This window comes from Sturnus vulgaris, chromosome 2 (assembly GCF_052056855.1).
Source record: "Sturnus vulgaris isolate bStuVul1 chromosome 2, bStuVul1.hap1, whole genome shotgun sequence".
NCBI lineage: Eukaryota > Metazoa > Chordata > Aves > Passeriformes > Sturnidae > Sturnus > Sturnus vulgaris.
Window position 1 is genome coordinate 83,538,601 of NC_142244.1, and position 121,896 is coordinate 83,660,496.

The following is a 121,896-nucleotide window of genomic DNA, read 5'->3' on the forward strand; positions in this document are numbered from 1 at the left end:
TGAACTTCTATATAAGAGAAACCAGCTCATTCTCGTGTCCCATCCAAAATGATGTGTCAGAGAGCTCTTCTGCAGATGAAGAACTTTTTTCCCTCTGTTTTTTCGTTTAGTCTTTACTCAGGGAATTCCCCATTGTTCTTTAAGTGAAATTGCCTAGATGAGATATTAAATACAAAATTAAATAGGGATTTCTATCTACTTTCTTTTTAATCCAGTAAATAATATAATCTGATAGGAGCTATATAAATGATTTTCTCAAATGAATGTATAAAACTCAACTAATTTTATTATTTTGAATATCTGAATTATTCCCTAGTGAAATATTCCAGCAAAAATAAATGCTTAAAGGTTCAGTGAATAATAAACACGTGAGATGCACCTCACATGTCTGGAATAACCTTTTCCTGCTGAAGCAAGAACACATTTCAAGCTGACTAAGTGTGAGAGTTCATGTTTTTCTTTCAGTGCTCAGCTTAATTTCATATAGAGAATAAGGGCTGCTGATAGGACTGACACTAAAGTAACTTCTTATGTATATACATAAAATTTTAGTATGACGCTGCACATGGTTATTTTCCAAAACTTACTTTGCATCAGGACTGTGGCATTTACATGATTCAGATTCTCATCTACTACAAAATACAATACAATACAAAAAATGTCTCTGTATACTTACTTATTAGTGTGCCCAGTAAATTGTCAATTTAGTAGAAGAGAGTCAACCGAACAGCTTCAGACTTTTGTACAAATCTATCAAATGCCTTACCTCACCAATGGAAGTAAAATGGAGGACTAGAATAATACCTGTCTTGTGTTTTTTGTATCATTTGAACAGCAAAGTACAACCATCTACTTAAAGAAGCAAATTTCATTGTAGATGTCTGAAATGGATCTGAACATGATTACCACATGCTGTGTCATTAAAAAACTGAAGTTCACAGCAAATTCCAAGTGTCTGCCAAGTCATAAGTAAAGAAAATTAGAAAAAAAAATTCAGAAAAATCCCGCAGGTCACATTGAGCTGAGGCATCTGTACAGGGACAGAACTCAGCACCACGCTTAAAGTGAGGAAGGAATGGGAGTCATGAACTCCATTGTGCCACACAACCTCCACTTCCTACAGCTATCTGACTGTGATTAGAGCTTGTCCAATATATAAGAAGGTTTTTTTTTTTTAATTTTACAATCCAAGGTTTCATCACTATAAACCCAAGAGAGAAACACATTAATGACAGCTAAAAAGATTTATAAATGTGTCATTAGAAAGCTGTGGAAAACTGAAAACAAACAAAACTTTGTCAGATAATAATCAGATGTCATGAGTTCTTAGCCAGTGACTCTAAGGAGTTAACAATACTGACAAGAAAAAAAAAATACTCCAATTCACAGCATGATCAGTATTTTAAGCTCCAGACAGCCTTGAAATATGCTCATACAAGTTTAAGCCATCAAGTTCCATTTCTGTTAGACAGGAATTTTTAAGAGCTATTACCACTTGATTCAATTGATTTACATGATAAACAGTGCTTGAGCTTGGACCAGCCACTGTTTCATTCTCCAACCTACACTAGGGAACCCAAGGCCCTCAATACTACGTATTTTTATTCCTCTGTGTTTCTTTTTTAAAAAAATTCACATTTCTCTGTTAATTTCTGAATTACTACGGTTAGTTAATACAAACCAGAGCCATTAATGGCCAGCAGGCCACATAAAGCAAGTTCTTGCACGCCGCATAGCAGGTTAAATTGCCCTCTAACTCTGCAGGACAAGCCTGAATGGAGACTCCACAGGAGCACAATTGGAGTTAAGAGCTCTGAATGCTCTTCTATGGCAAATGGCAGTAGTCTGACCCTGCAGGACTCTCTCTCTTGCAGCAAAGTGTGATAAAACAAATGCCTCTCTGATTAGAGGAATTAGTGCTGCTTCATCTCCTGTATGTCTGTGTCTCAGTCCTCGGAGCCAAGTGCTCTGCATCAGGTGCAGACACACTGGCTGGGGGCCAAGACCCTAAGAGGACTAGCAGCCTTTTTCCCACCTGCCCTATATAGTTCAAAAGCTCCCAGGTTACATGACAGCAGTTGCTTCCCAGCTGCATTGCTTGCCTCCAATTTAGAAGGTGTCTGCTCTGCCTTTGAGGAGCCACAGTGGCTGTGACCAGAGAATTCTGAGAAAAAGGACTGTTTCAGCTTGGCACCCAGACAAGGCCGGCAGCTGTAATCTTCCATGCCCTCTGTTTCAAAGAGATATTTCAAACATCGAGAAAGTTTTTATCGCCAGGGAATTTCTAAGAAGCTGTGAACTCACCTGGGAGCCTTTTCTTCAGTCAGGTCACCTAGAATTCTCCCTCCTTCGCTAGCCACTATTTTCACAGACTCTTTCAAATGTAATTGTCTCAGATTTCACATTTCCACCCAATCAGATAGCAGGCCAGAGACCCTCAAGAGCTCTAGAGCTGAATAGGCTTTTATTGGATGTGTCTAAGTAAATATGGTTCAAGTGGCTGCTGGAATGTAAGACTCTTCTCTGGATCAAGTCATGGTAATTGCTTATCAGCAATCATCAGTACTGATCAGGTCTGATACCTATACTATTCACCAATTTTCACACCAAATTTAAACTCATTTTATGCTACACCTATGCATTTAAAAGCTCATATAGAGCCAAATATTGAAGCCAGGTGAGGATTCTAATTGTTATTTTTTATGTGATTAATTTATACACGTTCACAATATAAGCGTTTAAGTGCCAAGTTATTAATGTACAGGATATTGCAAACCATATTTAGTCTTTCTGTAAAACAAAGATGACTCCAGCAAAACTCCCTCTACTTAAGCCAAGAATTTCAACAGCCTCCTGTCTTTGAAAATACTATATGTATTGCTAACCTCAAGCCCCAGAATTAAATTAAAGAATGAGTTTTGTTCAGTCTTTCATTTTTCCCAAAAGCCACATAGCACAGATAAGTGAGTGCAGTTTTCCTTTTTGGGCTCTCCTCTGCCACAGTGCTCCACTCCACCCCAGTGGCTCATAATCCTGGACCCTGCATCTTCCAATAAGTATGTGCACTTACATATGGTAGCCTTGCATAGCAAGAGGAAAAATGCAGGAGCATATCACACTCAGAAGTCATCATCAATATGACACAAATGCTGAGCCTCAAAATTAAAAACTGAAAAAAATGATAAAAATTTCAAACTCTGCTAGAAAATCATACTTTATCTCATGCTTCTTCTGGTTTTGTAAAAGAAATTCAGCAAACACAAAGCACTTTTGACAAATACTGATGAGATGTATCTCCCTGTTTAGGGTGCAACCAAGAACTACTGACTTTCCCTAGACTTAATCTTCAGGAAATATACTGCAATTTACCTATCATAGTTTAATTAAAATCTTTCTCCAAAGAGCATTAAACCAAAAAGTGAATTTAAAAGCATATCTAAGGAACTGAAACTGTGAAGCCAAACAAAGCATTTTTTAAAAGCCCAGTGAACAACTGGGAGTGAATAAAGAAAACTACAAAGAATGGCTAATGTTCAATCTGGGACAGGGTGTGATATTTAAAATAAACAAAAGTGACACAAAAGAATTCCTACCTGCATGCACTTCCAATAGCTGACTCTGCTGATACTTGCTGGTTTTGTAAGTGCTGGCTTTCTGAATTTGCTGATAACACTGAGTTAGGGGTTTTGTACAGAAGGGTGAGATACAGGCATTTCCAGCTGTATCCGCCAGATGACAGATTTATGGAGAATTGCATTTTATTGCAATCTCATGTTTATGATTTGGCCGTACAGTGTGCACAGAGATTATTGTCATGTAACAGGCTGGCAGCTTTTTCTTCTTGCCCTGCTAACAGGTGTGGATCCTGCTGGGAGATGCAAAGTGATGACTCACTGCAGCAGATGGGGCTCCTGAAATCTGTCCCGTTTGTACCAGACATACAAGCCTCTCTGGAAGACAGACCTTGTGCTGAGCTCTTCTCAGGGAGGCACATCCCAGCTAGGTCTGTCTGTGCAGTCACGGCTGACCTAGAATGTCTCTTGTTTTGGTAATAATGATGGAGAATGAAACAATCCACAAAAATTAAACATGGGCAAGCTGTTTCATAGGAGGCTTGAGAGATTGTTTCTATATTGTATTCTTGATGCATTTCTTTATGCTTTTCCTCTCTCAGAGGTCATGAATGTCAGGAATAAATGTACTTAGCAAACCTGAATAAATCCTCTCTCTTTGGTTTTGCTTGATGTGTCTGTTATTCAAAAAGCATTACTTGCTGTTGTTCATTTTTGATCTTACTCTCTTTGTATTACAGCTGCAGCATAACTGGCTCTTGCAGTAGTTTAATTTGAGAATTTCCTTCTTCTCAGTAAGCCGGTGATACTAGAATAGCATGCTTCAAACACACTGCATGCAAGCCAGCTCCAATATTACATCCAACAGCGAATACTTTGTGATGATACATACAAGTGAGATCAGACCTTGTGTAACAAGGTTAGTTGCTATAAACTACCAGCAATTCAGAGACAGTGATAACTGCTAAACTACTGTGGGACTTCCTTGCTGATATTAGTATTGTAAGTAGATTTATGCTTGTCAAAAAAAAACTTTTGGCCCTTTTTTAAAGGTCACAAACTCTTCTGACAACATCTCTAAGCTAGCCATTCTAGTCTGTCCCACCTCTCTTGGTATTATTATATTTATTGCCTCTCTTCCTAAATAGGTTCGCTCTCTGTCCAAAATTATCCACTTCCATAAAATTATCATAATTTTAATAAAGTTATTCAATTATTCAATTTTTCATAAAAGTTTCATAAAATTATTCAATTAAACATATGAAAACTTGCAAAAAGCTTAAAGGAATCAAAACTGCGGTAGAGGTAACACCAATTAAAAAGCACACATTCTCATTCACAGAAACAGATGTTGCTGTCTTCATCCAGTAGCACTCTGATTTGAAAGCTATTTTTGCTTTTGCTTTCCTTTTCCTTCTGTGTTTTCTCATATACTGTTGATTACTGACCATGAAAAGCAGAGAGGAAAAAAGATCAATTCTGAATTTGTCTTTGAGAGGCACTAGTGGTATGCTAGGAACGTCACAAAAGCATCCTAAACTGCATAGAAAACACAAAAACCTGCCATGAGATCTAATTCAAGAGTCTTTGAAGTAGTTCAGCTTCTACATATATTCATCAGTAAGCTTAGTCATATGTCTTTTGTGGAGTAGACTAACTTGTAAAGAGTCTCTCATATAGCTTAGGCACTGTCTGCATTTTATACTGGACTTTCTTATACCAATAACAAAGGGAGAGTCCTTACTAAAAGACCGTAACACTGCTCAAGAAAAATGTAAGGGAACAACATAACTGATTACTTTATCCTGTGCACTGAAGATATTTCAGAAATCTCTGCTTTGATAGAACTGACTGAAAAACTGACTGCTGGTTTATACTTGCTGCTGCTATTGAGATGTAACATTTCAGTGGCATTTGTGGCCAAAGTTTAAGATTTGGAAAACTTCAGCCACCTTAGACAGAAAGCCAGTATGTGAGTGTGCCTCTTCAAGCTGCAAGATCTTGTGGTGGTTCTGCTTGTGTAAATTTATAGCACAGAGTCAAGGAAAAACATGGTATATCTGCACAAAGGTATTGAGGTGCAGGATTTTTGAAGACAGCCCTGTTTAACTCGAATTTTGAAAAACAATGTCATTGCTATGAAGCAACCATGACCCTTCTTTGTAAGGGTTCATAAAAAAGAGCAGTCTTTAAACCAGAGAGCAAAATGCTTCTCCTCTCTTTTCATTTTCCCAAGAGTGCACTGGGGACAGTCCTATTAGATCTTGGTCTTCATTGTAAGCAAGGAAAAAACATTTGTAAGTTTGATAAATCACAAGTTTCTCTGAATACCTCATAATAGGGTTGTGCACATGGACGTTTAGGAGACAGTCCAGCAGGAGGACAGGTAAGATTTCTTTAACTGTGTGCACTCTGCTTTCTGTCACTGGCCAATTGCTCTCACCACAGTGTTATCTTTTATTGCACTGATGTATTAAATTCTGAAGAAAATATTGTAGTATTCTGTCAATACAGTACATTCCTTCAAACTCAGTGCATTGTTTTGGTAAATAAAGTACATAATGCCTTACCCCTTTTCCATTTGTGCTCCAATTGATTTTTTCATTGATTACTCAGAATTTCCAATAGCACTTCACTGCAATCACTCAACCTACAATACACATTTTGAGATAAAAATCAAAATTGAAATTAAAAATCTTGAGTAATCTTCTTGTCACCTACAAGTAATTAAACCTTTTTTAGGTTTTAGTGGACAGCTTTATGAAAAAACACAGCCTGTTTAGCATGTAAGTTACTTTATCAGAAACCTCCAAATAAAACTCATTTTATTAAAAAAATCTAAGCTGATCCTCCATAGTTATTCATGCAAAATAATTCACATTTGCTGAAAGGAAAAAAAAATTAAAAGGAAGGTGATTACAAACCTTCCTATAGCCAGGAAAACAAAGTTAAATACAATTTTTAAAAACCTTGCAAGGGTCCAGACAATACATAACACTTCAAAGACACTAATAATGCTGGCCAATGTTAACCACAAAATACCTTCTTAAATCTGGGAGTGGAAGCGATATCCCAGTCACAGGCTATATTGCCACAGTTGTCCTTTGGTGTGATGGATAACTGCAGTTACCAGCTGGATAACCTATTTACAGCCTGGTGGAAGCCTTGGACAGGGCAGAAAGACTGGCTCTGCAACTGAAGGAAAGGCTTCAGAGACCGAAAAAGCAACAGGATTCTTGAGACAAGAAGTAAAACAAACAAAACAACAGAGGCAGGAATGAGATCAAAAGGTCTAAACAGAAGTACAAGATGAGACAAGAGCAGACGTCTGGACAGCAGCCACATTTCTGCAGAACAGTTCTTAGCAGGCAGTGGAGGGAGACTCTACCCACATTTTCACGGTGAAGTCGGTGTCACAGCTGCAGATTCAGACTTGGAATAAATAGAGAATGGAGAGGCAGGGTGTGGGAGGCAGGGAGACAAAGAGGTTGTGCCATGTCGTGTGATATAGTTGTAGGCAGCCAGATGTGCAATCCATTCAATTCGAGCAAGAGCTGCAGGCATCTGTCAAAGCGACACCTTCCCCATGGAGCTTCCTCCTATCTGCCTGACGGATGGCTTCGGAGCTGCCAAACATATTTGTTCATCAGCTGAAGGGCAGCACCAAAAGACATTCCTTATTAACCTCCTCAAACAATTTGATCAAAACCTATTTCCAAAAGAATGTGGGGTAGAATAACCTAGACCACTAATAATTTTTCTTCCCAGATATCCAGTGTTCTTTCTGTCTGTCTTTTGTTAAGATTTCTTAAATAAATCAGAACAACCCAGAATAAAATCGAATTCTGAGATGTCTGGGCAAAATATTTTAATTTCTCAAAATCAGCAGAAATGTCATGAGTCATGCTTTCTTTAATGTCAGAGAATGCAATGGAACAGGCTCCTTTCCTAATCTACAAGGGAAAAGTTCATCCTCTAGTCTATTACAACTTCTCTGTGCCTGTTACCAAGGAGAAGTAAGAGAAAAAGTTGTCAACATGATTCCCACACAGATATTCAGACAGTCAAAAAGGTAGCTTAGAAAAGACTCCAATACTGAGTATCTGACAAATCATAGAGATTATCTGGCATATCATACTTAAGACCTACACATGGATGTCTATATATTTGACTCTATTGTTTAAATTACATTGATAAAAGCATCAAATCCAAAACATTTGTGTCCTTCCTGGGAATCAAGTTCAAGAGAGTGTATAATCCACCAGACCGTTTGATTCTTTTCATTATTGCAAGGAGAAAAAAAAAAGATAATTCCTATGTGTTCATTCTGAAAATAAGAAGACAAAATAAAGGTTCGATTCTAAGAATATATCCCAAGAGGCATTTGGAGCAATTTTCCTTAAAAAGGACAATCATTCAAGGGATTATAGATCATCACTTCCCTAAGTCCTCCCACTGAGACAATATTCTTTCAGCAACTTCATATGTTCTTGATCATTCATATTTGAAGCTTTAGTGCCATTGACTGCTCTTGCTTTTTGGGGGATTAACATGATTTCAATGAGGTGAGCTGGTGCTCTGCAAGCTTAGAGCACAGAGCCTGAAGTGTATTCCAGGACCATTATAATTTCAGTCCATAACTACGCAACCCTGAAGTGTCATAGCATTTTGTTTCACAGTGACTTCCACTGAGGACATGTTTTTAGAATGGGCATCACTAGGCAATGGGTCAGAAGTATGTTTATCTCCCTGAATTGTTCAAGCTTTCCAAAGAAGAGAAATTGATAATTTGTGTTTCTGAATGAGGCTTAGCCTCCTTGGAAGCTGAGCTGTGAAAGCCTATCGCCATGGGGTGTGCTTTCAAAGACTCACGTGGGGGTTTAGCAGTGTGCTTTTCATGTACTATTCGAGAGCCAAGGCCTGCTTCTGCATTTTCAGTTGAGGAGCACTGGGTAAAAGCAAGAAGTAAATGTGTATATGGACATACATAGAGATATCATTTTTTGTTGGTGTTCCTTGATATATTACATCCAAATTTCTTCAGTTGTCTAGAGTCACTCCTATCCATAGGGTGCAAAGGAAGCAATTCTTTCTCAAGAAAGGGATATGATCTGGGTAGGTAATGTCTTGAGGGCTTTCCTTACCCACTCCTACACAATTTTATGAGTAATCAGTAATTAAAATGACTGTTACCTAAGGTATCTAACAACACATTTCCACACACATGTCGCATTGCCACAGTCATGCTCCAGTGGCCACGTCTCCTATTATGGTAGATAGATTTCTTTCACATAAACCTTAATACTTTTAAAATTACACTTGGTATGAATTTCCTGGGTTTTTAGCTTTGGTTTGGTAAAATAAAGATTATTGTGATAGAAGGATGATAGGAACTCCTATTACAGAAAGACATTATACATTATAGTTAGTAAACTATATCTTATTTAAATTCCTTGTTCCTCATCTTAGATTATTGAAAAATTTGGGGTTTTTTTTAATAAATGCAACTCTATATTTAGATAGATTTTTAGAGTCCGAAACTCAAAGAAGGCACTTAAATCAAGATTTGGAAGCCTTTCTAAATGAGTTTTTCTATTGAAAATCTTTCTATATTCTGTGACCTTTTTCATTAGAAGTGTAGATTGTTTATATGAGATATCAAAATAATTTCAAAAATGTGTTCCTATGTTTATCCACATGATTGGCCCTCCTGATTCCATCAGAGAATATATTTATATTTTAGAGCTAATTTTTGGGAATTTAAATTCTTTCTAAAACTCTTAACCAAAGCATTTAATATCTGTAATCACTAAGCATATTCTGTGAGATAAGAGTTTTCAGATCAAATTCTCCATTCAGAGTTTCCTCTAGTGAATTCAGGCTTCTAAACCGCATACATATATGTATATGTATATGTATATGTATATGTATATGTATATGTATATGTATATGTATATGTATATGTATATGTATATGTATATGTATATGTATATGTATATGTATATGTATATGTATATGTATATGTATATGTATATGTATATACATTGAAAGCAAACATTTAATGACAGCTACAAATAATTATAAAAAATTTGGAAGTCTTATTAAATTTTAGAGTGACTTCTCAGATCAATTTTCTTGGCAATATAAAAAAAAATTAAAAAAAAAAGAATAGAAATAAAACCAAACTGAAAGAGATTATAAAATTATTGTGTTTTGTTTTATTTTATTTTGGGGGTTTAAGTTAATTTGTAGTAAAATTAATAGCTTTACTTAGGTAGTGTTCTTCTTCACACAAGGCGAATATAGGCCACCAGTATACATTCTTGTGAAGACTAATGAGCAATGTTATTTCAAAACAAATTTGAACGAAATCAGAATATAACTCACAATATTTTAGTGCTTACCACAGTGACAGAATTTCCTACTCACAGTCAGGCAGATTTGAAGTACAGGCTTTGAGTTACATCCAAGTTGGTGTGAGGAGGAATGCAAGAGGGTTCATGTTTTTACTGCACCCTCTAGCCCACAACTTTCTCAAGAAGCAAAAAAAGATAACAAAAAACGCCCTCACATTATGGTTAAAAGAAAAAGACAAATCTTTATGGGTAAATACATTCTCTATTTGTTGTGCTCATCTGCTTCAACATTCTTTTATTAATTGGAATCATGGCAGGAAAATGCTGTGTTTCTTACCACTTTCTAGGCAACAAGACATTCTAGAAATATAAAGCCCATGGGAATTTTTATTACCAAAGTTCAAATTAATTTATTAGCAATGTTCAAATATCTTCAAATGGTTGCTTTATAGTTGTAAAATGTTAAAACCAGTAAGGGTTCAGACAGTGATGCAGTTTAGAAAAGTTTCTGAACAGTCCAGTTATCATAACAAACATGTGTCCTTTACCCACAGCAAGTATAAGGTAATTTTGAGTTAACCTAGGGTTGAAGAAAGTCAGACTAAGTTAAACTACTTCTCTCTCAGATTTGGAGTGTTCTCTTGAACGATCCATGTGCACTAAGTCAGTCATGCTTTCAAGACCTAGGATCAGACCCAAGGGCTTTGATTGAAATATTGTTTCTTGCAAAACAATCACTAGGAACAAATTAATGAAAAGGGTAAGCTCTTCTTGGTATGCAAAAGAAAATTTTAAAGATGTGTTAACAAGATATTAGGCAACAAAAATGTGATAAGGGTTATTTATATTCCAGTTGCCAAAGGGTTCCTATATGCAAGAGTGGTATGCACCCTTACAGCTAATTAAACTTAAGATCCATATAGGAATAGTGTCACATCAGTGTAGTTTACCAGCCAGTGAGTCAGAACAGCAGATCCCATATATAATAATAAGGGATAATAATCCTTATACTAATCCTTTAGATAATTTCCATTGCAAGCAGAAGACAGCAAACATGGTCTGTGCTCTCCAAAGTATATGAAAATATCTTGTACAATAAAAATTAATTAAGTCATATGAATAATATCCACTGGCTCTGAAAATGCATAAACACCCAGTTATTTTAGATGCTGCTTGCACATAGAACAAAGCCCATTCCTGACTCAAATGGCAAGCATCCTAAAGGCCTTGCATGTGCTTAACCTAAGCAGTGAGGCAGCACCAAAATGAACACATGCAAGACTAACACCTACACTGCAATTCATTATCACATAAATGTTTACATTCCTTCCTCTAAATTTTGTTTCATCTCACCCTTTCATTTGATTAACTCATTTTCATCTAGACTGGATTTTTGGCTCCACCACACTGGAAAAGAAACCACTCCTTTTACAGCTGCTGGAAAAGATTAAAATGTTTAGAGCAAGACTATGAAATTAACAGGGTTTTAGCGTCAATTAATAATGGACTTTGGCCCTGAAGAAAACTATCAACTCTGTTTCTGTTTTACATGGAATAATAAAACCCATAGTAAACCTGACCTCCTGAAGTTAGTTTATCTTGGATTATAATTTGAATCTTTAATGACTGAAGCAGTTAAAGGACGTAGCTATTACCTATTATTCACTCTATATGATAAGTACACTTTGGAAAAATTGTATACCATATGATTATATATACCAAAATACAGAAATTATAGATAGCATTTCCATATGCTTTCATAGTTATATTCAATTTATTATCAAGCTTTCAAGTAGAGTTATATACAATCCTCAAAATGAGGTTTGCCAGAGCATATAAAAATAACTTCTTATGAACTTAAGTTGAATACACAGCCTTTGCTGATGCTAGAGCATACCTTCATAAAAACCCTTCAATGTGTGTTTAATTTATTTTAATTTAGTGGATTAAAAGGAAAAAATTCCCACTTGACTGCATTCAATCATTTTACTTATTTACTGCCCCAATGCAGTTGCTCCTTCCAAGAAAACAACTTTATACTTTGGGAATGGTAGATACAGTCAGAACATCCATGACTTGTGGTTATTTAGAAACGATGAATAATATATTGGGTTTTTTTCAGATAACTAGACACTAAAGAAAAAAAAATATATATGCCAAACCACCACTGAATCATGTCAATTAGTAAATCCCTGACTCCAAGACTCCCATCTTAACTGGAAAGAAAAAAAAATATTGGGAACTATTGCAAAAAAATATGTGTCAGGCTGCACGTATTTTGAGAGCAGAAGTGACGACAGAAAGCATGTGTGGGGTTAGGAGTGAGGGAAATGAGAGGAGATGAGTCTGCATCTTGCAAATCATAGTCTGGGGCACGAAGCAGGTTTCTGAAAGACACTGCAGTTAATGCTGCAGCTTTTTTTTTTTTGTCCCCATAATCAACCAACATAATCAACAACATTTACAAGCCAAAAGCTCAAAGGAAAGATTCCTCCAAGAGACATGGACCTCGTCTGGGTTCAGTGCCCTGTTGTGCTGTACTCTCTCTGGTAGCTACTTAATTTCTCTGGTCTTCCCTTCTCTTACAAGCAAAACAACTTTTTTTTCTTTGTTCATTGTTTGTTTTACTTGTTTAAGAACAAGAAATACCTAATTCAACACACAACCCAGTGAAATTATATCCTCACTACAACTAGAACTGGGATCCACACAAGTACAAATTATATGGAGGGATACAAGTGTGAGTGCACTTGTTTAGTGATTTTAAGATGATATACAATGGATCATTTGATTAATGTGATATTTGATTAATTATTCTTGCTGAGGGTTACTGTGAAAGCCAAAGTTTTATGTGTGCTCAAAAAGGGATGCAACAACTTAATGCAAAAAAAAGCAAGCCAGCTTTAGAGATGCCTAACCAGTTAATTACTGGAATATGACCAGGTATTTATGATCACATTATATGCATCCTTCTTTTTACACTTTTTCTGACATTAGAATCTTCGAATTTTAGAAAAAAATTCAAGGGCTTTCAAGAGAGATAAAAAGACAGCAGAAGCTCTTTTCTTCATTCTTGTTCCACTCTTCCTTCCCTGTTTTTTCCTTCTGCCAGCAGCAGACAACAAATGCAAAGTATTGTAGTACTTACAAAAAAATGTTTTCTGATTTCCAATATATTAGTTTATCTCTGTCTGCTGTACTGTCACCATTTATCTTACTAAATGAACTTTGTATCCTGAGCATACCTGGATGTGCCTAAACTTTGCCCAGTATTTTGACTGAGAATGTTCTTTTTCTGCATTCCTGTTGCTTGAAGTTGTCAGAGGAGAAACTTAACTCTGCCACTAAACAAAGACCTTTTGATATTTTTTCTAAGCTGTCGCTGAGTGATTTTTGCATGTTTACCATTAAGCAAACCTACAGGAACTGTATCAGCATTGTAAAGCTTCATGGCATGACACAGTGTAATGACGGGGGAGGAAAAACTGTCAGATAAAGAATACAACTATTTTCTCACCATCTCAGTCACCTGTGTGGTGATTGTAATAACACAAAACTCAACATATTTCAGTGTGCTGATATATTTTCTTCCTTCTATTCTGTCTGGTCAAGTTCTTTCTCAGGCATTCAGCCACATTTTGTTAGAGTTTATTAGAAAAACTGATAAATATTTGGTGAATGTGTTATTTATAAGGGAAAAAAAATCATCCCTTTTTATGTCATCAAAAGAGAGAGAGAAAAGGGCACATTATGCAAATAATATTTTTTCCTCTTTTATGGCTACTAGAAAATTGAATTTGGAGAGGAAAAAGAAAAAAAATTACAGTAACTTAGTTCCATAACAGTTTAGTTAATGATATTGTATATTCTCTGCATCCAAAAATAAACAGTCCCAGGTTATAGTCCCAGCTATATTGAAGCAGATAAAGTGAACATATCTATGGTGTTTGAAAGTAGAACTGCTCTGATGACAGCAAACCTTTTCTAAGCAGTTTCCTTTTTGTTTTTCCTTTTCATAAAAGTTTTCCTTTTAAAACTTTTGGAGATTCATGTTTGTTATTTATCATGCTTTATTTCCATCACTTGAAAGTTAACAGAGAAAAGGCCTCATTTGTTAAAAATTTTTGGAATTTTTTTTTCAGTTAATCAATCTCTATAGAAAAAAAAAAAAAAAAGAAAAAGAAAATCAAATTTAAATCATGTTTATGTTAATAAAAATTTCACTTTTTTCCAGCTGGTCACGAATGACTCTTTCAGTATTCCAAATCTTTATTCCATTTTAAATCTTCTACTTCTGCAGCCCTATAATTACTATGATGATTTTATTACCTCAGAGACCATCACTGACTTACTTCACAGTTTAGGACAAGGACCCTTGCTTTTAAATCAGTGTTCATTGACTAGTTTAGGAATGAGAAGCCTGGACTGAATTACTATGATTCCCATCCTATATCTTTCTATTTCCAAATTCAAACTTTTCACTACAGAAGTGTAAATACCCTTAGCCCTTCCTGCTCTTTGCCCTGAGCCAGACCGAACCTCCTCTGTAGCTGTCAGTCGGTTTCCAGTTGATACAAAGGTGTGTCACACTTACACTGCTCCTGAAGCATTGACTCACTGACCAAATATTTTGTTTCCAGAAAGACAGCCTTTTCTACCAATACACTTTGTAGACTCTGTAGGAAAATTCAAACCCCAGTCAACAAATTAAGGATTTGACCATGATTTTTTGCACTAACTTGTAACAGAGACAGGAGCTGTGACACATAAGAAATGCGGAAGAAAAAACCCTGATTTAGTAAATACAATTTGAAGCATTGTAACAAAGAAATCCTAGTTCGTGCCTAACATTTCAGTCCCACACTGAGAGCGATTATAGCTAACAGCTTCATTTTTCATAAAAGGGAGGTAATTTCCTCCTTACTTTACAATGTACAAAAGAAAAGCATAATCTGAAGTCCCTATTTTATTTTCAGGTGATATCCAAGACAACACTTGAGCATTAAAATGTAACTGAAGTGGAAATTAGGTGTCTACATTTTTGAGCAAATAAAAAAAAAAGACATTGATATTAACACTAAACAAAACAAGCCCTGTGTCTCCTATATTCAACTTATGGATTTTGTAGGAAAAAAAAACTGGGCAGAACTCTGACATTGTGCTAATAGATAATTTCTGTCTACAGCTAAAGAGAAGACAGTGTCCTGCCAGCAACCAGGCAAGAGCTTCACCACAGCCCTGGTCACCCTTCCTGGCCTGCACATCTCCTTACAGGCCAGACAGATGCTTGCTAGGCATAAAATTCTCTTTTTTGATCATAAAGGGTACTTAGGACTTTCATTTCAGGCGCATGAAGGGTGGAGGCAACCTGAGGCAACTAAGTCAAATCACAGTAAACACTGTCTCCTGAAGGGAAGGCAATGGCCATATTTTATATATGAAAGGCACAAAAGATAAGATTCTGGGGATTTTGCTGAAACAACTTTTTAACAATTAAGTAAAATGTCTAAATAACAAAACAAAAAGATTCTACTATTGTAGAAAATTAGAAGTAATTTATGATCAGTTTTAGCAAACCCTCTTTATCTGTGTCTGTCTTGTGAAGGATTTATGCTTATTATCTTTATTACTAGAGAGGGAACTATGATTCAAAGGGCTGAAAAAAAACAAGCCTTCCTGCAAAAAATATTAATCTTCACCTTGTCTTAGTGATGAGAGATGGTTTTGTTTCATTTTTCCCCACCTTAGATATCTGTGCAAGCTAGCTTACAGCTCTGAATCCTTATTTTCTACTTCCTGGTGCTTCTTACTCACTTCCCGAGCCTCTTTCTAAATGTCACCTTTGAGCTACCTTTTCCAGATGTTTGGGGATTTAATTCTTACCACCTCTCTTAACAGAGAAATTTTGGGTTCCTAGAAGAGATCAACAAATTTCACATCAATTTCAGCAGGCATTTCACCCTGGCTACTTCAATTTTCTCATCTGTTGACTAATGTTCTGGCTTTTCTGTTTTTCTTTTTTTTTTCTTTTCTTTTAAACTCTTTAAAAACCACATTTCTCAGATTTGAGTCATTCACACAATAAAAATAAAATAATTTTTTTTTAAAAGCCCAACAATAATCCAAACCAACCCAACAAACAAACAAAAAAAATCCTACAAAAAAAATGTAGGCAATGCAGATAACAAAAGAATCAAGCCATAATACTGATGCCTTTCTTTGTCACCAGCTTCATTTGTTACCTTCAAGAAATCATTCCATTCTTTGGTTCCTCAGTCTTCTCCTTTGCAATCTGATAACTATCGCTCTCAGTAAGACGCCTGGACAGTGGATCTAATAAAGACAAACACTGTTTCACTACTATTGCTGCAATGGGCCACCAGGAATTTCATTATTCCATGGCCCTAGATTGCATCAGGACTGAGATTAACCAGGACTTAGTCTGAAACACTGGTTTGTTTGCACGGTTGAGCCCAAATCTACTCCTATGTTTGTTTTCACAAGTATGTAATCTTTAAGAAAACATGTAGATTTATATTCTTATAAAAGACAATGAAAATTTTAATTCAAATTACATAAAAATAATAGGCATAAACAACATAATTTAAAGATATGTATAAGAAATATCAAGTCCAGTAAAGTTAATTTTAAAAAATACCTTTTTTCTATCTCTTTTTATGTATTGTGGTACAAATTATAACAATGGATCTCCAGAATAAAAATTAAAATTTATGTCTACAGCCCTAATGGGTTCTGACCTGCAGAGCAATTCTGGAGAACTTGGTTATTTGTTATCAGCAGTCTTGCTTTTCCTTCAAAGCAAAGTTATCAAAACACTGAGTTCAAAAGTTGTCAGGTCCTGACTATTGGTCTTGGTCCCTTAGCTTAGTGGTTAATATACATACATTTTGGCAAAAGAAATTTGATGAGGAATTAAATAAATGATTATTCTCTCATAATATATAAATCAACACCATTCTTTATTAGAAATCTTTTACAAAGAGTATTAGATAATTAAGCTCTTATTCAGTAACTCATGCATATCAAATATCTCAGCCAAGAAGGTTAATTGAAGCTCCCTCTTCATCATTGTAAATGTCTTCAAACTGCTTTGACTGGGTCAAGTTGAAACAAAATAGGTAGGCTCTAATAAGTGCTCTGAACAAATTAGTAATAGAGAAAAAAACCTAGAGGGAATAAAATATTTATTTGCATATTCTGATTTTTGAAAGAATATAATGCAATTAGATCTTTTCTTCCCTTCATCTTGACTTCTAGTGTCAAATAGTATATCCTTATAAAAATGTAGACAAAAGAAATCAGTTTGTCTCAATAGGTGCCATTAAGTAAAAATGTCCCACTAGGCATTAAACACTGAACTTTGCACATATACTGTTTTTCCTTTGTCAGTTATGAAGATATATATAGTTTCATCAGTATTTACTATTTGTTTGAGTTTGTCTCACCTTATTAGAATAAAATATTGACTAAATACATGCATAAGTTGGGCATAGTGTAAAATATTAGCTCAGTGAAGACAGAGTTTGGTCTTCCTAGAAGTTACACTCTCGGTTTTTCCTTCAAGTTACAAACTTCAAGTAACTTTAAAAAAACTGTGGTAACAGAAATTGAAGGAAAGACAAGTAACATTAGTGGTACTCCACAGTAATAGTTCATAAGCATTGGCTTTTACAACATTCACTGGATATATGCCATCCAATTTACTTATGTTTCCTTTTGGCTGATATTGTGGTGGGTAGACAGCAAGAGAAGATTTTACAGTTTTGCCTTGGAGGAGGTGTGGTTGTGGTGTTGCTTTTTCAGTTTTAATTAAATTTAGATTATTCTTTTAGAATACACTAATTTAAGATATCCATATCCTACAGAACACATTCCCATTAACTTCAGGTCTCCTCTAATTGAGCTGGTTTATTTCACAGATTCCCAGCCCTCTTCCTAGAAAAACTACTCTTGATTTGTTTTTGCATAATAGTGCAAAAGAATCCCTAACTAGTGAACCATGACACAGTCTTTCACTACAAGCAGTTTGTGAGAGAGAAAGCTCTAAATAATTATCAAAGTATAATGAACATTGCTACTAAATGCTAAGTAAATGCCTCATTGGAAAATTTGAAAGGCCTTAATTCAGACAACAGTTTCTCTTTATCTCCTATATTTCCTGGTTCTAATTCCCCCTTTTTTATTTATTAGTGAAGCAATTTGCATGAAAGAGGCATCTTTGTTTCTTCAATATTCATTTCCTTTTTCTCATTGAGGGTATCATTCTGCTTCATTGAAAACAATGCCAATTTTACTGGTTGTCTTCAGGGAAGGCAGCTGTGATAGCAGGACATGCTGGCTGTCTCCAGGTCCCGTTGAAGCCAAGCACCAGGTAACAGCTTCCGGAAGCCTTTCAGATAAGGATCCCTGAAGTGCCACTTCCTTTGTGCAACTTTAATGATTTGCTGTTGCAGAAATGCTGATTACTTCATCAGGGATTATGACTTTATGCAAAGAGTAAACAACAAGAGTAGGTGGATTTCTAAGTCCACCCCTTCCGCCACCCTCTCTTTTCATGCAAATAGCTGTAATTATAACAAAAGAAGGCAGAAACTTATATCACAAAAAGCAGGGTATTGAACTTTTCCATACACCACTGGCGGTTCAAAATTTGAATCAAGTAAAAAATGTCTATCCATCATTAACTGCTACAAAATAGCCAGGAAAATACAAAAATACATCTTCATGGTATCAAAATACCTTTTATATTAAAATAAGGAATATTATAATGTCATAACTGTCAATGAAAGTATTCTGACACTATGATACGAAGTGTTTTGTGTAAACACATTTCCATCATCTCATGCACTGGTTACATTAACAAAACAGTCATTTCCAAGAGGACTTTTAACCAGGTTTGCTGGTGAAGATGTGATTTGTTCATCAATAGGACTTGAAACTTTGTGCATGTGTGTGCCTGTAAATTAACCCACCAGGGCCAGAAAATGGAATTTTGATTGGAAGGTCCTGTCAAAGTCTGTCTGAGTGATGGTTGTGTTTTTCATCAGTGTAATCTGTAATCCCCATTTCCAGCAGTTAGACATAATTCATTGTCACACACACGGCATCCTCTCTTTCCTGGGCACATCCAGTAGAGAAAGATTCTTCACAAGCCATTAAATTCTGCTACACTTGATATATAGGCTGATGCTCACAAATTATCCAGTCAGAATCCTCCTTAGAAACACCTGTATTTTGTAGTATAGCTCAGAATTTACTGCTTGTCAAGGGGGCATCTGACCTACTACACTGTGTCAATCATGGTCCAAAACCTTTTACTTAGAGCCTCCAAGCTGTTTCTTCACACTGTTAGACAAAGTCTGACATCTCATAAAACTCTGAAATTAATTTTCACTTCAGGAGAAGTAGAGAAGAAACTGAAAAATGCCACTAATTAAGCAAAAGACAATATGTGTCGGGTCCAGACATGAATGGCGGTATTTATAGAATGTTTAAGAGTTACTGGTTTATTAGTGTTTCTAATGCAAATATCCTCTCTGTTTTACCTTAACTTAAAGATTCAGATCTTGTATCTGAAGTATGTATATTATTAGATACATTACTTTTTAAAACAAAAACCTTTAAAGCTAAAATGTTTTTAAAGATAAAACCATTATCTCTAAAAACAAAACTTTTTTTTCTAATTGACACTGAAAAATTACTAAAAACGGCTAAAAGAACCCCAAATTAATGCTCCTAGACTGCACATGGATGCTCTCTGTATATGAAAATGATGAGTAACTAATTAAATTGTATCCAAATTGGTTAACTCTGAGATATCAAACAGCCACCAAACTGTTGGGGAAAACCTTATTTTTTTTACAGCCTTAAAGCAAATTGCTGATACCTTTAAAAATGAGCAGAAACTTGCAGACTCTCTATAAACTTATTTTTTTTGAAAAATAAGAAAACAGAATCAAGATGTCTCTGTCTCAAGAAAGGTTTTGCAATGTTTGAGCACTACAATTTCATCCCTCATCATGTTGTCTCCATCCCACACTTCCTGAAAAAATCTGCTGGACTCCACTGCCAGAAGCAGGGTGGAATATTCAGTGAAGCGCTGACCACAACTTCCTGCCTGCCCGAAAGATCCCACCAGAGTCTGGGGAATCTTCGAATTATGAAACAGTGAGCAAAACAACTATCAGTAATGCACAGATGTTTATATCAATTATTTTAAGTTTAAGGAATGTGATCTCTAAGAGAGCAGAATACAGAACAAGTGAATCTATCTTGATGTCATTTATTGCTCTTTCTCCTCCATGTGGTATTTTTTAATTGCAATACATATACTGTATTGTTGCACCTTCAGGTTTTGGCATGTACACCCTCCAGGTGAACACTGGCCATTTGACAGAGGAGTTTTTCTTGCATAACAAGATGCATTTCTACAATTCAGTCCTCGACTCAACACAGATTGCACAATTAAAAATAAAAATACAGGGCTCACATAATTGTGATTCATTAATTCAGTCAGGTCATTCGTTACTGGTACATGGACAAACACAGATGGAAATAAAGCCACTTCCAGTCTGTCATAAATTTCAACATAAGTGTGTTCTGCAGAGATCTGTTTTAAAATATGAATACGTTATCTATAACTTGAATTCACCCAATGACATGAGAATCATCCCATGCACATACTAAGCAACACAATAAGAATAAAAAAAATAAAAATAAAAATACCAGGAGGAAATTTTAAACTATGTTTATAAAAACTACATAAAATTCCGATTTAAGGCAAACACAAGCAAAAAAAAAAAAAAAAACCCAGACAATAAATTCTAAATAATATCTATAATTCACAGCACTCCTAAGCCTACTCTAGTTTGTCACAATAGACCTGAACTTTTTGTTTCCCTGTTTTACTTGTTTTCAGCAATTATGTTAATTTTATGCTAGTAAAAGGACAAATGTATAAAGAAATTAACAGAAAAGAATTCCAAATCATGCCTCCCAACATTCCCACATTTTGATGTTTAATATTTTAGTAATTTTTCATTCATTGGAAAGTTAATTAATTAATTTATTGGCGGAAGTAACACTTGTAGTAATTACAAGTTGATATACAGAAAATTGCTGAGAAAACACTGAGGTACATTGAATACTTTTAGATTACAAGATTTTGTTTCCTGTGTGTCATCTCCAGCTGGATTGATTACAGAGAAAAAGAATCCAGGGCAATGAAATAGATGTCATGGATGAACAGAGCATTTCTTTGAAAATTCATCCAATTCAGACATGCCATTTAGTGACACGTTGAAGTTCAGGAAGGAAAAATTAAAGGTGATCTGCTCAGCAGCCTGTGTATTCAAGATCCACTGAAAGCTTTTTTGTAGGTTTATGACAGTATTATCTGCATATTTCAGGACTAATACAATCTTGTCCTCTGTAACTTACTTGATTTTTCTTCAGATATGATAATTTCGGCACTTCTCTTTTTAATTTCCAACTATGTAATAATGGAGAAAGGCTCATTTAAGAAACAGGTGATCAAAGGATTAATTTCTTATTTAACTTCTGTGGTAACAGGGAAGATCAAGTCTGCTTAGAAGGACAGAGGAAGAAAACTAAAAGGGGAGTGTTGGATTTTACTTCAGAGGAAGGACACCTGGCTTCTTTATAAATCTCAGACTTATCAGAAGTACTAGGTCAGAGATAAGGTACTCAAATATTCACAACAATTCACTTTTGTAAAGTCCGTACTTGGAAGTATAACTCCCACTGAAAGTGTAAATTAGTGGGAAGTATTGGTGGGAGCTTTTGAAAGAGCTTTTGGAAGCTAAACCATCAGATGCCAGTTATTTATCTCATTCTCAGTGAAGCTCTAAATATTTTGCCACTCTTTAGCATGATCGGCTCTGTAGCAACAGAAAACATATTTTTCTCCAAAAGCGTACACCTTCTTAGTTCAGGCACTTTCAGCCAAGAAAGGGTAATAAATTTAATTTTTCATTTTCAGTTGTAACACTTGGGTCTCCTTTTGCATATAACTGCAAGACCTCTCTGGCTCAAAAATCGATTTGTTGCATTAAAGATGTTTTCTTTTCATACACAATTTAGCCTTAATAATCATAAAAATGAACAACTTCTAAGGGAATAATCTAAATTTCACATCTGTCTGATTGTGACATGAGAAATATTTAATGCAGAAAATGGGGAAAGAGGACGTGTTTGTTCTCAAAGCACAGATCTCACTCAATACATTTCTATAATACTCTGCTGCAAGAGTCAGAAGTTGTCAATTTTTCAGTAAAAGAAGTTCAAATGTTTTAACAAGAAATCAAATTGCCTAAAAATGCTAATCTACTTTTCCCTGATCTTATGGACTTAATCCTATGCTCCTAGAGCTACATATTTTGAAGAACAATTTTTTTCTCCAGTCTTCCCAGTCCTTGTAACCAGGAAAATACTTACACCATAGAGTATTTTATCTGCACTAAATTTCCACTCTAGCTTACCTCGCTGGAATTTGGATGTCTTCCATGCACTTTGATATTTTGTTCTCCTTCACATCACTTTTTTCCTTAATTACTGAAAATCAAGTTTTCATAACATAAAAAGAAAAATTTTCATTCTATCTTATTAATATAGAATTAGTAGTATTTCTGCAAGCTCTGAAGAAGCTCTTGGTGACAACTGTGTTATCCCTTTAACCTCCCTGTCATTTGCTTATGATGAAACAATTATTTTCTTTTTTTTTATTTCAGAGATTACACCCCCTGTTTCTTAAACAAGCAAAACGTGTATAGCTAAAAACATGTGTACTTCTCATACTTACAGCGTTTATTGTAAGTAAAAATTTAATATTGTGAACAGATAACCATGCATACACAGTACCATATAAGAAGGAGAAAAAGCATTTTGAAGTCAGTTATCAAAATTGCCTTTTTAGTTCTGTATTAACTTACAGAAAGATTGGGAGTTTTTTTGGTTTATAAGATGTAGTATTCTTCTATTTGCCAAATTCATTCTTTTGGATACCCGACAGACAACATTTTATAATGCCAAGTCTATTAAGACTTGGATATTGGCTTTAAGAAGAATTATATACACCTTTTTAGACCCATGGGAGCAAACGATATAAAATTTTCATCATTTTTATAGTTGCACAAACCTATTCTGAAAAAACTTATTCCACAGCTGAGGGGAGCAAAGCATAAATATTATATAACATATAAGTTATATATTTTATTATACATACATAGATCAAATCATATATTAACTTGGGAACAAAAAGAGAAGGGAAAAATTGTTTTCTTTACCAGAAAATTCCTGAATTTCTACTGGAGGACTGTTGGACTTTATGAAAGTAGGAAGAATTTTTTAAATGCTGACTTTAGTTTTAAGAGCCTCAGCTCTTTGGAGCACCTCCCAAGGTCAGGAAAAGAGATGGGCATCCCTAGGAGAGGTTCAGGACATGACCCCATCTGAGGAGCCCACCATTTCCCTTGACAATTCACTCTCCATGGAAGGAGCCTGAGAAGATTTGCCTCATAAGTCTGAAGCAAAGGCTTAACACCACTCAGTCAGGATGTCATTCTGCCATAATAAAACATATCTATTCCAAGTAAAGCTCCCGAGCACTGAATTCAAATAGCTCTAACATATTAGAATGTCAATAGTTTGGTAATCGCTTTTCAAAAGGGTGCTTTTTCACGCAAGAAAAACTAGGTTCCAATGTCAATAATTTCTCCCATTCTGAGAGTGTAATATAAGATACCCAAACTTATTGCCATAACTAAAGTGCACAGCAGCAAAGACTTCAGGCAAAAATTATGGCCTGGTACAAGTTAAAGGTGTGGTTCGAAGACTATAGAAACTTCTGCAAGAGGCCTATCATATTTTTGATTGCTGTCTTAAATATTCCTTTCCTGAATGCATTGACTGTTTAAAAATTCAAGCAAGAAACGTTGTTTTACTTGCACATGAAAATGCATAGAAAATAAAAGACATATCTTCTTTGTAATTACAAGGAATAAAAGTTCCCTCTCTAGGAGATGACCCATTTGTGTTCTACAGAATTTTGTTAAACTATCTTTTCTAAAAAGAAATTGTCATTTGACATCGACTCCATTCATTACTCTTTGTGGTCAGATTAATGAGTTAGGACATGAAGTGAAAATGATGAAGCTTGTCTTTGTGTCATTTGTAAGTACTCAAATGACTGAAAAATACAGAGGCACTAAGTAGAGACAAGTCACAGATCACAGAATATTTTGAGATGGAAGAGACCCACAAGGATCATCAAGTCCAATTCTTAAGTGGAAGGCCCACACAGGGATTGAACACGTTACCTAGGTGTCCCTAGCATCACGCTCTAACCAAATGAGGTAATCTCACAGTCAGTGCATAGCCTTGCTAAGCACTACAGAAACACAATTTACAATTTCTGCTGAGAGGAATTTGTAGCTTAAAAGTATTCCATCAAAGAGTCCACTTGGTTTCACTTTTATTGTACACAAAATATCAACAGATTACACAGTCCAGGTTTCTTTGGGTTGGTGCTATAATACAACAAGAAGTATCTTCCAAATCTGGCTTCTTCTTGAAGCCCTTTATTATTTTGACTGCAGAGGAGTGATTGCAAATTCAAACATGTTTGCAGCAGCAGAAACAGCAAGCTTTGCTCATATTTCTCTGGAAGCATTCTGCTTCACCATCACTAAAGTGTACTTCTTTGTTAGATATTGCTGTGCTAGGTATGACATATCACTACCAGAGATGAATTAACCTGCACTGATGTCTTCTTTAGTGATGCAAATCTCACATAAGGTTGGTTTGGAGATGTAATGTATTATTTAGGAACCTGGATACTTCTTTTGGCAAATAGCAGAAATAAATATTGATCTGAGACCACGTTTTGCTGGACCATCAGTTTATGCCCACTTGCCTTGGCCTACAATTTTCTCTTCCCTAAATAAGCCTTAAAACTGAGATTTGTTTGAGATTTATAAAGACTTGTGAGATGTAGAAAGAATTATGTATTAGGTGCTGCTGGCAGGGTTTGCAGAGGGGCTGCAGGGGGGCTTCTGTGAGATGACACCAAGAATATCCAAAACTGACCCCTGTGCTGGATAAAGTCAATTCCAGCTGGCTCTGGACAGACATAATGACTACTGGCCAAAGCTCTGTCCATCAGTCTCATAACCTGGGATAACAGCTTTATAAAAGGTTAAAAAACTCTGCACTCTACTAGCCTAGGCATCATACTGTGGAGATGTAGAGCATCCTTGCTTTTCACTTTAAAACTCCAATTATCCACTCAATATACATAAAAAAAATTACAAGTAATGTTTCCTTTACCTGAGTATTTTAGGAATCACTGCTCAAACTAATTTTTAGTTATCTCCCTAAAAATTCCTTTCTTAATCTGATATTATTTTTCAATCAAGGGATTCTACAAATGTTCTGTTCTCCATACCGTGTGACTTCAATAATTTCTTTAGTATGCCTCATCCCTTGCAATATTTCTAGTAATAGTCTTCCATATTTCATGGGAGACCAAACAGATTTACTGTTATAGAAGATTGACATGTATATAATCTATCTCAGCTGTCCGCTCACACAAAAATATCTGGAGCATGCATTTACAATACAGCCTCTCCTCCTGATTAGCATTCAAGTTGAAAATCATACATATGTGCCTAAAAAACAAATAAATCCTACAACCTTACTCTGTTATTTATCTGACAATTCCAGTAATTGGGTTCTGTTCACTTACACTGAATTTCCATTAAAAAGACATGAAATCTTTCATTTCAGCAGACTAAGACCCCAGCTTCTTTCTTTATCTGAGCATATTGACAAACAATTTTAATGATAGCTCATTATGCAGAAGAATTCCTTTGCTTTTTTTCTTTTTGAAAAAGATTTTCTCTAAGAGCTGTATCAGGCCTCCTATTACACAAATCTGTAGACAATTTTTTAATTTGCTTTCCACCTATTTCAGAAATGATGCCTTTAGTTCCTTATGCTCTTTACTAATATTCTGATGTGTATCTATTAGATACTTCTGTATCAGAGCACTCTCGAATTGCTAGCAGCCAAATTGGGCACATCATTCTCCATAGTTCACTGCTCCAAAGAAACTTTGCTTGTGACTCCTGTATTTGAGAACAAGAATCTTTGAGAGCTCCCTCCTATAGTGACCTGCCTGTAGTCTTTGCTGTGCTAACTTTGCTGGGTGTATTTTTCTATTAAATGGACTTTTAAATTGCTATTTCTATAGCCTTAGCCTATGCTCTGAATATTTCAAAGGTTCTTTCTTGTTACACTTTGAACTGTTTTCCCATGGTGTACAGTATTATCAGATATAATAGCTGTTGTGACATCAAACTTTCTTACAACACATTTTAGTGACGCACCTCAGGAGCAAAGCATAAACAAATAGTCTGGAAAACAGGATCTCTTTAAGTAAAGGTTGAACAGGAAAAGATGCAAACTTAGTTTTTCTGATGATACATGCCAAAACTCTCTGATCAAGCAAGTTCAGTAAAAGGTTAAATTAAATACCTTTTCTAGCATTTTTCCAATGGAAACTAATGGAAAAATTTCCCTTTCAATACACTTATTTAGTTCTGTGGGGTCCCTCTGTATGCAAAGGCACTAGCAAGTGTGCATACTTGCTCTTACCTTCATTGAACCTTGCGAGTGACTCTCCTTAACCTCTGTCTTCAGGTGAATGGAGTGCTTTATTGGTATAACTCAAGGACAAGTGGGGCTTTTTTTCGCTCTGTTCTGTAGTTTATTGGGAATATCCCTATTCTTAGTAAATAACTTCAATTCTTCTTCATGTCTTCTCTTGAAATCTGACACCTTTTTAAAGCTATCACATATAGCTTCTGAACCAATATGCTATTTTTTTTATTCATACTGTTTCAAACAGTTTATTTGCCAGACAGATATTTCTCATAGAATTAATCCACACACCAAGTCCATTTAGCTCACAATAAAATCCTGAGATTTATCAAGTATATTCTCCTGTCTTACAGTTAAAGATTTCAGGCTTAAAAGGTGGGGCTGTTATTGCCCGAATTTTGTTTAAAACACCTACTCTTTCTGGGGAATGGGAAGCCAGCTTTGTGTCTGGGATGGCACAAGGGCTCCTGAACCACAAGTTCATCAGCCTGTGAACTCTTTCTGATGTGCCTATAGTTTGCAGATAGGAAATTAATGACTTTCATCCTCTCTAGTTGTCCTCCAGAGATTCTAAGAGATTTCAGCTTCTTAGATTATGCATACATTTCACTTTATTACAAATAATTTGTACTTTTAAGGAATTAGTCTATTTCTCTATTTCCCAGGTTGACCAATTTGCACTATGCAGTGGCAGACTCAGTACATTATCAAGTTCAAATGGCTCGTCACATATCCTGATGCTCCTACTCTCATTTCTTACAAGCTAGGCCAAAGAATATATTCGTCTTGTACTGTTTTTTAAAGACTTAATTATGCTGATAAATCAAACATAAAATCTGTACAATGTCATTTTTTTGTCCAGTGTTGGATTTTAGAAACTGAGGAATTTTTTCACCTGATCTCAAAAATGATTGACACAACCAAGCTTGATTTTTCTGCTGTCACTTTGAAAATTCTTCAGTTATCGATATAAAATATTCCTTTGATACTCTAACAAAAATACATTGCCTATCAGTTCTTGTGATACATAATACAATTAATAAAATTTTCATTTCAAAAATTTTAAATGAATGCAACACAATTTCTTATTGTGCATGGGAAATCCACAGCTCAATTCCATGCTTAGGGTAACTCTTTTTGCATACCATATATAAAATAACCTCAAAATATCACCTCTATTGTCTTAATTTTCTATTTAAATTCTAAATTTAAGTTATCCATACTGAGGCCAAATATTTTTTCTTGAATTGTTTTAATTGTGTATTACCTAAACACAACATTAAGCTAAGAATAATTTTACAAATATCAGAATCACAGAATGGATGATGCTGGAAGGAAACTTTCAAGATCATCAAGTCCAATGCCCCTGCTCAAGGAAGGCACCCTAGAACGATTTTCCCAGTGTCCACACACGTTTGCAGTATCTCCAAGAATGTAAACTCTGCAATATCTCTGGGAAATTTTTTTGCCATGTTCAGCCAACCTCATAGTAAAAGAAGTCTTTCTTTATGGTCCAGAATATTTTTGTGTGTTTCAGTGTTGTGCCTATTGCCTACTGTACCTGGGCCCACTAGGAAAAATCTGACTCTGTCTTCTTCACCCTCTCCATCAGGTACTTATATACATTGATGAGATTCCTCCAAGCCTTCTCCTCTCCAGAGTGAACACTCACAGCTATCCTTCACAGAGGAGATCACAAGATCACAGAATCATAAAATGTCAATGAGATTGGAAGGGACTTCTGGAAATTGTCTAGTCCAACTCCCCTGCTAAAGCAGCTTTAGCTAGAGCAGGTTGCACAAAATCATGTATGGATGGGTTTTGAATATCAGCAGAGTAGGATACTCAGCAGGTTCCCAGTACAGCCTGACAGTATGTTTTTCATAGTTCAATGTTGCAGTTTATGCCCATTACCTCTTGTCCTGCCACTGGACACCACTGGAAAGAATCTGACCACCTCCTTTCGACACACTCCCTTCAAATAGTGACATACATTGATGAGGCTCTCTCAGTTGTCTCTTCTTGAGGCTAAACAGGTCCGGTCCTTCACCCTTTCCTCATAACAGATCATCTGATCATCTTCATAGGCCTTTGCTGGACCCTCAATAGCGGTTCCTTGTCTCCTGTACTGGGAAGTCCAGAACTGGACACAGAGCTCCAGTTGAGGCTTCACCACTGCTGAGTACAGGGGGAGGATCATCTCCTTCGACCTGCTGGCAATGCTCAGGTGAATGCAGGTCAGAACACCATTGGCTGAAGGACATATTGCTGGCTCACGCTCAACCCGTTGTCCACCAAAACCCCCAGGTTCTTCTCTGTGGAGCTTCTTTCCAGACTGTTGCTTCCAAGTCCATACTGACACCCAGGGTTGGTAATGCCTTCCCAGAGGAACAACTCTTCATTTTCTGTGGTTGGACTCCATGAGTTTCCTTTGATCCAATTGTCCACTTTGACAGTGCTAACAACCTTCTGATGTATCATCCACCTCTCCCAGCTTTGTATCAACTGCAAGTACAAGCAAGGAATTGACTAAGATAGATCGAATAGGACCAAGAGGAGTTTGAGAAAATGAATACAAAGCATCTCAGCAACAAGGCAAGGGAGATCCTCCCTTGAATAACCATAGCTGTCTCCCACAGAATGGAACGATATGTTGCACCTCTTACAGCCTGTAGCTTGTCCAGGGCAAATGAAAAGATTGCTCTGGGACAAAACAGCCCTCCTCATAAAGCCTCATTATCCTAGCATTCTCAGCCCAGCCTCCCCACATTGTTACTTCATTTTGAAACATAAGGATGTCATTATTCTCTCACAAATGTACTCAAGATTGTCTATGAATCTGTTTTTTCTGCGACACTTTACTCAGATACTTTCTTTAAAGATCCCTTTAATGATCCTTTAAAAAAATCTGAGAGTTCTACATCATGCTCAGTTGATTTTATTCCTTCTGAGCATGCTGTCTTCCTTGAAATCTTTGTCAAAAAATAAAATTCAAACATCTTCCTGCCAGGTGGAACAGCATGTGTGCATCATAATAGATTAATGATTTCTTTATAGCTAGATGAGCAATAGGTCAGTTTTTAAGATTCTGATTTTCTCATAGAGGATAATTTGACACATAGATAGAGATCAGGATAAAATGTGTATTTTAGTGCTTTGTTTCCCAGTTCATCTGATTCTATAATGTCTGCAATAAGATTGTCAATATTTAGAACTTTTCTGTGTCCTCATTTGTTTTTTGCCACAGAATATTTTGCTTTAAGAATAACTACACAGTAAGTGTACCCAAAGCCTTAGGACCAGGAAGACAGATGCTCAGCAGCTTCTTGTAATTCTCAAGGGCAGAATGAATACCCAATAAAAGCTGAGAGGAACCACAGGAACTTGTGGGATTGGACATTTCTGTGAAAGACTTTTTTTAGTAAGTAGTACAAACTGAGAAAGTTCTTTGACTTGTGTGTTGCCAGCCAGCAGAAACATAATGAATGCTGATGATCTGGCTGATTTTGTAGCCCATGCAGAGAACAACTTCACTGAGTTTTTTTCATAGCATCTGTCATACAGTAAAACAAACTCTCTGCTAATGAAACATACCAATATTCTATTGATAGCTCTGGACAATTTCCTTAAAGAAAGAATTTGACCTATTGTGTTTTCTAACGTGACTGTTAGGCTGACATTTTCAGTCCCTATCACAGAATCTGAATGTTAGCTCTCCTTGCATCTCCAAGGTCCATGGAATAACTTTAAAAAAAATCTCACTTTAAATATCAAAAAAGTTAAATTTCCCCATATTTTAGAATGTGAGTTCCCATAGGAATCTGTTGCATTTTTTATATTGTTTTTAAAAACAAAATGATTGAAGAATAATAATCACAAGTGGGATCCAAGGTAATATGCTATGTAATAATTGCATTTCATGGTCCTATCACTATTAAATCTTTTCTTATAGGTTTTGCATATCAGTAATTTGAAAGTTTGGGTATACTAGCTATAACATTCTTTACTCACCTTAATTAAAAATGAGAAGAAGTAATTTACATTATTGACAGAACCTCCAAAAACCCTTTTTCCTTTTGTAGGAAGTACACTTCCTTCAGCAGGTATGCTGAAGTCAGTGTGATCTGATTGCTTAGAACTTGAGGGAGAGACAAGTATCAGACCTATTCTTTTATTGGTTTGTTCCTCTTTCAGAAGGACAATCTCAGTCTCTTCCATTGTCCAATACCAAGAAGAGCCTTCACAGTAATACTACCCTTGCCTGTGCTGACAAGAATGCCTCACACTATTTTAATCACATAATCTTTACCACATTTCTTACCACCACATGTTAAAGTCTGCCACAAGCACGGGCAGTAGATGAAAATCAAGCCTATGGAAAGAGCTAAACTGGAGCTTACACACCATGCAAATTCCATCTAAACTGCAGCACAGTACAAAAATTATGTATGGGTGGAGGGGATTACTCTACACACTGCTCTATTCAAGTCAGTTTCTCTTTGTTCTGTTATTTGTGGAAAACATTGCACCACAACAATTTTTCTCCCCAGATTAATTAGGAGGTAACAAATCTCTTGAGTTTTTAATCACAAATAGATTCACCAAGTTACTGATATTTTCTTCTAGCAACACTAGCCTCCTTCCACCAGCACTTCCTACTAAATTTTACCTAAGACACTTCCTTAAACCCAGTCACTCATCTTCCACAGAACAGCAAGGCCTGCTTCTTATTTTGTGTCTTTTCCTCATAAGTCATGAGAGCTCTCAATATTTCCTATAAGCAGCTGTGATTCTTTCTGGCCACAAGTTAACATTTTAGTAACAGTGCAGAAATGATGTCTTAGCAAGTTGTCACACCATCTTTATTGCCTTCATCTGCTAAAATTAAAGTAAGAGGTTTTGAAACCTGTCCCTTGGAAATGAACGTATAGATTCATTCCTGCTTCATCACACTGGCTGTTAAAGGCTGTCAGCAATTTGCAGTGATTAATTGGGAAATGATTGTAGACTCAGAACACTGAGGTTAAGGAATGTGAAGATGACATATGAAAGTGCAGCTAAGTAATTATGCCCACAAATTTGGTGTTTAATATGAAAGGCACACATGAGAGCTGCTAATGCATGCAGTTACAAGATTAAGAAAGGACCACTTGCTCTTACCTGCCCCATTTCAGTGTCCCAGACTTTCTGCTGCTGAATTGCAAGTCTCTGCTTGTTCCTTCCATGAAACAAACTTCACCCATTTGTATCCTTTATTTCAGATTGCTTTTCCCTAGTAATTTATTCCATATGTTTATAGATAAGTACACACAAAAGTCCGTATTGTGATCCCCTCTATAGAGCAAGTAACTCCAGTAAGTGTTGAAAATAGTGAATTACATAACTGAATTCCCCCGTGAAAAATTAGCATGCCAAGATGATGCATGTTAGACAATGCAGTTAACCCTCCCAAAGTGGTACAGTAAGTAATGGTTTCAAATAAAGAGTGTCATTTTCTTTTCCCTTTAGGATAAGGCTATTTTTCAGATCTCACAGACTCTTCTTAATAACTGTAATAAAAAGCATCCAATATGCTAGAGTTCAAATGTATTACATATAGATGTTTTTATAGCTGGATTTGATTGCCTGTTTATGCTTCTCTGCAGTCTGCATTCAAAGTTCAGATACTCTGCTTCACTTTGAGTGCTTCCTATAGGGAAGGACATTGCAAACAGGGGTAGCTGTAATCTTCACAGACAGTGCTAATGTCTGCTTTAGGGGAGAGCAGAGCTCCTCAGACATCCTGTCAGCACAACTGGTTTCACCCCTCCCAACTTCCCTTTCTTTCCATTGTGTGTTACTGGATGTATTTAATTCCGTATTTCCTATAAGAATGTGCTTCAACCCATAACTAATCATAAGGGCTTTTCAGAGTACAATTTATTTATGCTAAACATAAGGGAAATTGAACCAAAAACAGGAAGGAAAAAAAAAAACAAAACAAAACAAGACATGCTAGAAATAGAAGTTAAAATTCTAGATTATATTTGTAAATGTAAAACATGTATATGGTTCAACAAAAAGCATTTAAAGGAAATTACAAAGAAATAGAAAAGAGAGAATAAGGTCTGGAAAATGATGTTGTGAAAGCCAGAGGAGAAAGATGAAGAAGTGAAAAGTTGATGGCTAATAAGGAAGAGTATGGCAAGAAAAGGGTAAATTATCATCCTAGTGGCAATTCATTTCATACCTATAGGTCCTGTGGGAGGGCTTTAGGAGCAATGTCTTGGTGACTTCCTGCTCTTGTCTCAGCCAGAAGGAGTGCAGTACCAGACTTGGTGTTGCACAGACACCATGGACTGGGTGGCCGAGGAACCACCACTGCCCCATCCCTCTGTATGCTGCCCATCACCAGAAAACTGATGGATATGGATATCCACTGCTGATGTGAGAGTCCCTGAAGAGAGCCCTTGTCATGGCTTTTCTGCAGAAATCACCACCCAGCACGGGGAGAAGCTTTCAGTGTATCTCTCCACTGCTCTGGCCTGTCTATCCACTGTAAAGCAAGGAGAGCACTGCGACCCTTGTGGAAATTTATCTCTGGGGAAAGGCCAGGGTCAGCAGCACTTATGTATTAATTTAAGATATACAGGGTCTCTGGGTCTACTGCTGACCTCCATATGTTTAGATTAATTTAATTCATACCAAATATATAAGCATAGCTTTAATCACACTTAATTCTGCAGTGAGGAGACAGAATCCAAGTTTAGACCCTGTGGATCAGTGAGCAGATGGACTTACTTATTTTACTATGGCAGTCATTCTAAATATCTGTATTTTCTGAGGTCTCTCATTTCACTAAAATATTCAGATTTTATTTGGAAGCAATTGGATGAGTCCTTCCTTATTAGAAAATCTCATTTTCTTCCCCCTAGATGGAAGCAGTTGCTTCCTTAGGAAGACAATAAAAACTCAATTTTTGCTTTAACAGCATAACCACTCTATATAAACTTCAGCTTTTTCACCACTCTATTAGTGAAGCTAAAACATCTTGCAGAAGGAAAAGGAAAACTTACTAGGCATTCATTTTCCCCCCAGAGAAAAAGGTGCTTCATTCAATAGGATTTGCATCTTTTTGAATGTTAAACGTTTTAACAATGCAAACGACACTCTCACCATTTTCACTAAATAATCTTATGATGCTGGAGTTTTATCAATAACACACCAGGGAAATCACCTTTCCTCTTGTGTCAACATTAACAGAAGTATTTAAAAAAACAAAACAAAAAAATATTTTCGTTACACTTTTTATTCTGAAAATGTTCCAAAAGACAAATTCACACCAAAGAAAGTCACTATTTGTGCACTTTTTGTTAATTTAGAAAGCCAGAAAAAGATTGGGCTTCCTTAGATGGTGATTTTGACATTATGCAGGGAAGGAGTATTCTCATGCTAATTTACAAAACTAATCTACTCACAAAGAAAGCTCCCTGAATAGTGCAAAAGTTGAGTTCCTAGAGGATTGAAGCAGAGGAGGGACAAAAGCGGTTTTAAAACTAGTTTTACTATTCCAAGGTTTTATGAGCCTTTGTCTTGAATTTACCTTCTTTATAAGTAAAAATATTTATTTGAGAATAAAACATGCTAAATGTCAGATTGTGCGAGAAGGCACCTTGTGGTAAGCATAACAATCAAGTATAAATATTTGGAGAAATAATAATTACTTGAGTCATGGGACAGCTTGAAACCAACTTTCATTGTGTAAGGTCTCATTTAAAATGATAGCTGTTTCTTAAGTGCTTTTTTGAGTTATATTTTGCCTTTATGGAAAAGAAGACTTTTTTTATTGAGGGGACTAGAAATAGTCATAATGTCTTGCAACAGTAAATCAGAAAACTAAAGAAATGTTTTTGAAGTACAAATTAGTTTTAATATGAGTCCACTCCCACATGCTGTTCATTCAAATATTTTTTTTTGTTATTTGGAAGTTACATCATATGAAAGATAAAATGCCTTTATCTTGATACAGTGGAGACAATGTATTTTATTTTTTAATTAATTAAATGATAATGCTATCAAGTTGTAGAAAAACTATGGGATGATAAGGCAAATTGGATAAAGGTTCATCCTCAGTAATTCACTCTACATGCTAGAGAAACAAAAGGCCTCTGCATCATTTTCTTTGCAGTCAAGGTCTAATCTAATGGCCTTAATGGTTATTTGTCTTTTACAAACTTTGTTGCCCCTCTGTACATGGTAAATTTCAAACCTTTGTAATAACTGGGGAAATAAAGGATTCCTAATGCAGGGCTAGATCAACTTTATATTCATGATACATGAAAAAATTCCAGCAGACTTGAATAAGCCCTGGATCAGGTCTATATTAAGGAACTCAGTATGATCAGACCCCAGTCTTACTCACTGACTTCACTACAATCACTCATGATTCATGAAGCAATTTTCAAAGTGCAAATAGCTACACTTAAAAATAAGACAATATATTGCACTTTACTGTAGTACTTTCCCCTTACCTTCTCTCACATAGTCATTGAATCATTAAGGTTGGAGACCTCCAGCATCATCAAATTCAACGCCACCATGTCAAGCAAACCATGGCACTAAGTGCCACATCCTGCTGCTTCTTGAACGCCTCCACTGATGGTGACTCCACCACTTCCCTGGGCAGCCCATTCCAATGCTTGACCATGCTTCCAGTGAAGAAATTCTTCTTGATGTCCAACTGTAACCTCTCTTGGAGCAGCTTGAGGCCATTTCCTCTTGTCCTGTTGCTGGTTGCTTCGGGGGAGAGGCCAACACCCACCTGCCTACAACCTCCTATCTGGTGTTTGTAGGAAGTGATGAGGTCTCCTCTGAGCCTCCCTTTCTCCAGGCTAAACAACCTCAGTTACCTCAGCCAGTCTGCTATATTTTTTATCTGAAATAAATGTGATTGCTCATTTGAAACTGTGACTGATACACATTCAATGGCTACTAGGTCCAGCAAGGGTGACTTCACAATCAAGTCATCAAATTATAATATAGACCCAACACTTCTCCCACTGAAATAAGTTACAAGACTATATTTTACCTAAATGAAAGAAGGTTCTCAACCTGTGTCTTCCATAAAGGAAATATCTTTAAAAATAACAGACACAGGTGTACCTTAGCTTTTAAAGCACAGCTTATGGTTACTTTACATTATGTGCAATTTTTGAAGTTAGAAAGCTGACAATAGCAAGTGCTATACATATTGCATATCTGATTCCTGCTTATAACCGATTTTTAGACAAAAAGAGATGCTTTTCAAAAAATAATGCAGAGAATAAGAGATGGTACCTACATGTCATATACAGCACATAGTGCATACATACGCAGTCAAATCCAGCTCACCCACTACTTCAGTAATGACACTAATGTTAATAGCATTAATCATGTAAAGAAGAGAGCAGTTTCATGTTGTACATAAACAGGCATAAAAGCTTATAACTGGTTTGACATTTATCCTTGGCAGGGAGGATGAGGGAGGGAAGGATATATCTTATCAGAGCAGGGCAAGCTTTAATTCCTGAAGAGAAGCACCATAGCATCCACCAAAAACTTACTTTTTCTGGGCTTAATTATCACTGGAACTGCTGTAATTCACAATCAGTAACATCAGTAACTGAATTCAATAAGCTCCATGTTTGTCTGCAGTACTCTTCATTCATTTTATGGCCAAAGTCAAAAGATCCAAGACCACAAGAGGTGCTATGAATGTTAAGAGAACTCTACCTGATCCCAGTCCAAAACCTTTGGATCCAACATATTGTAAAGCAATAATAATTCTTGAACATATCTACCCAAGTTATTAAAAGTAACATTAAGAAACTCTCAAGGATTTAAAAACAAAACTACAGGACATATTTTCTCCTTGCCCTGAGAAGAAAATTACTTGACTGGAATAGTGCATGTCTAATATATATCTTGGAGTATTTTAGATGTGAAAGGGTTGAGCATGTTGGTTTTCTGAAAAGAAAATCTATGCTTACATAGACTTCAATTGTAATTTATTTTCTGCATCAACATGCAGGAATTCTGTGTTACTATTTTATGGGGAAATTACTGAAACAGGAAATTATTTTTAACATAGAATTTATAATGTTTGAATATTTAGTGGGTAGCTCAGAGAATGTTGTTTATATATATATATATATATACACACAAATATATATGTGTGTGTGTGTACACACATACCAAGGCTTTTAGATCAGGTCGAAGAAATGCAAAAATGAGAAACTTCTAAGTGAAACATCTAGTTCATGGTTTCTCAGACTGCAGTATACATGAACTTTGGGTGAACAGTTATTTGCCCTCTCCTGCTCCTGTACACAGGTGTGGAGAACTGCTGCTGCTGTCACCACTTCTACACCACAAAGTCTGCAGAGTCCTGACCCAAATTATGCACCATATTTGATTTATGCCAACTCAAGACATTTCCCTTAACCAGCCCAGTGTTTTTGGCATCCCCACATTTGTGCCAGCTCAAACATCTTCTGTAGACTTTTAAAAAATAAATTAGAAAACAAAAACATGAAGCAGGTTTGCATAGTTTTTTGAGGAGTTTTTTGGAAGGTGAAATCTTGGATGTATTCTGTCAACAACAAAATTCTGCCCATGGGTCCAAATCCAGAAGAAAGAATGCCAGCTCCAGTCTTAGAGATCTTTGGGCAACTGAATCCATAATTTTAATGCAAGTATGATTTATTACTCTAATTCTACCTGAGTTCCTTACATAAATACATGGCTTTGGGATGTGAACTGGCTCATCCCTTTCTGGTTTACAAAAAACAACTGATGAAAGTAAAGCATAGCTGAATCCCTAAACATGCCCAGAGTGCATTTTCAGGATCCTTTCTATGGCATTTTTTTCCTGGAAAACGAGCATTCTTTTGAAGAAGTGCTGAACTAGCAAAAGAAATAATAGCTGCAGGCTGGCAAGCTAGAAGGCCAACAGCAGCACAACCACCCAACCAGTTAAGCTGTTTTCCTACAAGAGTACAATATAGATTTGGTGGGATGGGGTAAATGCATGACTAGGAATAAGAAGTTTCTCAGCTATTATGGATTTCTTCAGTTAAGAAAGTATGCATTGACTGCTTGACGGGGGAAGCTTCATGGGACACTTTGTCCTCAAAGGCATCAATTGCCATTTTTGCTGTTCTAATTATGATTTAGTAGAAACTGTCAAACTGCTCAGCAAGACACAAAACCAAGATGGAATATACACTTTGTCCTAAAAACCTTGAAATCTAAATGAGACAAGCAATGCTGTCCAGATCCATAATGTACTAGATCCCCCACCTAAAGACATTAAGGTCAAACATTACAGTGCCTTTTGTTTGTTTGTTTTTAAAACAGCATTTAGGTGGTTGATTAGCACTGTAGAGCAGTTACTCTATCACTTATATGATTTGTACTTCACATACTCAGTATACAATGAAGGTATGAACTGCTTCAGAAAGAAAAGTATGTATAGTAAGCAACAAAATACCTCATTCATTTTAATTGTATGACCACAGCAAGGTTTTATTTCCTAACTTTCAGCCTTCACATCATAACTGGTTTTAAGCTATGTTTTACAAATACAGAAAGCACAAACACTAGTAGGGAAAATAAAATCTGAACAAGTGTACACAAAACAAGTAATTTTCCAGTTATTGGGATTTTCGTGGTTTTTTGGTTTTTTTTAATCTTTCCCCCACACACTATATTTGAAGTTAATTTGGTTTCGGGTTGTTTTAGATAATTATAGACCAAAATAAATATCTATACATTTTTTAATCATTTCTGTATATATTTCACAGTAAATTCAGAAAATATGTAATTTTAATCGACACACTGAACATCTAATTACCAGGAGAAATCAAGCCTGTGCAATCTTTATACATGCAATTTCAGTTAATGCAAACATTTCAAGAGCTATGGGCTGAGCATGTGTAGCTGTAACAGTAAAGCTCAAGGACGCTAAACTCACTTACGTGATAAGGCAAGCTTGAGGTTTGCTTTGATCCATAAGAGATGAGCTGTAAAAAGCACTTCTGTTCACTTCTGTTCCCCTGCTCAGGAATGAAGAATTCCTTTTGCTGCATTATGCATAACATCATTACAGACAAGGTACAAGTCAAGAGCAAGTGGTTCAGCTATCCTACCAGCATACTAAAATAGCAGTGGGACTATAAAATTATTTAGGTACTATATTACACAGCTCTTCTTTAAATACCACTTACACCATCACATTTGCCAGGAATCTTTCTTTCTAAGTGTTCTAAATGTAAAGTTTCTGGTATCTGTTCCCTGGGGGCAACTTCAACTAGAATAGGCAGGTTGGTACAGCAGATGACTATCTGCTCCTTACAAACTACATCTGATGTACTCTGTAGTGATAAAAAGCCCCTTATCAGTTTGGATTCCAACCTAAAGGCAACTGCTATCCAGATCTTACAGTGAAAGATAATGTGGTGTAATTAAAGCTCACGGCCTACAGATACATCGTGCCAAACACCACTTGCTTTAGTCAGGACTGGAAATTTTGGTTGTAAATTTACTGTGAAGATTTCTGTAATCTAAAAAGAAATCCTGTTTAGGCCTTTCCCTTTCCTTTTAACATTCTCAGTTTCTCTTTCTCTCTCTCTCTCTCCCTCCTCCCTTTTCTTTTCTCAGATACACTAGCGAGACACATTTAAAACACTTCATGAACCTAGTCTATATATAACAGCCGTGGTTTTTGCATCCACTTGCAAACTTTCCCAAATTTATTCTAGGCACTTGAAGAATGACAGTTCAAACATTCAGTAGAGATTTACTCAATTTTAGCAATAAAATTTAAAATCCAATTTCCACTTAGTATGCCAAAGCCTCACACAATTTTTATGTGCAATTGAACTGGGTGAACTGGTAAATTAAACTGTGATTGGGAATGTTCTCAAACAGTGGGACGCAGTTGCCTCTGGGTGTATGTGTGGTAGCATTTTAGTTCAGATCAGGATGCACTACTAAAGCAAATCTCCCAGTAGTTCCCACTTCCTGCACTTTGGTTCACATCATGTTTGGAATGTGCAAAATGAATTCCTTTCAGATAAAAATAAACCTGGAGGAGCAGTCTCAGTCTCAGAGGGTATCTAATGCATTTTGACTGCTAATGGGCCTTCTGTCTGCAGAAGGAAGCTAGAGCTAGGCTACAGTAAAACTCTGAAATACAGACTTTGAATGCCAGTGTGGATCCTCAACACCAGATGTTTTCTGCCACAGATCTGTTCTTATTGGGCCTTTTCCTAATATAGGCATTCCCTAAATTGTCAAACCATTTCCTGGCACACTTTTGGCACACATGCCATCCAGCATGCATATAAAAATCTCCCAAACCAGCTTGGGAGTATAAATATTCCCAGGACCATTTTCAACAGGCACTTTTTCATGCAGTCATCTAATTTCAGAGAATGATGGAATCTATTAGAAGGAACATCGTTTGTTTTCTAGTCCAGCAGCAGACCCTGGGAACATTTTCAGGCACTTCTAATTCATTGGTATAGTAATCCCCCACTACAGTGCACTTTTTAGTCTCTCATGCAGAGACCAAAGAGGGGACACTTTCCTCTCCACCTCCTTTCTGAGGTCTTTCAGGCATGGGTAAGGATGGCTGCTGCAATAAAGAAAAAGGGAGCCATGTGTAGAGCACCTCATGTCATATTCAGCTACTTTTTTCAGTGTTTATTATTCTGTGTCAAATCCACGCTCTCTGACAACCTTATAGCTGTTAAGTCACTCTGTTAGTTGCTATGACAGAGGTCAGTTCAGTCCATTCAAATATTTCGACATCACCATACAGAATTATAGAATGAAAATATTATGGGACTTGGAGCTATCTGTGCCCTCTGAGTCTTGTGTGGACTCATCATCTTGCCCACATGTCAGAAACAATACTGAGTTTTCAGTCCATAGGCTTGCAAGGCTAGCAAACTTCTACAAATTCTCAATGGTCCTACCATGATAATCAGAAGCTTTCCATTTGCATAGGCCTTCTTTGAAAAGTCTGAGCTACATCGATGCTAACACCCAGTGAAAACCTCCCAGCTGATAAAACTCATCTATATCCACACTTTAAATTGTCTCCACACTGCTAAGGTTTGCTCTCACTGTGACTCTCCTGGTGTTATCAGGTACCACATCCATCTCACAGTCCTTCACAGTGCCCTATTTAGCACTTGCTCAGCCTTTCCCCCAAAAGTGCAATGCCTGCCCCATCCCACCCCTGCCACAGAGCCCTGAATCTACGACCACAGCCTGCTGCCACCCAGCCTGCTGTCTCTACAGCAGTGTGCTCTCCAGGCCTCTGCTGAGTACCTCAGATGTGAGGATTTCGAGGTGGCACTGCAGAACTCCTTGTTCTGACAGACATTTGAGATGGACAGAAAGAGTGGTCTAGAGAGATGAAATACATATTTCAACTACATATCATGAGTCCTTGAGATCATTATTTATTTTGGTATCTTTAAAAAACTAGCAGAGTTCTTGGAAGCATGGAGTAGAATTTGGTATTCTTTTTGAACCGCATAGAGTTTGTCAGCTTGACATAGGGAGACACTTTCAGCAACACCTGAGGACTTTGGGGTACATGTCCACTGACTTAATTAACACAGCACATTAAGAAAATAATGAAGGTGTTAGTTTCCAAATATTTAAACTCAGGTTGAAACACAGCGGTTTTGACATTTGTTCATCCTGTGAAAGATAATGTCAGCATTTAGCTATCTGTTAGTTGTTTTTTATATCTCTCTTAATACATTATCTAGTTCCAATTTTTCCTTTATCTGTACTACCACAGTTACTGAGAATAGGCTGCCATAAAGTCATCTTATTTTTTGTGTAAAGCACTTGATTTAGTAGTAGTAGTAGTAGTTAGTTAATAATTCGTAATTATTTTTGCTATGTCCTGGCTGCTTCTTATCTTTATATTTTGATTCTGCTGCAGGAAACCCTTTTGTATTTAGACAGGGAGAGCCTGTATATTTATACAGTCAGAAGATTCTGACCCATAGGCAGGCCTTTTCTGTTCAGCTCCTAACCATTCATGAAGGAATTCATTAAATGTCAAAAGAGAATAGGAAAACAAACTGGCTTCTCCAGAGTAGCAAACAGTACAATTACAAAAACTCTATTTCAAGACAGACATAAAAAGCAATCACAAAGAATAGTAAAAACCATACTCCAGATGGCAGGAAACAATGGACTCCATATTGTGTATATACGCACTTCTGCATTTTATAGACTGATGACAGTACAGGACATAAGGCTAGAATTTAATCTGGAAGTTGTCATACATGACTTCAAGGTCATCTGTTTAATCGACTAAAGTAGTGAAACACAATTATGCAAAGCTGTGAAACCAGTCAAGCAACAGAGGACAGTGAGACCAGCTCTCAGGTTACTTATACACTTTGGTGGAAACACAGGTCTCCCTCGGATCTTCATATCATTATGGGACATTGCCAGATTCCTCCAGAGGGCAATTCAGACAAGAAGCCAAAAAAACCCTATGTCAAGCTGCAAAACCTGGGAGCATTTTTCAAGAGGCTCAGATACATTCCTCGTGTGGAGAGGAGTAGGTTGGAAAGAAAGAGGAAAGAGGGATGTTGTTCTCCCTCCTCTCCCTGTGAAACACAGCCCAAGTTGCTTTGTACTGCCCCTTGATGAAGGCTCAGCCTTTCTGCTGCCTCTGCATGGGAGATATTTCAAAGAGGTTCAACTCTCACAGGAGAAACATGGGTTTATATGAGAGATGCAAGGCCAGCAAAACCAGCACTACATGGCATTTCTCAGGACATCTGTGTGGCCATACAGACTCTCTGCCTGCCTCCATGTGCCTTGGCCAAGCCCAAAGCAAGCACAGAGTTACACCAAAACCAATGGTAGTCAAGCTTAGATAGGACATAAGCATGCCCTAAAAATACTTCTTAAACATAAATGCTTCCATTTCCTGGCTGCAAGGATGCACTGTGTCCTGAGTTTTCCTGCAGAACAGTGCCATGGGAAATTAGGAAGAAACTTCAGCTCACTACATGATGTAGAGAGTATACAGCTATCTTGCATCTCCTCTTGAGAAATAGGATTTGTTTACTTGTTCTGCCTTTCTCTTCTCAAAGTTCAATCATTCTCCTCAGTCAAAACTCCCTTAAATACATCTCAGTTTTATTCTCAATATGGACTGAAGGATTGCAAAAGGCATGAAAAGAAGCCTTTGCTTCATCCAAACCTATGTGAAACTTGGCAGTTTCCATCTTCAGATTTTTATCAGGGTCCTTGGGTTTAGTTTCTAGGGGACTGTCTCTCATGAAACTCAGTTTGAACTCCAGGCTTAAACAAACCAAAATAGCTCCAAGCGTAGCACAGTAAGAAAAAAAAAACCCTGTTAGATATAGATGACCATAAATCAGTCAATATTCACTCAAAATTAGCCATAAGTTTATTTGAAAGGTTCACAGCTTTAGCTAACTTTTATGACAAACCTGGCAGAGTTTTCAGAATGTGTGGGTGCAGGTTTTATAACACAAGCTTTCACACCTCAAGTCATCACCTGCACTCTGCACTCTGTACATGCATTACAAAACAAGACCTGGTTCTGGCTCTTTTACTCTGTCAGATACTCCAGCCCCTTGGATTTGAGTTACATCTCTGAAAAAAACATCCTGCTTAGAGTATTTATATGCTCTTCTCAAAAGAATGGCTTGAATATACAAAGAAATTCAAGCTTATTTGGTAGACCATAATTCTCAGGAGCAGAGTGCATATTTAGACTGGCTTTTTGATATAAACATGCAAACTCAAGAAAAAGGAAATAGAAAGTTTAAAAACTATAGCGCACATCACAGATTTAATTTGACTGCAAATTCTGTTAGATATGAAGTACATTTTCTAAAAGCGCGATGATTTCAGTTAAGTCCTTACTTTAACTTTCATGTTCCTTTTTCTAGAGAAAATTGCTTCATTTTCAGAGTGAACTTGCTTTTGCAGCTGCTTTTATGCCTGCAGCTTTGTGTAATCTGGAGTTCCACTTATTGAAGGCGGATGTTCTCTTGAGATTGGTCTCTCTCAGTTCCATACAACACCCACTTGACATTTGCTGAGGACAAGAAATAAGGCAAAGGATATAATATGGTTAAAAGTCAAAAGCTATAAATACTATCAGCCTTTGAAATATTCAGCATCTTAATATGGTTACATACAAAGTTCAAGTAAAAAGCACTCAAAGTTCATTTTTCCATGTTGGGCTTAGTTTGTGCTCTGAACTAAAATAATATTCAGAGTTTGATTTGCTGATCATTTAATATATTTATGAATAGATATCAACATTGAAAAGTGAAATCAGATTAATGCCTGTGCATTAATGTTAGGATTTGCACGGCACTTGTAGCAGTTTCTCATATTGGCCAAAAAACTACTCTCATAAATCTTTTATTTTTTTCACAAACAGATGGCTGTTAAACTTTTACCAACACTCAGATCTACAAATGTATTCAAATATCCATCTCTTAATTCCTGTTAAAATCAAAATAATTTAGACAACTTTAAATTTTAGGTATCTTAATATCTTTCTGGATGCAACCTCTCAGTTACTGAATAAAGATAAAAAGAAAAATAGTGAGGTTGCTAAAATCAAGCATAGAGAGCAAACCAAGGCTAAGTGCAAGAAAGTCACGGAGCACTGATGCAGAGATTACATTATCACTGTTTGTATAACAGAACATTCCCCTTGAACACATGCACAATGTACAAAAAAGCATGTGAAAGGTGGTCAGCAGTGTCTATTTAACCCTGGTCCAAATTTGATACCAATTTACTCTGCACCCAGAGTGAAAGTGGCTAGGCCACAGATGTTTAAAGGCAGAGCTACACAAGGCAAATAGCCAGGGAAATTCTCCTGGGCCCTAAGGGGAAAAAAGATAGCACTCACCTAAATTAGGTGGAGATGTAAGTCATCCAGCAGGTGGGCGTGAGGAGGGAGTGGCTCATGCCTAAATCTCTGCCTAAGAACCCACATGTCTACTGCCAGCACACTGCAAAGGTATTTAGGCGCCTACCACCCCTTCCAAGAAATTCAGTTTAGGGTCTACAATGTATCTAAGGTACCTACCTGAAGATTTGATGTCATGGGTGGCTTTCAAAATATTCTGGGAGAAAAGAAATATCTTTTGTCCCTATATATTGTCAGAACGAATTAATGAATTCTGGTACAATATGGAAAATGGTGGGCATTATTTGAAGGGTAAATAGAAGCATTATATTCCGTGTGGTGTTAAGTTGTGCAACTTTGTTGGTCTTGTGCCAGAGCTGAGCTCCAGTAGTTTATGAAGGAGCTCTGTTAGTTCTTGTAATGATAAATCAGGCTAAATGAAGGAAGCATTCTTGTTTCTGGCAGGTACATTCCAAAACTGGCTGTTATAAAATGAAACGTACCTCTGTGCAGATTCACCCTTGATAGTATCTGAAAAATACTTTTTTGTCAGCTACTGTACATGTCTTTTCACTGGGTGAGGGTCTCTCAAGGATTCCTGGAATGTCTGGTCATGAAGTGACAGACCAAAGCTATTTGATCCCTCCATTTTCCTATTTAAGATTGTACGTGCCATTTTTAATACCAGTGATAAGATCGTACTTTCGGTTAAGCCGTGGCCATTGTACTCGAGAGTTAAGCATTTAACCACATAGTTTGTCTGGAGTGTTTGACAGCAACATTGCTCTTGGAAAGAGATTTCTGAAAGAGATATTTTAGTAATCATTTTTATTATGAAACCAGGCAAGTGTCTTTCACTGGAAGCTGTGCTAGGAAAAAAAAAGAAAAGCAAATTAGGATGAAGACAGTGAAAGGAAGTACTCATGCAGTGGATGGCTGAGCAGCACAGACCCACAACACTGAATCCCTGAGCAGCTGCTTGAGGAAGAGTATTCCTGGATTTACTAATAGTGACTTGGTTCCAGCTCCTGTAAATGTGGAGAGCCCTACTTCAATTAGTCTGTCTGTGTTGTAAATTCAATAGCATGCTCACAGCAGGTCAAATTGACATAATGTTAAAACACGGGTCACTCTACTATGCTAAGACTCCCAGTGCTACTGACACTTGCTGAGATGACCTGGTGCTTGCATACCAGCAAGTGACACATTTTTAGAATAAGTCTCCAATATAAAGGGCTTTTGTAAGGGTAAAAAAAAGCTAATTAGTTACCTCGGCAGAGCAGTAGGAGGACTAGAATTCATTGTTTCTGTGAGACCACAAAAGTGCCTGTAAGGCTTTTTTTTTTGTTTGTTTTTAATATATCTATATTGAAGCAATTTTTTCCTCAGTCTGGGTATGTGCAGTCTAAACTATTTTCTCCATATAGTAATTTTACTCTGCTGAGAGGCAGCATCACCTGGGGAGGGCTAAAGAACTGTAGAAAAGCTAAGTCATTTTCTGTGTCCGGTTTTTCCCACTTAAATGCTTGACAGTGAGTGCCCCTTTTTATCAGACTTTGTTTATTTGTTTGCTTTTGATTTCAAAGAGTTTTCAACAGATTTGGACAGAAAAGTGAACACAGCAAGGGTTTGATAATTGCAATCTTTTGCAATCAAATTTATGACATTTATAAATGTAGATGCATGGATTAAAATTCCTAGACAATGGAATATTGTTATTGGCCAGCATCCTGGGCTGCATACCTGGTATGCTGAGGTATAATCAAGCATTGGGTAGGGTTTTATGTGTGAAAGCAATGCTTGACTGGATTTAAATGGTTTTGATTGGAGCCGATATGATGCATAGTTGGACATAATGTTCATAATTGCCTATTTTTCTTGGCAAACAACAAGGTGCTTGATGACTGCTTTCTGAAATGTTCACATCTATTTCTTGAAGTGTACCACAATTTAACAGTAATTCTAAACAAGTTTGTGTTGTAGTCCTCTGACTTTGAGAGAATGCACTCCTTATTGACTTAATGTCCTCATTACAGCAGAATTGCATGTCTCCTAGGTCAAAGTTGAGTGTTGGTCTGGTTTGAATGGCAATTTCCACAAACACCTTTGCTCTTTCTATTGTACTCATCTATTTTCTACACACGTCCTAATAACCATCACCAAAATTCAGTCAAAACTGCAAGCAGTCTCACATGTGTTTCTCAGGCAGACTCTTTTATCTTTTTTCATTAGTATTTGACACAATCCAGAGGAGGTGTTTAGAGATAGGCATCACAGAGCTGTAATGACTGTAGCCAGTCATTGACACAAATGTGCACATACACACACATTTTTGCTCCCCAAGGCACAGCTCTGTCTCAGAAAAGCAAACGTACAATACCTTACTCATAAAATGTCTTTCCAAGTTTAATGCATGGACATTTTCCAGACAGGAATTAGGAGAAGGACAGCCCCAGTCCTCTTCAAGCAAGGCTCCCACCATTGCCATAACCTTGTAGAAGTGCTTAAGGGCCCTTTACAAATGTTGAGGTATCAGAAAGTTGTGCCTGTTCTGTTTTATTTTAGGTTTCTTTCAGAATAATCTCCGATGCTCTGAGAATGTGATTCATCAGTCACATAAATCTGCCACCTGTAAGATAGTGAAATGACTGAAGTCAGGATACGTGCACATTTTTCCCCCCTCGATCCTCTCTAGTAGCAGCTTTCACTGCCATTTGTTTCATCTCTCTTTTGTATGCCCTTTATTTCACTTACATGGATGTCCTTAGTCCATCCATCCTGCTTTCTTGATCTTCTGCTCCAGCTTCTCCCACGACTGAAAAAACAGCTTAGCAGGTGTCCCAACCAACTTGGTACAATTCACACATTTTTTCCCTGAGTTTGGACAAATCAAAGGTATTTCCAGAGGGACTGTTTCATAGACCATTGAGTTAGTTTGTGCACAAAGTCATCTCAGTCAATCTTTGGTATAAATACAAGAGCCCCATTAGACACACATCAGAAAGACTTCAACACTGTAAGACGTGCAAGGTTGCTTGAGGATAAAAGTTCTGTTCAAGATTTAGTGGAATCTTGGCACTGAATAATCAGACATTACACATCTTTTATGCCTCTCTTAATAAATAGGCAGAAACTCAGCATCTCTCCCTACCTTTGAAACTTAGAAGTTGCCACTTCCAAGGCAGTGTCTCACAGGGATTTGATAATTTTCTCATGTTTCACACAAGAGAGTCTATGTGGAGAGCTGATGTAAGACTGTTTCTCGAGCAGAAGTAAAAAACTTGCCCAGCTGGAAAACCAAATCTCCTGTTCTTATGAGAGAGCATAAGGCAATCACCCAGTCCATTGTCTCCTTAATGAGACAATCAGTCTAAGCATCAGATAAAGCAAAACATTACTCAAAAAAAAGTCATTAAAATCCTGGTGCTCTAACATGAAGGCTTCCTGAAAACTCTACCATAATGAAGAGGAAGAAAGTAGGCCGTGAACTTACAGCATAAAAAGCCTCAATCTAAAATGATGGAGGAGACACCACTAGACTCCTGAAAAGATGGTAGACAAAAGCAGTATTTCCTGGACCATTGCATGCTCTTGAAGAACCAGGAGGCATGGCTGGCTGGGGTGCATGAGCCATAGACTGAATGTCCCTCTGTGTTTCTCAAAAAGCAAGCTTGCTTCCACACAGTCCAAAATGAGAAGTTGACAGAGGGAAATATCTTTTTCATCTCCATAATATTCCTCTTTTTAGGCCAACTGCAGGGAAAGAGGAAATTCTCCTTTGTGTTGGGAGGAATTGTTTCTTCAACTAGCAGTGCGCTGAAGACCCAGACTCCACCCAGAATATTTAGAGTGTGCATTTGCCTTTGATAGAGTTGCTGCATTTGTGATACATTCTCCAGTAGAGCTGGGGAGAAGGAAAGAGTTCCTAAAACCATCTAGTAATATAATTCTAATTACAGGGCCAGAGAAACTTCCTGAAATTTATTTATGGTAAAGCTGGAATTCAAGCTATAACATTATATTCAGCAAGTTTACCATTTCAAAAGCCATGGACTTCACAGTGTTTCCATATTGGGATTTGGGTGATGTGAGACAGTTCTGCTCCTGCAGACCCTAAAAACAACAACAGACCTAACAGATTTTTAGTGTGTGGTAAATTAACACACTGAGAAAATGGAGTGTGCTGATTCTCTTTGAGTGTTAAAATGCTCAAGATACACTAATGGTTTTAGATCTTCTTTAAGATGAGTAAGAAGCTGTGCAGATACACTTGTTTCAGCGTGGTAAAGACCATTGCAAATCAGATGGTTCAAAACTAGCTAAAAGTGTCTATATGAGTTTACAACCAATTGAAGTTAATTAGTTTGATGAAAAGGTACAGATTTGCATAAAGACGAGCTGTCACCTTTCCTGCTCCCAAACAGCTGTGCTTAGTTCTGTTTTACGGGTAAAGGGCAAAGGAGGAGAAGGGAAGAAGTGTCTTTGAGATAATCTTATTGGAAAGAAAGAAAACAAATGTGTGCTCTGCCTACTCCAGCTGCTCTCCACCCCAGGAGTAATAGTTTGAAGTGAGCTTTTATATAAACAATAAACAAGTTATTCCTGGAGCATTTGCTTTGAGCTAAGACTGTGTGTAAGGGATTGGCTTTGAAATTGCTGTCAAAGTACCTACCTTTCAAAATTAGACTCTGCATCTCACGTTCATTAAGATAGCCTTGAGCAAGAGTCTTTTATTCAACCTTTCTTTGAAGGTATGAAGTGTGAACTTGATAAGTAAAAATAACTTGAGTAAAGAATGTCTAAAAATGGAGGAATTAACCACAGTGATGTTTATGCAGCCTAGGAATGGATTTCAATACATCTCTTTAACACCAATCTTCTTGCGGTAATCTCTCCTTCCTGTTTGTATACTCTGTTCTAAAGATTAAAATTAAGTCTTCAAAATGGGAAAAAGATAAAATGGGATCTCTAGTCCTGGTACACTTCTCATGTGGATTATTTGCCAATTTTTCTCCCTAGAGAAGACAAACTTACCATATTGTCCAAAGTTTGAGATACATGTTTGATAGGATTTTATTTTCTCCTCTATTTTTCAAGTCACCTTGAAATCAATCACTTGGACAAGATGCAAATTATTAATCTTTGGTTAGCCTTGTCACTAATATTAACACATATATGTGTGTGGTAATAGCAAATCACACTGTTCCTGAGGGCAGTTGATAATATTATAAACCAAGGCTTACCATGGAGAATTATGAGCAAGTACTTCTGTATATGATTCAACAGAAACCCCAGAGGAAAAAATATAAAGAACATAAGCCTTAAAACAACAAAAGCAGAATAAGTAACTCAGTGAATTTCTTGAAGCATTAGTAACTTGACAGCATCTACTCATTCACAGCAACAAAAACAGGACAAGCTCAATGTTTTCTGCTGCTGCACTAAATAAAAAGCTGATGCTAAGTCTCAATACTTAGGAACAAATGACAACCCTTTAGAAAGTGTTGTAGTTTTAAAATGTCACCAAAAAAAAAAGTTATTTTCAAACCACATCATGTAGTGTTTTCTTTTAAGGGAACATGAACTCTGGTATCTTTAATAAAAAGCTGTGTAACAATTCTTCTTTAATTCCCTGTGATTTCACTTTAGAAATGACTGCTTCACTTCCTTCATCTCCCATTACTTCTAGCCACAAGCATAATAAGTTATAAAAAGAGGACAAATCAAATTGACAAATCATTCAAAAACATTTCTGGAAAGTGAGAAAAAAATAAGTGAAGCGATAAAGTCCAGCTTTGAAGCATCTATCTAATCTTTTTTATATTTTAATTTAAAGGCTATGCAACAACACTACTTTTCACAAAATGGCACTCACTTTGTGAGTGACCTTAAGGTAAACAACTAAGCTATTAGTATAAGAACAATTGTTCAAAATGACAGAATCAGGCTCCAACATTTCTCCAGCTGCCTTTAATTTCTCTTCCACACAACCAAGTATTACAGATAACTAACATTTTGATATTTGTCTTTTGTGTTGTTTACCTTCCTAATTAAAGAGCAAAATATATTGGAGTTCTAGAGTCAAAGAAACACTTCTTAAATGAATCATCCTATTTAATAAAATGTCCCCTTGCAAACACTGTTTTTCTTGATAAGTACATGCACAAATAAAAGGATGGAAAAGGGTAATTGTTTGGTTGAGATGTAAGGGCACACAAAGTGGTTAGCTCTAAATAACCTGGTCATCAGCCCAACTAATCTGCTGCGGTTTGTTTTCACAGCTTTGCTCTGAACATCAGTGCTGATGGTCTGACACTCCCTGCAGAGCCTGAGAGTGAATGGCAAGTCAAGATACCAGCTGCACAATGCTTTACCTGCAATGCCAGAGATTTGGAGGAGGGAGAACAACAATTTGTAAAAACACTCATAAACTTCACTGGATTTTTCTTTCTTCTTTTTTTTTTTCATTCTGCAAACTTCCTGTCAAAGTTGCCAGATATATTACAAGGTCATTTAATGAAGTGGAACACTTTTTTCTTTCTTTCTAATTTAAAATCAAGCCTGAGGTTTCTTTTTATTTATTATTATTTTAATTTCAAATCTGCAATGTTAATGTGACAGATGAAGAGAATCCAATTGCTCTCAAGGGGGCTACAAACCACAGAAGATCCCTAGAGGGTCTGTGTTACTTATTCCAAAACCTGCTCATGCAACACTTCCAGTCCAGGACAATCAGCATGATCACAAATCAGCCTTGACTGCAGCAAGACCAAGCTCATTTTCTGAGCCACACGATGCAAGAATAAACTCCACAGAACCCTACCGCAGAGCTGATCCTGTCTTTGTCCTTGCTTTACTGCTTGGTGAGATAAAAGCAGCCAAATTGCCTGAGTAAGATTTTGCAATCTATTCAAAGCAAAAGATTATCAGATAAGAGTTTCCTCCCTAATTATGCTTTGAGGCCTGACCCTGTTTGGTGCTGAGGGTTTCCTGCTTCAGGTCCATCATCATCCAGTGAAAGCACCACTGCATACTCAAACATTGTGCTACTGCTGAGGTCAAATGGGACTTTTACTGCTGTGGCAGACCTGTTCTCAGGGTGTATATGGCTGGTTTAGATGGCTTCTTACTCAGCATGTTACCTGTTATCAGTTCTAGTGACAGACCTAATTGTGCCCATTCGTTGCTTGTAATATCCTAAAAAAAGCTGTAAAGGGGCAGGCAAAAAAATCGACCTATTACAGAATCATACCCTACTGTATCCAACAGCAGGTACCTAGAGAACAGGACTAGAATACAGTTATAGTCCCCTTATTGACTTTCTCTTCCTCCATAAACTTGCAAAAGACAGCCTTCCTGAGCCAGTCCATAACTTCACATTGAACACTATGTGTATTTTTTTCCACGTTTAATCACTTTTATGAACCAGGTCATCTTTCAATCCACAATAATTTCAAGTCCAGAGTTGCACAGCGTGCCTGCATGGAGAAAATCTCTCACTTTTTGTTCATTTTCAACTTAATCCCTGTCTGTTTTATTTGTTTTCCCCTAGTTCTTGCATTAGGAGAAATCATCAAATCATTTCTAACACAAGTTTTCTGGGCCATTTTTCCCAGAATCATTCATATCCCACTTCAACAATTTCTTTCTCACACTGAAGAATCCTAGTCTATTTAGTTATTGAAGTCATTCCATGCCTTTAATCATTGCTGTCATGCTTCTCTATATTCCCTTTTCAACTTCACTGTATTGTTTTTGACTTTGCAGTCAATTGACCATTCTGTGTATTCACTGAGATACTTCTACACAGAGAGAAAATTTCTTTTTCTTGTTGCATTTAATAATTTAGGATGCTTAGCCAGTTCAATTTTTCTGTTAGTTGTTCTCTGTCCACATAATTATGGCTATTTTGAAAGATATATGATCTAGGAGAGACCCCTAAGGGTTTTCGCTTGATACATCCTTCTAAGGAGAAAATAGGCATTAATTCTATTTGCTTAGGTATTCACTTCATGGTTTGAAATGGCACCTGATATCCTTTTAGGTGCCAGTAAGGTGTCCACTGCAATGCTCATCTGTGCAGCTTCTAACATCAGTTTGGATCTAATCCAAATTGCAGCTGTAAATTCTAGGAGACATATGATCATCCAAGTAATAGGTGTTGCAATGGGTTTTGATGCCACAGCTTTAAAACTTGAACACAAACAATGAAAAAAGTCATTTTATAATTAAACACAGGTCAACATTCTGTAAGAGTGGGCAACTCATGACTCCGTCACAGATCTGTGATGTGTAGCACGTATTTTTGATAACTTTTTTGGCTTCACATCCCAACCATCTCCTCAGTATTTGTCATGTAATTTAAATGTAAGATCTTCAGGGTATAAGTTTTGTTTTGTTGTTTTTTTGTGGTTTTTTGTTATGGCCATCTGTGCTATCTTTTTGTTATGCTATCACTACCATAGAGTGATTCTTGAGCTGTTGGCAACTCTTGGATGGAGCTTCAAGGTACTATTGCAATAACAAACATAAATAATAATGTGTATGAAAAATGAAGGACTGTGAATGACTTAGTATTGTTCACTGCTCTCTTTCACGACACTTTCTATCAACAGGAAGGAGCTTGATTTCTCTTGGATATATAGACCCAGCCAGAGACTAGACTAGGCTTTTCTGCTAGTTCAGTTAGAAAGGAGTCCTGTGCATGGCAGTCAGGCAAGCCCATCAATCTAAGCACAGACTGAGCGTTCACTTCACTGGGAAATACATGAGGATGGGACATTTAAGTTCCCATGTTTTTTCCCTTGAAGGATTATTTAACACAGAAGGCAAGCCAGAATGATTAGTCAGGAGAATACAGACACTGCTAGAGTTACTTAACTGTTTGCACATGCAAGGAGGTGTATCTCCTTCTACAGCTATTGCCTTGTGCCAGCTTCATCCCACCAGGACCTCTAGTTCAAGGATCTATATATAAAATGAAAATCCAGAAAAAAATAAAGAGAAGACTTTAATTTATGTCATCAACAACATTGATGTATTCATTTACTTTTTTAATAGCAGTAGAATGAGACCTGAATCAAAGTAAGCATCTAACAATTTGAGACCCAAGCCTGATTTCATCACCCAGACTTTTCAAAAGACTCATCCAGTATCACCTGACTCCTGGAATGAGGTGTCTGATCATTTCATAGGAATGAGATTCTACTTCACTCTCTGAGACTCAGTGGTTGCATTTTGCAAAGCTGTGAAAGAAAAAGTAAAGTAAAAGCAAACCAGAGATGTTTGAAGTAACATTTCCGAAGATAGGATATTTGTGTCATAAAAGTAGGAGGCTTTTTGACAATATGATCATATCTCATTCTATCAGATAGAGAATCAGATTTCTAAATATGTTAAATGTATAGTGTATTACTTTTTTAATATTCATGACTTTGATTAATGAAAAAGTTTTAATACTACAAAGCTGAAAAAATTATGTTTATAATAAATTGTAATTTGTAGGCCAGTGAAAGAGGAACATTTTCTTTTTTTTTTTTTTTTATTGAGAGAATTTCTCTATGATCTCCTAAATTTCCTGTACGCTGCTGTGGAATATCTGGTTCTCAGATATGTTGTGTGACAGTTTAATAAGAGAGTGGAAGAAGCCATTTCTTGCTACACTATTTCAGGAATAAGTTCACTCATGCACTGCCTAGAGCATGGGTAAAAAAAAGGGATAATCTGTGTAAAAGAAGATCAGACACCCAGTGCTCATCCTGAAACTATTCCCTTTTTATTGAAGGCATGTAAGTGCTGCTTTAATGAGCTCTGGGTAGAGGTGTTAGTTGGAACAAAGTGTTACTGAACAGAGGCTGCAAGTAATGTGCCATTAGCTGCACTTCCATGAGAGAAGATGCTTGAAAAGTAAATTAAAACATTTATTCTAATGCAAGAGATTCAGCACGTGTGATCTAAAGATGCAAGTTTGACACTACATACTGAAAGTGAGACTCTAGCAGTAAGAATATTCAATAAAGCCAGGAATTCTAGTGGGTTCTGTCTCCATATTGTATGGAAACAATTATGAAATTCAAATATTTGTAAATGACACCAAACTGCAGTTTTCAGTGTAATTTTTAGAGAAAATGAAATATCTTCATACTAAAAGTGCTCCTACCCTGCTGTTCAGAGAAAATGGGATAAGGAGTTCCTACAGTGTCAGCTGATTCCTGCTTTGTTGAACAATATTGAAATCAGCTTGATTTTCCATTGATGTTTTGTTTTTCTAATTCCACTTAAAAGAGTAAGTGCTGACAATGCAAATGCCAAGCTTATGGATAGAAGGGCTGAATTTACTGAATTGCAAAAAACCCTTGGCTTCATACAGAGAGCGGTTTGTTTGGGCTTCCTCTATTTTTGGGGTGGTTTTTTTTCTGAATTTTGACTGGAAAATAAGATTATGGATTGGAGATATTGGGATCCCATGAGTATAATTCTGGCAGCCAGTAACTGAACTCAAATAAACAGGCATGCAGCCTATAAAGCTCAGCCATGATATGTGTCACTATTCAAACAATTTAGAAGCTGTTTGGATCTATTTTGCTGGTTTTGCCATGTTTTATGGAAGAAATTAGGGTACATAGAGCCTCTCCATTTCAAAATCTTCTGATTTAATGTATCTTTTCAGAAAAACAAGCTTCTCTTTTCAAATAAGTTGTGGCGAGCAAGGAGGGAGACAGATAGAATTGTATCTTAATTGGGTTTTGTTTCCCTGAGAAAGGAAGGATGGCAGAGACAAAGCCTTAGAGCTGATCTAGGATTTCTGATCAGAATATTTATTTACCGTTAATCTGCCATCATTTTTGAAAGCAAAATAAAAATTCTCAGCACATAAGCAAAGCATTTCAATATTAAGGAAATTTAAAAGCTCACTCCACCTAAGGAAATAAACACACACGCAGACCATTTTTGAGATTCAGGCCATCTCAAGCATAAGTGAGAAATATTATTAGCTATCTGAATCTTTAAGAGGGATAGGTTAAGGGAGAAGTTCCCTTTCCAACCCTAAAAGTTAATGTGGTGTAAGAACAATTTCCCGCTGCCAGAGGAAAAATCATTGGTTTCATACTTGAAAGTTACAACATTAAATTACACTCACTGAGTACAGTAGCCTAAGATCAGTCCCTAAGTGTCAACCATTGTGTAGTCTGTCGCCGTAAAGTAATTTTTCAATCTTTCAATTAAGTGCACTGTATAATTTTATGGCTTCAGTCTGAATGCACGGTTCATGCACAACCGAGTTAAACAATGACAGGAGCAGCCTGGAATGAGGAAGAGAGTACAGGGAGGATCCAGTCTGACAATGAAGCTGACATAGCAAAGGTAAAAGAGGCTTAACGTCTGACAGACACCCATGATTTTTAATTATCCTTTCCCATTGCTGATTGTTGCAATCCATCTCGCCCCCACACCTCTCCCTATCTCTACCCTCCTCTTTGTCGCATGCCTGCTCCCTCCTCTCCTCTCCACATCCTGAAGTGCCCTTGCCTCTCTTTCCCTGCCTTTTCTTTGTCCTATTTAACTGATCTCCACCTACCTAAACCCCTATCAAACAAAATAAAAATGTTTGGAACTCACAGGGTGTTTCCTGACAGGCTGTTGTTCATTCCTTCCCTGTGACTCAACTCTTCCCATGCCCACTCTCCTCCTGTGTGGTGAGCCCTTCTTTTCTGTGTATACACCCTCTCCCTACATGGCTTTTGTATTTTCAGGTGGTAAACTCCTCAAGGCAAAGACCATCTGTTCCTTCACTGTGCAATCAGACTTTTCCATGCATTAGTGTGTATTCAATACCAATTTAAATTGCATGCGCTTTCAAAATTAATGAGAATAGTTAACCATTCTAGTACATAATGAACTTTATGGTATTTTTAGCAAACCTTCTTAAAATCAGGTACATAGCCATAATGAACAGCAGAGGATCACAATGTTCTCACATCACTCATGTACAGTAATAACTCTGGAAAAAGAACATATCAAAGCCTTAGCTAATATTTCCTAACTTTACTCACTTACAGGAATTCTGGTATTCCAAACAGTCATGAAGTTGGAAATATGTCAGAAGACATAAAGAAGAATAAATAGAAAAATATATTTAAAATAAATAAATTAAATTTTTTAAAAAGTCAACACGTTCTGTGGGTGGCCATGGGTAAAATTTGCAAAATTACTGACAGGCTCTTACATGTCTATCCCACATTTTTTTCATCAGTTCAGCCTGTTTCTGATGTATTCAGCATGATGAGAAATGAGAAAGAAAAAAAAATTGAGCAGAGTGAGAGAATAAACTCTATAAAATATTTTGGGGACAACCACAGTTATGGAGTGGGTGTATATGCAGGGTGAAAAATACTATGGAAGTATTGTTGTACACTCTGCTACAGCTAACTCAGTATTAGGCACAATGAATACACCATCAAGTATAATGACATCTTCCTCCTAACTGACACAGAAAAGCAGACTCTTTTAGAACACATTATTACACTCTAAATCAGTCTCCTTTATGATAGTCATTACCTAAATATTTCACACAAGAGATTTATTCTATTAAGAAACACCAGAAACCTACATAAAATTAATTATATTTTACTTAAGGTTTTTTTTTTTAATTAGTTCTGATTAATTAAAACATTCTTGGATTGCAATAACTTTGTGCTGTTTAATTATTCACACAGGCTTTTGATTATTCCATTTCTTTGTCTATTCTATATATGTGGCTTCTCCTTTATTACATGTACAGATTGTACCAATGTGAATAAGGAATAAAGTACCAGCTGTGGCACATCTAACTAACAGTGGTACACCATATAATATAAACTTATGTGGAAATATTTCAGATGCTGTATATCCTCTTAGGTGATAGTCACTACTTGACATAATTTTGTCAGCTTACCTGTGCTTCTCTCTCTCTCTCTCATTTTAGGCTCTGCAAACTTTCTCACATGCTGAAAACTAAGTTCACACATAGAGGCACGTTTTCAGCATCAAGTGCTAAGATTTAATTGCTCAAAGAAATGCATATGAGTTAGGTATCTTTGGTCTATTTAAGGCACCTAATTTCACAGACATGTACAGAGTGGCATTTTAGTTTATGAGCATGATCAGAGATTCAGCATCCCCCCCACCCTCTCATTGTTCAGTTTGCTGAGAACCTGCTTCCCTAAGATATCAATTGGAAAAAGATAGTCATAGGATTTAGTCTAAATATTGTGTATATGGGAACCATATCCAAAGGGGAATATAGCAAATTAACTTGATTCTCCTTTGACATGCTTTTATTAGAAGATGCAGTATGTTCAGTAATTAACAACAAACAGAAGTTATTAGAATCCACATGTTGAGGGGGAAAAGAATCCCAAACATCTTTCATTGTTTTAACCAAAACATTTTCACCTTGATTTTTTATATCAGTCTCTTCTTCATCTATGAAATTTTTGACTGTTCCATCCTTGAAATATCTACCCAGAAAATAAGTATTTCCTGGGAATATTGAACAAAGCCCTGACATAATTTTAAAGAAAAATACTCTGGTCTTGTATGTTGCACTGCACAGAAGTATTGTATACTATCATATAATCCAAACCCAAGGTTTTCTGCCTTGTTGCTTTAAAGGAAACAACTGATACAAGTCTTGAACTTTGCCATGTCAGAGAGACCAGATTTCTTAATGTTGTGCAGAGTGACTGTTCTAAGGAGCCTGAACTAATCGATGATTTCTATGAAAATAATTTCTAGTGAAGAGATTTCCTCACTTGGATTTTCTCACCAGAGGAGAGAACTGTAAATTTAAAAGCAAAGATGAAAACCACTAAGGAAAAGAAGCAGAAGCATCAGTGAAGAGAAAAAAAAAGCCTCAAAAACACTACACAGAAACAAATACAGCTTACTTCAGGGATATGCAGTTAGCAATAAAAAGCACTGTATTTTTTTTTTTCCTACACTTATTTGTTTAGGGAAATAGCAGTAAGCCACTGTGTTTTTAGGGAAGAACAAACAGCTGCAACTAATGGTTCCCATGGAAGACTTATGTAGACTGTAAAAGTCTGTGAATAGCTGAGTTCTTGACCATATGTGCAAATATGTTGAATTAAACTTTGTAACTACGAGAAGAAATGACTCCATAGGAATCACCTATATATAATTTCAGTAAATACTAAAAGGCTACTTCTACAAGACAGTAATTTGCATGCAGTTCAGATCAGCTTTTTATAAGAAGAACCTCACAAGCAAAAGCCAAATTAGAACTCATGTTCCTGACACCAGTGAACGGAGATACTGGGATTTAGCAGTAAAATATTTGTTGTTCTGCAATGACTAGACCAGCTGAAGGTCTATTTTAAATTAGGTATAGATCTTATCAGTCAACTGCATTGCTACTGCTGAAGAATTTGGGAAAATTATTTGGAATGAATTAAAAAAGAACTGTGTTTCAAATAACTGTGACAAAGAAATCAATTAAACTTTGCACAACTTTTATTATAATTGATGCAGAACTGAATAAAATATGTGGCCTCTGACACAGAAAGTCCTTAGTCACATAGCACTGGAAACCTAGGACATACATAAAGCATCACTCTATGAACAGTAGTAAAGATAAGTCTCTGGCTTGAACTAGCACAGTTTTTCCTATAAAGCACATCTTTTAACAATGATAAGAGGGAAGTAACACTAGTCAGTGAAGCCTTGTATCCAGTAAAACTGATTTTTTACTTACTGCATCCAACTGTGCATGCCAGACTCTAAATGCATTTCATTTGGCAAAGCACTGGAGCTGTTATACTCTCTCTGAGCCAAATTCTGCCCTTGGCTTCAGGCACACAATTCCCATTGACTCCTCTGGAAGTTGTACAGAAGGAGATAGATTGTGTAAATTAGGCATGCTCTTGAGATGGTGGAGGGAGATTCACAGCTGAATCTCAAGGTAGAAGTTCACCAAGGGCCAGCAAAGTCAATCTCACCAGCCAGTCCTTTCCAACTCATAAGACCAATGGCTTGAAAGATCTATAAAACAAAGAGCTCATAAACACTGCTTGAAAAATAAAAGACTTTCTTAGGCTTTGAAGCAGGCCTTCCCTTCACTCGTTACCTCAGAGGCAATCCATGCTTGAAGAATTTTTTTTCTGTACTTTAATTGGTGAGAGGTACTGGTATTTCCTCAAAGTTGTTCCACCCAGATCTGTCTTACCTATACTGTCATAACTCACATAATCCTGCCACCAGCTACATCCCTGCTTTTTTCCCTGTCCTAGTGCTGGTTATTCCCATTGGCTTTGCTTGTTTGATGAGTCTTGATTTCTTTCTCTGCCAGAACCAGTGGATTTATTTTTTTATTTTCTCACAAGTTTGGAGTAGCACATTCTGTGTCATGCAAAGTTTAACAGATGGGTGCTTTAACTTGGACCTCTCAGTTTAACCTCAGTGACAGAGAAAAGGCCTCTAAGCATAATGGAAACAAGCCCAGTTCACTGCAGTTCTCCCACGCTCATTTCTTTAAGCAAAAAACATGCATCTGTTCTGAAAATCCCCAAAAGTCATGGGGAGTGTAGTAGGCTTGCAAAAAAGCAAGTACCAGAACCAAATCAGTAGCACCAATTCCAGTTTACATTTTTATGTGCTTTCAGTGCAGAGATAAAAAATTCTCCTTTAGGTCATACTCACAAAACCAATGAAGGTCTGATTCTGCTTTGATATTCACATCCCAGGTTCTGCTTGTCTTGTAGATGAAATTCATTTGTTTAACAAGCAGATGAGAAGGCTGCAGCCTAAAATTTATGGATCTGTTTAGCATGATCTCCTAAGGAAAAATATTTTTCTTTATTATTTTTTATTTATAAATATTGTCACACCAGAAGGACAAGATGTACTGTGCAGGTATTTGCAGAAAAAGAATTATTTTGCTAAACTAGCCCAATGTAAATATGTTACAGACTTAGACCCAGAATGGCCTATGAAAAAGATAAAGCATAATAAAACAGAGATAAGAGTGTGATGGAAGATGTGAGTGACTAAATGACTGAAGTATGTTGGGTTTCTAAGATAACAGATAGAACTGTATTTTTCCAGTGGTTTTTAACAGGTAGCAGCAGTTTCTTCGAGCATTCCTGCCTCCATATATCAGACCCTGTTCCATTTTCTAGCAGGTGAAGGTAGTGAGAGAGGGGAAGATCAATTTTCAGTTCTCTCACAATGACTGTTTTGGCCTCCAGAAAAACTCCAGTCCACCTCTTGCTGCTGACTGGAAGCACTGTACATGTACGCTTGGTGACTTCATAACATTAATGCCTGGCCTGTTATATAAAGTGTTTTAAATATAAAATCCCAGAAAATATAAAACTTTCTGTAAACAAAGAGAGAGGTCAGCCTTCTCCTGTTTCTTTGTTTGACAAAAGCGGCCTTCAGTGAAATATCCCAGGATACAGTCGTTTTCTTCATCCAAGAAAAGTCTAAGAAAAACTCAAAGCATATGAATGCTCTGTAAAGTCACAGTCTGTCTTGCTAGTGAACCATGGACACCATAGTCCATTTCTCCTTGGATTGCTACTAACAAGATCTTTAAGAATATTCAATCACTAATTATAATGTTCCTATGACTAATCTGCTGGTTTCACACATAGACATGAAATCTACTACTGACAGAATTTTCTAAGAGATTCCAGAGATTATTTTTTTTCTCCCAATGGATTTGTTAACAAAATTGCTGAAAGGCAGATCTTTTTGACATTGATATTAGTCCTTTGTTCAAATGAAGACACAGCCACTGTTATATTCCCTGTACTGAAAATCCCCTACCTATAAATCAGATACAATGAAAAACAAATTTTCTTACAAATAACAATTTTAAAATTGTTATTTTAAAAAACTCCTTAGCAAATCTGAAGTTTCAAAGACTTCTGCCAGTCCTGTTTAATGAAGCATTTTCTTGAACTGTCAGCTATCAAGGATCATCTCAGTACTCCAAACCCTGCGACTGGCTTTTCACCTTTCAAAATCTTTCAATCCATCTCTCAAAAAAACAAACAAACAAAATCCTTCCGTGATCCTTGAAAATAACAAAGGTCATTTGGTAGAAGGTTTTTGCAGTTTTTTAACTCATTTAGCAACTCCTAGACACCATAAGAAGCCAGTAAGTTCTTTAAACACATAGGGCTCAGCAGGAAAAGAGAGAGACTCCTTTAATTCAAGCCATTATAACCCCCTGCATTTCTCAATTTACATCTTCTCCAATGAATGAAAATTTGACCTGAGAAATCACTTTGCCTTCCAATCCTCTTTCGTCTTTCTACTTCTCTTTGAGTATAAGTCATTTTAAGTTAAGCAAAAAAACCCTAGATATATGTTCAAAAGTAAATATTTTTATTTCACTTGATCAATTTTTACGTAATTTAGCGGTAATAAATGATTGAATAACAAGTTCTTTACTAGTTTTACTTATTTCTACTTATAAAGTATACAGACTATGTACTAAGTAAATGTAAGTGAAATTTTGTATTAAATAAGAGGGCAGAATTAATATTTTATAAATGTCATGGGTAAGGAACTACCCTTCTTTATCAGTAGTCTGTTAAGAAAAGTGTAAGAAGCATATTACATCAGGAAACTTTCCACATAAAAAAATGTCTCCAGATTAGTTATACCAAACTTTAAATATCTGACTAGTTAAATGCAACAATTAATCCCAGCAGCTGCTTTTCACAAATAAAGCTTCTTTTATCAATTTTACAAGCAAAGGAAAACCCATAGTTGCTAAGATTAATTCAAAACGGAATAAAACAGACTACAGACTACATCTAGTAAAAAAGGACATTTTCTATTAAGGATTTTTAGCCATAGAATTAAATAATGAGTTAACAGATATTTTTCCTTTATGAATATTACTGTTCTTGTAAAGGTTGTTTTGGATACTTTAGTGCTTTGCATCCAAACATTCTCCTTTTTCTTGCTAATGTGGTCGGATTAAGCATTAGCAATTTTAGTGACCTTTTATGTTCATAAGTGCTAGAACCCTGTTGAAGTTCACCTGATTAATTGTGGCTTAATTCCTCACTGGTAATGATTGCTGTAGGAGCCATGCTCTGGTGGGTTAGAGCCAAAAAGATCCAGGGAAGAAATGTTAGCAGCAGTCAGGTTAATAAGGGGAGTTTATACTGAAGTTTTGGAGGGAATGTTGGTTGTTTGTGGTTTTTTTTCTCTTTTTTCATAGCAGTAAAGGGCAGTACTTAGAAGGCTAATTTGGATAGTGCTGTGAACACCAACCTGTTAATAGAAATTTACTTCCATCTCACTGTTACTGTTTTTTTTTCTGCTTCTATTGTGCATACCATATGATTTGTAACATGCAGTCACAGTTGAAGCCAAACCCTGAGAGACTCAATTGAGTTGAAATAACTGGATTTTATAGTCACTCAGTTATAATTCTGGATCCTTCTGTGGCTTAGAGAAACTTGATTTCTCTAAAAGAAAGAAACTTCTTAGAGCTCCTCTTACAGAAGAAGCATTTAACATTTATTGCAGATCTTAACAGAAATTCTATAAGGTTCTTTCCCTCAAACGTGAAAGAAACATAAAGGCTAAGTTTGATTTTTTTCTTTACCAGTTTATGCAATTTTCAGAAAAGACAGACTTGTGATTAATTTCGCAGTAAAGTAAGAATAACATTGTGATGGAAATGCATTGATCTATTTAATGAAGGATTGTAAAGTCAGCATGATTGGAGAAACAAGAATTATTGATTCTTTTAAGTAACATTTGAAGGACTGTATTTTTTGCTTTAAAGTGTGTCCCATACAAAAAAAGGGGCCTAGCAAAAAAGCTTGTAAAAAGATTTGAATACTTAGACACAGCCAACTGCACATAGAGAAATGACGGTGTAGTACAGTCTACATCTCACCATAATAAAGAAAATAAAACACTTGCATAAAAAATTCACAATAGCAGCACATTCAGTGTACGCATGTTCTTCCGTGACTCATAAGGAGAACAGACACATATGCCTACCATATTTACAGCATCCACTGGAAATCAGACAAAAGCATGATAAGGATGGAAACAACCTTGCAACAAGCCAGCTTGCTCCTTCCAGCAGTAGGAAGTCTAGGGTTTGCAAGGCCTGAACAATTAAGAGATCCTGTTCATTTTTGACCAGTTAACAATTAATAGACACCACCTGGCTTCTGCTATAAAAGGCAAGGTAAGACCAAAGCCAGTGTTCTTGAAAAGCTGCGGAAAATAGGAAAGAATTAAAACAAACTAACAAAAAACCCACACAAAAATCCAACAACCAATAAAATTTATTAAAGTCTTAAGGGATTAAACCTAGAGGACTGCGTTCCTGCAAAAGAACTGCAGCAATAGAAAAGATTTCTTGTAAGCAGGAGGTGTGTATTCTAGGACATATATTTTGAATACTCCCCCAGAGAATTATATTAGCTGTAGTAGCTTCCTCAGGAGTCTCATTCCCTAAGCATAGCATCCTTTAAGTTGCACCTAGGTTGCAATGTGTTCGAAATGCTTTCATAAAATAGAAACTTTCTATCCAGCTTTATAGCAAGTGCTGCTATTTGCATTAAAAAAAAAAAAAAAAAAAAAAAAAAAAAAAAAAAAAACACCACAACTCAGATCCAAGCCGTTTTGGAGATGCAGAATAGATTAGGTACTACACCACCTCCATCAAATTTTAAAAGGCCAAGTATCTGCACCAGCTGGGGTGCAATGCCAACAAATTCCTTCACCAGCTGACATGCCCGACATGCTGTCTGAGCATTGGCACCTTCCTCTCCTATGAGTCACTATGCCAAGTCACAACCAGCTCCGTGCTTTCTAGGATCTTGGAGTTGCTATTACTTTTTTGGCTAGAGCAACAGGACCTGGATTTGCTCCATGAAGTCCCCTAGAAGGAAAGACTCAGATGCAAATGTCAGCTGTTCACGACAGATATGTCCAAGTAACCCAGACTGTTTGAGGGAACACTATCCTGTCATAAGTCTCATTTTCCATTTTACTAGAGGCTCTCTTCCCTCTCCTGAGAATTTTTCACCACTCCTAGCATCCTCCTCTTTATTCTGAAGTCATTATTCCAGCAGTAGGCAGGTATTTTACAGCTGAAGTGCAAGGAACAGGTTCACAGGGGATGTCACTCACGTAGTCCACATTGGCCTGTGGCCACCTGGCCCTACAACAACAATCTGCCCCTTTCTAATCTGTCTTCCCTAGAAGACTCATATCATTATCACCAAAGGGTTTCTGGTTAGCATGTATCAACATGTACACTACTCTCAGCAAATATCACATTAACTTTTCTTTCTGTTCCAGGAAAAATTAGGTCCCTATGGCCTTTAGACTCTGTATAGCTGAAATTTTGGCAACATTGTCCAGACGGGCCCTTCTGTCTATCTCCTGTGCTCATTAACAGTATTTGAGAATATTATCTGATTATAGTAATTTCTGTAATATTTAAGGTAAAAGAAGAATCTAGACAGAGAATTTCTGATAGGATTTATGGTATGGGTGTGTACTCATTTTACTTTGCTATCTAAGTTCTTTCCCACTTTCATCATCCCAATAATGTAATTGTGTGGCAGCAGGTAAGACATTTCCACCACCTACGTTTTGTGACAAAATCTAACTTCAGATGTAGTCTCAGAGGAGACAGGTGGAAAAAAGAAGGTGAGAAAACATTTTTAAAAATATTTGTTGGGGGAACAATTAATAATCTTTTACAAGTGCTCGAAGAACAAAAGAAGCCTCACAGATCATCATTCTTTATTAAATCTCTTCAGTGAACTCAGCTGCAATCTCTAGGAGGAAAACTAACATTGCTTTTACCTACAGGCAAAGCTGCTGTGAGCCTTCACTCAGGAACCTGAGTGGTACATAGAAGCCAGCAGAGAGAAATGTGTGATGCAAACTCTCATGGCAAAGGGGGTTAGCTTTTCACTGTGCCTTTCCAGAGGCTCTGGGTGAGACCACGGACTGAATTCTTCCTTGGATTCTTCCGGCAGCGCAGTTTCTGCTTAAATCTCCCTGCAAGCTGGCCAGTCACAGCAAGATCAGAAAATCAGACCTAATATGCCTAATATGACATGTCACACCAGAATAGTGATTCCAATAGAGTAAAGGAAAGAGGCTGCATAGGCATAAGACAATTGCTTACCAGTTACTACTGAATCCTGGAAAAATTACTTTAGTAGGGCATGGCAACACTGACCCCAATGATTAAGCCATTTCATATGCTGTATTCCAGGCCAATCTTTACTTTGTTGTTTGGTTTTTTTGTGAAAACCAGCCTTTTCAACTGAGCTTTGTGAGAGTCCATTTATATTGTAAATGTTTGGTCCCCAACACAGTCAGTACTGGAAGAAAAAATCCAAACACTTTTGAATGAATGCATAGAAAGGTAAACCCTCCATTTCAACACCATCCTGCCAACAAATATGGAGTATCATATTTTGTTACATTAATCCCAGGCCCATGAAAACAACACATAAATGTTTCCATATGGTTTCCAAATAAATCTCCCATTTCCCATATTCTGTAAATTGTTCCCTCAAGAGGTATAAGCTGTGGAAGGTCAGTCATCTATTCCAGATCTCATGGGAGCACCAGACCTGATTTTCCACAAGCACTGTGCTCAGACAACTCCACTGAAGTTAGCATATCCCAGAAAATAGCAGTCATGGAGCTGGCATGAGCACAAAGAATCAAAGCTACCATCTTTCACCCGCAGACTGAAGTTGTATCCGGGATTTCTACCCCTGACATGCTAAAATTGCAGTCATCAGAGGAGCATGCTCTGGCAATAGCCAGCCAGTTTACAGATGTTCACTCATGCACCCCAGCATGGGCTCCCAGGGCTGCAGCTCTGACAAGATCCCTCTTAACCCGTATCTGCACTGGGCTAGTGGCAAACCCCTACTCTGGCTGCAATTTCAGTCTTTCCTTATATATTCTGTGGGACCATTTGTAATGTTTATTTATAAATTATGAATATTTCACCACGTTTTTGTTAATGCATTAGCACGGAAGTAATGCGTGTGAAAAAGAAATTTTTAACAAGCCTTTGGCTTGTGCAGCATAAAACATTGTCTCGTACCCAGCCTCCCCACAGACATCAGTTTCTGTTTTAAATAGTCTAACTACAACTCCCTGTGTATAATATATAAAAGGCACAACCATTACAAATGCAGTGAGTACTCAGCCCACAGGATGGCTGGAGTAGCTGAGTAAAGTGGCTGTTCTTTACAGTCACACTCTCTGATATAACTCATTATAGTAATGAGTCACTTTAAACATATAGTCCTATAATTTAGGAAAAAAGTTTTCCAGAAGAACTAAAATTCTCTTTATGAATCTAATGTATATGAGATAAGATTCAGAAACTTTTCTTGCAATCTCATTATTTTTCTCAAAAAAACCCATGAGCACCTGTATAGGTCTGCATATAGATTAACGTTTTCCTGACTTTCAGCATTTCTTTTATTATGGAAACACAAGAAATACTTCAGGAAGGGGAAACTAATTTGGCTTGATTTCAAACTGGAAGGGTTTTTTTCCTCCCAGAAGAACAAGTTTTAAAATAAGTGCTGGCAAAATGTTTTTTTGCAACCCTGAACATGAAAACGAACTGTGGCTTTGTATTTCCTGATCAGGATGGAGACAGAAACATGGACCATTCAGACCTATACCCTAAAATTAACTCAGAGAGCACCATTCAAAAACACTTCCTTGAATCAGCAGGGGAGGAGGGCAATGAAAGGCTTGATGAGAGTTCGGTGAATAAAGAGGAAATAAGGGAGGAATGAGGGAAATGACAGTGGACCCTGCACCTCATACAAACTCTTTTAATTCTCCTTCGTATGCACACATAATGGTTATTAGCACAACCAATTTGCAAGGAAGGATTTAGTTACCCCAAAGGTGGACATGCCTTTTTCACAATATTTTAGCCTCCTAGGCTCATGAACTGGAGTAAGCACCATAACCACGCTCACGCTTTTAAGTGGAATTTATTTGGAAGGGCAGCAGTGATAACAATATTACCTTAGTCAGCTCTATGAAAGACACCTATCTCCACAGGACACTATTTGTGATATTATTACTCTTAACACATGAGTGTGTCTATAATTGAAAATTATTTATCAATGTTTTTGTTACTTAAGATGCCTTGGATTAGGCCTGCTGTGAATAAATTATAAGGTCAAAGGGCAAGTTGTATATATCAGTGACTAGACCGGATTATTACACTGAGAAATGGTCAGCACATCCTGTTATTGCTACTACCAAAAAAAACATTGCACGAGAAGAACTAGACAGACCAGTTGCTTGAGTTCTCAAAAGGTTTTATTTTTAGCCTAATGACAAAAATGTCTGTGTTTGCACAGGAAACAAGAATGATTGATACAAGGGAGTGGAAATAAAATTCTTCATCTAATTTTCAGTGCTGCATTAAAGACTAGAGTCCTGTTGTGTCAGAGAAGCACCCAGTGACCCTCAGAATGACGATTTTTCCACCAGTCCCCCTCAATCTCCCACTTTTCTGCTCTTGAAAGCTCCAATATACACATCAATTCCTTTTGCAAGTTGTAGCATTTTCAGAACTACTCTTATTTGTGCCAGTGAATAATGATGCTACAGAGAACAGCTGGCATAGCCGGAATAGCATGTCCTTCCCCCAAGGCATTTCAAGTTGGCCCTGTGGGAATGGAGGCAGAAAGCAGTTAGATGTCATGCTGTTCCCCAGTGGAGTCTTTTGCTGTTGCTGTAAATTGCTTTAAGCTCTTGTTGTTACAGTTGTGCAAAAGGTACTTATTTGGGGTTAAGGACATGGATCAAAATGTAATCAACCTGGACCAAGTCATCAATACCAACTTTCCAAGGACCTCAGTAAGGCTTCCACACATATTAGGGTCACCTTCCAGCTACTAATGACTTCTAGATTATTTTTGCCAAGTTAAATTAACATTTGAAAACATGCTGTATTAGAAATATGGGTAAAGTCCTGCCTACATTTACATCAACAGTACTTTTGCTGTTAATATAGTACCAGTAAAGCTAGTGTTTCATTGAGTGCATTAGGATTAAAATATCTCATTTATTTTATTGAAATTAGTATTATTCTCCAGTTCTGAATTTTCAGAGAATGTTCATTGTTGTTAATTAATTTACTTATTAGTGTTTCGGAAATGCCCTAGGGTTTCAGTCAGGAGCAGCGCCCAGTTCTGCTGTAAGTGAACTGAAATGAAGTGAAAAGGGCTGTTTCAAAAGAAATACTAGGATTTGCTCTTATATACCTGTTGTGGTTCAACCCAGGAGGCAGCTAAACACTGCAGAGCTGTTCACTCACTAACCCCAGTGGAATGGGGAAGTGAATCAGAAAAAAAGTAAAACTCATGAGTTGAGATAAAGACAGCTGAATGAGACTGAAGGGGAAGTCAAATAATAATAATGATTAGAAAAGTAAAACAAGTGATGCACAATTCAATTGCTCACCATGCCCTGACCAATGCCCAGCCAGTATCCAAGCACTGGGCCCCCACATCTCAGCCAGTCTTTTGTTGTTCACTATGATGCCATAAGGTATGGGATATTGCTCTGATCTGTTGGGGTCAGCTGTCCCTGTTGAGTCCCTTTCTAGCTCCTTGTGCACCTCCAGCCTATATAATGCTGATGGAGTGAGAGGCAAAAAAGGCCTTGACTCTATGCAAGCACTGCTCAGCAGCAGCTAAAACATCCTGGTTTTATCAACAGGATTTTATACTCATCCTAAATCAAAAACAGCTATTAAGAGGAAAGTCATCTCTCTCCCATCCAAAACCAGGACAACTGTCAATCTCCATAAGATTATAAAACAGAGAATCAGGAGCTAGTAATTTTGGGTGTATAACCAGTGAAGGAACTGGAATATCAAGGCTTGTATAAACAGAAGTAGTGGTTGGGGATTTCTGAACTCCTTAAGCTGATGGTTGCTTGATTTAAAGCCGACCTGGAGATTCTAATTAAGCTAGTATTTGGGGAATCATTGCTGCTATCTTGACCATTTTTAAAAAAAGCAAAAGAGCACAACTTCCTAATTCATTATAGCTATGATTCTGTTTCTTGTGCATCTTCGTTCTCTTTAGAAGGAGAATGAAATTCACCCTCATCCAAAAAGCTCCATTTGCTTTACAAGCACCACTTTATTGTGGGAGCGCTGATGCTGAGGGAGAAAATATTTCTCTCAACCTGAAATATTGGAACTTTGGGTGTGCAAAAGAGACAGACACAGATCCATCCTGTAGCTGGCAGAAGCACAGACAAGATACAAAAAGGCTGGAAGCTGGGGAAAGGCATCTCAGACTCCTTCTCCTTGGCTGTAAAGGAGTTTTACAGTGACAACACACAGCCTTCTCCATTCAATAGATTAAATAGCTAACACAGAAATTTACATAAACATTTACAGAAAAGAGGGGAACAGTCTTAGCATGGCAACCCCTTCCTGCTTTTTCACCCAGCAGTTCTGGGGCTTCACAGAAGGCAGGTATAAATGACATGTGCAAATGTCTTCCAATATGCTGGGACAGACTTTTGAAAGAAGATGCTTACTTTTCCAAAACTTCCAGAAGACCTTGGAGAGGAAGGAGACAGAAGTATAAACCATTTGTTCTTAAATACAATGTTTGGGCTGGCTAAAATCCTCAAGCAACCTCATTCTAACCAATGGTGAGAAGGAGAGATTTAAAGCCTTCCTTCAAAGTCCAGGAAGTGATGGAGAACAAGCTTTTTCTTTTTGTGTGGTGACTTTAAAGGGCTGGAGAGAAGTTGGCCAACAGTCCATCTTGATGCCATTTCAACATAGAGGGATGGGATCATCCAACAAGAATCTTTTGTGTGCTTTTGAGAAAGCAAATTGAACAAACGAAGCTAGAAGAGCACAGGAGCTCTGTGCACTATTTTCTTTAACAACTGAATGATTATTTGTGGTTAGCTTATAAATCTTAAAGCCCTCACTTCATTTAAAAAGATTGAAAAAAGTATGGGAACACTATGAAAAGTTAGATATCTAAGTACGTCATACACTACATTATTTATCATTAAAGTTTATTAATTAAAACCATTTGAAAGGTATTTTGTAGAGCTAAAGACAATACTGACCTGAAAATTATGCAGGTATGCTATTTCAGCAGAGAATTTGAAACTAGGTAAACAAAGAATGTATTCTGGAACGCATGCAAATGGTGTAAGAAATTTAAAACCAGTATATTGTGCTTATAAGCTCAGTTGAGTTTTAAAAAAAGAAAAAAGGGAGAAGATAAGAGAACACAAGGAAGAGGAAATAAGATCAGATTATTCACTTCCTAATAGCAATATTTCTCTCTTTGTCCTAAGAAGGGTATTCAAACTAACTTCTATGTCATGTGACTGCAAACAATCAAGGATGCTTCAGGAGAAATGAGTCATTATTTCATGGGCTGGGGAAAGTCAGAATAGTCTTCTGGGGACAATGTCACAGATCCCAGCAATACAACACCCTGAAAAGGATATATGAAACTGCCTGTCTTTTTTCTCCTCTGTTAAACAACTTCAGAGATACATTTTCTTTTTCTCTGAGCTATGTGGTATCTGGCTTACAGCTAGTCCTCAGTCATCTGAAGATTTTGGTAGATAGCTTGTAAAGTCAGGAAAATTTTCTTACACAACCATGGAAATTTTCACTGTGTTATGATAGTACATTTTGTATTTAAAGTAAGATAAACATCAAGTTTCTGATTTAAACCCGAAACAAATACGTGTCAAAGATAAAAGTCAATGCCAAAATATAAAAAGTTCAAATTTCGGAGACAGAGTATAATCCTATCTTGAATGAGACCTATGTGTTGCACTTCTAGAGCTAACATGGAGGTCTTGTTTTACCAGTGTTTTAATACAGTCCCTATCTCATGCCAACATCATCTCCTGGAATGCAACTGGTTTATATTTGGTTTTCTCCAAGGCGCAGGGAACAGTGTGGAAATGTCACAGTTTCAGCTGCAGCAACAATGTATGAAGAGGAAACACTATAAAGAGGAACAAAGGGCTGGGTGATGAAAGATGAGGTGCTCGGGCAGAGCTGCAATGAGCCCTGAAAATGCATCTGCAGAATAGATGTAAGAAGCCACATGATAAGATAAAGTGAACAGTGTGGGGTAAAGAAGTTAACAGTTATTAAAGAAGCAGAGATAAAAAGAGGATAATTTAGAAAATTAATTAAATATCCTAGGGGTTAGACTGGAGGAGGGGGAAAAAGAAACCCCTAGAGTAAAAGAAAAAAAAAAAAAAGAAAAAAAAAAAAGGAAAATAAGTGGAGGTGGAGGTAAATAGCAGCTGTGGAAGGGGTTGGGAGTACTGATGATGATTAGGTAAGCTTTTTTAATTTTGTGCCAGGCTCTGTAAATCTTCCCTTTTACCCTGAACCCAGAGGTGTGGAACTTTGAGCATAAATTCAGAAGTTTGGATACTTTTCCAGATCTTACCTAAATCATATAAACATCCTTGTATGTAGTACAACTTAGCCAGAAATAACTTAAGAACTCATTTTTTTCTGATGCTACTTAGCACAGCTGGATGGATTATTCATCCTCAGTAATACTGATGGCAAATACAACTTTTTCTGTTTGAGAATCATATGTGAATAGGCTTTAAGTCTGATCTCCCAAATGTGAAATGCCTCTTGATCGTGTTGATTCCTCTGAGCCTTTTTTTTTTATGCGCCTCCTGTCTGAAATGAGCATTTGCACAAGTTAGTTGAGTAGACTCTAACATTTGTCAGTATCATTAAAGGTGATCTACATTTGTCTACAATCAGAACATGAGGAAATTCGTAGGTGAACAGTCTCAGTCCTTCAGATTTTCTTGCACAGGCTGAGCTGTAAATGTTACTTGGGGTAACTGATACCTGCCTGAGTCTGCAGAAAGCCTGGGGCTGTCGAGGTGTGATGGCACTCTGCTTCAAGAGAAGTTAACTTATTTGGTTTTAAGCATCAACATTAAGTTTCTTTCTACAGTGTTCAAAGCATGTTTTGAACGGAGGGGAAGCAGCTGAACACAGAGATCCATACAGATTTCTCTGAGCCTCTGTTCTCTTCGGTATGCTTTTAATAACACCATGGGAGGGGTGAAGAGTGCAATTGTTCCTATTTTCCTAAAGAGAGGGCTCGACTTTCAAAGGTTTGGGAAATGCCAACATGAGGGTTCAGATACTGCACAGTTTAAGTATTCACTGCCTCCTAGCTGGAGCATGTTATTGGTTAGCTAAGTCACGGGATATTCTTCCAGCTCACTAATTGGGTTAGTGTATCCTTTTAAACAGAGGAATAATGAACGCTCTTGTTTGTAAAGGAGTAGCCTCGTTCGCATGCAAATACGGGTATTCACACAAATCAGCCATTCCTCAAACCTCCTCAGGAACAAAAAACTTTCTGTCTGAAACCGCAGGAGCAGCAGATAACAAGCGGCCTTGATATGGGGAGATCAAACAGCCATTTCAAATTCCTGTGAATGTTCATGAATACTGTTGTTCAATATTCATCCACTTCTGGCTCTTTCTGCATTATGGAAAAGAAAACAAAAAGCTAAAATAGGATGTAAAGGAATGAAGAATATGGTACTGCTTTCAGAACCAATTCACATGTTTCGATGTAGCTGCATTCAGGTTGTCACCTAATTTTGAAAGACAAATTATTATTTTTAAAAGAACGTAAAAACAGTTTTTGGGATTCATTGTTTGTTCAAAATGGACATAGCTCAAGCCCAAACAACAGATCCAATAAACATGAGGTAATCCATAATTTCAGATGCCTGAAATATCAAGATACACAGTATCTAAGCAGATGAGAAATAAGACTTGCCATCTGAAGTTTTACCAGAAATTCTTCGCCAGTTCTCCAAGACTCCTCAAAGGATGAGTTATGTCCTCATCTGGCTATAAAAATAGCTGTTTAGCCATAAAGTATTATACAAAAGTAAGTGAAAAGAAAAGAGCCTTGCAAAGAGTGACAGCTCCAAGGGTAACTTGGCACCCTTTCCTCACTCTGTTTTTATAGCTGTAGGAATTCCTTATTACTTTTTCTCAAGCTGTCATCAGAGCAACAGAACCCGCTGTTATTTGGGTTTCTCTTCTCTTCAGATGGAAAGAAAGGGATGTAATAAAGGCCAGTCATGAGCAATAGGTTGTAATCTATCCACAAAATGGCCCCACCTTGCTATTTGTTCCCTTGCATTGTGTTCGAACAGACTCCCAGTAAATATGTCTGCTTCACATTGATCATCACTGATAGTAGCATCCCTAATAGTGGCTCCATCTTGACAGAAAAATGATAAGTGCCATTGTGCTCCAATGTTTTTGTCTCTTTCTCCAGCCACTGCAAAACAAAGCTGTTAATTTATCTGATGAAAGACATGATGGTGAATGTTATGTAAAACCCAGATGTTTCCCCACTGATTTCTTAAATAGGAGCACATAATTGTGATGATTGGAAGGTCATTAATCCAAACTACTTGGAAGAAAAAGAAGACCTCAGCTTACACTTTCACTGTGACAAGCTTCTATGCCTAAGATGCCTGTCGTTTTGCTCACTGTTTTACAAACCTAACCAGTCAAATAATTCCCCCAGTTCTTCTCCATCTGTTTTCTCACAACAGTGTTAACGTTCACTTAAATAAGCATAGCAGCATTAACCTTTTGAACTCTTTGTCTCTCAACTCTGCTCAGATCAGATTTGTGGTCTAGAAAGTTGACTCTTCCCTCAAGTTTGACAGATTTTCTTATTATCCCCTGCTGACCTGTAGAGAATTGCACTGGCTCAATTCCTGAGGCACCTACAAGTTTCAGATGGACTCAGCCTCTCTGTCTGATTGCCTGTCATGAGAAGCGTCAGTGGTATGCTTCTTATTTCAGTTTATTCCTTTCCTTTCAACAAATATAATGAATTCTTTTGCACCCTTGTACTCTTCTTTTTAGAAGGCCATTTTCATCCTCGATGCAAGGTCTACTTCAGAAAATCTGTCTTCAAGAAAAAAAAATTGACAATATATATTACAGCAAGTGCATCAAGATGTATTTTATACAGATCTGATTTTAACGATTCTGGCTATAGTAAATTGTATATAAATCACATAAACCATTGCCTCTTTGATTCAATCTTCCTATTTGCATAAGTACTACTAGTACTGATAACTAAGGCTGATAGGTTAGGCTTAGGTAGAGCAAAATGTTGATGCAGATGGCTGCTCTTCATGCATGAAAACTGTGGAAGGAATTATGACCCTTATCTAGAGTATAGCTGAAGCTTTGGATAGTGCCATTCAACACACATTCTTAGCTAAAAGCATAAGAACATTAAAAAACTAGTTTGGGTTAAAAAAACTACACTCATTGGTGAATCTTCAGCAACAGTCCAGGTATGTATTTTTAACCCCTAATGCAAATATTACTTAGGTCAGCCACTTCACTTCCATAGGTTGATTTCTCCTCTTTCAGCGGCAGCTGTGCTAATATGAATTGCATCACACTAGCCAGGTGAGTTACCACAAATCAGCTGGCCTCTAGTAAATTGGGGTGAACTTTAGACTGAGAAAGGGTATTTTAGATAGGATTGGTGGTGCTGCTGTTTGAATTATGCTCAGACAGAGCCAGAAGTATAAGCACTCGGAAAGCTATAGGCAAACAGTGCAGGTATGACCTTGGGAGAGAGTCCTAGGCTGAGCATATCATGAGTGTTATGGCTGGAGACAGTGGCACCTCTCTGGTGCTTTGGGGAGTGGCAAACACTGGTCCAGATAGTAACAACTCTTTGGCTGACATTTTCATCAGGGTGATGAGCACATAAAGTGGTTAGCCTAACACTTAGTGATTCCTAGCTATCTTTTTTGTGTGTTTTCCTGTGAGCAACTGCTTTAACTGCAATGAACAGCTTTGTTCTTGCCATAAGTTATCCTTGTAAAAAATCTTTGCATTTCCCTAAGATGCCTGAACAAGCTGATAAGAGGGGAACTATAAGAATGACAAAGAGCAGAGAAAGAGCGGTGTGATGACTTCACTGTTAGCCCAGTGTCCACAGCATTTCATGGAATAGAGCTGTCACACTGCAGGAGCACCTGCTCCAACTTCAGTACTTCCCAACACTGATATCTCATGCAGCCCAAGAGGACCTGTTGTAGACCACACTGATTCAATACCACTTGCACAGACTAGTGGCACAAATGCCACGGCTTAGCCCCTCAAATGCAGAATGCAATCCTCCACTATTATGCAGAACTGCTATGATGTGAGTCAGAAAGTGATTCCTCAAGAAACAGCAAGACAGCTTGCAGGCTGCCATACGACTCTCTGTTGGAGCAACTGACAGGGAAAAGCAGACACCGGTTAACTGAGGCACTGATCCAAAGCCCCTTTAAACACCTCGGTGACTCTCCTGGAAATGAGATGTAGAGGCTTTTCGAAAGATTACCCCTAATCTGTCACAGCATGCAAAACAACTTAATACATTTATCATTTTTTTTCAGCTAGCAAATTCAAATCCCTCTGCAACAATTTTACTAGCAAGTCAAACTACTCCTACATAGCAAATGTCTGTCCTAATTATGCAAAAGGTGGGTCCTTTTGTGACTGACTTGTCCTGCAAATACCAATCCTTCTGTCAGTGAGAGTTTTGCTGCTGAATCCAACAGCAGTAGCTCTGAGGGACCATTGGTCTTTGTATCTCTTTGAAATCTTGGTTTATATTACCGTGTTTGATCTAGTCACCTCTCAAGCACTGGCTGAGTCACCCTCAAGCACCAGTTCAGGTCAACAGACAGAAGCTTGCTTCTTAACCTTGTCCCAATGCACCACGGATCTCTTTTAACCATTTAGCATCTTTTCTTCTCATGTTATGTTGAATGCTGGTATTCTCAGCAAAGTAAATGAACTGTCTTTTGTGGTTTTAGTGATGATTTTCTATTTGTGCTTTTAATAGCAAATCAGCCCTGTCAGGCTTGTAAAAATCCTCGAGACACAGTGCAATGCAAATCTATTTTGTCTTTCATTTTGTATCCTGTTTCCCAGAAAGTATCAATATTTGCTTTTCAGCCATACTGTTTGGGTATTAAAGTATTTCCTTCACCATCCTCAAAAGCTGATTATTCTAATACAGCTCAGGAAAAGTCTAGTATTTGACTTCTTTCAAGTCAGAAATACAGTTTTATTTTTAAAAATTCTGTTAGATCATTTGGCATTAGATATATTCAAACCAAAGTCACCTTAATACTAAGAATCATATTGTCAGATATTAAGTGCTCTAGCTAGTAACTATTAAAGAGCACTAGCTGCTCTGTAGTAAATGCATATTTCTCAGTGGCCAGACATAATTTTGAAGTGCTTATTATCCATCTAAGCATGGAATTTTTAAATACCTTGTTCTATTACATCCATTCTATTACATCCATTCTTTCAGCAATTTCCTTTTAAAATTAGATTTGTGCTAGGTTCCTCTCCCTTAAAGCAGTGAACCAGAGAAATGCAGTAACCTCTATTGCCTCTCACACCATATTTAACCTTATACATGTATTAGATATAGATTAACATCTTGGCGTGGTGAAGCTTATGTTTTGTAGAATTTAGCAGTTTCATTTTAGAAAAACTAAATCACTATATCCTTCATTCTTTAGGAAAAAGGGGAGGATGTTTTCAGTCTTCTCCCTCACAGGCATTATTCTCAAGCTTTTCCACTGTGACTGAGCTAGTGGCACCATTGTGATCACTGTTTTTAAAGCATAATGAAACCTCAGTGAATAAAATGGCTTTTTTTTCAGTTGCATAAATCATTTGCAACATGCTAAAATGTGACAGTATGAAACCTTTTCCGGTCTGATGGACTTCTGCGGATTTAAAAATTTAATTTTGAGTTTGAGAACACAATCTCCAGGAGAGAGGGTGTTCTATTCTGGAAAATTTGTACAAGCCAGGAGGCACACCACTTAGTCCCCTTCCAGAAAAAGAAAGTGGTGAGTACACACAAAGGCGATGTGATTTCTCCAGGCACTTGCCTGGGCTCCCTAGGGGCTCCCACACAGTGGTGCTGGCTAAACTGAGCAGATGTGGTGCACTCCAGCCCAGGAGGACACAGCATCCTGCCATCGAGTCGCAGTGATTAAACCAAGCCCTTATTCTCAGACCCACTGTAGGTGCAGTGAGAACGTGCAGTGAACTCTGAAAAGGCTAGTGAGGATATGCTGACACCAGTTAGAGAAGGAATTGCTTGGTGGGCCAGCTGAGACAAGGCAAAGTGGGGGCTGAGTGGCACTGGAGGAGGGGGAAACTCCCCCTCCCAGGGACTGGGGCCAGCAGGACACCACTGCTCCTCTGGCTGCAGCCCTCTCCTCTGCTTGGCTCAGCCTCTCACTCCTTGGCAGTCCTGCTGCCCCATTTGTAAGTTTTCTGTGCTACAGTGCAAGCAGGAAAGGAGGAGGGCACTGGGGAAAGAGGAGTGTCATGGCAGGACCACCCAGGTACTTTTCCAGGTGAGGAATGAGGAGGAGAAGAATCTCTTTGCCCCGGGACCCAAAACAGCTCTTGGTGTGGGTTCTAATAACACTGCTGGAACAACTAAACCTGCAAAACATTCATAAACACAAGGGTATTTTTGTTTTGAGGTTTTTTTTTTACTTACGTTCTCTTTCTTTCCTTCATTTTTTTCCTTCTTCCTTTCTTTCCTCTTTTTTTTTTCTTTCTTCATCTTTATCTCTTTATTTTTTCCTTCTATTTTTCCCTTTTGTTTTTGTTTCCATTATTTTACCTTCTCCCTTTCTCTTTCTTGTTATTTTTCTGTTTTACTATGTTTCTCTCTCTCTTGCACACACACAAAGATACACACAAACACAGGCCACTTCTCCAGAAAACACTACTTTATACTTTGATGGCAAAAAAAGCACCAAGGACTCCCAATAGCATCAAAAATGGTGCTATTGCTCCACCAATTTAATTCAGAGATGTTCTCTATAGATAAAGCATTATTTTTGAAGTGTGGTTACATAAAGAATTCATTGCAAAACAGTCCAGAGTGTGTGTTTATAATATCATTTTTGGGGCAACAATAGTCTTAAAACAGTCCCTCTAAACATTCATAGGCCATGATAAATAAAAGTTGCTGGTGATGATTGCAGTAAAACAACTTTTCTTTTGCTTAGGGGAAGCATGCATGAAAAGGCAATTTCTTTAGAGTAACTTAATGTAAATTCAAATCCTTTATTATCTCACAGAAAGCCTCATAAAGTAAAACACATAGTACTCAACTACTAGCAGATCCTCGAGGCATTCTTTTACCTTCATACTCTTCTTTTCTGATAAGTTTAAAATATATTATTTTCATGATTTTCAGTCATTGTGGTTGTACAGTGTAGTCACTAACTTTGGACATCATTACAAAATATTTACAACAGCATAAATTATCAGAAACAAATTTTAAAAAGAGAAGTAGAAGAAAGAACATAATTTTAATTAAAAACTTCTGAGATTTTACTGTCTATTTAGTAGGAATTCCTTATTTAATTTTCTTTTTTTCTACTAGCAGACTATTTGGCCAAAATATTTAATATATTAAAAAAATTAAATAACAGGCCTTTTATTGGGGGAGTTATTAAAAAACACACAAAAATTCCATACTTTGATATATTTTTAATGAAATTATGAAAAAATCAGAAGTGAAGGCCCAAGGCTAATATTTACTACAGTAATGTAGCTTCTCCAGAGGTGTAACTTACTCTCAAACTTAAATAAAGGGATTTTTGATCAAAGAACAAAATATCAGATAAAGGAATTTATAATAATGTTCAAATTCAACATTAAGAATGAATCAGTCTAGAATTGCAAATAACACACTGCTCTCAATCACTTCTGAAGCAGCAGTGGTATTTGAATCTTCTCCAGTTTAAAAGGCTGGAGCAAATGGTACTTTGAGGTCCTTTCCATCACTGCTTTTCCATAATGCTGTGATCAGAAACATCCATAAAACCACTGCTCCGTGTGACAGCATATTGTCTTCTTTCTTGGAAGACAAATAATGCAATCCTAGTGCCAAGTAATACAATATCTTGGTATTGTCTCATGCTGTCTCTTTTTTCATTTATTCAGCTGGAAGACACTTTGTTAGTATATCCTACAGTAGCAGGGCAAGACCTACACAATGGGTGTATATTGCCCTAAACCCTATATGCTAGAGTCCACAGCCTCTCTAGGAAGTCTATTCCAACCTCTTTTGGTTCTTATAGCCACTCTATTTCCTCAGAAATTGTGAAGGAATGTGTTTCACATCTTTCCATCCGTGGGTGATTTTAAACAATTAATCACCACTGTTTTGTAGCATCTTTTACACATTAGAAGACAGTGTAATCATCTCCCTCTTTAGTCTTTCCTGTTTAAGGCTAAGCAAACTCCATTTCCATCATCACATGACAGCTATCTAACCTCTTTTTCTTCTTCATACTGTTTCATGGATTCTTGACAGTTTTTCTTGAAGTGTGACAGCTGCATGGGAAGATGAAACTTGGGCTGATGAAACTTAAATACTAATGGGAAGTAAATAATTACCTGCCCTTTCACGGTCACAATACTACAATCAGTATATTCCTGAACAGGATTCCTTTTTTCTTTTGCTGTAGTTGCACAATGGATGATGGAAATTTTTGTATTTGATGAGTGCTTGCTGTAGGATATTGCAGCATCCCACCGTCACCGTTCTTCAAAGAGCAGTGTGGCATAGACACAGTGTCTATTTATGGAGCCAGGAGTCCTGCTAGGTAGAAGTTTGTGCTCATGTGAGTCCCATCCTAATGTGGATTTGCCTGTGTCAGGCATGTGTAGCAGAATTCCATGGAATTTCTCCTGATTGCATAATATTGACATAAATGTTATTAAGTCTTATTAAGGCACAATATATGATCCAAGGTAGCCTTCTGCCTTCTTTTTTTTGTATATTAATCTCCAGCTATTGAATCTCTTTTTCATATTTTTTATTTCATTTTTCCTCTTCATTGGGATAACAATTTATGTTTATTTATTTTGGCTTTAGTTTGCAAATTGCTTTTCACAGTTTATCATGACCATCTTGAACACTACTACTGTCCTCCAAAGAGTTTGTACATTTTTCAGTTTATGACTACTAAATTTCCTCTTAAATCTAAGTTCTTAATTAAACCATGAAGCTGAGCCAAATCCAGGATAGACAAGTCACTATTATTTACTTTGATAAGAAGTATTACTTGCAGACAACAAAGAAGACAAAAGTGTTTAGTATGACAGTTTGGGGCACCAAAGAAAAGGTAATGCTCACTGACCATAGATATTTGGAAGAACTATGTTTATGCCAATTAAAGAGTCAACAGCCATCGAGCAAAAAAAAAAAAAGCATGAGAAAAGATGAAAGAGAAAGAGAACTTCAAACCTTCTAATAAGAAACTAGAAGACTTGAACAGGAGGAAAATCTAGTGAAATAAAATAATAGCAAGAAACCACCAAAGGGAATTAGAGAAAGACATCCTTAACTGCTGTGCTTCACATGTTTCAAGTTGTTTCTATGGTCACAGAATAAGAAGGTCAAATCAGATCAAATAAAGCAGGGCAGAACTGAACAGCACAATTAGGCCATAGTCAAAAAGTAATTATTTTTCCATCCAGTAAAGATTACATGTTATTTCTTGGAACTTTATATTGTTATCTAAATAATAGACACTAGCCAGAGAAGCAGCTAGGAATGGATTGAGGAAACCCAGCTAAGAAGCCACTTGGCTAAATATTATAACATTATAATTTATATTAAAGCTTAGATGAACTTGAAAGTCAGACATTGGTGAGTCTTACCATATTTATGTTAACTGACCAAGAAACCAGAAAAATGAGGAATGAAATACAGCACTAAAACAGAGTTGTACTGAAGAAAAAAAAAAATTAAGCTACCAAGACACGTAAAGTAGTGTTCTCTTTGCTTTATACTCTTAGCATTCTAATATTCTGACATAAGAATTATGATTATGGTGTATATCCTATACTATTGATGGTGTTGGTACATAGGATAACACCAGCTCTTTATGAAATCCTGTTTTTACTTCATAACCCTTCTTCCCAGTCATACGTTTTTCTCCAATTTCTTCATGGAACATGATATGTAATTCACAGTGATGCAGGGCATGTGATCTTCACATAGATTTGTCAGTCATATATCTCTGTAGAGTGGTTCTCAAAATAAGCCGACTATTTTGCAGTGCTGAAACAAATCCTTGGTAAACTAAATGACACAGCACTCTGGAAGTTTGTGGACCTTCTTAAGCTATCCTGAATGAAGATATAACTCAGTGTTTAAAAAGGTGTGCTGGTTTTGGCTGAGGTAGAATTAATTTTCTTCGGAGTGACTGGTATGGGGCTGTGGTTTTTTGAGTGGTACTGAAACCAGTGCTGATTATGTAGATGCCTTTTGCTATTGCTGAGCAGCACTTGCACAGTGTCAAGGCCTTTCCTGCCTTTCACCCTCCTCACCCGTGAGCAGGCTGAGAATGCACAAGGAGCTGCAAGGGGGCAGAGCCAGGACAGCTGACCCCAAGTGAACAGAGGGATATTTCATACCCTGTCATGTTCAGCATGTAAAGCTGGGGGAAGAAGGAAGAAGTGGGAGACATTGACAGTGTTTGTCAAATCACTGCTGTGTGTGCAGAGCCCAACTTTCCTGGAGATGGCTGAACACCTGCTTGCCCATGGGAAGCAGTGAATTAATTCCTTGTTTTGCTTTGTGTGCATGCACGACTTTCTCTATTAAACTGTCTTTCTCTCAATCCACGAGTCTTCTCCCTTTTACTCTCTCAATTCTGTCCCCTATCCCACCAGGGGCAGTGAATGAGCAGCTGAGTGGGGCTGAGCTGCCAGCTGGAGTTATACCATGACAAAAGGTACACCTGTCATTATGGATTCTTTTGGACACGCTACCCTTAGCATCATATCTTCATTCATCATGGCAAGAATCAGTATACAGCACCTGAAATCAGTAGCACCACTTCACTACTGATGAAAATAATGCCCAAAGTGGTGTGAGTCAGCCTCCTCAATGAACAATTGTCTTTCTTCAGAAGCCCTAATTACTTTGTGTTATTTATAGCACAATAGTGGCTACCAAATTCAAAGATAGTCTAGCAAATCATTCCCACATCAGAGAGAAACCATGTGGTTATACTACATGAGTTACTGTCACTCCAAACTAGCCTTGTATCTGCACTGCACTATCACTCAAAAAAATCAATTCTAAAATGAAAGCAATTCCTTCAGCTCCATATGCCAACCCTGGAATCAAGAGAGTTAAAGAAGCTATAATCTATTTCTACCAAGTGAATAGAAAATTAAGATCTTTCACTTTCTTTCTCCCTCATGCATCCCTAAGAAAAAAAATTATTTCACTGGAAATTATGATTTCATCAGCTGAACCGAAAATCAAGGAACAGACCACTTTAAATATTCACACCACCTTGATTAAAGCAGGTCTCTCCAAGCCTTATTATTGCAAAGTGATTGTCAGAATTTCCATTGTAAATCTCTTCCCTCCTTTTCACTGGTTTTATACTTATGCCTTGGCTACAAGAGCACATTCCAAGCTGGAATTTAGGCTGGCTGATTATTAAAAAGAAGAGAATTTTCCTTTACAAATTATATTAAAAGAATTATACAATTAATAAAATGTTGAGTTTTCAGTATGGGGGAAAGGCAGGGTTTGTTTTTTTGTATTACACATATTGGTCCAAAACAATAACCACAATCTGGTAGGGAAAGCAGAGCTGAAAAATTGACACATTTCCCCAGATGGCAAAGGAATTTTCTGAGCTGGCAACTCGTTATCCTACTTTAATCTGCTTCATTCCTTTCAGCTTCTGGAATGGAACAAACAGCATGGGACAGGAAGGGATGTAGTTATTCTGATTACAGAAATCAGAGGCCTCACTATCATATCATTCCTGGTCTTTTACTATGTTTATTCTCCTGGTAGCCTGTAAAGTACAGAAATGCTTTTATTCATTTCATAGATAAGAAACAAACATAAGAGATTTTCACCTAATAAACTCAAGGTTAAACATCAAGACAGCGCCCTGTTCTTGTGTTCAATGTTTAGGTTATGTTCCAGCTAATAAAATCAATTGTCCCAAGAGACATACCCAGAGACATATCTAGGCACTGAAAATGAACTATAAATGCTGTTAAGTGAGTACCAGTGTCACAGCACCAAGTGACACGTTTTTGGCCTGTGCCTGGGCATGGCTCAGGAGTTAGTATTGGCCACAGACAATTCCTAGCGGGAGAGAAAGAAGAGTTTAATAGCACTGGCATTAGCTGTTCCCTGTCAGCTAGCCAGAGAACAGTCCTAGACATGTTTCATTTACTACTGCAGAAGCCAAAATGGTCAGCACTAGCTAGTACAGTGCATGGGAGCCATGGCTTTGTGCTGAATTACGTCTGTGTTACTAGCAGCCTTTCTCAGATTTATATATAAGAATCCCCTCGCAACCCATCATATTCCTCAGCATTTCTCTGTGGCTGAGAGTGTGGTCTTTACTCCTCTTTCCATCTATGTTAAGGCTTTATTGATTCTACTGATTACCAGTGTGGCAGCAATTTTTAGAGCAACTATGATAAGTGGAAATTCATGTGTATTGATACATGGGAGGAGGAATGTAACTGCTCAAAGGAATCGGCAAATAAGACCCAGACTGCTTTTTCTGTGCGCTCTCTGTAACAACCTTTCATAAGTATTTTATTCTCTTTTAGTAAAGATTCAGTGTTACAGGTCCATAAAATGAAAACATGTGTTCTTTTTAATATGCATTCAGAGTGAAAATCGCTTCACTCACATAAAATCTGATAATTGGACGTTATATAGGGAAAGTCTGAAAAAAGAAATGAAGTATCCTGTGAAGTGGCACTAAAGATGTTTTGCAATCCTGACACCAGCCACAAAAATGTCTAAGGCATCATCCCCCACTGGCTTGAGTAAGCAATACGTTTTCCTTACATCTGCATGCAAAAACTTTTAGGACACAAACCTACATCTAACTGAAATAAGAAAGACAAAAAATAATGTAAGAGCCTATTATTAATAAAATCCACTGCTCATTTTACAATTTGAAAATTATTTTCACATACTACTTTTAATTATTAAGCCTGCATGTGATTAAATGGCATTGGTGACATTGATTTAAATATAGTTTGCTGTTCAACCCTTTTTAAAGATATGCTTTCACAGAGGAGGGAGATGAAGTTCTGCTTCCTAAAATACTAGATGCACAGAGAATATTCCCCTTCCTCCCACTAATCTCCACAAGAGCTGGATTATTTAACACTGGCCACAGCTTCATGCATCAGAAAGAGATTTTTTTGTTTTATTCTGAATTCTGTGTACACTTGGTTATATACATTTCATTTAAGCTTTAGCATCCAAACCTACAGACCAGTCAATACTGATGGGAGGCTTTTATCATTCTAAAGAGGTTGAGCCTAACACGGGCTCAAAGACAGCTTTCAAAATGAACAGAATGAAAGTGATGTCAAATTCAAGCCCACAATTGGCTCCAGAAGACTGCTGAGGTTTTTCTTCTGTCATTTAAGGTATATAACAAGTAGTATTAAAATGCCTTAATGTTTAAAACACGACTTTGTTTCAAGCTACAACTTTGAAAGTAGGGGGCTGCAGTTTCTATAATGTCATTGAATTTTTTTTTTATGATACCACTGTGGAAATATTGATGCAACAATAACTCCCAGTAGGATTACATTCTGGAGAGAAGCAAAGCAAAATGCCTGAAGTGATCCCACTGTGTGTTAATCACATGGTTAATTTGTTAAATTTGCATTTCATTTGTTTCTGTAGCTTGGCAGAAATTTTATTGATAAGGAATTTTCTTATTGTTTTGTTTTGGGTTTACGTGTTGGTTTTTATTTTCTCCTTTGTCTTCCAAGATATTCTGCAGTGATCAATCTATTTTCTGTTCATGACTGTCATAATTACTGACTGAGAACGTAGCTGAGTAAGAGGAGCTAATGATAGGGCATAGTCTTTTGTGTAGTCTCTTGTGTAATTGTTGCTTTTCTGAGTTCGTAGGTTGCATGCAATTTAAATTGGTTTTGATCTTATTTTCTTGTGAAATTGCTTTAAGATAAGCATTTCAATGTTTTTAGGGGGTTAAGTCTTTCTTCTTTGTTTGTTTAATTTTCATCCCCTTGATTTCCTTATTTTCTTTTATAGCAAATGATTGGGGTGAGAATTCTAATATGGGGCCAGGTAGAGAATCTGGCTCTCCTGCTCCCCCCAGCTGTTGAAGAAAAATTGCAGTAGTAATTCAATGGCATTAATTCTGAAATGCACCTAGCACTTCTCTGGCCAGACATCTCACTGAATTAAAACCTATCTCTTTGAAAGAGAAAAATATTTGCATCAGGACTTAGAAACACAAAAAAATCCTGGGTAGCAACAGCTTCAACCCCAGAATAATACATCACTGCATAGGAGATTCTAAAGCTAAACCAAACATTTCTTACACAGCTTGCAACTCACTGGAGCTGCACATGAGCGTATCCTTGGCTAGCTCACAGTCCATCGAAAACACAGGGTGCTGCAAATCCCTTGGAGTAACAGAAGAGAAGAACTGATGCATGAAATAGCATTGACACTAACTGATTAGATTTCATAGAAAATATCATTAAATGCCCTACAAAACAGAAAGTCCTTGCTTACACATACAGAATTCCTATGGAAGTATGTATTGCTTGTGACCCTTCACCTGACCTAAAAGATCCATACTGAATTTTGCTTTCTCTGAAAACTGCAACTGGTTTCAGACACAACTCCAAAAGACGGCATTATATAATTAATTATTCCCACGTATGGAGTTTTGATTGGAGTAAGGTCTTGAAGCAAGCATTTATCAGAGCAGGAAGAGAAAATAAGTTGCAATAACAGACCCAGTGTCTCTGAGTCTCATAGACACTTCTGATTTCTCTTTTTGTTTGTTTCTTTTTTTTTTTTTTTTTTCTCTGCAGGAGCAGTCACATACCCACGAATCTTTTTCCAGACAAACTAAGAGATGAGAGTTGCCTCCCTGTTTCATGTTGACTAAAGGAATCGTCTTTGGATAAATACCGGGTTTCATCTTTCACTTCTTCCAGACTTCTCTTGCAATTACTTTAACTACTTTAGTCACTGATATCCCTTCTGACACTGACTAATGGATCAGCAAGCTCAGTTTCCATAAGCACAACTGTATTCCCAAACAAAAGTCTTCTGCACTAAGGAAACCTGAAGATAATCTCACCACTCACTGCTGTGTCTGGAAAGGTGGAAACTGTCAAACTCAAGTCAATATTCAAGCCACGACATTCCTTTATCCACAGGTATGACACATGCCTGCAGGAGATACTAGATGCAAAGAGAAATCCATTAAGACTTTTCAACAACTGGAAAGGAGGTTTAAGTGCCCAGCAAAAGCCTGCCAGAGGCCCTTGGGAGGGGATAGTGGAATAATAAAGCTGTCTTCTGGGTTCAGTACTATCTGGGGTTCGGTCTAGCTTTTAGCATCAGTGCTGATCAGTGTCAGTACCACTTTCAAAATCTGATGCCACACTGTATTGCGATACAGATATAGTGATTGTGGTGTCCCTGGTGTGTAATCCCTTCTGTCCACATCCAGATTCAAACCAGGAGTAAAGTCCTCTGTAACCTGAGTTGTGACATAGGTCCCTATCCAAAGTCACAGAAATAAATTCTGAAGATAAGATGCCAAATTGAGAACTTCAGTCTGGATAGAACTCAAGCTGATGGAATAATTCAGACACAACTCATCTAATCAATCAAATAATTAAAGAAATCCAAACTTTGACAAAAAACTCTACCTATCCGTCCAGTCCCAGAGAATTCTATAAAAGGGTCTAAAAAGGTTCAGTATTCTTGATTTATAAATTCAAAATTTTTTTTTAATCCACTTTTAGTTTTATTATCCCCAAAGCAACAAAGCCTGATTAATTTAATATCTTATTATTATCAGAACTACCCAAAATAATAAAAACAAGGGAAGAAACTCTTTGTCCATGTTCATAGAAAATATTGATAAGGAAGGATTTTAAAAATAAAATGTTAGAAAGATATCACATTTTAGTCTACATTGGAAAATATCCTACAATATAAATTGTAGTTCTGTTACTATGATCACTCTGTAATGAAGGATGTGCTAAGTCAGTATATTGGGGAAAAAAGTGTCCACTGCTTGTGAACTCATAGCTGTTGTACATAGGAGAAAATGCCCTAAGAAAACTCCTAAAACGTAGTTAATTAACATATAAACCGCAAATGTCGGAGTATCATAAATATTCAAGCAGTGATGGATAGTGGGATAAACCCTGAGTGCATGCCGTAAGTTTTTTATCTCCATAGCTATCTTGAGTTGGATATTTACAGTAAATTACAGCTGCACATGCTTTACTCCAGAGCCATATGTTTTATTATTCAAGCAGATGTAAGCCATAAAACTGTTGTATCTATTTTGCGGTTCAGTGTAGTACTAATAAAATAAACTACAAATACCTGACTTATAGCTTTGCTGGCATTCTTGCACTCCAGTGAAGTGCAGTGCCAATGCCTCATGCAGTGAAAGTGATCTAAGAAAATCATATGTTCTTCCCATTTCTTATACTTTCATAAGGACCTTAAATATTTGAATGAACAGTGTTGAGCTATAACTTGTTCTTTTATTGTTTTTCATCACATGGGCTATCACCATCACTGATAATTCATTTTTGTTTCCTGCAGGTTAGAAAGAACCTTCTAAGGAGCCTGCACTCTGTCTTGGCATCTACATCATCGATTTTCCTCAAGCATTATAGGATAGCATCAAATTACCAAAATAATCATATGTCCTAGGAAGGATATAATAATTATATATAAAGAAAGATAATGTCGCAAATAACAAGACATTCCTTTCTCTTTTTTTTTTTTTTTCCATCTATCATATTAGAACTTGGAAACTTGGACACAAGAATCAGAAAGTATGAGTTTATCTTGCCACTATTTGGGATTAAGATTCCTTTAACCACCTGTGAAAGCTGCCCGAAGTGCAAAGAAAAATGTTCTCCATTTATGTCAAGCATGTTGGAAGACAAATTCAGCTTTCATATAACCATTTTTGCCAAAAAGATGTGGTCTCAGAGTTTTCAGAATCCTATTTTTGGTGTGGAATGTGACCATAAGCAACACAGTATATAACAGGGTTAGAAAAGACATAAAGAATATTGTTAAAAGATTGCAAAATGCAGCCAATTTTCTGAAAGTTTTTAGATACACTGCTGGTCTTGGATTATTATGCTGTCTTGAGGTTGTCATGGACATCTGTTAATAAGTCTCTCTAGCCCAACAACATTCATTTGACTCTCAAAATGCATAACCTTAACAGACTAATGAGGGACTGAATGCTGAATGTTTATCAAAGGGGACTCTCTTCCATTCCGTCCACCTCTTGCATACTTTCAAAGAATTAATCTATTTTAACAAGGGACCCTCTCCCTATTCTATGGCCCCAATTCAATCTCTAAAACAGGGGATTAAATCCAACATTCTGCAAGTCGAAATTAAAGTGGTCTTGGTTGTTGTTTTTCAAGCTACTCTGAGTGTTAATTGGGGCAAAATCTGCAGTTTCTGGATTACTATTCACATTTCGATTAACAGAGGAGGAAAACTTTGCCAGAAGTACCACAAGGACTAAGGAGAATTAAGTCTTTTAACCCTTTTTCAGCATAGTGAGCAGGTATCACTTAGAGGAAGACAGACAATTTAAAATGCTTTGATTTCTTTGTACAGAATAATAAAGCTGAAGAAAAAACAAAGGACTGTGCCATATTTACTCCTCAAAATCCTTCCAATTTAATTATGATTGATTAAAAATAATTGAGCAGACATTACAGGCAGTAGTACTTTTAAACCCCTTGTGCTTAGATTTAAATCTGATATAATGCAGATAAAGAAAGTGTGAAAAATTTCATATCATGGACCTACAAGTACGTATAAAATGTAGGAGCTGTTTAGATACTTTCTTATATCCAATGCTTTATCATTTTTATGTTGCTGCTGAAAGGATAAAGTCTCAAGTGTGAGTTCCTATGATAAACACATTTTCTTTTGGCTCATGAGTCATAGACAATGTAAAAAGACATTTTCCTCTTAAAAAGCCAATATTGTGAACATCTGGTTCATACCCTTCTTAACAAAATTTGTTCCACTGCTCTATTACATATAAACATCTGTCATTTATATCAAGCAGTTGACAAATGCTCTATCTTGAATTCTAAGAACTGTAGTGCTATATCGTTAAGTATCTTTTTTATACAACATGAAAACTGTTTGTTTGTGTTGAAAACTGAATTCTACTCAAGAGAGATTACTTTTTTATCAAATGAGAAAATGGGTTAAATTCATATCAACAGTCTTAAATTTTCTTCTGACAACTATATACAATTGCTGCAAATCACTCTTCACATAAAAGACAATGACATGCTACTGGCTGACACTATGTGGATAGCATTTAGGGAATGGTTTTATCTACCTAAAAGACTGAAAATTTTAAGAAGGCCAGACCCTCAGAGTTTTCCAGATATTCATTATTTGTGAATTAATTTATTTTTGAAAGGCAGTTTACTGCTGTTTTTCAACACTCTGAGGTTGCTTTGTTCCTTTGCTTTATTTGAAAGGGATGACCACAGGCATGAGCATAAGTCACACATTATAGGAAACATTCTTCCTTCAGAGGTGTGGAATCATTTCTGCCTCTCCTTTTTGGAATTTAGAGGCCCACGAAATCAAAACCTGGGGCAGCTATCACTCATTTTTGAAGCGTCCCAGCAGAGCATTACAAGCACAATGAGATCACTTGATTTTTGTTGAGGCCAGGCAGCTGTTGTGTGGTCTCCTCTGCACTCTTGGAAAAAGCAACCTCTACTACCAGAGCAGGAAAAACTCCCAGGAGGCTTCACCCAGGATCACTATAAGATCCTGTCTCCTTGTGTATTTAAAGTTAGAACTGGGACCAAAATAGGAAGGGCTTTCTGTAATATCGTGATTCATGACTCCAGGAAAAGAAACCAAAATCTAAGTATGGCCTCCAAAACCAGCTGGTTTGAGTAGAGTCCAGTGCTAAGAGCAAGTCAAGATGTGTAAATGAGGTGTCTCCTTCTCTCCATTGACTGTACAGACTAAACAGAGAGTCACCTGGCAACAATTAATAGAAAAATGGATTACATTTCCTAAATGAGGTGCATAAAGTGGGCAGTCTGCACCTGGCTGTATGAGCTTTAAATTTGCCATCTTTATTCACGATGTATGAAGTATTTTTCATAGCTTTGCAGGACAGGCATTGCACAAGACATTTGTAACTAGCTGAAAACAAAGAAACCCTGTGATTCACTGAGAAAAAAGGATATTTAGTTAGATGCATGACAGACCCAGAGGCAACTTTAGAGCTGCAAATGCAATTACTGCTGGCCAGAGGCATTTGCTTCTTACTTAAAAAAAAAAAAAAAAAAAAAAAAGGTCTGTTCTGATTTGTCTGATTTCTGTCCAGAGGAGAACAACATAAGACATGTTCAGTCTTAGGAGATCTGTAAGATTCTCCCTAAAAAGAGAACAGATTTGGAAAGGGTCCTTTTACCTACATGTGTAGCATGAAAAGATAATTTAGTCATCCTCCTGCCCTTATTATAATAGAATGAATATTTCTTTTCCATTGCAGGATGGGCAAAAAATATGAAACAATTTGATATGCAGCCTGTACTAACATTGGGAAAGCCAAATCTAGTGTCTTAATGAAATTTATTCCAATATAAAAATGGTGTGTTTATTAATAAGGCAGAACATTATTAAATTTTCTTATTGAGCTAGAGCATTTCAAGGCCATTTGGGGCAGGGAGAGAGAGCAATGCCTTTACAGTACATTCTTTGTTTCCTTAACACTGATCACCTGTCATACTTGATTCCCACAGTGGACCTTTTGTAGCAATTTGCTATTCTGACCTTTGCATACATTTTTTGCAAGCCTTACTCTGGGACCATTTAAGTTGGGATGGGTGGGCATATGCTGAGTAGGGTAGCAGTGAGTAAGGAAGGATTAAGTTTCAGTTGTGAACTGGCTGCATCTCTTGAACCATTCATTACCAGACTCCCTAACATTTGGGTTTTCAAAAGGTGATGATTTTTTGTGTGGAAAAGGGTATTTTGTTGGCTGGACTCCACTGAAGCATACTTTCAACATTAACTCCCTATTGGCAGCAGTTTCTGCTTATGATTTGTTTTAATGAACACCCGTTTAAACTGGGCTAATCATGAAGTCTGCTGGAGAAAGGTTAAACCCCAGCATACTTTATACAAGCCTGATCCAACCAGAGATCGTCTGCTGAGGATTGTAACCATGCAAAAGGACCTTTCTGAGTGTGGGAGTTAAGCCTTTACAGTATATGGTAAGAATATGTGAGGGAAATTAACATTTTTTTCATTTCTTTTTTTCTTCCAGTTACCTCAGTTCTCCATCTCCCAAATCACTGCATGCACTCACACCTCCTGTCTCTCTGACCCCGTGGATGTCTCCCATTTGCTGTGACCTCTTCTACTCCTACATCCTCCACTGATCTCAGTTCATTGATGCTCCATTTACACCCTCTCAATATCCTGGTCACAATGCTCTTCACTGTCCATCAGACATGTGTCTTTTCATCTTCCTTACATACTTCTGTGGTTTCCAAATCCTCCCTCTCACATCTTACACCAAACAACTAGGAAAAAACAAAAAAACAAAAACAAAAACAAAAACAAAAACAAAAACAAAAACAAAACAAAAAAAAAATGAACCGCTTCTAATTGTAAATATCAAATATTTATAAACAACTTGTTGAATGTTCCTAATTAAATCCCCTCATAATACTAAAAGCTCATCTTTACCAAAACATATGCAAAAAAGCCAAAGCTAAATAGTTAAGTTTATTACTGATGTCATTAACTGAAAATACATTTTTCATTAAAACTGAACCACAATCACTTATTATAGGAACAATAGCTTCAATCTGAGTTTTACCTATCTATACAAAACTAAATTTAGAATAAAGATTTTTTTTTTTATACTCTGGGAAAAAAATGAGTAGTTCTGATAAAGTTTGTGAATCAGCAGGCAATCAGCTTTACAACAGGACATCAGCTAAACCCCTATTGATAGAGTGCCCATATCATTCTGCATCTGGTTTGTATCAGCGTTGCATTTCTAATTAGACCTTGCCAATCCATTTGTCAGTACTGCTCTACGAGTGACAGGGTTGAATTTCTTTTTCCTATAGAGATATCTGCCAAGATTTCATGCATTTTGATTTAAAATAGGTTAAAGCAATCAGGGATTGTGAAATTCTCTTTGGGAATAGCAATCATTAAAAATTGAGGACAAAATTGAATAGGTTAAGCATTAAATATGAAGGACATCTTCAGATAACAAAAACTGTTATTGTTATTCTGCTGATACCATTAAGGTTGTATTGATCCAACTCTGCTGAGAATTTGCTGAAAAGTAGTACCACATCCTGCAGCCAGAAGGAACACTGCAAAACACAGACCTGTCCCTTATCAGAATCCACTTTGCTTACTAAAGGAAGTAATTTCTTTGTAGCTTTATATTAAGTTTTGTTCTTGTGAATATTTCTTTCTGAGTTACCTTCAACTCCCTTGAAGCCTTTTCCCTTTGAAATGCAAGGATCCCAGTGTTTCATTATTGCAAGGAACAATTCCTTTATGCAATTTAAATGTATAACTAAGCACTTGGATCTCAAACCTTGAGAGTAGGGTATTGAAACAGTGAAAGTTCTCTCTTGAATACATAACCCATTTCAATTATACATATAGTGACTCCATTTAGTTAAGAAAATAAAGCAACATTTATTTTATTTGCTAGCGTGCTATTTATTCTTTCTCTTCCTTCTTTCTACTGCAAATATCTCTGTATGTACTGCTCTGTTTAGTAACATTAACAGATAAGCCTGTAGAGTCTGGAAATCCTGCCTCCACGATAGGGGGGAAGAAAAAGTCTACAAAGGGCTCAAAAGGAGCTGCAAATATGGATACCAGAGGTGATATTTCTAATGCATCAGGCACTTAATTGCATTAATTCAGTACAATGAATAGAGAGCTTTGGAGCAACGTTACTGCCTCATCCAGACAGATTATGATTAAGCCACACAGGTGTGAGAAATTGTTTATGGATCAAAGATTGATAAGATATAGGTCAAGTAAGAAAATAAGTTTGAAGGGTTTAGAAAACATATTTAGATGCTCTGAGGAAAAATAAAATATGTTATATATAGAATAGATTGTTATGTGGTATTACAAATCTGTCATTAAATACATGCTTTAAGGGGCACAGTGATAATGGATAATTTAAAGATTTTATTTTAAGGTAGAGAAAATAGTTCAGTTGGAATTCAAACATCAGCCTCTTACACAAACAAGTATCTAAATTTAAACACTGGTTAAACAGCTCTGTTCCTGAAAGATCCAAAATCATTGGTGGATTTAAGGAGGCACCACAGGGTGTGTAGCACATTCCCCTATTAACACTAAAACTCCAATGTTGACTCTGGGCAGCCAAATCCCCCCAGCTTGATTTTTCAGGGGTGCACAGAATTAATGATAATTCTGTTCCTTCCTGACTACAAACATCTAACTCAAAATCATAAAAATTAAGGCAGCACATTAAGCTCAAAAACTTAATAAATCACAAGTTCTGAAAATCAACCGACAAGCCCAGTAAAATTATTTCTGATTCCCTTTATTTGCTGCCTGAGTTCAGATTACTGTCTTCTTTTGAAAAGCAATAGTCCAGAAATAGAGTGAAGAAAGGTGGGCACCTTGAGGAGCCAAGATATGGCTGATGATTTTATTTTATGCATGAAATGGCCATGAAATGAGATGGGTCTTTGGAGAAGCCAACACATAACTGGTATGCTGGCAAATACACTTTTTATTCCCTATTTTTTTATGGATAGAAATTCTCTGGACTGTATATTAATATGGAGAGTTCCTAATACTTCCCAGCAAATTGCTTATCTCGGTATTTTTAAAAAGGATTCAGTGGGAAAGGGCTATTGCATAAAGGAGAGAGTAGGCTAAATTATGATGAGGGTTTATGAGCAGCCACTGACATAACAAAATTTATGTACTAGCAGCTGCTATAGGTGAGAATTTATATTCCAGAAACAGTAGTTCTACATTATGGGCTTGCTCAAGAGCTTTCCAATGGTAGTTTCTTGGTTATAGAATTTTTCTTGTGATATATAGCTCCAAAAAATCCTCTTTCTCCTATTATTTACTTTGTGAATTTACAGTTGCTTCAGATCTTTTCAGGATACGCTCCTCAAATGAAGTTAACCTAAGAATGAGTGTTTTTGAGAGTTATCCATCAGTTGCTACTGTTTCATCCTCAGCTCATGCTAAATTCTGCATGAATTGACCTCCCTACAAGAAGGTAAAGAAAGTAAGAAACACCATGACGTAACTTTAGAATAATACTACACAGAAAACTCAAAAATGAGCTATGTTCGAAACTGTTCAGGGAAGCCATTTTCTATGCCCATTTTAAAACACAGTGTTAAGCCAAGTACAGCAGTGGTGTCTTTCTCTGCATACTTCAGCAATCTGAATTTCATGTTCTAACTGGGGAATCCTGGGGTTGAGCCAATGAGGAAACCTGGTGTGAGTGAGTGAGTGAGTGAGTGAGTGAGTGAGTGAGTGAGTGAGTGAGTGAGTGAGTGAGGGGTGTGCAGCTGGGAAGGGGCCTTGGTCCCAGCTCAGGACTCAGGCTGAGTGTGACTGACAGAGGGGCTCCTGCATGGGCAATTTTCCTGAACACAGGCCATGGCTCACTGAATTTACATTGGTGCTTCCTACCCTGTAAGTCTTTTCTGGCCTATTTTAAGATGTCTTCCAAGTAGTAGTCATGCTCCTTTAGATGTAGGACCCAAACCATGGGTTGTTTTTTTTGACAATTGAAGGAGTGTAGTTCAATATAATGTGGCTGCAGAACCTTAGTCATTGCATAGGTGGGGTTTGGAATTCTTAACATTAGGTTTATCCTCTGAAATTGCTTCTATTTGGAGCTTTCTTGTGCTTAGAAGAGCTAATCCCACTGCTTCAAAGGCTGTAGAGAGGAATACATGCTTTGTATATAATTATTCTCTTCAGCAAGTTGCCTGGTGAAAGTTATCATGTTGAGTCCTCAAGGCACTGCATAGCAGTTTTATTAATATCTGGGTGAGTACCTCCAAAAGCAGAATAAAATGTCTCTTCCTAGTGTTCTGTTTCAAGTCCCTCTGGTGAGTGAAGAGCTAATTTCAATCACCTGTAATTTTTCATTTTCCCACTGCATGTCAAATATATCTCTTATTAATGTTTTTGGTTTTTCTTTTTTTTTACTTTTGGCCTGGGCAGAGATGTTGATACTGAGTAGATCAGCAGCACGTGACAGAATCCCTGTTGCAAGGAGGAAGAAAAAGTGAATTATGTAGTTAGCTGTACTGGTCTGTAGGTTTCCATTAAACAGATGTCTCTGGCTTGCTATCATTCACTGTAATTGCAGTGTCTGGAAAGTTGCCTTTCCCTTGAGACTAATCTATTTTAAGTTCAATGGATCAGGGGAAGCTTTTGAAAGATTTGTAAAATTCTTTACACTTGACTTCTTAAGTCCCAGGAAAGACAATACTATGTACCATGCATACTTCTTAGTGAAGAGTTTATTAGAATACTAGTTTGAATCAAATTCTTGTGTGAATTTCCACAGGCAATGAATCACCACACACACACAATTATATCTATAGCCATTGTTTTCAGAGGTGGTATTTAGAAAAAATAGTTAATTTTAGTTACAGTTGTAATTATATTCTTTCTATTTTTCTATATTACCCATATTTTCCTACCAGCTACAGCAGAACTATCAGGGCAGCCAAAGATTGCTGCAGAGTTTCGAACATGCTCTGAAGGAAGGAATGTTATACTTTAGGGAATTTTCAGCATTTTGTCCAAACCCATATGGTATAAGTAGGCTAAAGGAAGGCTCTTCTTTAGGCTCATTTCTTCACAGAAATACCTTACAGACTATTAGAAGCTCAAAACTAATTTTGAAAAGAAAAAAAAGTCAGAAGAAAATACCCATTGTACCCTGAAATCTTGAGTGGGCAAAATGACATCTTTCTTGCCTAGAAATTCAAACTATGGTAAACCCATTAAACGTGGTAACCATACAACAACTGGAAAGGTAATCTTCTAAAATCTCATTTCTGTGGCTGCTGTAATGTGTGTGACTACTGTTATCTCTTTCAGGTCTCAAAATCAACATAAGATACATACAGTACCTCAGTGGCATAATTACACCTTACTTACTCCTCTGAATACCAGATAGCTTAAGACAAGAGCCCTACATTTTCTTCATGGCCAATGCCAGTAGAAGGAAAGCAGTGGTAAAAAATCAGTGGTTTAAATTTCTTTAATCAGAAGTCAAGAGTGAGCAACATTGCAGTTTTCACTGTACAACAAAAAATGACAAATTATAGGTACAATTCTTGGCCCATAGCATTGACTACATTAATTCCTGAGAAAAGGAAAGAAATCAAGTAACAATTATTATACATGTTGCTTAATTATGGCTGGAAGGTGCATATCTGCCCTGTAAAAAGAACTGTGTAAAAAAATGAAGCTTATTTGCTTTCAGTCTTTATAATGGAGACATTTCAGACTCCATCTCGCTTTTCTTTTTGGAGTTGCCTAGGAAGACCATATAATAAGAAGCCTAAGGGCTATTAAGAAAGCCATGTGTTAAACAGGTGGCTAAATAGGCAGTGAAGTACATCACATACATTCCAGGTGATAAGCCTTGAAATGCACCCAGTCTTCTTCTAAAAAGCTGTGTTCAGGAATCAGAAGCACTGGGACTTATTCCGTATCTGAGGTCCTTTCTCTAGTACCTTAGGTTAAGCACTGCACTTACACCTCTTTTTGAAAGAAGAAAAATATTACACTGACAGACTGATATTAAATCTGAACCTCTGAACCCTAATTTAACAAAAAAACTACACCTTTCTTTCTCTCAGAAAGCACCACTGTACATCTTTTTGAAAGGACACTGAGTTTTTCCCCCTGAGGGGATGCAAACTACAACCTTCTACCAGTGATCTCACAAAAAAATCTATTTTCAACTACTTTACACTCAAGCTAGAAAAAGCTTCATGAGCATGCCCAGTCATGTCTGAGCATGCTAGTTCCAGTCTGCTCTGTGGTGCCTTAGGCTGCTCCAGAGGCTGGACTTGCAAAAGGTGAGTCAGGTACTGAGATCACTGCATAGACATCTTCTGTGGCCAGTGTCCTTCCTCTGTGCAGACTTTCCCAGCTTTTCACATTATGACAGACTATGGTAGGAATGAGAAGGGTGCCCACCACATCAGCCCTGGGCAGTGGAAGCAGTCACAGATGAACACCAAACCCATCACACGATTTATTGTCAGGGATTACCACCATCAAACCCATAGTGAGACCACAGTTGAATTTTTAGGTTTTCACAGAAGGAGAGCAAGGCCCCTTCCTTCTCCTGTTTGGTAGATGCACATTGAACACATTCACTCAATCTGTCCTGCACTCCCACCAGCAGTGCCTCACACAGCACTTGTGCTGATAATGCTTATAAACGCATTTTTCTGTTCTGTTAGCATTAAACTTCTTTGGAGATCATTCTTTCCTCCTTTTCTCTTAGGAGTGGATCCTCTGTTAACAAGTTTCTCCATATCTGGCTGTGTGAATGAGAGACTTTGAGAACTTTGCTGTTTCAAGAGACCAGGATGATTGACTGCAACAGCAGCACAGTAATGGAGGGACTCACTAGGGGGATGTTGGAGCAGACAGCTGTTATATTATTTTGAACAGGCAGTTTTCCTTATAAATATTTACTGTATTGAAAAACAGACAGCTATTGTAGCAATGATCTGGAAAAAATTTTGAAAAATGACTGGGATTTTCCCTGCAAGATCAACATCAAAAGGTGTAACTAAATATACTTATGGTCCAATATTGCATAAAATTTGGGCTCAACCTGTATTTAAGAAAAAACTTCATTGAAGCACTGTATTTTTTATATTAGGAGGTCAATGCAACTTTTGTTTGAACAAATATTTCAGTACTCCTACCTATTGTTCACTAATTTTACTCAACCTGAGAACTATGCCTGACAAAATTGGCCAAATCCCGCTTTGAAATAAAGGTGACTTCACAGCCCTCATGGAAGCTGGCTTGGTTTACATCAGTGGAATATTTGATCCAGAAGCAGAGATCAGTAAATATATTAAAAAATAATTTAATTCTTTTTCTGAAAAGTTGCAGCTGCTACTTTTATCATCAATCCTGAACATCTTAAATAGAACAAACCATTTCTAATGTCCACATCAAAGATTATTTGAAAAAAAATCACACTATTCAATTTCAAGAACTAAATATTTGAGAGAGCCATGACGGAGTTGCTGTTGCTGCTGTTTTAAAATTGGCTCCTTCGTTATGTAAAATGCTGTACCTATGAGATAATTGACTTTTCCTGTAATTAAACCAGCAATTAAAAAATGTTATCACCACTTAAATAACTGCTAGGGAAACAATTGGACGAAAAGACGAGCTGAAAGCCAACGCATGGTCTCTTCTCAGAGTGTGAATAAAAACAAGGTTTCATAGTCTGTCAGTCTCAGTACCAGCAAGCTTGTCTTTGAAAACGCTTCCATTTTTCAAGCTGTTAGAAGGATTGCTATAGATCCTGGGGGCATATGCCTGAAAGAAAGATCATAATTCAGCAATAGGAGGTCTGCTTATCTCGCTCAACAGTGAGCTGGCAGAGGACGAGCCCCACGCTTTGTTTACAGGGGGAATAAACAGAATACCTTCCAGTGCCTGCGTGGGCTGGGAGCCCCCTCGGTACAGAGGAGAAGGAAGGATGGAGGAGCCAGGCACGGACAGTGAGGGACAAACTGCACCTAAGTATGTAGGTGTGTAATTAGTGGGACTCTTCACACCTGCAAAAAAAGAAAAAGAATCTGCCTCATCCTTACAGTATCCCTTGATCTCTTTGTTAAACTGTATTTGTAGGTTTCTATTGAAATGTCATTCAGGAAAAACCATTCAGCTTCCCTTGAAACACAAAAAGGGAGGACAATATAAGTGACCTGTGTGGTGAAAGGACAGCTGTGACTCAATTTTATATTATTTCTAATTAAATTCAGATAATTACAAAAGAGATGAGAAAATGGGAAGAGGAGGAGAAAGAGGGAGAGAGGAGAAATTAGAGCCTATTTATAACACACTTTTCATAGAGCTAAATTCTGCTATGCCTACTTATTTTGAAGTGAATTGGTCTACTTGTAAAATATTCTTCTACAGAAACCACAAAGGTGCAGGAGAGGTTAAAGTGATTATAACGGCACTATGATGATTTAGCTAGTAAGAACTGGTCATTTCACCCTTTTAGTAGAAATGTATTTAAAATCTAATTACAATGGTGTCTTTTAATTTGGAGTTACAGGTGACGTTCATCAGATAGAAAGATCAGTAATTACCCCAGCTGACTGCTACAAAACCAAGAGAACCAAACCAAAAAAAGTGTTCGCTGAAAAAGAAATAAAGAATTTAGACACAATAGCACTAATGTATTAAATAGTGATACACTTTCCCTTTGGCTTCTGATTTTCTCTATACGTTTTTAAATAGTTTCCTGTTTGGAGATTATGAGAAAATTGATTGAAATAAAAAATATTATATTTAAGTGCATCACCTTCTACAAACTGAAGATAAAAACTGTTATTTATATTCTGCTACCTATGGTCCAAAAGATAATCTGACTTGAACATGCATGTAAAGGTCTTTAAGAATTTGACAAAGTAAATATTTCTATTTTCCTTCATATTTTTTTACCCCATCAAAGCTAAATGAATGTAAAGCTGTTTTAACTGCTTTAAATAATCAGCTTGCCTGTCTCAGTTCTTCATGAAAGATAATGAGGTGTATTTGATCAGAAGGTTCATTAAAAATGATTGCATAAAAAAAAGGAAAGTCATTCCAAACAGTGTAGCTAATTGGAAAAGATGAGTTGACGTATGACTGAAGTTTGGATCCAAGTTCAGAGCTAAAGAAAATGTGTAACAATTTGTTTTCCCATGTGCAATAGTTTGTGTGATGTTATGACATTAACAAGTCCCTCAGTTATAACAACTTTGATTTTACGGTGTGATGCTGGAATAATTTAGATTTTTCAAAATTACATTTGATTTTCTAAGTATGAATTACCAAGAAAGTAATTGACTGTTTAGAAGTCAATGTTTCTAATAACCAAACAAATGTTGAATCACTTCATTTTTCGGCATCAGTCATATTCTTCATATGATTTCTGAATTGAGCATATCACATCACTAATACCCCTTTTGAATTGAATTAGAGGAAAAATGGTAGCTGGAGAAAGTAATTATTTTTCATGTTTCATCTGCATAACTAATGTCAACAGAGGACTATGCTTTCTTTAACTCATGATAGGCAAATATTGTTTGAATAGCCCTCCAGACCTCACAGAAGCCACACTTCTGATTAAAATTCACAGAATTTACTATCAAATACAATCCTTACCTTTTCAGAGGAAAGGAAGACTTGTCTTTTCAGCCATAGTAAGAAGGTTTTGCTGTAATAGGAACACTCACAGGTTAACATTTAAGATACCCAAAATAATCAGGTAAGGTAAATGAGAGGGGAAAAAGGAGAACATGGAGTCAAAAGGGGATCTCCTCTGAAACCTGCAGCTGGATTTCAGCCTATGGAGACTAGATTACAGAAGGAACATAGGCTGAATAAAATCTACTTCCTCAGCAAATTACATAACACTTTTGAGTACAGCTGTTCAGTGGGGCTGTGAGCTCCCCTCCAAAATCTATCCATCCTAAACACCTTGCTGGAACAGAATGAATGGTATATCTCACTCCACGACTCCACAGAAGTTTTAGATAACAAAACCAGACTCCTCATTTCTGTGCAGCTGATGGGGGAGATGAACCCTGAGTGCTCTGAGCTCTTTCGGGGGAGTTTTGCAGCAAGTTACCAACATTGAGTTGGCTGCTCAGGATCTGTGGAAAATAAGTGAACGGGTTAGTTTTTAACAACTGGATTGGGTGATGTTTGAGGAAAACAGGCAAAGCTTCAACTTGATCAAACAAATGTGTGAAAGTACTGCTTCTCTCGTGATAGCAATGTATTTGACTACTGGGAAAGTGTGCTTTTTTAAAAATTGCATCTGTGGTAGCATCAGCTGCTTTCTCTGCTAAATGTGCCTACCTTCAGGTTCTGCTGGGCTGTTCGAGGCTAAGTTTAAAAGTTTGTAGGATAATTAACTACTTTAGAAAGAAATGTTATTAACTGCTACATGTTTAAGACAGGGGAGTGTATCCTTTATCAAAGACTCTAATCAAGAAAAAAAAAAAAGAAAAATACTGCGAAGTCAAAGTTTGTTCTGCCTTTTGTAAGAAGCTGTTGTATCTTACGTAGTTATAACTGATACTTTGAAGAAAGTAAGAAATTAGGCCACATGCTATTTTTCAAGTTAAATTCCACAGGAAATAAAGTCAATTCTAACGGCTTTTAGCACCCTGAACTTGACTGTTCATTGCCTTGCTCTTGAGTGATGGCACTATTTTGCATGCAGTTTGTACAAGGCAATGACAATACAAGACACAAGAGTGAAGAGTTCAGTTATTGCATCCTAAAGCTTCAAATCTGAAGAAGTCCCTCTATACTCAATTCTTTCTCCCAGAATATTCAGAGAGGGCATAAATATTATTAAATAGGCATTAGACAGAATAATTTACAGATAAAAATGGTACTGCTGATTCTTCTTTGATGAAATAAAAAATATTGATGGAATGTATCAGTTGGTGTCAGTTGCAGAGGATACCTTTACAACAGGAATTGTTAAGAACTTTATTGGGATTCACGGAATCATTAAATATCCCCGGACTCCATTTTGTAAAGAACTGCTTCGTATTACACTTGCCCAAAAATAGTTTCTGCAGAGAAATATCTAGACAGTGCACCATTGTAGGCTACAGATCCTCTGAAGAGGCATGGTGCACTGAATATTAACACCATTTCACACATTCCCAAGATGTATGCAATTACCTCAGGGAGAGGAGCTGGGAATGTGAGGTCTCAAGGGCTTAGATAATGACATAAAATAAATTGCAACGATTATCCATGTATTTTTCCAAGAGACATATTATTTAAAACCTGTCTCAGCTTTCGAGAATAAAAGACAGAGGAATGTCCACTTTATGAAATTGCTATTAATGTGTGACCTAGAGTTGAAGACAAGGTTAATTATGGGTTTTTAACAGAAGTATCATTCTGGTTTAATATCACTACCCAGGCCTTAAATATTGAAGTAAGTCACATTTTTCAGGGACAATTGCCTTTGAATGAAGAATGGCGGGGCTCTGATCTTTGCTGACCCTACTGACTCCCATTGTGTAATCCATAGCAACAGCGTTGCTACAGCAACCCAGGAACATGTCATAAACTAGGATAAGACCGTGAAATCCGATGTCATACTTCTATGAGATGCAAAATTGCAAATAACTTCCTAAATCAGATTTATTAAAGGATTGATATATTGCATAGGAATCATATTGAGTCAATCCTAAATGAGCAGAGTACAATGGAATGAATGGAAAGAACAATAGAAGGCAAGCTGCTCTTACAGGACGCTTTAGTGTTCTGGTGAAATGTTTGGTGCTTAAGACAATTATCCACAATTATGTGCATCTTTACTAATGTTTTTGTTCTCTTTTTTCCTTTCATCTGTATCTAGTAGGCAATCAGGTACACTTGATCTAATCCCATACAGTTATTTCTCAATGAAATGAAGAAGATAAAACTGTAGCCAGTGCTGTATGAATGAGATGGAATTATTCAGGATATTGTATACAGAGTTTCATTTTGCCTTGTCTACAAGCTGATTTGTCCTTGGCATAGTGTACACCCATCCAGCCAGCATGTAATTTACATGAATGTTCACATATACAACAGACAAGCTGGAAACACTAAATTATACTTTCTGACAAAGAAGAAGTATTTTTGACCACAGTATGTTTCAGAACAAAAGCATAATAGTATATTATTACTTTATACCATAGATATCTTTTTAAAAGCTGTAAAATATAACACCACTGAATCTGAATTATCAGCAGTTTTAAAAAGACTTTTATCAAGAGCACAACAAAACAAAATCTGAGAACAAAAGTCCTATTCACTAGGAAAAAGTTCTTGCTTCTCAACCCTCAGAGCATTTGTTAATTAATATAACTTTGCAGTAAGCTTAAGTACATCTCACTGAATGGACGGATTGTGCTATACATATTATAATAGGCTCAGTAGCTACACAGCGCTACGCAGGAATTTTTTTTTTGAAGACTCAGAAGTTCTTACACTAATCAATTTCAAACAGTTTTTTCCTGTGTTTTACAATAGTCAAAGCTGGATATTTCAGAAGAATCTATAAACTCCTTACACTGTATACAGCCCTAGATTTCTGTATGATAAAGCTAAATGTCTGCCAAAGTACAGATGGTGATCTACCTATTTCCCCAAGCACAAGGTTTGATGGCTCCTGTAATTTGATTCTCTTTTGTTAGTACAGCTAGTCAATGAGGAGTGCCTTTCCCTGAAAGTTCTGCCTGTATATTAATTGCCTGCGATGCTCTACTGCACATAATATGCTGCAGACATTTGGCTCTATAGGGGATTGTGAAAGTATGTTGGTCAAATATATTAACCTTGCTAACATCTGCATCTTTAAAGATGACTTATTGATAGAAAAAGTTCAAAGAGACGATCATACAAATCACAAATTCAAACAGTGGTCCTGTTATCAGATAAAACGGTATGAGCTGATAGATGCTCTTTAAACACTCATATAGAAGAACACTGAAACAAAAAAGTTATTTTTCAATTTCTTTTGTGGGTGTTTTCTTCTTCTCTTAAGGCTCTTAAGTTACCCACAAAAAAAAAAAAAAAAAACAAAAAAAAAAAAAAAAAAAAAACCAAAAAAAACAAAAAAACAAAACAAAAAAAAAAAAAAAACAAAAAAAACCAAACTAAAATTGCTCACTTTTTCACTAAACACATGAAAATTGATCATGCACTTATAGAAGCAGTTTTGCTTTTTATAGACTAACATTCATATTTATGACTTCTGAAAACAAAATAATATATTACTTTGGGTTTCAACTAAAAGCTAAAAAACACAGTACTTTATTTAAAAATAAATCCATACTTCTCTACCAGCTCTATCTTTCCTGTAGTTATCTGCCATGGATGCTTTATTGTAAACACAGATTATCTTTGTAAACTATTTGAAACAGGTCAGAAAGATAATTTGATTTTATGGCTGAAATTCTAATGCTGACCTAAGATTTAAAGTGCTTGTGAAATCCGGCTGCAGACTCTGATGCATACAATTGAATATATATATGTGTGTACATATACATATAATATTTTTATATATGCATTTATGTCTCTCTTTTTTCAAACAAAGGTAAAATTAAAATATTCATAACTTTGCTTTCTCTAGTTATACAGTTATGTCCACTAGTTGATAAGGTAAGAAAATCTTCTGGGAGATCTTTTTACAGAAAACAAACAAAAAAAAACCCCAAAACCAAAACAAAACAAAAGCAAACTAACAAACAAAAACCACCCAAAAACACACCAAAAAAATCCCCAAAAAACAAAGCAAAAACACCAAAAAACAAAAACGACAAAAATATTTCCATGCCGATTAGCTGTAATTGCAACAAGACTTTTTTCAGTGAGGTCAGTTTCAGAGTTAAAGTAGAAAAAACTCCCTTAGCAATCTTTCTTTCACTTTGATGCTACATTTCTATAGGGTATAGACCTATTTTAGTCAGGTAAAAAAAAAATGCATTAAACTGAAATTATGTTGGAAAATCAGGGTTTCTAGATAGAGGAAGGAGTGTTTAACAGTTTTTGAGCATCCCCTTCTGCTGCAGGAAGGACAGTGAGTGAATCCTGCATCTCATTTGCAAAGGACCTACTGAAGAAAGTGTTGATGTTCCCAACAGCTGATAAGGACTGTTCTGGCCTCTGGGGCAGGTTGATCAGAAGTGTGATCACTAATTTCAGGTGGCTACCAACCCCTGACCACAGGATTGCCACTCTCCGTGGTACACCCGCTGTAGAGAGGCCCCTGACCACCCAAAGTGGAGGGACCTATTGGCTTGTGTGTCAGGACCTTCACTGTTCATGTCTTGGTTTTATTCGAAGAGAAGAAAACCTCTAACTAAAATATAGGTACAAACACTTGCCTAGATCTTTTTTAGTATGGACTTCCAGTTCAAAAAAGCATTTAACTTTCCTGTTCCCTAAACTGAAATGATCTGAGGCAGTCAGGAACAATCTTAATTTCCCTACATGGCATGTAAGATTGGGATTTCCGTTTTAAAAGCTCATGCCATCTACCCTTTATTTCAATTGTCTCCCCATACTTCAGGTTTTCATTCCAGTCAGATGGGAATTACTCATCCATTTTGCTTCCTTATATCCCTGGATGCATGCACACATACAGGCACACGTGCACTTGTGCAGGAGGTCACACAGACTCTCATACTGGAGATTCAGAGGCAGCAGGAACACCTAAATTATGTAGTGCAATCCACTTCTGCTCCTCCCCAATGCAGGTCAGAGTCTGATCTATTGCTTCTTGCTACTGATTCATATACTCTGCAATCAGTAATTCATAAGCTTTATTTTCTTTACCTTAAATAAAATTAATCACTAAATGTCCCATGAGGGTTTAACTATTTTCAGGGACTATAGTTGACATTATAGATGATTTTTTGTCTATACAAAAAATTTATATTTTCACAGAGGTCCCCTTCTGTATTATAAGTTCTACTCTGTGTGAAAAGCAAGCAAAACTAATTGTTATGTCTATTCCCCTTGTGTTTCCTGCTCCACTGGCATCAGGAGGAACTTTGCCATTAAGCTCAGATCATTAAGCTGGATCCAGACCTAAACAGGCTCATGCAAGGCAGTAACATCATTTCCTCTTGTTTTGAATGGCACTTCTTCTTTCTATTAATGTCCATCCAACACATCAAAGACTGGTTGAGTCAAGGCAGGTTATAGCTTTAATGAACATAATCCTCACCCTCAAAGTTTAAGGTTGAAGCTATGACCTACTTTAGCTAAAAAACAAAATGGGCTGCACAGGTGTCAGAATTACACTGCAATCAAGCAATAATCTTTGTTTTGCAAGACTGAAATAACAACAAAAGCAATTTATGTGTAAAATGACAAGTTGACTCTTCCCAGCTTTGTGTTAAAACGAGATTTCTGTGGGTATGTTTTAATGTATATTTAATCATGGACTTTTAATTCTTCAGATATGTGAGGTAGAGGGAGAATATTTATAGTATTTGATTGTTTTATCTACTTTCCAGGTTCAATCATTTTATCAGCTGAAGAGCTGGAAAAATGTTCTTAACACTAAATCACTTCATGTTTATCATTAGTTTAATTCTTTTTAACCAGTCTCCATGACACTGGTCTAATTCGGATAATGTTGATTAGAGGAGGAAACATTTACACTGAGTTATCTAAAATGCTATTCATTCAAAGAAATGACATTGTCAAATGTGTAAAGCACTTGTCGATAAAGTGGCATAACAAAAATACTTCATATTGCATACTTCTCTGGCACAAAGAGATGCTAATCTTGTTTTACATCCTCTATATTTTCATAGATTTATATATAGCTTAGCTTTTTATGTAAGCATTGGTTCTGGGAAGAACAAATCATAAATAAATCAGATTTCTATTAAACTGTAAAATATTTAGAGCTGACATTCTTGTATTAATCTTTGAGGGAGGGTTTATAAGAATGTTGGTGCTGGTGCACCAATAATAAGCAATTATCACCTCTAGTTTCCTTGGATTTTCCCTATTTTGTGACATATTGTTATCAAATAGGCCTGCAGAATCAGAGTAAGTCTTTATCTTGCAGACTACGTAGGTAACTTTGATTTTTTGAAAGCAATTTTTGTGGCAATTAAATTTTGATGGTCTGTCAGACATGTGCAGCCAGTAACATAATTGGCTCTAATTTAAAAAATAATAATTTTTGCTATACAAGTAGCCAAAGAAAACAACGAAAGGGGACAAAGGGTCAAAATCTGAGCCAACTGCCTTTCCTCAGGAAAAGCCTGTACTTGAAACAAGGGGAAATCATATATGAGAATCATTTTCTCACTCTATATATAAATAAAGAGAATTTTTACTGTGAAAATATTAGCCATGAGGTTGTTTCTGACAGATGTCCCTACATCTTGGTTTAATCATAGTCCAGTGTAATGTTTTTGAACTCTAACTCATTTCAATATATATTTACTCAGAGACAGGGAAGAACGACAGCAACATGCAATATTCAGAGTTTCTATTATAATTTTAGAGTATAGAATATGCAGATAACCATCATTCAAATCATTACTCAATAGTGCTGGGCAAGTTGCAATCACAAGATTTAATATGTGCACAAATGTTTCACATTAAAATCTGATGGACTGTATGGCACCTCCCTTTAAAAAGAAAAAGAGATGAAAATAATAATAAAAACTATGTGGAAGGAGAGGTAAATTCCTATGCTTTTATTTTCTCTTGCTTGCTCCTTTATATTCATAAGAACTCTGCCCCTCTTCAAGGGGTTTTCATGACGATGCGGGGCAGAAGAGGACAGTAATGCCCCCACTCGAGGTAACTGGATTTCTGTTCTCCCAGGTTTCTGTGTTCTGCATTTATGTGATCTCACTTTAGGTATAGCACGCTGAAACAGGAATAAGGAAGCACTTCTCTTCACAGTATACACCACACAGTGTGCCCTTTACTCAACTCTATGCTGGTTTCAGGTGGAAAAAATAATATCTTTTATTTATTCTATGCTGTTCTTTCAATGGCAGGATACACATGCAAAACCTCAAATACATGAGCAATACACATGAAAACCTCTCAAAACAGTTTGGGTATATCTTCCCCATAGCTTTTTAAAATTAATTTTGTTTATTTTAAATTACTGCTAAAATACAACCATAAATGAGATTTTTAAGGAGAAAAATGGTGTTGTGAGGGGGGAAAAAAACAAAGGAAAAAAATGTATAAACGTATCTGTTTGTTCCAGAAAGACCTCATAGAGATGACCGACTTTGCCTAATATTGGCAATCAGCTCGATTTTTTACAAGAAAAGTAAGAAGCAAATCTGGTTTGCAGTCAGCTCCATATGCTGTTTATGAAAATCCTGTTTCACTCACCAGAAATGCATTGTTTAATAGCTGTGAACCAGCATTTAAAGAAACATCATTGATTAATATGGTAGAGACTGATACACCAATCATTTACTTTTAGCATTCACTGATCATTGTTTCAAATAGTCAATAGAGGTCTGGAAGAGACAAAATGAAGAGGTCCTGAAGGTCTAGATTTATTTCTCCAGGGGTTTCTTGGACACCCCATTAGGCTTTCTGAGGTGAAAGGAAATAAAAAAGCTTCCCACCCCCTGAAACACTACAGAAAAAAATCTCACAACCAGCAGTTGAAAATGGAGGTACTATTAAGGTTTGACCACCCGAGGGATTTTTGCACACATCCAAGACAGAAATGTTTTTGTCATCCTTACAACGAAGGAAGCCACTGTTAATCAGGGGTAATGTAATTCCAAACATGCCCTTTAGAACATTCATAGTACCACTCTGTTTAACAGTGTTGTATGACTTTGATTGCTCTGACTTCATGTAACCATCCTGGCTTTAAAGGGCTTGATTTTTAGAGGATGGAATTGAGGCATGTGAAACCACTAATTCAGAAATCTCATTTTTCCAGCATATATAGAAATACCTTTAAAATGAGAAGCTCTGCCATCAGTTATCTGAAACTGCTTCCTAATTATCTCACTATTCCTAGGATATGGCTGCTCAGAAGTGAGTTCCCTGAAGCACAGAGCTATCTCCACTATCTTAACATAGTTAGCTCAGACATCATTACCACTGCAGTGGAAGTAGTCCGAGTTAATTTCTTTTCCTCAACAGAGCAAATTGCTCTAACTTTGGAGGAGATAGTCACAGAATAAGAAATTGCCAGTTCTCGTAGACATGGTGTACAACCTCTTTTTGAAGTCAGCTTTTAGTGTGGACACAGTAAATCATCATGAACATTTGTGTAATCTACTGGGGATTTTTCAAGTGGTGTCAGTTTTTCAGGTATGCAATAAAACTTTTTTTTTCCCTGTGAAGGAATGAAACAGTGAACCAAAACTGAACATTTAAAAATGTTATCATTCGTGGTACTGAAATATCAAGTAGTAAAACTAAAGAGACAACCAGATGCACTTAGGGAAAAATCAATGCATATGAAATATTTCTTTGATGACACACGCCTAGTTTCAGACTCCAAAGAGGTGACAGCAGAGGGAGACCAGCTGCAGGGATGGAAAAGATGAGTGAAACAGAGATAAGGCACAAGAGAAACAGGATAATAACAAAGATTATGATGGAGGAATTGTGAAGACAGATATTAAGAGAGGAAGGAAGCATGGCAAGAACAGTGAATGCAGTAACAGGGTCTAATATATCAACTATTGGATATCATAGATAGTGAATCAGAAGTTTTAATACAACATGTGAACGTAAGTAAGAAAAGAACAGACAAAAGAATGTAATGCAGGCTAAAATATTTTTCACTAGAGGAAAACTGAAATTATAGAAGGGAACATTGAGAAAAAGAGCAACCTTTCAAAGAAACAATATTGAAGCAAAAACATTGTGATTTTTTTTTCCCTTTAATTAAGGTTCTTCTCCATTCTTTTGCCTCAGTCAGCTGTAGTTGCTGCTCATTTCTGAATTTTATTTATATTGTATCCGGGGGTATTATTATTATTATTACAAAGTTGTGTTTAGTTAATAGCTATCTTTATTTCATAGGCACATTGCTGCTGGGCAGCATTTCATGAAGAAATGCCTCTGTTAGCAGGCATCCTCAGTGGCAGATTTACCCCTCAGGTATTACCCTCCTGTTGGTGGGTAGAGTGGCACAACCTCAGCTAAGGACAAGTCCAGGTAAGCCAGGTAGACACTCCACTGTGTGACAAACAATGCCAATCAACATACCAGGACATGTGGCACACCTTTGTGGAAGTTTTGTTTCACCACAAGTGCAAGGAGAGGTACTCAGAGGAAAAAGTAAAAGACACATTATGGAAGAGGGCCTGCTCCACAAAGCCACAGCCAGGTAGTGACAATTCTAGGGCAAGTCTTTTTCACGTGAAGCCTGATGAGAAGATATACTTAATTTGTATTTGCAAAATACAAATTTGCTCAAAACATGAGATGTGAAAGCACTGACTTTTTTTTTAATAGACCCTCTTAGTGAACTGCCGAAAATAAAACACTATATGGTATTTGAAATGTGCTAGGCCTTGCATTGCAGGTCCACAAGAAAACCTCTATATCCAGCTTGAGGTCTCCAGCACAGATCTCAACTTTATATTATGTAGAGGGCTGTAATTACATGTATCAGAAACCACAATCCTGTATATAGAATTACATCAATTTTATCATATTGTACATTAATTAATCTTCTTGAATTTTTAACTGAGATATAGAACAGAAAATGTGTAATGAAAATGTTTAGGTTTCCAACAGGAAAGTTGTTTTTTCGTTGAGAGTAGCAAAAAAATCTTCGAACTTATGTAAGTTTGTCCTTTTTTCTTTTCTCTCTAGAGGGAAAAAAAAGTATTTTCTTGATCTTCCTTAAACCAAATCTAGTATCAGCTATTAATCTACAGAAATGAGTCAAGCACTGAAATTAGTTCATTCTTTTTCTTATCATTATTATAATCACTTTCTTTGTAGCTGCTTCTCCCATTTAATTCAGCTGTGGATAATACCAAGCACGCAGGTGTCAGTTAATTTTCTGAATTTTTTAAATATTTTCATTGAATTTCTCATACTGAAGCTATGGGATAATTTGGTTCCCCACACCATTCTGAAACTCTGTAACAGCCATTGTTTGCCTTCCATACAAATGAGGCTCAAGCATCACATTACCATGGCTTCACTCACTGCAAACTGCATTTATAGTCAAGGAGACTGAAAATTTAAATGGTTTGAAACTACCAGAAAAGCTGCAAGTTTTCCAGCTGAAAATAACTCTATCTTAATAGTTAAAACTCACACCTGTTCAGAGGACCATACCAAGTCCTTAAAAAATAATTTATGCCCTCATAATATTGCTATAAATTTAAGCAATAACTTATCGTGTGATCCTTTTCAATCGGCTACAGACCCAGGAATGAATTTCACCTGTGGTGAGTGTTGTGTGAAGGGGAAAAAATGTATGAGAAAGATTCCACAGAACTAACAAGCTGATAAGTTAAACAAGAGGATTGGAAGACAGCCTGCTATGATTGGTCATATTGGATAAACAATGTGAGAAAAGTAATCTGAGATATTTTAAAAGCCATTCTAAATCCTTACCTAGAAACAAAGGAGAGATATACTACACTTTCTTTGTGCTAGCCAAGAAGAAGGGGTGAGGATATCATGCTTCCATTCATGCCTTTGTTGGGGCTCTGATTTTTCAAGCATACTGAACTAAAGCCAGAAGAAAATGTGAGCTCTAGAGATATGAAACAAACCAGTGATAAAGGAAAAGACTGTATAATAGGATAACTATTAAATACTATTTTCCACCAATTAATATCATAACAGATGCAGCTCTAATAGGATTAGAAAACTATAGTTTTACATGGAATCTCTGTGATATAGAGCACAATATCCCCTAGGTCTACAGCTGAATAAAACTAAAAATGTTGAGTTGTATGAGCTAAACATTAATAACTATCAAAACAACAAATATTTAATGCAAACAAAAAAAATCTAGTAGCAGATACCTTAAACCAGCTTCAAAATGTTTCATTGACCTTCTATTTGAGCTGCAAGGTTGCTATTTCACACCTTGTCTGTGCTGCCAGCTTCAGCTTGCACTACATCTGTGCTTCATATCTTTATGCTCCTGACCACACAAACTACACATCCAAGTGCAGCTTGTACATTCATCTTCAAGGTCTTAGATGTAATTGATGCCTGTAACAAATAAGTGGATTTGAAATAAAGGTTAAATGAATTATCATATTTATCTGGGCCTGTGAGCTGTTATCAAGCCTTCCACAGGCTGGTACTGCACTTAAAAATGAGTATTTCAAAGTCAAAGGTTAAGGGTTTTATATAGAGAGAAAAATAATCAAGTAATTGACCAATTCTTTAGCTAAGTCAGGTGATAAAGACAATTTATTCTTAAGTGTCAGGACAGATGTAACATCACTTGCAAAATCCTTTATAAAACTGAGAAACATTGAGCTTTTAAAACTTCATCTTTCAGTGGGGAATGCAATTCAACTTAACAAGGTAATATATATGCTTGTGAATTGCCTTCCTTTTGTTTTACAGTGACATCAAATATTCTGACATAAGACTAGAACCAAGTACAATAGAAAGCAGGCAAGAAGTCTTGGTAGAAAATCAGCAAATTTTGGAACTTACGTTCACATTTGCAAGTACTCAAGTATGGATTTCACTTCAGGAAATACAGCATTCAATTACCATATAACTGTCCAAACATGACTCTTGTATTGCAACTGTATTTCATTCCCCCATTATGCATGATTTCTGAAAAAAAGTTTGAAAGCTGTATTCTAGAAATGGCTTCATACCAAGTTATTCTGTAGTGGCTATTGCTGAATATAATACAGCCCTGTTACTGCTGAAAATGAAATGGATATTATTAATGTATTTGCTGTGTTAGTGACAAGCTTACCCTAAATTTGTGGTTAAACAGAGCAAAACTTAGTGTGTGATAAAAAAAAAACAACAACCTGAGATAATTAGTTATTTAAAGCTTATATGCTACTAGTAGTGATAATAAAACACCTTTATTCACACTCGCAGAGGCTCCATCTTACTGTTTAAATTTAAAGCAATATTTTGAGGGCATAATTGTAGCAATGCTCATTAGATAGAAGCAGAGTGATCCTTCATCCTTTTCTACCTGAGCAAAGTTTGCAAAAATGAACTGTAACTAGAGAAAAAAAAATGTTGCAACCTGTCAAAGTCTAGGTATACAGACCTTCTTGTAGAGTGTGAATGCATAATATGAAGAAAATATAAGAGGCTATTTGGGTTTACTAGTTTTAAATATTCTGCATGCTTTTTATAAATGGCTATTGTTCTGAAAAAGAGCAGCTCTTACATATTAACCACTTTTTTCTCCCCTCAAGTATTAATTTAATAAGTATTAATTAAATACAAGCATCTGAAGATTACAGGAGTGTGGACATGAAAGCACATACTGTGGAACATGCATATGTACGTTACTTTTAGTATACGGTCAGTATACCTGCAAGTGAAAGATAAGGTCTAATTTGAAGGCTCTACTCTAATTTCCATCTAATTTGAGGCTAAACCAACAAATAAATGAAACTTAAGTTAGGGTAAAATTAAGTATACACTTTCTGGACCAAGCTATGATTTCCTCTCCAGAAATCCACAATGTTTCACAGGGACAACAGGAGTTAACAATGTCAGCCACGTGTAATGGGTAAAATTGCCTGAATCAATATTTCTCAGTGTTACTGATTATCTTTATTTCACCATGTGCTATGGGAGCTTATTTGAGTTAATTATGATTTTGCATCAAAAAAAACCCCACAAATTTAATTCTTTCAAGTAAAACTTTCCAGAGTTCTTCTACAGGAATCCCATTATCATTATTATTGGGTTTTTTTGACAGGCCCATTGTGTGAAACAGACTTATCATTTCATTACTCCAGGACATTAAATTGCTCAGTGGAGTGAGCACATTGCTGTCTTGGTGTGTTGAATCATGCAGTGTCTATGCGGGGTTTGCAAAATTCCTTTATCTCCAGTAACCTCTGTGACCCACCCCAATGGCTGCCTGGCACCCTCACTGTGTGGGGTTAGGATACCTCCAGGCTTTCCCTCGGAGGAGCTTTTGTAAACTGTTCCTTTAAAAGCTGACCAAGGCCTTCACAGTTATGAAGTACTCCAGGAACCTCTTCTGCCTAAATTCTTGCACAAGAGCCTAGTGTCAGCGAAGCCTAACTGAGTGCCTAAATGAGCTCTACTACAAAGAGACACAAACTTGAAATTGTGGTGTTTAAACTGACCTGTGAATACCTGAATTGAATCTGACACAGATATGCTCCATGGTAAAACTTCCAGGGTCCACTAGCAGATTACTTAAACCCTGGCAACTCAACAAACATTTTAATATTAATTGTATCAAAATGATGACCCAGTTCAAATCTTCCCATTTTCATCATCTGGGTTGGAAACATTGGCTGATAACGTTGTCAGTAAAATCAGCTGTCCTAGCCAGAAAGCAGATAGCCTTGAGCAATGGTGCCTTCTCTCAATTAGCACTTTGCAAGCAAAGTTGGCCCATGAGTAAATTGGCATGAAAGTTCATTGAGGTAAATCAGATGAGACTTAGCAGTCAAACATGTGAGAAGAGATGGTATTTATCCTGACCAATCAGCAAAAAATAAACTGAAAAAAGTTGCATTTTCTTATTTTTGGCACTTTTTTTTTTTTTTTTTCCCCACAAACCAATAGTACAACAATCTGTCTAATAATTCTGCCTCAGGGAAAAGGTATATGCACAAAGGTGAAGACTTGATTAGCTGAATTTGATTTTTTGACACAAATATTCAAATACAAATCTAAAGAGAAAAAATATATATTCCACTACCTAATTTTTCGCTGTGCATGAAGTTTAAAGTGAGACATAGATGGTTACTTTTTTTCAATTAGTTCTTTCATTTATATCCTTCTGAAATTACATAATATTTTATATTGTGAGCACACATAAACAATGAAGAGACAAAAGGAAGATTGTGGTTCCATGCCTATCCACAGCAGTTTTCCTCTGCCTTAAGAAAATTGAGGGAAGTTGCACAAAAAACCCCCAGCAGCCACAAATCCTCCTGCAAGTCACAATGTAAGCCTACAGCCACAAAGCACTGAAGGGCTTTTGAAACAGGTGATTATTTTGTGACAATGTAAATATGTTTCCTTAAAACAAGGTGGCACTAATATAGACTACTGTGACATTTTTGATTAAAAAAAAAAGTTATGGAAAATACTTTAACATTTTTTGATAGAATAGTAAAAAAATGGTTGATCTGTTCTATACCAGGTGTATATGCTACCAAAAATGAGTAAGAAATCAAACATAGCCAACAGAACAGTATTTTTTTCCACTTTCCCAGCACCATGGAGCTTAGTGGTTAAAATCTTCTGGATATTTCTGATTAGCTGAGACTAGTTTTTAATATCTTTGTACCACACTCTGTGAACAGCCATCCTGATTTCAAGCTGCCCGTACAGGGAATAGGGAACTAAGTGGACACAGTGTGGATTTCTGCAGAGCATTGCTCTCTGCCTACCAGCATTCCCTTCTGCATTTTTCTTGCTGGATCTGTACATTATTGTCCTCACTTGCTAAATCCACCCCAATCTTGCATCCTGTCCTGATCGAGGAATACCTGCCCTCTGCACTAGCAGCTCTTCAAACTCCTGATGAAACTGTTTCTTGCCACTGCACTGCACTTTGAAAACTGATGATGAGATAGGTGTCAAGCAGGAATGGTTTCTTGGATTTTTTCCTTCCCTGAGGCCGGAATGGGTGGAAAAATCAAACTGGTTGTCACGACCTTTCTACCTCCCTATAAATACACATGTCAGGTCTAAAATTAACAGAAAGTTATAATTTATATTTGATGTCTCTACAAAAGAGGATTTTTAGGTTTGGTGATTGTGCTGTTTATTTGTTCAAAAGGCCAGCAAAAGACACTTTGCATAGACTTAGCTACTCAATAGCATTTTAGGGTGGCATTTCCAAGATTCATTTGCACTTAAAATGGCACAGTATTTTTCCTCATTTTGTTAGTCATTATATTCCTCTCATTTACCTTCTGAACTTTTTTTTCTAGAAGCCTCCTCAAAGGCAGCCAAGTATGCAAGTTGCCTTTTATTTCTTAATTCCAAAAGGGAATATGGTAAGTGCCTGCTCTGCTCTTTATTAATGCATAGTTTACAGTGAAGATAATCCACATGATCCAAGGAACAAAAACACCCACTTCATGCAGGTGTGTGGGCATGGCTGAGTTTCACTGTGCTGTCATAAATTTAACACAGGCCTTGAGATTTATTCACACTGGATAAATATGCAACCCTTCAAATGATTTTGCATCCAATATATCACTAATTTATAAACGTAAATAAATAAACAAAAAGCTGGCACTTGCCTCTTGGAAGAATCTTTGAAAAGCCTTGGTACTTTCATTATTTATTTTGCTTAACGAGGGGAAAATAATGCCTAGTATGCAGTTGTTAACACTTCCTATAAACCTCTAAAACAATTTTTTTTGTTCGGTGACAAGAGATCTTCACAGGTTTTTGTACAAAATCTGTAAGCAGCTATCCAAGAACTGCAGGTTTTTTTCCTCCAGCATTCTTCCTCCTTCTGTTTGCTATTCTACTTGGCTCTGCTCTTATGTGTTAGTAAGAGGTGCCATTCTAAACCAAAAAAAGTTTAATCAAAAGCATATAAATTTGCTGATGTGATGATATATCAAATAAAGCGAGTGCTAGAGTTGTATTTAAAGAAAACCCACAACATTCTGTAACACATTGCACTGGGTGGCGTGCATGCTTTGTTATGGCATCTCAAGAAACAAATCCTCCCTAACTTGACACAATGAAAAATTTTAAAATGGGGAAATAATAAACAAAACAAATAAGAGTAATAAAGGCTTGTTTCCTGATTTGACCTTCATGGTACTGTCTCTGCACCTACTCCTGGTTACCTGCTGCTCTGGTTGTTTGCACAGGTGGAGCAGAGTGTGGGCACAGAGAGACAGCTTAGGCCACTGGGTACTTGTGGCTTTTTTTCCACCTGTATCTGTGCCTTACTTAGCGAGACCTCTCATAGCTAGAATATTAATCTTGGGTAAAGGCTGTCCAAATGTGACTTTACGGTTTCTGGACAATTGCTCCAAGTATTTGTGCCACACCATCCCTATCTATTAAGTATGGCTAGAGCTATGTTTCTTTTGTGGAGTCATACCTGGCTTTCCATCATGCAAAGCTGTAGTTATATTTGACTGTACTTACTAAGATGCCAAGACAAGGATTTCTCTCACTTTGTTAGACCTGACTGTGTGTGTACACAGCACATGGGAAGAAGGAGAGACTGGTGATTGTCAGTAGCCAGTATTCCTTATCTCCTGATTCACAAAGCAGCACAGTATTCTTTCTTACCTTCAAATGAAAGTGTTGGAAAGACAACTTCTACCCTTCCATTTTAATGAATTTTAATCTTGCACTTTACTTTGCCACACTTACTTAGGAGGCTTACTCCACAAGTCCTCCCATTGATGTCGTTAAAATGTCAGCATACAGTGATCAGACTACTTTGAAGATCCTCCTGGAAAAAAAAATTGAACAATTTCATCTCTATACATTTTATCATCTCATGCAGATAAAAAAACCCTCTTCAAACAAGTGCCCAATAGAAAAGGTATTGTAAGAATTTACGTGGGCAGATAATTATGTTAATTTGTTGTCATTTTTATGATTGCCTTCTATTATCACTAAAATGTTGCCTATTGAAACAGATAAGTAATTTCCCGTTCACAAAAATGAAATAATCTTCATGTTAATACATTTCTAAAATAAAACTACTCACAATACAAGAAACGCTGCAAGCAATGCATGATTGTGTTTTGGCACACAACAGAAATGAGTATCTGGAGGTCACAAGGAATGCCTGCAAAGCAGCAGGCCTTTGTAAGGTGCAGAGCCATGTGCGGGAGCACATCGGACAACTGGGAAAGGTTTTTTTGCATAAGATACGTGTCTAGCAATGTATAGGTTCATGATGGATTTTTGTAACACTCCTCCATCTTCTAGTGTTTATAATTCTCCATTACCATATCACATTTCTCATGAGAGTGCACTGCTTTTGAGTCTGGGCTTGTGTCTAGCTGATACATCTCAAAGGTAACTATGGTACTATAGGGATGTCATAAGTACATATTTTTTATCCTTTCTTCTCTCTATTCGTATTCCCATTTCTGTTTAAGTGCCACTCTTTAGAAATCCTGGTCTTGAATATTTGCCACCTCCCTGTTTCTTTCTGTTGTTATATGCTGCCTTCAATTTAAGCAACTAAATTAAGTCAGTGGCACCCAGCTTCTCTCTCAGGATTTTCACCTGCTGCTTCTAGGCAGAAAAAAAAAAAAAAAGAGCTGTTCTCCCCAGTCTGCAGCTGTAGGCTAATTATCTCTGGTCTGTCAGCAGAAAATTTAAAGAAATATACACTTTTACTTGTTTCTTTTTTTTTTTTTTTCTTTCAAGTAAACCACAGGCCAAGTGTTCTCCATGTAATTTTTAATTTAACACTACTGGCTTCAGAGTCTGTACATAATAGATGAATTTAGCTGGGTAGGTTGTGATTCACCTAACTCTTCTCCTCAGGCGTCCAATGGAGAATTCATGCACCATTTGGGTCTTGGATTCCACAACAGAAGCCAGACACCTAAAATTTAGGTTTGAGCATTGCAAAGCCCACAAGTCTTTTTGCATCTGGAGTACAGAGATGTTACTCAGCTCTGCCTGAGGCTGCTCGCCCTTCCTCCACCCCTTCAGACTGAGGTTTCCTGCCCCACCTTAGCAAATAAATGAATGAAGGGCATTAAAGTCATAGAATGTCTCTTTCTCTCATTCAGATTATAGATTTAAGATTGTACCTCTGATTTTAGGGGAAATTCAGCCTCATTTCTGAGGATACGGAGTTTTTCCAAAACCAGGATAAGTTTGATAAGAACTCTAGGTGCTCAAGATAAGAAGCTTATTATTCCTCTTCACAGTAGAAGGAAGGAATTAAAAAAAAAACAAAACAATTAGTTTAATATGTCACAGTTTCCTTTAATGACCCACTTAAACATGAAATAAATAAGGTCACCCAAAGTTTACACCTGTGTTATTTGAACAACACTAAAAGAAGCATATTGAGCAATGCTGAATTCTCTGTTGACCTAGCAGTAATTTTATTGATCTTGCCAACAGGAATACACTGCTTTTTAATTACTTTACTCATCCTTAATTTTTCTTTTTTGCATTAGTTTATAAATAGACATTTCTAGATTAAATCAATCATTTATCAAAGATCTGATGGGTCAGCCATGTCCTTGTCAGAGAAACTGGTTAGCATTGCATTTAGTAGCTAAAAATTGTCTCTGCTGATGGAAGAGAAATAGGAATCCATCCAAATCTCACGGAACTAATTCTAAAATAACAAGACAAACCAGCGAGGCTTTCTTCTCCATCTTATAGTGGAGAACTGAAAGCAGTTATAGACACCTAAGAAACTGAAGCCCATGGAAAAGACATATGGCATAGGATCCATCATGTGACTGCCTGGATGCAAGAAACCAAAGACATCTGAAAATGTCATCTGTGAATCCTGACTGTTGGTGGGAACATCCCTCACCCAGAGTTAAGCTTTTTGAAGTGCAAGGCCTCAGCTGTTTCCTTGGCACTTCCTGCTGACATCCTTGTCTTTGATGCCAGCACCAGCTCTGCCTCTTTTAGCATAAAGTACTTGTCTTTAACATAAGGATACATTTTTACCTAGATCTTAAATGATTTTTAACTCCTGTTCCGTTTACCCCACAGTTTGTAGTGTCACTTGACTTAATAAATTTAGATCTGTGACTGTTATAAAGTGCCCCAAATGCTCCAGTGGGATGGTATTTTCTGCAGTTATTGTACCCTTTGCAAAAATTGTCCCTGATGCCTGACCATTTGGTATGAGCCAGCTTTTTCTGGCTCTTAGTGGTAGAAAATGCACAAATAAGTTGATTTCATAGATATGTTTACAACATCGTTCCTTTCAGCCTTTACTCTTTCCAAAAAAAAAGAAAAAAAAAGAAAAAAAGCCACTGGTTTCCAATTTCTTTTCCACTGTTTGGGGTTTTAAGGCCTTTGTAGTTATATGAACATCAGGGGATCCCCCTGATGTTCATATAACTACAAAGGCCTTAAAAAACCACAGTGCTGAAAGAGTTAAGCAGGTTTTCAGCAAAGCAAATATGTGTCCTGACTTGTTGAAGCTTTTAAAATGCCATCTAAAAATCAGCGTAGAGTCAGCACCGGCTCTGCCACTGAACGCAAAAAGCAGTACTTTGCAAAGAGCACTTTCTTGTTCAAGTGCTCTAAAAGTGTATTTTTAAACATCTGGAGCTGTGAAAGCTGTTCGGCTGAGACTGTTTGTTACAGGAGGAGGCAGGGGATGGCAAGCAGCCATGGGATCAACAACATAACACCTGGTTTCTGACCTAAAGTGGCTAAGAAACTGAACATCTCATCATTGGCAGCCACAGCTTCCCTGCAACATGATCTCTTCTCTGATATATTTGTGTAGTGCTCTTTTTAGGCCTCCTGTAGGCTTTCGCTAGGAAAAAAAAAAAAAAAAAAAAAAGCCAGCCCTCTGAATTCTTTCTTTCCTTGTAGAAACTGGCAGAGAGACAAAAAGCTGAGTATGAAAGACAGTAAATGGATCTCAGCAGGAGGAGCCCTGTTCCCCTTATAATGACCAGCCAGCATGTCTGTTGCTCCAGTGCAGAAATTCAAGTTTTGTCTTAAAATCACCAGGCGTCTTCTAGACCTCATGGATTCCCTAATTTTTCCTCCAGTTCCATATTATAGCATTCACACTTCCTGCTACAGGGGTCTAACCGTATCAAATGCAGCTCAGCCTGCCAGAAGGAATCTGTACAAGCACTGTGTATTTGTTTCGGTCCTACGCACTTCCATACATTTTTTGGTATAGACGTGTACGAAGTCAGTGGGAATTATGCCTTCGTAGGGCAGAGCTGAATGCAGCCCCAGACTTACTGTGTCATCCAGCATTTGTAACACAATAGCGTTTGTCAAAGTGCCAGTGTGAAGTGCATGTGGATTTCACACAGCTGTAG

General features: G+C 36.9%; 2 long non-coding RNA genes across 3 annotated transcripts in view; both read right to left on the bottom strand.

Annotated features, from left to right (window-relative positions):
* The window catches only part of LOC148224873 (uncharacterized), a 10,354-nt gene extending 1,454 nt beyond the window's left edge, over positions 1-8,900 (bottom strand). Inside the window, exons 1-3 of the long non-coding RNA XR_015801595.1 lie at positions 6,615-8,900; positions 6,143-6,222; positions 1-153 (exon numbers count right to left, since the gene is read on the bottom strand). The exon at positions 1-153 is cut by the window's left edge and continues 19 nt beyond it. This is a non-coding gene — a long non-coding RNA (uncharacterized LOC148224873). The remainder of the gene's footprint in view (positions 154-6,142; positions 6,223-6,614) is intronic.
* A 24,710-nt stretch (positions 8,901-33,610) lies between these two features.
* LOC148224874 (uncharacterized) lies at positions 33,611-119,779 on the bottom strand. 2 transcript variants are annotated; one of them, XR_015801596.1, is made up of 4 exons: positions 119,668-119,779; positions 118,178-118,343; positions 101,354-101,405; positions 33,611-47,223 (listed from the first exon to the last, which is right to left on the bottom strand). It is a non-coding gene; the product is annotated as an uncharacterized LOC148224874 (long non-coding RNA). The 2 variants fall into 2 exon arrangements; XR_015801597.1 differs by lacking the exon at positions 33,611-47,223 and adding an exon at positions 67,986-68,322.
* Between the last annotated feature and the right edge of the window lie 2,117 nt (positions 119,780-121,896).